At 39.9% G+C, this 144,179-nt stretch overlaps 2 protein-coding genes across 2 annotated transcripts in view; both read right to left on the reverse strand.

Moving 5' to 3' along the window:
• Window positions 1–39,189: 39,189 nt before the first annotated feature.
• On the reverse strand, window positions 39,190–82,228 carry LOC113989513 (mucin-5B). Its single transcript, XM_027724178.2, has 47 exons — window positions 82,144–82,228; window positions 80,314–80,569; window positions 79,358–79,472; window positions 77,950–78,037; window positions 76,134–76,267; window positions 75,523–75,748; window positions 74,601–74,726; window positions 73,773–73,890; window positions 72,415–72,553; window positions 71,733–71,834; window positions 70,626–70,695; window positions 70,250–70,387; window positions 69,383–69,547; window positions 68,458–68,552; window positions 67,556–67,682; window positions 64,254–64,506; window positions 63,224–63,276; window positions 62,740–62,840; window positions 62,282–62,433; window positions 60,355–60,493; window positions 59,504–59,614; window positions 58,566–58,745; window positions 57,969–58,205; window positions 56,492–56,648; window positions 56,150–56,278; window positions 55,642–55,726; window positions 55,398–55,435; window positions 54,207–54,362; window positions 52,886–52,978; window positions 51,962–52,203; window positions 51,276–51,453; window positions 50,735–50,985; window positions 50,135–50,318; window positions 49,386–49,578; window positions 48,576–48,754; window positions 47,991–48,060; window positions 47,718–47,839; window positions 47,292–47,323; window positions 46,699–46,876; window positions 45,605–45,709; window positions 44,927–44,967; window positions 44,190–44,312; window positions 43,135–43,230; window positions 41,825–41,953; window positions 40,887–40,926; window positions 40,095–40,218; window positions 39,190–39,534 (listed from the first exon to the last, which is right to left on the reverse strand). The coding sequence occupies exons 1-47, from the start codon at window positions 82,223–82,225 to the stop codon at window positions 39,360–39,362; spliced, it is 6,327 nt and encodes a 2,108-aa protein (XP_027579979.2). The 5' UTR covers window positions 82,226–82,228; the 3' UTR covers window positions 39,190–39,359.
• Window positions 82,229–92,632: 10,404 nt separating this feature from the next.
• Window positions 92,633–144,179, reverse strand: part of MUC2 (mucin 2, oligomeric mucus/gel-forming) — a 55,943-nt gene continuing 4,396 nt past the window's right edge. The window contains exons 4-61 of the mRNA XM_039381202.1: window positions 144,104–144,179; window positions 143,609–143,718; window positions 143,172–143,388; window positions 142,587–142,712; window positions 141,785–141,902; window positions 141,323–141,461; window positions 140,574–140,684; window positions 139,519–139,588; window positions 138,799–138,936; window positions 138,059–138,223; window positions 137,436–137,530; window positions 136,422–136,552; window positions 135,514–135,765; window positions 134,567–134,619; window positions 134,185–134,294; window positions 133,604–133,755; window positions 133,035–133,173; window positions 132,374–132,484; window positions 131,887–132,066; window positions 130,653–130,892; window positions 129,375–129,531; window positions 128,280–128,408; window positions 126,368–126,515; window positions 125,565–125,608; window positions 124,801–124,998; window positions 124,387–124,416; window positions 123,528–124,022; window positions 122,561–122,869; window positions 121,287–121,478; window positions 119,551–120,105; window positions 117,933–118,172; window positions 116,552–116,791; window positions 115,420–115,611; window positions 114,106–114,345; window positions 112,924–113,163; window positions 111,735–111,974; window positions 110,603–110,794; window positions 109,289–109,528; window positions 108,107–108,346; window positions 106,930–107,166; window positions 105,136–105,845; window positions 103,884–104,058; window positions 103,086–103,333; window positions 101,768–101,951; window positions 101,440–101,644; window positions 100,635–100,819; window positions 99,936–100,002; window positions 99,529–99,629; window positions 99,340–99,371; window positions 98,991–99,165; window positions 98,327–98,431; window positions 97,682–97,722; window positions 96,948–97,070; window positions 96,394–96,489; window positions 95,634–95,762; window positions 94,916–94,955; window positions 94,495–94,624; window positions 92,633–93,087 (exon numbers count right to left, since the gene is read on the reverse strand). The exon at window positions 144,104–144,179 is cut by the window's right edge and continues 15 nt beyond it. Coding sequence (XP_039237136.1) covers window positions 92,892–93,087; window positions 94,495–94,624; window positions 94,916–94,955; window positions 95,634–95,762; window positions 96,394–96,489; window positions 96,948–97,070; window positions 97,682–97,722; window positions 98,327–98,431; window positions 98,991–99,165; window positions 99,340–99,371; window positions 99,529–99,629; window positions 99,936–100,002; window positions 100,635–100,819; window positions 101,440–101,644; window positions 101,768–101,951; window positions 103,086–103,333; window positions 103,884–104,058; window positions 105,136–105,845; window positions 106,930–107,166; window positions 108,107–108,346; window positions 109,289–109,528; window positions 110,603–110,794; window positions 111,735–111,974; window positions 112,924–113,163; window positions 114,106–114,345; window positions 115,420–115,611; window positions 116,552–116,791; window positions 117,933–118,172; window positions 119,551–120,105; window positions 121,287–121,478; window positions 122,561–122,869; window positions 123,528–124,022; window positions 124,387–124,416; window positions 124,801–124,998; window positions 125,565–125,608; window positions 126,368–126,515; window positions 128,280–128,408; window positions 129,375–129,531; window positions 130,653–130,892; window positions 131,887–132,066; window positions 132,374–132,484; window positions 133,035–133,173; window positions 133,604–133,755; window positions 134,185–134,294; window positions 134,567–134,619; window positions 135,514–135,765; window positions 136,422–136,552; window positions 137,436–137,530; window positions 138,059–138,223; window positions 138,799–138,936; window positions 139,519–139,588; window positions 140,574–140,684; window positions 141,323–141,461; window positions 141,785–141,902; window positions 142,587–142,712; window positions 143,172–143,388; window positions 143,609–143,718; window positions 144,104–144,179 — 10,233 coding nt within the window. The 3' untranslated portion in view covers window positions 92,633–92,891. The remainder of the gene's footprint in view (window positions 93,088–94,494; window positions 94,625–94,915; window positions 94,956–95,633; window positions 95,763–96,393; window positions 96,490–96,947; window positions 97,071–97,681; window positions 97,723–98,326; window positions 98,432–98,990; window positions 99,166–99,339; window positions 99,372–99,528; window positions 99,630–99,935; window positions 100,003–100,634; window positions 100,820–101,439; window positions 101,645–101,767; window positions 101,952–103,085; window positions 103,334–103,883; window positions 104,059–105,135; window positions 105,846–106,929; window positions 107,167–108,106; window positions 108,347–109,288; window positions 109,529–110,602; window positions 110,795–111,734; window positions 111,975–112,923; window positions 113,164–114,105; window positions 114,346–115,419; window positions 115,612–116,551; window positions 116,792–117,932; window positions 118,173–119,550; window positions 120,106–121,286; window positions 121,479–122,560; window positions 122,870–123,527; window positions 124,023–124,386; window positions 124,417–124,800; window positions 124,999–125,564; window positions 125,609–126,367; window positions 126,516–128,279; window positions 128,409–129,374; window positions 129,532–130,652; window positions 130,893–131,886; window positions 132,067–132,373; window positions 132,485–133,034; window positions 133,174–133,603; window positions 133,756–134,184; window positions 134,295–134,566; window positions 134,620–135,513; window positions 135,766–136,421; window positions 136,553–137,435; window positions 137,531–138,058; window positions 138,224–138,798; window positions 138,937–139,518; window positions 139,589–140,573; window positions 140,685–141,322; window positions 141,462–141,784; window positions 141,903–142,586; window positions 142,713–143,171; window positions 143,389–143,608; window positions 143,719–144,103) is intronic.

The following is a 144,179-nucleotide window of genomic DNA, read 5'->3' on the forward strand; positions in this document are numbered from 1 at the left end:
GGATTGTGTATTTCCCTTCCCTGAGCAACTTCAAAATTCTGAAGTTTACAGGTTCAAAGAATGAGTCACAGGTCTCTCTATACACTTGACATTAAAATCAATCATGTTTCTTTCCATTTTCCCTACTTTGGATTTTTTATGAGCTATGACCTTTGTGAGGAAGTTTTTTTTCCAAAAACAGGAATGAGAAAGGTAATTGAAAGACTTAATCTGGTTTTCCAAAAAAAGACCTTCTGCTTATCAAAAAATTAGGCAAGCTAATAGTGAAAAGAGTTTTACTTTGATATGAAATAACGTCTTTCTGTTTCTGGTAGGAGGGAGGTGACTAATGTTATTTTTCTTCTTAGTGTAGTGAAGCCCAAGAGAGTATTTGCCTTACTCACTTATACATAGCTGATGCCTCCCTGTTTCTATATTGCATATAACTGTGACTCACTTATTAAATAATAATAACCTTATTTGTATTATTCCTCTCAATCTTTTATTTATCTGAAAATTCAGCTAAGTGGGCAACTCATGCAAGTTACTAAGCAGAAAATGAAGATTGCAAAAATTACATGACAGAAGCAAACACAAAAACCAAAGATATATTAAACAGGGGTTAATCTCCAGCATGCCTACATGGATGGAATGCAACAACCTTTATCCAGGTATCCTCTGACTTTTTTTTTTTTTTTTTTTGCCACAGTGAAATAAAGTTATTTGGTACATGGGAATCCCTGAGGTCCTTCCTGGCTTACATGGCCTTCCTGCCTCATTTCTGTCCAGAAGGAAAATGAAAATGGGCATGCCTTGAAGGAGGCACCTGAACAGGATGTATCCGCAATTGTCAGCAACCTCTGCTCCTTCATTTTCACTAGGCCAACCTTGATATTGAACTAATGGAGGATATGGCCTATTAGCTCTCTAACTTTCAATGTTTCATGGAGATGTGCTCCATGTCAAAGTTTAACTCCCCACTTAGAGGTTTTGCCAGGGTTTGCTGATGATGGGGAAACTATGCAACAGAAAAGTACAACTTCTTTCCTGGTTCTAACTTTGCATTTGCCTGACTGTTAAGTTGTAACCATGGCTGTAGGAGGAAGATATGTACAGTGTCTAGTAAATATTATATGTGTCTTAGAAATTGTATTGAATAAAGAGGAAGTCTGTAACACCAAGACAAATAGGGGAGTAGTTCTGCCATCTACCTCTGTGGTCAAATTTCAGTGCTGATAAACTGAAAAGCATGTTAAAATACTACTACACTATGTCTAGATGGGCAGAAAAAGATCAATTATTTATATTTGAACTTGGGAATGTAAACATCCCTGAAAAAACATTAGAGAGGTGGGGTTTAAGGTAAATATAGGGGAAACCAGAGAAATCTAAACAAACTTTTCTAACAAAATTTTAAAAAATGTGAAAACTTCAATAGATTGGAATTTGTTAGTTAAATTAATTTTTCAGGCTGGATTTTCATTTTTTCTGGTTTTTTTCCTTTTTTTTTTTTAATTTCAGTGTCTTGATAGACTTGGATCTGTGTAATGTATGCTCAGTAAAAGTTTCTATGCGTCAGTTTGCATACTACATTAATTTCAGTCTATATGCCTTTTATCTGCATATTTTTAAACCAATATCTTATGAAAGGGAATATTTTTTATCCTTTAGCTCTCTAAATTAGACATTGTTCAGATTTAAAGAAAACTGTAAGTGTCTCAAGGAGAAAGGAACCCTAATTTGAATCCAAAGTCAACTTCAGAGCTCAAAGAGCAAGATGTTCTTCTTCAAAGGGATTCAGTCTTTCACAGACTGGAAGTATCTGTCTCTCCTACCAACACTCTCACCTCCCAGGACCTTCTGCCCTCTCAACACAGTTTGTGTCTCTGGCCTTTCTTTCTTGAAATGAGAGGAACTGGTGCTGGCAGACTCCACGTATAGTTTTCTCAAGTGCTGGCAATGCAGGAAGCCCTTCTGTGATTTTTTGGGAATCACTGTGAAGCAGTTACGGTAGGAAAACACTAAGAACATATTTACAAAAAGGTGCATCAATTCTGGCAGCCAAGCCTTTGGCAACAACTGGCCAAGTTTCCAAGGAAAATGCAAGAAACCTCACAACAGGCAGCAAAAGGAATATCTCACCATAATGTAAATGTAACTTGCACATAACTGACCTATGTAAAGGAGCCTCAGTGATTTTCCAAAGAGAGGAAAATACATGGATTTGAAGGAAATCCAAATGAGCAATAGAGACACAGGGGTGACAAGCTTGCAGCAGGGGTTGGTAATTCTGGTGAAGGTCAGGATGATGAGTAAGGAAGGATGAAGTTGCAGCATTCTCTGTGTAATTCTCTGTACCTCAGATGAACCAAGGGGATCCCTGGTATTTTACTCTGGGACTAGAATGAGCTAACTTTGTCAATCTCAGAAATAATTCTATACTGTAGTGAACAAAACCTCTAGACTGAGACTAATACTCCAACTGTGAGTGAACATGTTGGGTCAAAAGCATAGATGTGCTACTGTTCACGTAAATGATGTTTATCAGTTTACTTAAGTGCCGACTCTTAGCTTATAAAACACTTGAATTTACTGTATAATACGGTCAACTTCGAGAAACAGCTTGTAAATAAATGTTTCTGATGAAGACTGATAAGTCACAGAACCACAAAACCATTTTTGTTTGCCAATTAAGGTTCAGTGGTCTGAAGAAAAAGTAGATAAGGAAAGATATTTGTTCTCCACAAATAGCTTCTTTTTACTTTTGGTAGTTCACACATGTTTGAGATAAATGCCAGATAAACAGGGATAGCTTCTATTTCTCTCTACATAGTGCTCATGGAAGGGAAACAATGCCTTCAAGATTTTGTGCTGCCTTTTGAACTACGTTACTTATTTAAGAGAATATTAGTGATGTGCAAAAACCAGATTTTTTTTTTTTAATGCAAGATCGAGAATTTCAGACAGAACCTTGACCACGATGATTTTCACTATGTAGTATCTGATTTGTTCATGGCTTTATTTTCAGTTGCTCTTATTACTTTGAAAGAACATTATAAATGAGAAAACAAGTAGTACACTGAAGTAGTACTGAACAGTGTATACCCAGTAGCACCCAGCCTACAATCAGCACATTCATTGTCAAGGCTTCAGGGCTCTAAACGCCTTGCATGAATCACCGGATAAACTGGCATCCGGTTTCCTAAAGGCATGTCTACCCTGCCGTCACTCCAGCAGCAGCAAAGTGCAGACATACCACAAACCTACGTAAAATGAATCTAAAATGGCCCGTGATGCTGCGGCTGATTTATGAAAGTATCTGTATTATTTTTTACATAAGCTAAAATCTCTAAGGATACATGCTGTTGTGTTTAGGAAGACTCCTTTCACTTAAACTGAGCCATCTGAAGACAGCTCTCTGGTCTTATGGGTTCATATGGATCTTCATGAGAGAAGAGAGAGAGATGGCCACTTCTCGAAAATGATTCCTCTCTCTTGGGGTAAGACAGGGAAAGTGAGGTATTTATGTAACTTATGTGTCCGAACTTCAGATCCCCAAAGTTAGGTGAAAAGAGCCTTCTGCAATGTGGTTGCTCTGTGTTTCTATCCAGTTACTGCGCACTCACATATCCCTCCAAACCAGGACTCAATCAGTTTTCCATGTGACATGACCCCTTCAGTAAGGCCCCCTTTGGTGTCCCCACTGAAGGTGCTAACACAGTTCCGGGAACAATAAATTCTGATGCAATGCTGAAGACATGCACGTACAAAATGAGAGCTGTGTCAGGCTCTAATACATAAGTACATGAATGTAGAAGGTGGGCAGCTAGTCATGGAGAGGTATTTATTCACTATATTAAACTTCTATCTCTAATGACCATAGAGTTGTGCAAACAGAAACCAGTAAGTGTTTGAGAGGCCTTGCTAAAAGCAGCACAATTGCTCTAACAGACAAAAGAAGGTGCGAGCATTGAATGTGAGAATAAAAGAAGTATATTGTGGTTTACCTTAATATCAGAACAGTCACATGGCTGCCTTTCAAGGAATAATACAAGAAATTAATCTTGCAGTACATTCATGTTGTAAGATTGAAATCTTTATAAATTGCACAGGAAAGATATTTTAGGGTCAAATATCCTTTTAAGTCCAGCAGTATTTTTCAAGACATTCACCAAGTTAACATTTGACATTGTTTCCAGTTGTATTAGTAATATGAGTGATATAATTATAATGTTAACCAATAAAATTTGGGGTGTAAAATATAGAACCAATACAAACCCCTACAAAACAACTAATCAAATAACTCTTCCTCTCCAGTACCTGCTATTCTTGCTTCTCTTAAGCAGAAAACTTTGTGAGTATGAGAAGAAAAACAGTTGTGATATAAGCTTACTACTGAAAGCTTCGAGTATTAGAACTGCTTAAGATAGTTTCAATTACACTGTAATAAATATTGTGATTGTATTGAAACATGATACTGATTTTTAAATTGCTCTTTAACTAACCTGTCATTATTTAACATTTTATGCATGTATTTATAGATCATTGATTTTAAATACTTTGAATGGTTTGAAAGCCTTATTTAAATGTGTAGCTTTTACTCCACATTTTCCATGTTGATAATCTCTGATTTTTGTCAATCATTCCTGATATCCCTAATATTCAATATATATTGACACTGTGACCTTTAGTATTCACTTTAACGTATGCTTTTGTGGGCTTTCATGACTATTGTTATTGTACATCTGCAGGTAAAATGTTTAACTTGAAAAGTTTAACACGTACAACTTAAGTCTGTTTTTTTAAAAGCTCACGATCAAGAATTTCAACCTGGAAACATACTGTGAAGTATTTTAAAACAAACAGTGTTGTATGTTGTTTTCATGTAAATCTGAAACCCTTTGGAAAGATCCATCAGTGGTAGAGTAGTGGCTTGGGGAGTCCTGCTACAGGCTTATAAACCCAAAAGTTGCTAAGTGAAAATGGCACTCTTGGATGTCATTTTTAGTAACTGTGGCATCCCAGAAGCAGTCTAGTGTTTTTAAAACATCATGTGCTAGCTCATGAACTAAAGTTTTCTTTGCATTTCTTTTTTCTTTTGATCAATTTGGTCAAAAACTTTCCTTTTGTTCTTTATCAACATTAGCAGCTACGCTGCAGTCACTGAATTGATAATGAATTATATTTTTTCAGCATTTGGAGGTCTTAAATCTGTAACTAGGTATATACAGTATATACCAATTTGAAGTATTTGTGGTCTGGTGACAGCTGAAGGCAAATATTCCTAGTTTAGTTATATTTGCTGAAAAGCAGACAGCAAAGTAGTAAAACTGTGAACAATATTATTGTAAGTTATTACGTAGAGTATCTACTTGAAAGAAAATATAAAAATGGCACAGTCGTGTTCAATCAGTCTATACACTGATCCTTTCTCTGGAGTCCTCCTTTTTGATATAGTTTTTCACTTGATCATATGAGAAATAGACCCATGCTGCCCGTGTCATCATTTCCTTCCTTTTTATTTGTCACTGGATGGAAGTCCCAGCAAAATTTCTATTGCTGTTTCAGCAGTGATCCTCAGTTCCTAGTGAGATGCCTTCTTAAAGTCAGCAAAATGGCCACTTGAAACGTTCAAAATGTTTTCACAGCAATAGGGATTTTTTCATATCTTAGTAGAAAGGTTGCTTTGTATTGACCAGAAAAACTCATTCCTCCCTTTCTATTAGATGTAAACTAACACCCCAGCAATAAACATGGCCTTAGTCAATAGGTTCAGCACCTCTACAGCACTTCATCCTTGAGACCTGCTCCAATTCTTCTACATTAAAATCCCAAAACAAGGTAATGTTAACAGACTTTTAAAATAATATTTCCATCTCCACCCCTTCTGTGCTAAGCTGGTCACTGACAGTCCTCAAATCCAATTGTTGCAATTGCAGACCATTCCTCAGCAATGTGTAATATACTGAGGTAATCACTCAATGACAGTGTGTCGTAAGATGGTAAGACCTAGTCAAGATCTTATGGGTTTATATCCCTTTTGAATTTGAAAGGGCTCTTTCAGCAAGGCCAACTTCAGTAGCTTGTATTCTGTGTTCCTTCTTTAAGCATCTAGACAGCTACTGCAAGTTTTTGCTCTAAAATGGACATCAGATACATTGTGTTACTTGCTACTTCTGTACTCTACAAATATGAAGCCTTGGCAGGCTGAAGTTGTAATTTTCATATAAACAACCTAAATACTTCTAATTGATTTGCAATTGAAACAGTCCCAGATGGCTGAATCTCCAGAAAGGCCCTGTGGCTTTTCTGACAGATTCTGCAGTAGAAGCAAGGAAGGGGTGACCACTGCCCAGCAGTGAGGTGTGATGCTGATGAACAGCTTTCTCAGCGAGCCTAAGGCTGTCATGCAGAACAGCAGGGGCAAAGAGCCTAGAGTTATTTGAGAAGCAGCGAAGCAAGATAGCAATGAAAGGTTTGTTGCTTTTCCTGTGTAAGATAGGACTCCAAGCTTTCCTCCCACACCAGCTCTTTTACACTCCTGGGTAATGAATTTCACTGACCTATACAAAGAGTCCTTTTACTTGGAAAATCACTCAGCGAGCTTCCCTATCCCCTCAGGACCAACTGCCTTGTAGAACAAAGGAACAGTGCAAAAACCCTTCCCGGAGTTGTAATTTTCATATAAACAACCTAAATACTTCTAATTGATTTGCAATTGAAACAGTCCCAGATGGCAGAACATAAAGTGGCATCATCTTGCTCCCATATGGAAGGTGGTGTGCCTTCTACAGCTTGGAAACAAATGAGGAACTGAAGCTATTTGTTGAGAAAGGGCTGAAAAGAGAGGGTCTCATTGTTGGATAGCATTTGTTTCTGTGTCACATGAGGTTGAAGCAGATGCTGGGAGAGAACTGTCTTATCACCTTGTTGTGCAAAGCACATGTCACTAGAGCTGACCATGGTCATCCTTTGCTGAGGAGTCTATGAGATGAAGCCAGATGCAAATCACAGACTTTCAGATATTCATCAAAAATTCTTCCTAGTGGAGTGATTTAATATGGGGCTTTACAAATTACTCTGGGCTGTTGGAAACCAGATCAGCCATATTCCGACCTGGTGATCCATTGAGCTCACGGTGTAGATGGCAAATAGAGCTTCTCCCTTGCTTTTCTGGCTGTGCATGACATTTAATGATAGTCATGTAGAGTGACCATTTTCCCTCTGGCGTCGTGTTTACCCCATTGACTCACTAGTACCAAGAGGCACCGTTCCCATGCATGGAGGAACAACACCATGAGGCTAAAGGTGCCTTAAAAAGGCAGGGGGTGAATGTGTAGATCATTATCTCTAGTAACCATAACAAACATCACTACATTGTATTGCATATTTTTACGTTAACAATATTGAATGAAAGGGTATGACGTAAAGGAGAACCTCCCAAAAGATCTGTAACAACGATAACAATTTATGGATATGGCTACTATTTCTAGAATGTAATTAATGAAACAAAAGAAAAATGGTGGACTTCATCTTATGCCCTGTTGGATATCTGCAGTGTTTGTATCAGATGCCTATACCTCCGCTTGCAATGCCAGGCCAGAAACAGGCTCTTTTAGCATATTATTCACACAACAAGATTCATAACATAGGACTGAAAGTAAGTTGGATGAACTTTATCAAAGGCATTGTGTTCTCAGGGTTCATGGAAAAGGTTGTGTGAGGAGTGTAGTACTACTAGTCCCTCTCAAAGATTGTACAATCTCATTAGACTTTTTTCCTGTTTCCGTATAATCCAGGAAACTGGAATGAACTGAAAATACTGTTAAAGAAAAAAACTGAAATAATTTCTATGCAATTATCTAGTTTGTTCTGAGGATGACTTCTTTCTCTTTTTTGATGATTAACAATCTACAGGAAAAATATTTTTTTTTTGCAAGAGGTAGACTCAGCCTTCCTCAGTGTTTGTGGACATACTCATACCTACTTATATTTTTGACTAATTGCATAAAATGTTTATCATACTTTTGAGATTATCTGCAAAAGGGTTAAACTGCTACTTCCTCAAACAAAACTATCAGCAATTTCCTCAGGGCAGCAGCCTTCTCTGAACATGTTTCAGCCTCCTGGATTTCATTAGGTCTTGAGAAACATTGATTGAAAAAGAGAATCTCCTATAACACTGACGATACTGCAGCATTCATTAACTTCAACAAAAAATTGTCTGTTTGAACCCCTTTTCATCTTACTGATGTGCAGCTAGCAGGTCAATCTGTGTATGAATGTAGACAGAGCAACTGTTGGCTCCTTGTGCTTTGATAATGTATTAAAGGCATTGATCAATAAGTAGCTGTGTGGCCAATGAATGAGCCATGTTCAGTAAGTAAGTTCACTGAAGTCTTTGCACAGGTGCACAGTAACTGGTTTTGGAGAATATTCCAGATGAGGAACTAAAGCTCTGAGGAACTAAGATACATAAATATATCACCCTTGGAAATATATCACCCTTGAGCAGGCACCTGAAAATTCATTGTGAAAACAGATCAACATAGTTGCAAAGGAGGTTGCATCCAGTCAATTCACTGACAGGTTACTTTAATTTAAGAAATAAAAACAAACAAACAAACAAAAACCCCCAAACAATAAAGGATCAATAAAGGATCTTCCAAATTGTTCAAAATATTATGTACTGCACGTGATAGATAGATAGATAGATAGATAGATAGATAGATAAAATAATTATAGAAGCAATTTGATGAGGCAAAGCAGAAACTGATTGCTGTAAGAAGTTTCCAAACCAATAAAAGATTGCCTTCTGAATGTAAATCTGATGGGATGTCCCCATAAAGCACTTACAAGTGTACTAGGCACGTATCAAAACCTGTTGAGCCACTATGGTACAGTCACGTAAAGCTCGTTTACAGTATCTTTATCTTGTCTGTGATTATATTATGATACGTGAATGTTTCCATGAATCTTGTTGTCCAGGCAAGAACAGTGAACCAGTAGCAAGGCCTAAGTAAATATTCTTAGAGATTATATGGCAGTGTGTGCTGGTCAAAATGAATGCCAGTAGTAGAGATTAGGAAAAGGTCTTTAGAAGGAAGTTTTGACCACAATGCTCTTTCTTCTTCCGGGGTCTCTAAGGTTAATCACTTAATATAGTGGGGTACACCTGTTATCTTCAAGATTATCTTTACATTCCTAGGTATACCTTTGCTATGCCAGTTGTAGTTAAGAAACTTGAAACAATATTCCAAACTCTAGAGTAATTTTCCACATAGGTGGTTGTTTTTTTCTAGTAAAGCAGTAGGTAAAAATACCAGGAATTTTGGTATTTAAACAATCAAAAATTGGACAAGCAAGGCAGAAGTAGCCATTGGCTCATATCCATTGAAAATTCAGTAATGTACATACAAAATCACATACTTTCTCAATTGTTCTAATGGAAAACACAGCAAAATCTTAGTCATGCTGATCTTGATGAAAGTGTAAACAAAATCAGTGGAAATACTGCACTTCACTGAGTTTTAAACCAGAGCCACGATGCTAACTTTAAAACCACAAGGTTTTTCAAGGGACTCTACAAGAACAGAAACCTGAGAAATATGTTCAGATGCTGATTGTTAAGACCAGCCTGTAAGAGCTTTGTTTTGGATATATTTTTGTCCATGTTTGTGTTTATGAGTTTCTCAGTGTCATGAAGGACATGAAGTTTTAATAATCACATTACTAAAGGAGAAGTAATTAGGAAAGTAACTGCCAGAGAACATGTCTGAATTTAGCAAATATTTATGATATTTCCTTTATTTGGTTTTCAATGCCAGTAAGTGAGTATGATACGTGTGATTCCTGTAATTACTTTTGTTGAACACAGGCCGATAGCACAATCTCAGCCATTTTGCATTTGAATGGCACCTCTCAGAGACCCTTAATGTGTGGCATAAACAATTCAGTAGGTGACTCATTCACCTTTTATCCCAGCATTAGATCATTGTTTCCCTCCATCATCTATACAACTAAAGATGATATTTTTCTGAAAGAACAATTGTACAGGTTAAAAATTGATGATCAGAGGTAAATTCAGTAAAGGAGAAGATACTAGTCCCATAGCAGTCTGATTCCAGTTTGGAGGAATTTTCATGGTTAGAAATCTTGCCTTATATTTTCAACTAAGTATAATAAAATTACTATCCTTTGTTCTCCAGTGTTTCTCTGTGCTCTGCATAGCCTATGAATGGAAATCGCCTATCCACACTGTATTCTTGAAACAGCCTGTGAAGCCATAGCACATGAAAGGCCCTGAATTCATGTGAGATAGTGTTATTACTGGGGGTGTATCTGTGCTGGAAGTGCAGAGAATGATGCAGGTTAAATAGCAGATACTTTCATTTCAGTAGTTTTCATTCTCATTCTGGTTCATTTTTGTCCTAACTGCCTACCATTACAAAGTAGCAGGATTAAGGGAAGTGAAAAATCAGCATTTTTTTCTCCATCTATGTCAACAGTACAGGTTATTACCTACAAGAACTTTTCTGGAGGAAGTCAACACCTTGCTGCTTTGCCTAAAGCTTAACCACTGCAAATAATGGGGTGACCCAGTGAAAGCATTCAGTGAAGAATCTGTGTACGTGTGTTCTTACAGTTTGCATAATTCTGCTATGTCAGTAAAGTTGTAGCTGTAATCAAAATTACACAGTCCCTAATGTTGGCCTTGGGCCCCTATCTGCCTTCATCTCAACCCTAAGTTTTTTTACTCGGCCCCAAACAGCAGTGCAGCCTGACCATGATAGGAGGTCTGGTCACCTCTGGGCAGCAGACTGACCTGTCTGCTGCTGGCCTTCCAGCCAGTGTCTGTGTAGTTGGTATCAGCCCATGTGCATATCTGAACACAGAAAGTCGATGGACAGGAATTGCACAATTCCTTGTTTGTGGCTTCTGACCTGTCAGCATACTGTGCCTCACATTCGATATGGAGTAGAGAGATGTATGGAGAAGAAGCAAGAGTCTGCAGAGGTCTTCCTCACAGGAATGGACATGGCATTTCAATGTGATGCTCCTTTAGCATCACCTAGCCCTTGGCAGGAATCTTTAGTGCTGACTTAAGAAATGCACATAGTATGTGCACTGCAGTACAGGATACAGGATACAGAATACAGGATACAGGACCTTATGTAAATGTGGGAGGGTGGCTAGTAGAGGGCAAAACAAACCAACTCCAAACATCAACAGACAACTTCTAAGTGATCTTTATTCTTCTGCAATTGCAAAAAGTGTGGGCATTGAAGTCAAGTTCTAATTTACTTCCAAAATGAGACTGAACAGTTCAGGCATGCAGATTGTTTGGAGTCTCGAGTTTGTAAATCAATGTATGCATCCTTCAAAAGCATAGTAAAAACGATTCAACTCTTTGGGACTTTTTAAAACATGTAGCAGGTCTTTTTAAACATGTAGCAGATGCAGCAGCATACTATTCTCAGTGGTGCAAAATGAATGAATTTGGTGAGCAGCAGCTCCTAGGGAAAATGGGAACTGCTGGAAGGCATGTTACCGAGAAAGCTGTGGAGTATCCGGAAAATTTAAAACTGTAAACAAAACTGATAAAGGTAATGGGAAGGTTCCTTGGGAATATGATAGGCTTTAAATGAAGACAACAATCAGTTTCTTTCATGATACCTCTTTTTTTTTCCCCCAAAAAAGAAAAGGTAGCTGGTGGAGACATTTACAGACCTTGCCTGTGTTTTGCAGTATTCTTTGTTTTTAACTCCTGAGTTCCCTGAATTCCTATTGTTCCAGACTCAAACTAGGCAGGCGACAGCGCTAGCTTTTGCCCTCCTGAATTTCAAACATCTGTTCATATAATTCCTAGCCCAAAGTTAGAAGTGATATTGATAAAAGTTGAAATTTACATTTGGATAATACCTTTCATCCAAAGGGATTCCTAAGTGAATTCACCAGTAGATGTATGCCAGAAACATCATCATTCAAACAGCAACATGAAACCAGAGATGCACATCAGATAATTTCTCATTCATTGGGCAGAAATATGCAGAGATTTAAATTGCATGCCACAGACCTCCCAGGAATTCACATCTATCTAAAATTTCATAGCGGGGGAGATATCATAGCCAAAATTATATGTAGAGGGAAGTAAAAGCTTAAAGGACCTATTGACGGCTCATGTCTTCATCAAGATTAACCATCTGTACTAAGCCAGTGTTACTGCTGCAAATAAGTTTGTGCCTTATCAGCTTGACCGCAAAGGTTAATTAAACTTCTTTCTGGACTTGATATCTTTCCAAGAACATGTAGAAAATGATTTGTAGAGGCTAGCCAGTTTGCTACAGGTAATGCTAATATACATAAAAGAAAGAAAAATCAGTCAGAGCACAGTGAACCTATCAGAAATCTATGTAGAAAACAGGGAAGATGTTCCACTTGCATAAAATTTCCTCATGTCAAAGAGACTATATGCTTAAAGTCAGCCTTGACATCACTCACTACATCATGACAAGCCTCAGAATCCTCTGGTGCCTGTCATAAACATAGCTGATGATGAAAGATCACATGAAAATCCCAACTTTCCATTCAAGGCAGTGATAACAGAATAAAGCTCTAAAGTCAGCATGGAGCTGTCAATAAAATAAACAGTCCTATGTAGGCAGAAGACCTTGTGGAAATGTTGGAGCAGATGTCTGCTTGTCACTACTACTGCATAAATTTCAAATGTCACTGTGCCCTTCATTATTTTATTTCCTAAAAACATTTGCCTTGCCTCTTGAAGAAATATCACATTAAAGACACAAATTTGAAATACTGCTTTCCTGGAGGAAACTCACCTGCAGGTCATAAATCAGGAAAGCATAAACAAAACAGCCTAGACAAAACCTATCTCTTTAAAGACATCTTATAATGAGGAACAGAGCAAAGAATACAGAAAAGAATGGGGTTTAAGTTTTGCTATGTACATCGACTTTGCTGAATCACACCCATAGCTGAGAAAAGAGAAGTAACACCTCAAACCCAGCAATTCCTTCCAGTATACTTCAGAGGGAAGAAAAATTCTCTCTGATCAAGGTCTAGTTTGACTCTCTGTGTGCAAACAGATTACAGCAGTTGGGTACCTTGGGAGGGGAATGCTGCACAAGCTTTGCTGCACCCTCTTACTTCTGTCCAATTTCCAAGACTTTGGAGGCTGAGAATCACATCTGAAAGCCAAATCATGCATCAATAGACATGGGGGAAATGATTATTTCCAACCCTGTCCTTCAACACTCTCCCAGTTCCTGGAGCTGCTGAGAGGTTAAGGAAATGGCAAGGTACCACAACTCTAAAGTCTATTTCTAGGATTTCTCTTCCAAACTTACCTCAATCCTTCCATAGGGGTTGAGCTCCATCTTCAAGTTATTTTATTTTCTAATAGCCTTTTGGAAGACCAATGCCAAATCTGATGCTTTAAAGGTCATGACCAGTTTATCATTGTTTGATATTTTGCCTATTTCAGTTTCCAGTTTGCATCAGTCTCTTTTGATCATTCTTCTCTCCACTTCAGATTCAAACCTTTTCTGCGTATACAAAGAAATGTTATAATTCCCTCCAAATCTTTGGTTATATAGGTTATCCTCTTTTAACTTTAATAAACTACTTCATAGCTCTTACTCCTTTTAGCAACAGAGACTCAAGAAAAAAGAGATCATGTGCTAAAATACAGGTATTTTATAGAAAAAGAGAAAGATTGAGTAGATCAGACAAATCAAAGACCAGGGAAAAGACATGAAGCCATCTGTATTTATATTCATGTATGTATATGTACAAGTGCATTTATGTACAAATTTGTTTTTCTCTTCATATAAACAGATATTTTACATGATTAACTGTCTCAATCTCTTATTATACAGAAAAGCTATCGACATGATGTTTTAGTACACGAAGGAGTTATGTGCATTTAAAATGTTAGAAGATACTCAAAATCACTGCCTAATTCTTCATTACCCTTCAGTAATTTTTGTCCAGACAGGAGCAGCAAGACAAGAAATTTCTGATTTCATGTGCAGTGAGAAAACATCTACATTGAGGTAAACCAATTTTTTTTTGTTTCCGGACAATGAAAATCAGAAATTTTGCTGGGCGTCTTCACAGGAATGGCATTAGTTGAGAGCAGTTGAGAGTACTTGGGAATTTATTTTGGGTGGGTTTGTATTGTTTATTTGTTTGTTTCTGTCTTAACCTACCTCACAACCAGAAGTGTTTAAATCTGGCTTTTGGCTTCGGATAGTTTTTGTGTGTTTATTTGTTTTGTTCATGGACCCTGTCAGTGCAATAAGCCAAATGAAACGAAACACTTCCCCTTCCAAAGTGATTGAAATCCAGATCTGATTTATTTTATGACTTAAGTTCTTTCTTATCCTCTTGCAGCCAGTAGCTGGAGAGTTAGTTCTCTGATGAGACACTGCAGCGAACATTCAGTGTTTGATTTGGATCCTCTGACTTATCCTCTGATTTCCATGGAAATCTATATAGTCTCTATAGTGACTGCTCAGTGCTTATACAGTGATCTGTATAAGCTACCAAGTCATCATTTTCTGTAGAATAAAGCTACAAGTTAACACACACAAGTTTTATCTATTCAATTGCGTACATATTAGGGAGAATTAAACAAATCAAGACACAATGCCAATATTAACTTAAAAGATTTGTACTTTTTGGATGATATGTTCAAAGATGATGTCCATACATCGGGTGGCTTCCTCTTAACAAAGGGACAGCTACAGAATACCGTAAAGCTTTATTGCTCACTCTGATGTGCCTGCACTACCAGACCAAGAGTTACCCGTTTATCCAACATGAAAAATTAATATGTTCTCTTGTTAAGTTAAAAGAATGCATTTTTAAGATATAAGCCATCTATTTTTCACATTAAGAATCTTAATCTATTCTGTTTTTTACCGGTTCCTCTTTCAGAAGATCTAGTAAAAATTCAGAGCAAATGCAGTATTTAGTAGTAGGATGCAATAATTTTAACCCAAGCTGAGGAAATAAAGAATACTAAAGGCAAAGTCACTCAAAGATAATAAACTGAGCTAATCTGAAAAACATTAGTGAAAATACCAGTGAACCACTTTCTTCTTGAAACAAAAGAAAAAGGGAAATACATTGCAAGACCACATTAAAGAAAACGACATTTTGAATCAAGAAAAAGATGTCTCAGCAAGGTAAAAAACCTTGCCAAAATATTCTTAAATATTATATTTATAATATATTTTAATTATTATAATTAATGCAAGTATTATAATAGCACTCTTTGTGGCTCTAACGTATTAATTTTTGGTTATGTTTTATGTTATGGGAAAATATTTATACAAAATACATGGACTGTATTTAATACTAAGAGAACTGTATATATAGCTTTGTACGCTTGCATCTGAGGGCATTTAAATAAATTGAGACTATAATATTGTAACACATAAACTGAAAACTGAGCAAAAAAAAATACTTTTTGCCTTTTTACCACATCAAAGATCTTACTTTAAACCAACCTGAATGTTGAGTATCTTATCCACTGTTTTAGTTTTTTTTATTGAAGTCCCAGCAGCTACACTTTTCAGCTGTGTTGCTTATAAATTTTCATTGTTCAGAAGCTGTTGACAGAAGACAAATTGCTAAAGCATGGCTCTGTCCATATGTCAAGAAAAACTGAGGGATAAAGATACAAGTCTTCTTTACCTGAAACCATATGGATAATAGTCTGCACAGACAGCTGTGTTAGTGATTTGATTTCAAGGCAAGCAAACAGTGCTTACTTAAACGGGATTTGTTAGACTATATAAGACAGCCTACTTTCTACTTCTCTGGAAGTGTCAATATTGCTAAAGACTAATATTCTGTAGACTTTATTACACTCTTAACTCGCAATTTTCTGATCTTTGGTATTCACATAACCTGATAAGGCACCACTGAGGCATGTAACTTGCTATAAATGCTTTATGTTTTTTCTCTTGTAATCTGGTTATGCTTGAGATAGATTTTTTTGCTAGCTCTTTAACATCAATTTATTGCTTAGGTTTTGTCTGTCCCATTCTCCCCCACTGCAAAGCACACACACACACACACACACACACACACACACACACACACACACACGTGCACACACATAGACTGGCCTAACCACTTGGGGAAACTACACTGCCCTTCAGCCAAATTAACATCCCCTTCATGTTTCTGAATTAAATCTGCAAAATACAATATCACACTGAAATTTAACATTTTAAGATTTTGTGCAATTCTATGCACTCCTTAGCATCTGCAGGAGTTGAACTTTTAACCCATTCATTTAAAATCATTCATTAACCCATTCACACATTAATTTCACCCATTCATTTCAACCCATTCATTAACCCTTTCACTTCTCATAGCCTTAGGGCAAAGTTGTTCCAACAGTTCTTAGGCTGCTTTTTCTTTTGGACTGCTACCTTCTCTTAATACAAAAGAGGATCGTGCCTCTCAGATAAAGGAATGAGAGATACTTTGGGTAAAATTTTCAGCTACTCTGTTATCAGGGTTTTACTGTTTTGCCTTCCCCATCTTGGTGGACTTGCTAGTCCTGCTCTGTAGTGGTGCTATGACAGCTCCAGCACAAATTGGGACTGGTTTGAGGTAAGAGGCAATTTAGCCTTTAGGTTAATGGTTTCATACAAATATTTCGAAAAATAATTTGGAATGAGATGAGTATTATTATCATGAGGAATTAGCACTTCAATTCTCTTTAGCTAGCTCATCTGTCCCTGTTAAGCCACTGAACTGGCTTTCAACGTTTAAAATTGCTCCCATGACAACTCATATTTAGCTGTAAATTGCATTGCTTTGATTCTGAGGAAGAGAAGCTGTAAACATACAAAATCAATAACTCCTGGCCATTCCAGTGGTGTAACATTTTTGTCAGGAGCCTGTTTATATCAGATTTTTAAGCATCCTGACAAAAAAAAAGTATGATTTATGGTACTTTAACCCTGAGAGCTGTCACGTAAGTAGCCACTATGAAGCAAACAATATGTTTTGCATTTTAACTGCTTGGGCTTTGGGGAATGGTTTCCTCAGGCAAAAAGCAGCCTCCTCAACCTACAATAGATCACGTTTCCTTCACTCCTGTTTTTCTTGAACACATCTGATGGATTTTGGTATAACAGCTGACCATTGTCCCTATTCTTATTTATCTCCAGCCCTTCCTACTCTGAAGTCATTCCTGCAGTAGAAGCCGAGGATTTCTTCCTGGTAGAACTGTTCCATAGTGAGCTCCATGTTCCTCTTTGCTGATACTACTAAAGCCTTTGCAATCTGTTCTGTATCAGGAGACCCATTGCTGCAAGGGTCCTGGTATTAAACATCCGTCCAGTGAATGTTGCTGTGCTCCTCACTGGCAGCACAAATGTGATCTTAAAAATTAAGGAGATATTTGCTAGGAAAATAATGCTGAATAGAGACATTCACTGCTAAGAGAAACCTGGTGCTTACAACTCAGCAACTTCTCTCTTTCATTCCTCATCATTCCTTATGCAAAAGCAGCATGGGGAATAGGAGGGGTGTATCTTCATGATGATTAGGGAAGGTAGTATAGGGAAGAGACTCAAAGCGGTAGAATAGACCTTATTGAACATTTACCTCCCTGGCCAGTTATAAGACCTGATGAGGTCTAAACTGAGCAACCCAGATTATCTCTTTAGGGTTACCTCTGGATTTGCTTCATCCAGTTATTCAGAGCAAACTGTTTAGCCTAGACTTGAAAAGTTTATCTTTAAATAGGTAGCAATGTCTCAATGAAGGAAATCTTCTTGTCTGAGTGCAGCTAGGTAAACATACAACCATTGTTCATTATTGTGGAAATGCTATCTAACTACTCCCTTTTATTTAGCTATTACTTCATCCCCCCCCCCCCAAAGAAATTGATTTTTATTCACCAATGCACATTTAATTTTGTATAACAGTTTGGTGATCATATAAAGCTATGGTAGCATTTTCCTAAGTTCTATTTAATCAGGTTGTTTTTGATCTAAAAATAAACAAAGTCAAGGAAAGAAGTGTTCTTCTGAAATGGTGGCTGAAAAAAACCCAGCAAAATCCTAACATGTAAAGATTGTGGGTTATAATACTGTTTTAGAAGTCAACAATTAAACAGTACACTATACTAGTATTTCCCAGAGTTGATAAAAACCCCAATCCATAAAGAATGGTTTCATTTTCCTGGGTCTTGAAATACTTGAAGGCTTTGTGAAAGGGTGGTAAACAGGTAGAGGATAAAAAAAGTAGGATAAAAGTCCAGCAGCTGAATTTAGTGAGTGGGTCATATATTTTAGAAAAGGATTAGCCTTCATTAAGTGACACTTCATAGAGCAGCATGAAATACAGTGTGAAAATACTCAGTGTCCTGGTAACACCAATAAAGTAACCTAAGAAGTGTAAGCTTTCAGCAATGGATGGGATGAAGAAAAAGAGCTGGGAGAGAAATTCACCGTGCGAAGTTCTTCATGGGATACAAGGAGACTGGATGAACTGATGATAATAGAGATGAAGACCCCTGACATTTTGCAAAAAATCAATATTCTTTATCATTAATATTTAGTCATATTATGGGAAGTTCCTACTTGTTTACAATCACTTCCACTGTTCACCAGTTATGGACATTAAGTGCAGATACGGAGGCATTTGGCCTTTATCATATTGACTAATGGGTGACTCTCTGTTGCTCAGTTATTCCTGCAGTTCTGCTGAAGAAGGTCCTTTGATTTCCTATTGCCCCTGAACAGGGCTTCCCTCCTGGCACCCTGTATTACATGTAGCTACGACACTATTTTGGAGTCACCTGATACACAAAACCATCAAAGGCAGTGAAATGAAGATGACAGATGGCATCCAAAGCCAGCTGTAAGCAGTAAGGATCTTCCCCTTGACTTCTCTGCCCTTGAAATCTGATGCTTTGCATTAAATGGACTGTTTCACTCGGGATGCTGAAACCATCCCCAGATAGTGAAATATGGTTCTTCCTGGAAGCTCACATGTCTGCTGGTTTGAACTGTCTTCCATGAAATGCCACTGATCCCAAGAGCACACATGACAAGGGTGATGTTAACACTGGGAAGCTTTGAAGGCCTAACAGATGGAAATCTGCCTTCAGAAATCCAAGTAATATTTAGCCTGACATTTGATGACAGCACAACTGGACTCTGCTTCCCCAAGGCTATGGAAAGTTTTCTTGGGCATGAAGTGACTACCATTTCTATGCTGTCATTCCAGTCATCACTGAGAGTCCGTAATCTCCAAGCAGACCAATTGCAGGATTTGTTGTGTATGATTGATTGTAATTTCAGGTTAGACTGTGAGCTTTGTGGACAAGAGGGTTTACAAAGCATTTAGATTCTCCAAGGAGCACACAGAAGGACTTGCAAAATATCTGGATAATAAATTGCAGGATAAAGACTGTTCAAATCTGAACCATATTCCTGATGCAATCTCTCTTCATATCAGACCATATGTATTCGATGAATTACTGATAGGGAGGCTGAGAAACACTTTGTGCTCAATAAGTCAAGGAGCCTTGATAGGTTTCTTTAAATTAGTATTCACAGCAGATTCTGGTGTTAATGGATGTCAAAAGATTACTTCCCTATAAAATATGAGGGCCCACTCAATCTGATGTGGCCACCCAAGTGAGATATTTAAGTTAGGATAGAGTCAGTGGAGAATAACACAAGGAGATTTGTGTTTCTAATTGGCTGAACTGCCTTGGTGGGGTATTGACTTGGTGGGTAACTAAGGACCTTAGCTCACTAATGCACTTAAATGGATGAAATCAGATAGTATAAACTCAAGGTGACATTTGGGGTATTCAGGGTCTGACCTCATCTATACAGATTAAAACTTTAAGAGGATCTTAGGAACCAAAATCTAATTTGATGACCCCCTGACACTCCATCATACTACAATACATTATACTGCTTCACCAAGCAAGCTGGTACCCCAGCTCTTCCTCTTAGGCACCTGTAAACATAGGAACAAATGGAACAAGGATCTACATGTTACTGTACACCTGGCTCCACTAAATTTATTATCAATGTTGGTATTATGTCAACCTACGATATGCAAGGTAGATCAAGTAGCAGGTTTTATTTTCTTATTAAATGAACTTAAAATAGTGTTCCTATGGAACTGAACTGCCAAGTACCTTCATGAAGAATGCAAGTACTTAGAAATCATCTCAGTTACCTTCGGGAAGAAGCAGTCATCTAGGAAAAGACAAGGCATGATGTGGGAAAGAAAAGAGACTGAAAATGAGATCAACTAGTCCACAAGTAAGTAAGACACTATCATGTATTGTTCTATATTGGGAATCTGTGTAACACTTCCACTAGTGATATTTCTTCTTTAGCACTCATTTCTTCTTCTAGAGATTAAGTTCTTTTTACAGATAATTCTGCATAGCAGCTAACATTATATTGACCAACTGAAAAATATCTTTGTTAGAAGAGGGATTTAAGAGAATAATACAGTGAATAGCCATTTTTAGTGATTCACTCTTAAGATTGGGTTTTCTATGTGTTACTCAAGGTGCTTTGTTACCTCTCCTAACACTCACCTCCTCCAGCTTTGATCAGTAACTGCCTACTGTTCTCCACAGTTAGCCAAGCAGGAAGACTCAGGCTTACATATATCCATCCAGCACACTTCTCCCTTCCCATTGCTACAACTCCAATCTCAGGTGCTAAACACTACAACTCTGATCGCAAGTGTGAAGTCTTCACTGAATGATACGTCAGGAGGAAGACTAAGTAACCTGGAAAGTTTCAGTTTACTTGGAATTGTTTGGACTAAATTGCTAAGATTCTTTTTTTCTAAAGGTGTGACCAGATTCTACCAATCCCAACTGCCTATAACAGGAAAAGTTTTGACTTTCCCTTCTGTGTACGAACCATTAATCCAGAAAACAATACCTCAATTCTTAACATCTCTCCCTCCTCTCAAGTTGCCTGTTGCCGTTTACTCTTCATTAACTCTTCCAGCTCTACAAATGCCATAATCTTGGGGCTATAACATTTCTGCTGTAAGTGTGGGCTGTGAGGCCACGTGCTGTTCCTGCAATTGCATCACAAGCACATGATATAGGAAAGAATGAGTAGAGGAATGAAGATAAGCAATGGGAGAGGCAATTCAAAAGGAGTTTAGCTTCTGCAATGCAAATGTATCACATCCTTCTATTTTCTCTTTTGGAGTTGTGAAATAGGGAAAGGTCCCATACAGAAAATCAAAATGCAGAATTCGAACACCTTAAAGTTTGGTTGGTTTTGGTTCCAACATCTAGTTTGAAAAACACCTGAAGTCTTTCAGGTTTGCTTGGGAGAAAAAGCTCTGGCCTTAGGCATAAAAGTACAGTGTGTGTACACATAGGGCCTCTGTTTATTCAGTAACTGAAGATGGTGTGTAGTGAAAGCTATGCTAATTACTCTCACTTTGAACTTCATGAGTTTTAAATCTTCTCCTTCACTTCCCTAGAGGTAAATCCCAGATGACACAAAGGAACAATATCTATCTCATTCCAGCCTCCTTATTCTTCTGCAAAGGTGGAAGTGACCAAAACAACAACAGGAGCAGCCATTGGAGAACAGTAATCTGGGGGGTGTGGGTGTGTCTTACATCATATAAGGGTAACAACCATGCCTGAAGTTAGTTGGGAAGGGCACTGGACTCTGATGAGCCTTCACAAGCATAGTTCTGAACAGGCCTAATTACACCAAAGGCAGCAGGTCCCAACCAGGGCAGAGTCTTTATTCGAGAAGCAAATTTTAGCATCTGTTTCAACTTAGGCCTAAATTTCACTAACATCGCATAAAGTCTCATTCAACTGAGGACCACAAAATGGTGTTTAAAACTTCTTGTTTTCTCCATTTATATTATATTTCAGTGGCTCTATTCTTTTTGCTCTGGTTTTCCTTTTAAAAGAATGTTACAGACCAATGGCAACTGATTATCAACTGTGCTGATGCTGTTCTTGGCAATGAACACAGGGAGACTGGAAAATGATTTTGTTGGTGGAATTTCCTCAATACCTTTGGCATTAGACACAATGGAGTGAACATGACTTTGACGTAATAAATTCATTGGAATATTTGTTTAAGACCAACCCTCTGACTCTTGAAAACCCTCAATCAAGAGGGGATGGGCTAGAAGCTCAGTAATTAGTTTTTAAAGGAAAAATATTTTTTTTTTCTGAAATTTACTTGGCTTTAAGATCTATAAAGGCAACAGGTTGACAAATTAGGGATTTTTCATTATTAGGGTAGACATGGTCTATCCAACACTCAATACTTCTGATACAGTAACAGCAAAAATTTAATCAATTTCCTGGTACTGTGTATGTTTTGAAGTCACAGAACTGCACACTGTGACCCTTTAAGAAAGAGAGAAATTCCTCTGTAAACACAACATGACGGTTTGGGGTTTTTTGCTTAAAACTGTCTCTACCTCCTCCTCTTACCTCCTGCTCCTTGCACTAAGCAGCAAAGGAGTGTCAGCTACAACTCTGGTTTCAAAAGAGACCAGCATAAAGAACTATCAATTAGTAATTGGTCCAAGATCAGAACAAACAATTACTAAAATTTAACAATAATTAGTTTTCACTTATTTGCCTTTTCCTGAAAATGGCTAGAGTTTGGAGCAGTGGAATTTTCTGAAAGCAGAACAAAAAATTCCAGATGTGTGTGAGAGGTCTTACGATAGTGAATGTCTAAGAACAGCAAGAGGAGAAAGAGCAAGTAAATTTTGGTCATGCAGAAGCCTGTTTCTGACTACAAACTCAATTAAGGTAAAATAAAATTTATTTGGGGGGCAGTGCGTCAATGAGTAAAAGATCAGCTGCAGGTAAAGATATGCTACAGTGAAGAGGCACAACCTTAAGTTCTACATGAAGCTGGACTTTGATGACACCCCAGAAGGACTGGCCAGACCTGTCCAGGGTCACACAAAGCCCACAGCGTCCCACCACACATGTGCCTTCCCAAACTGGAGTACTGTCTCCCTGCATCTCCATTCTTCCTACTCCTGCCTCTTCATGTTGTCTGACCCACACCTCTCTAGGGAAGAAGACACCAGTTTAGAAAGGAGCAATTTCCCCAGTTTCCCAGTGGACACAAGTCCCACAACATGTGAGTCAGTGTACAGGCAGAAGGTCCATATCTGTAGCTTCAGCTGTTCCACAGCAATTTCTATCTGCAGGCACCTAGGATGGGGTCCATACAAAGTATCAAAAAAAAGACGGGGGGGGGGGGGGGGGGGGGGGAGAGGAGTCTCTATGCATGTGGTGAAGTTGGTAGCCAGATGCAATTTGGAGAGGGACAGAGATACTCTATAGGACTTCCAGAAGGTCAGCACTCCAGGTAGTGTTGTATTGCTTATACCTGGAGCTGCTTATACAGAAATTAATCCACAATCTGGAAGAAGGTCCTTGGAAAATATTTAACAGTTTGCAGCTGCCACTTCCTTCCCTCCCTCTCTCACCCCACTAAGCACTCTTACCACGTGCAAACAAGGCAGCTGGGATGCAGGAATCATTCTCAGAGTGCTCCCAACTGGTGAGGGGAAGGAGAATAGGCAATTCATGCAGGCTTTTGCAAAATCAGCCAAGATGAACTCCCCTCCCCTTCCCCCCACTATGTAGATTTTTGTGCTATTTAAAGAGGAAATGTGTTGACAAGTCTTAGCAAAATCTAACTGGGATTGCTGTAAATCCAGAGCACCCATTGGGCTGGAGACTGTGCAGAGCAGATGGTGATGCTGGGGGTGGTGATGAAAAAGCAGTGGTGGAGTTCTTTCATTCCTTCTGGGAGAGAAGCCATGCCAAGAATATGTAATTGAGGGACAAATGGTAAAGCTATCACTAATATCCCCATCTACCTGGGAAGTTTAAAGGTAAATGGGCTCAGTGTGGGGCCCAAATGCATCAGACCGGTCACCACCTGCTTCTGTGATAGGTGCACTCACTGAAAACACTGGGCTGCTTTTTTTTTTTTTTTTCACTTGCAGTGAGTTAAAAAATTAACCACATGCAGTAGAATAGAAAAAATGCTTTAAAAGGCTGTACAACATGGAATAAAGAGGGTTTCCCCTTGGCTTACATGTGTTAGGAACATTAAGTAAACTTGTTTTGTAAGAAGAACACTGACCTGGTACTGAAAAAAAACCAACATATGTTGACTGCAAAAATGGGAGAGCCAGGAATGTATTATACAGGAATGGGTCTTGCCAAGGTAAGCAAAGTGCAAACATCCCACACTTTCCAAATTATCTTTCTTTCCTGCTTAATGCACAGTAAATGAAATTCAGTTGGACTTTGACATTATTGTGGACTGGATTCAATCCCATTCCTCTTGTACATAGATAGGAACTGATGATAAAATAATATTGTTTGAACAAATAGCTCACTTCCTTTGCAATAATTCTTACAATTGTTAACATATTAATAATTATAATAATGTGTTGCATTTATAATAGAGCCTTTCTTCACCAAGAATCCTGATGTTCTTATGAAATAAAGTGATTGTTCTGTGTGTATGATATCTTACCTGAAAACATACCCGACATCACAGTTCTGGTGTAAATCAGGCTTTAAAACATTAGGAGATTAACTTTCCTACTAGTCAATTGCATTTTCAGTGCCTTTTTTTTGTTAAATATGGCTCTGCTCATTCCTCCACAGACCTTATAAAATGCTTTCCACCAAAATGAATGTGTGATAAATCTGCAGCATTAGGCAACCATCCTAGGGGAACACTGTTTGTTTTCCATGTTGCAGGCATTCTGGTTAAGTTTGATTTCCCTTGATTCTCAAAATTACAAGTAAAAAATCAGTGGCGGAAGAGAGACTACTTAATGAACAAAATTGGTATTTCAATGGTTCCATTCAGCCATTACTGTTGACACTCTGGGTGTGAAGAAAATATGAGGTAAGGCCTCATTGCCCAGTCTTGAGTGAAGCAGGAAAGTGCATGCTGGTTTTAGTCAAGAAAGGTGTGTGAGGTCAACCTTGGGAAAAACACTCTTAAAAGTAGCTCTTGCTGCTTAATATCATTAGACTATACATCCTAGAAATTTAGGCCACCTATCTCAATTAAAAATAAACATAAGTCATTTTATATTCATGTAGATGGACTGTTAATTCTCAGACAGGCTTGCAAGGCTCATGACATTCACATCAGAAACTGACATATGGAGAAGTATTTAAGGGAGCCGGGCATTTCTTTAAACTCAAAAATAAAAGCCTTCCAATACAAACTTAATATGAATGATTCCTCTTTCTCTTACTGCTGAATTGTCAAACACAGGTGCTTTGGAGGAATTTGGAGGAATTGGGGTACTGGACAGTGAAATGCTTTCCACCATGTGTGGTATATAGCCACTGTAAATAGAGCGTGTCCCTTTGCTGCCTACGTTATTTCAGCATTTCTGAGCAATGGGGATAAGAACATAAAATCTGTACTACCCTGAGAATGTTGAGAAATCATTAATTTTTTTCCCTCTTAGAAGCTGTGAGTCTATTATTATTATGTTTAGCCAATAGAGATAGTAAAAGTAGTCAATATTGGCACTGCTCACAAGCCCAGTGTCAAGATTAAATCAATTTTCTATTCTTATTAGTATAGATTTTTATTTCTGATCTAAGAGTTAGTATGCTAGTTGTACTTATTGGCCCTTTTAATCATATGTAAAAATCAGAAAATGGGAAAAAGAATGTCAATCACTCATAAAAGAAAAGAAGTCAGATGAAGTAGTCAAAGTACATTTCTAAAAAAACCAAAGTCTGGAAGCTGTTTTTCCAGTAAAAATAAAACAAACAAAACCAATCCCAAATCTCTTGTTGGCCAAGAATGGAAAATGACCATTCCTTAGGTAAATGTTTAAATAGTTTAAAGAATGAGGGAAAGATGGTGACAGCTAAAATGTTTTGTGCATGTGTGATATAACAAGCTTTCTTTACAAGACAGGTGTAATAACAGTGCAAGCCATAGGAATGCCCTGCCCTGTGAGTCAACAGACTGACAACATGGCAATTATTTGCCTGTTTAGAACAAGAAGCAGCAAATGGTTTGGCTACAGGAGATGGAACTACAGGACTAACATGGGTAAATAAACTGGAAGTATGCATTCTGGAATATATCCAGGATACCAGGCTGTTAGCACTTCTAGCTCTATGAAAAATACTATAAATACCGTATTGGCCACAAATGAGGCAGAATTTTAAATATTGTCCAAGATTCCAAATTAATCACAGAAGGCATTATAGAGACCTAACAGCAGTAAATACTGTTTCACCCGTCATCAGCTCTTGTGGGTTATGGGAAAGGTCATGGGTTTGTGATTGATGCTCTACAGAGCCAATAGCACAGCTCTAGTCTTGCAACCCTTTCTGCCTCTTTTGAACATCTCATTCTAGGACTTACTCCCTGGCTGACCCTGTTATCCCAGTACTTTGTAGATGAAGGCAATTGAGAAAAAAAAATGTTTCTGAAGCTGGAAAGAGTGTTTTACTCTAAACTGGCTTTGTGCACAGACCACTCTTACTTCCCAGACAAGAGCAATTACCCAGAAAGCCAATCAATGACAAGCAGCACAGTTTAAATTCATACACACACCCTTAATCCAAATTCACTTCCATAAGGAGATAAGCTTTCAGTAAGTTCACTAATCAACCAGTATAAATGGAGAAAGCAGAATGAGAGGTGTGGTTTCACTACTAAGTTTATTTTCCAGGATTAACATTTAATTTAAATCAAAGGTAAAACAAAAGAAGTCCTCCCATGCTAGTTTACATCAGAAACATTTCTTTTTTAACAGACCAGCATTTGCTGGTAAGCTCAGTCAAAAAGAAAAAATAAACTAAGGACCAAGACATAAAATGGTTGCAAAATTATCATATGCTTGAACCACACAGAACATTGGGTGATTTGCAATACATTTGATATGCTTCAACCAAAACCCTACAGCAACTATGCTAACATTTGTCTCTGCAGAGACTCACACTTGGAGAGTTTTCCTACTGATGTTACTAAAGGTCCCTTATTTTTTCAGGAGAAAACCTGAATGATGCTAGTTTTCAACTATTTCTTAGGAAGTTTGTTGCACAGGAGCATTTCTGGTTTGTGAACCTGAGTTACACAGTTTAAGAGGGAGGAGATGGGTCCATTGTCTCTGCAACAAACTTGCTTCTTTAAGTCTGGGTCATTTTTACAGGAAAACAGTCCTTGTATAGTAGATCTGGATTTGTATCTTTATTGTTTTATTATCACCTCCAGTGAACATATTGAAAGCCTTTTGCGTCAATACCTTTTTGCAGTGTTGGCCCTTATGATCTTCCCCTGTAAGTGTTTTGATCAACAGGCTGCAGGACTTCTCCAGACCCCATGTAGATCATCTGCTTCTCCCTAGGTCGCTCCTGTCACTTACACTGACACAGCAAATTTACCAAACTCATAAATTTTTCACATTTGCCATGAAGCTCACTGGTATGTGATGAAAAAGACTCAGGGCTGGACATGTATAGAAAGAATGAAGACTTTAGTGCCTTAAAAGCTGTTCAAAAGCTCTTGATCAGTTACAGAACATATAAGTTTTGTCTGGTAGTGCTTTGTCCTGTTTTCAGAAATGCAGTGACTTAAATTTGTAGCTGCTTCCTTGTCATTAACTAAGGACAAAAGCTGAACCCATGGAAATTGTACAGTAAACACTGCTGCTTACTGGTATATGGGAAAGAACAATGAGAGCACAGACTCCCATGCTAAAACCTAAGAGCAGCACCATATATTGTATTTTGGGGTGATTCCATTGTGCTGGCATTTGATTTAGAGAGAAATAGTTGCTTTTGCCAACACAGAAACAAATTTTCTCCTGCCATTATGTTTGGGCCCCTTTTCACCTCTCCTGTGTAGAGTGTTTGCTGAAGTCTGTCTGGCAAGTTAAGCAGGAGGTTAGCTGTGCTGCAGCAGACATGTAGAAAGCAATTCAATGATTTATTACCTCTATTGAACATAGGTTTTGAAAAGCAAACATTGTCCAGTGCAATATCACCACTAGTGACACACAGCAGTTTACTTCTCTCATGTTTTCTTTTAGGACCTCACGAAACATGGCAGAATACCACTGGAGTAACACTTTGTCCCACAGGACATGTAATCCTGAAAACAAAATACGGCTAAGCTAGGATGAAGAAGATAGGGTCAAGTATTCTGCAGTATAAGCACCAAAGAGATTCTGAATTTCTGACAGTGAATTTCAAACAACATGTGATTAATGAAACAGAGAGAGTCTTACAAGCCTCCACAGCTCCCTGCCAGGCACAGCAAAAAAAGCCAGATTACTTGATTTAATTTCAGGCTTTGAGATCGGCACATTCATGGTAAAGAAAGAGTCACAGATAAGTTAAGGGAGCACTCAGTGACATTACTGTAATTATAATAGAAATTATAAAGCTGGTGCTAAAAATCCAGTGTGGGAGCTGGGTAAGGAACACTAGTTCAGGATAAAAGCTACATTAAACGCTCAGTCTGGCAAAGGTCCTGGACATGCCATTGTAGTCATGACTTATGTCAAATCATGTACTGAAAGCAAGAGGCTGAAGTTTAATTTGGGTCTCTGGACAGAAATACGCCAACAGTCCAGAACATGTTGTTCAAATAGGCAACATGGACTTTAATGTGCACTGAAAGTATCAACATAGCTTTTTTGACTTATGCCACTAAAACTCATACACCTGGTCTACCCAAGAAATTTACTATGAACCTCAAACTGGAAGAGAGTTCTGAGGTCAGCAGATTCCCTTCTTGTATCCAGAAAGAATTATTTCAGGTAATCTCTCATAAGTGTATCTCTACCTTAAACCAAATAGGTTTTTGGGTGTTCCTTAAGAAAAATTATTACAGGGCCTTACATGTTCGAGGGCTTACAAAATATATCTTATTTCAGATTAAGGAAATAAAAACAAATACCTCTGTAAAACACGTTGATTGTTCCACCCTTCTTGTATTGACTTTCTGGATACAGATGGTGTGTTCATCAAGATATGCAAATGGACTCTATCTTTTATGTGAGAAAGCTGTCAGCATCAGATCTATTTGGTTCTCTACAAACATTCATATTTACAGACATTTTACAGAAGGACTATCTATGGTTGTAATTTCTAATTAGGAGAAATATAATGCAGAACACATAAAATAACAGGATTGTTATACAATCAAATGGATGTAGAACTAATAAATCTAATGTTTCACTCTAAACAAAAGAATAACTCTCCCCACCATTTCTTTATTGTCTGAGTTCTGTTGACTTCAGTGAATTTTGTTGTGGCTTATATTGGCCTAAGTAAAAGCATCAACACCCACAATAACAACACAAGATGGTTTCAAATAGACTTAAAGGGTAACATAATCAGCAGTACTTAATATTTTATCAGTATACGCATATGTTATGCTAAAATTGATGCAAAGTTATCCACATTAAGATGTTCAATAACTGATGACGTAAATGTATTGAGAGAATACCATTAGTAATACGAGGGTACTAGACTCTGATGCAAGCAAAAGGAAAAAAATGTTATCAAAACACATTTAGGAAGTCATAAATTATATCTACAAAAATAATAGGCCATTTAAGAATAGTTAAGCCTATCCATAAGAATTATAAATAAAACTCTCATCATGCTAAATATTCTGATATTTTATGAAATGGAAGACCATCAACTGGTTTTGTCTTCAAAACTGGCTTAAAAAATATTTTTTCTCTATGCTTATCTTAAATCCAAAATAATTTCCATGATATCAAGAAAATGTTAACCTAGGTTTGAGATACGGTCAAACTGTGGTGCTTTTTTTCTTAAAATGTCACCTTTGTGGATGCAGTTTAGTCAAATACTCTATCAAAATATGAGAAAGCATCTCAGTACCTTTAGGTGTAACATAGACTTCTGACTTATAATCTGTTAATAGCTTCATTGTATTAATTCTGCTCTCTAGATATTGTAAAGGAAAGATCAAGACTTACCAGAATGAATGAACTGGCACTTTATAAAGTTTCATTTCTGGAATGCCTACAATGCTCCTGGCTATTCTTCAAAAGCCAGAGCACAAATAATATTTTTAATATACCAGTATAGTAATCTAAGTCAAAGAGTTTTAAAAAAAATCACTTTGAGAGGTTTTTATCTTGACAGTTTGTCACATTTAAAAATACTGCAAAAGTTTCAGACCAAGGTTATTTTCTGACACAATGCTTCAAATCTCATGCTCAAAGAAAAGCAGGATTTGTGTAAACAAATAGGATGACCTTCTGAGCATTTGTAGTGAGCCCAGGAGTAATAATGTCACTGAAGTAGAAAGACAGATTTGCAAGAGTTTTCTGTTCCAGTGATGTAATTATGCACAAAAATTCAGCAGAAATTACTGTAATTTGCAGACACTTGCCTAATATTTCATGGCACAAAAGCCTGGGGTATGGCTCTGCAAAATGGTAGAGACCAGCTGAAAGTTAAACAACTAGAAAGCCAACCAATATGCCTTGGCAGGTTAGAGACACAGGCCGAGAAAACAAGCAAGGAGGGATTTTTGGTAATGGTACTGGAGGCACTAGAGTAGCTTTCTCTTCCTAAAAGGGATGCAGAACACTGCCATGTTTTTCACTTTTATTAAAAATAAAAGCCCCCAAAGTAACTATTACTGATTTTCAGTTTGGTGAAAGTAATTGCTGTTTGTTGCATGTTCTGACAAAGAGTGACAAAGTCCAATCCCCCTGCAGGGGCATCTTTTGCTACACCGAGTTGCTGAAAGTGCCATCTAACCTGACTTTGAACACTGCCAATGATGGGGCATTCACAACTTCCCTGGGCAAACCGTTCCAGTGTCTCACCACGCTATTATAAGAAACATTCTTCCTTATCTCCAGTTTAAGCCTAACCTAACCTCTTTCAGTTTAAAACTGTTGTTCCTTGTCATGTCACTACAGGTCCTGGTAAAGAGTCTTTCTATATATTTCTTATCAGTCCCTTTAATATATTGAAATGTTGCCTTCTCTTCTCTAGGCTGAACAAACCCAACTGTCAGCCTCTCTTCATAGGAGAGGTGCTCCAGAACTCTGGCCATCTTCATGGCCCTCTGGAACTAACACGTCCATGTCTTTCTTGTACTCAGGACTCCTTTGTTAGATGTAGCACTCCAGGTGGAGTCTCACAAGAGCAGAGTAGAGGGGGAGAATCACCTCCCTAAACATGCTGGTCACACCTCTTTGGAGGCAGCCTGGGATGCTGTTGGCTTTCTGGGCTGCAAGTGCACATTGCTGACTCACTTCCACTTTTACATCCTTCAGTAGCCTTAAGTCCTTCTCTGCAGGGCTACTCACCATTAATTAATCACCCAGTCTGCACTGATACCAGGAATTACCCAATACTTCTTGCAGCCTGGAGTACAACTCTCAAGGAAGCAGGAATGGCTCCTTTCCTGAGAGTAACTGCACAGGTTTAGCTTGGAGAAGATCTGGGAGGGCAAATGGATCCAGAGAGGGTGTGAAAGATACGGGTTGAGCCTGCAACACGAATGCAGGCAGGGAGAGAAGGAGTAAGGGCTTCCTGCAGCCAAGAGCAGACCCAAAGCCAAATTTGAGAGGTGAGGGAGAGAAGGAGGCTTGCCAGAGACCTTACCAGGGACCCTGAAGAGACCTGGCAACTCAGAGGTGCTGGCAGGGGCTGGACTGGGGGGAAGCACATACTCTTCATGAACACAACTGAAAGGGGACCTATGTAATAGAACCTTTTAAAATCAGATTCACCCAACAGCTCTGCAGTCCCTCTCAGGGTCATCCTATTGCAGATGATTATTTTGTACTCTAGTAAAATCCAGTTGTAAGTATCTGGTGGGTTTTGTTGTTTTTGGTTTTTTGGTTTTTTTGTGGTTTGGTGTGTTTGTTGTTTTTGAAGGGAGGACCCTTTTTACTTTAAAAACATTTCACTTCAGTGAACTGGCTGCCTAGAGATCCTGTCACACCACGTTTCGGTCACATCATAACACCATTTTCAATGTCAGTTTGTATCAAATGACAGGTTGGCGTTTTCAGAGAAAGCAAAGGCTTTTCTCACTTTCAGATTCTGCTGGTGTAAGCATGTATTTCACTCTAAAGGACAGTACTGACCCATCTCATGTCTCCAGCTGTAGTGCGGACTGAATACATAATTAATTTGGTTTCCCTTCAAAGAAAACTGTGGAGAGAAAGCAGGACCTGCCAGTCCAGTCAGAATCCATTAGCAACAAAGATTACATATTTCAATGTTTGCTCTGTTGTTTTGACTGCAGGAACAAGGAGAAACAGTTCTTAATTACTAATAATCCCTTGCATGCATTATTAACAGACTATTTTGTTCAAATAGTTGGAGCCTGCAGTGTTTTACAAGTTCCACGTACAAAGTAATTCATCTTTGCTGATGATAATGAAAAATTTTGCTGTTTGTTAGAAGAATCTTTCTCAGGCAAGGCAGTCCACCTTATGAAGGAAATAAAAACTAAAAGTATAGTTCAGTTTTAAAGCTGCAATCAAAAGGTTGATTTAAAAAACCAAAAAGATTCCTGAATTATCACAGAATATGCTGAGTTGGAAGGTACCCACAAGGATCATCAAGTCCAACTCTTAGCCCTGCACAGGACTGTCTCCAAGAGTCATATATTTATAAAATAGAAAGTAGAAGAGAATCAGGCCCAAAGCTATTAGAAACCAGGGAATTCAAAGTGATACAGCACCCTTGAAATGGAACTATATTATGGAACCGCCCAGTATCTACGAGCAAGGGTGATACTACACAGTGAAGCAGAACTGTTCATCAAATAAAATAACAACTCATTTTTATAGAACAGACAATTTTGTTACCAGAAGTGCCATGCCATCCCAGGACAAATGTCAGTCAGGTAGCCCCAAGACAGAGTGGTAACCCTTGTGTCCAGGATGAAAAGAAACTCCTTTCACCAAGTCATATTCTGAAGTGAAAAATCAACATCAAAAGCAAGCAGCTTAATTCATTAGTTATTAATAAAAACACATCAGGGAAGTTGAGCACACTCATAAGCATTGTTGTGAAAACAAAATATGAGACTGCTGGGAAACCTTTGGGGTTTTTTAACTTGACTGTTGTTTGGGGTTTTTTCTGATGTTTTTCAAGTCACTGAGCTTGAGGGAAAGGTGAATTAATAGGAATAGCTTCTGTTTCTGCCAGAAATCTTTGCATGACTAGTAATTGCATACCTAATTGAATACCCGTTATGAAAGTATGGTTGTAGGATGAGAATGTGCTTGAAACTGCTTTTCCTTTCACAAAGGCTCTAAGGGTCATTATTATCATCCAGTATGAACAGCACAACGTAGGATACAAAAATGTCACCCAATCAACTACTTGCTCCTGGAAAGGCACAGGTGTCTCTAGGAAGATGTCCAGTCCAATTGATTTGGTGATGGACAAGAACAAACTTTCACACTGGTGCTACAAGGGCTGTTCTGGTACTCAGTAAACAGACTCCAGACATTTCCCCATACAGAGCAGCACTGCAGGCTATAAAAATTCTTTGAAGGATTTTCTAAAGTAGTTATTTAAGAAGAGTGTGATGAATTGTAACACTTCCTGAAAATTTTCCTGGGGTAACAGTGAAGAAAGATGGATTTATAGCATACATTACATACCCAGGAAATCTTTTCCATGCCTCACCTGAAATCTGAAAACAACAGAGAACATCATCAAAAGCAAGCAGAAAGTTTAAGTGACAAGCTAGAACTAAGTCAGGGTGCTTGGGGATGTTAAGGTGTGTGCACTGGTCCTTGAGAGAAATAGCTCTTGGGGAAAAGCTAATTCCAGGCCATAAAGTAGCAGCTGGTATGGCTACATTGCACTTTAGTAGCCTTTTGTTTATAGAACAATGCTCACTGCAGGTCAGATTAAACTCTGGGTTTAAGCCAAGATTTTATGGCATTACGGGAAATAGAGCAGTCAATATAGAGTAATGTCTGGATATGTAAAGAAGTGAAGTCAAGATGCTGTAAAGGAGTGGTAATGGACTTGCCTCATGATTCTCTTTGAACAGCAGTGTAGGGAGAGATTGTAACATAAACCATTTCAGAGCTGGAACATGAAAGCGTTTATGCAGTTCTTCAGTGGCCTTCAGAAATCGAAGTTGAATATAACTTACTTACACAACACATGGGAATGGCACCAAACTCACTCCTAGTTTATCCCAGTTTTAAGCTCCCTTTGATTTGCTGGTGTCATGCTAAGAGACATTGATGTAGGTCAAAATATGACTCATTCTGTGTAGGGTTTAGAATGAGATCAGTTACTAAGGACTACATTTAAAACACCAAGAAAAGAGTAAAGGGAAAATTCAGAAGACAACTACAAATGCTAAAAACAAGATGAAGCCCTCTACAAAGAACCTATCAAAAATAATAAAACTGTTCTTAGCATTACTCTTACTAAAAATCAGGGTGAAAGAGTCTTTCACTGAAAGTGAAAGCACTGATAGTTGAGATGTTCAAGGTAAGATACAGGGTTGACAGAATTTGCAGTAAATATCTGGTGCTTCCTATTACAAATATATAACATTGGCATTTGGGATCAACTTCTTACATTGCTTTAAAGGATTTAGATGAAGTAGGGCTGTACTCAGACTGCCTAGGAAGTCAAAAGGAGGAGAGACGGAGGCATTTCCAGATGATAGTTGAGCTGAGGTGAGGTGCATAGCAATTTTCAGTAACTACACAGAAAGATTACAGTGCCTCAAGTCCTGATTTATACATACTTTTTTTTTTTTTAGGTAAATGGGATGAACCAGAGCCTTCCTACTCAGTCTTCTGTGATTTCTTCACTCATATCAATGGGAGACCCCACTAGACCAGATCCTCTGGAGAATCAGTAGTTAAATAATTTTTTTTTTTATGGAACAAGAAGGGTGGTTTAAAAACAGGCCTTTGCAAAAGTCAAGCTCAAATGAAACAGGGATATCTATGACCAGAAGTGTCAACTCACAGTTACATAAATCCACTGTGCAGATTCCCTTTGGTTTTATATATATATATATATACACACACATATATGTATATATTAGAGCCAATGAGTATCAATTAAACTGCCTTACAGACTACTGATGAAACCCGGACACACGTTTTAGAGAAAAGTTAAGTGTATAAGAAATGACAACCTTTCTGTAGTTCCATGATGAAACTCTGGCCTACTCCTGACAAAAAGCCAATTACCTGGGCACACCTCTGATGGGGTTGCTTTCCTAAGAGAGGGATTTCAATTGTCAAAGGTTTAAATGGATGTGAGAATGGCCTTGTACAAGGCAAACTGAGACTATTGTTGCCCTAAAGATACTGAATAATCAGATCCTTTGAAGTGGAAAAACAAGAAAGATTTTCACAACTGATACCTTTGTCCTAGTATCTTTGGAAAATTGTCACAGTTCTTTCTCCTGAAGGATGTTTGGGATACCAGACAAAAGAGTGTAGCCTTGGGATTGCAAATACCGTGTTGTATATCCCTGCAAAAAGGCTTTATGAATTTAAATGTTACAATCACATATAAGAAACAAAGGCCTACCTTTATCTTTATATTAGATCAGGAAGGAAATATAAACAAGGCCAAGAACATGTCTCTGAACACACAAATCTGTAGAAGCATCAGGCAGGACTCTCAGACCACTCAATCCTTAGTCTCCCCCTTACCTGAAACAGGACCCATCGCATTTGCTAGATTACTTTCTTTTCTGGTTCATTACTAATCAGATAACTTTCCTGAGTGATATTTAGACAAATTTTTTCATGTTTACCTTGCAACTTTCTAATTGTTAAGCTGGTACGCTGAAACAAAATAGGTGCAGCATTCTTTTAAACAATCCCTTCTGTATTAGAGGGCATTTACAGTTTACAGTCTTTGTTTTCAGCTTGAGATTCTAGATATCAGAATAGATTGTTATCGATAAGGCACGCTGTAGATAACACCAAAGGTCTGATTCCACAACCAGGGGATCTGCTCAGTGGAAAACTAGGTCAAAGAAAAGTGCCTCTCTCCAAATAAAAATCCGGAGCACACCCTGAATTTTCTTTTTCTCCTTGCAAACATTAATAATTGGTAACAAAAGCCAATCCAAAATTTAGCTAAACTGCATTAAAGTGGTGTTGTGAACTGACCTTTCCAAACCTCAAACCAATAGGTAAGTCAGAGTTCATGTCATAATGGCAACCCAGACTCAGAGTACACCAGCAAAATGGTAGTGCCTTAGGACTTTTCACCTGACATGAGGCAGTATCTCCAACAAATATTTATTTTAGCAATATGGGACAGTACTTCCTGGTGTGTTGGTTCAGAACTGCTCAGTGACTTGGAAGTACCATCCTTGCATGATAGGAAAAGAACGGCTACAGGCTGAAACCAGCTGAGCCCTGGCCCAACTGGCTCAGCTGAGCACTGGTTCTCCTGGGGTTACCCTATTGAAGTTTACGCTGCTGTAAAGAATTCACGCAAAAGGAAGAAACAGTACTTGGAGCAATGCCACTGATTTTTCTTGAGTTATGCCAGGGAAATATTTGACTTGCAGAGACCAGTCAGTAACAGGAAGAGATGGCTTTGGGCTACAGATGAAGGCTTGACCGTGCACACGTGAGAAGCAGCCACACAGCAACGGCAGCCGGATCATGGTCAGATGAAGCTCTTACAGGCAAATTCTCCTGGAAGAGACACCTGCGTTTAACTTTGCCCATTCTGGTGGGGAGCTTGTGGCAACAACCTAAAGGACACAAAGAATTTAGTTACAGTCCAGCTGGCTCTGTGCAAACAGCAGTGATGCTGCTGCATGCAGAGGCAGTCACTGAGCAAGAAGGGCCAGCTTGCCAGTGGGGTCAATCAAGCAGCCTTCAGGCTGATTTGTTTCTCTGCATTTTGGGCATGGCAGGTGGGAAGCGGGGGGTGGGGAAATGTTTGACCCATTGACTGTCTCTCAGGTGAAGAAGCTGAAAGTTCTCATTAAATAGACTTTACCTTGCTGGTAGCTAAGTAGGACTCTGCACCTGCAAACAGAGGACCAATGAGTTTTCTCTAACACCCACCATCAGAGCTCTAGATAGTATTGCATAGGCCAGTTAGATGCTGGACTGAGTAGGTAAATGAAGTGCCAGGTGTAACTGGGAATGAAGAAGTAGCATGTGAAATTTCACATAATCAAAAGCATGCTGGAGATGGAAATACATCTTTGCTTCTAGCATTTCACTTGCCTGAAAAGCAAAATACCTGCCGAAAATGAACAGGAAAGTATGCCTCTAAATCAGTGCCATCCTCAGCTTCTGTATAAAATCTCATCATCACTTAGACAGGAGAATAGAAATCTAGACACCTGGTTAGATTAAGTTGTGGTTTATTCCCTTCTCCCAGCTGAAAATAAGGCAGGGATGCAAAAGGTTCCTGATCATGTTCTTGCTAAGTCATGTTGCTGAGAATGATTGATTCATGGGGTTGGTTTGCAAGTTGATTTGCATGAGTGTGTATATGACTTACAGAGTCTGTTTCCTATTCTGATGACAAAAGGACTCAAGAATGACCTCTTCCCCCTCAGGGAAAGGCAAAGAGGAAAGAAAGGAATACCCTTTTTTTGTTTTGCTGCTATTCTTTGCATTGTAATAGCATGCACACACTTGATTTGTATCAATAAAAACAGTTTTCTGGACTAAGGTGAAATTTATACATGAGTCTCAGAGTCAAGCAATTGTAACATGTGCCTTCCAAGGGAGTTGCATTGCACTGACAGTTAACCAAATTATTTGGAGATTCCTGTAATTTATAATCAAGCAAACTGGTTCACTGACCAGTGCAAGGGCTGGGAATGGGAGAATTAGGTTCAAGTCGGTGATCCATATGGGTCCCTTACTACTTCAGATATTTTATGATTCCATGATTCTATAATTTGAGCTTCATCACAAACACCTGTTTGTCAGATTTTGTTGTTCATCCCTCCCAGAGATACCTCTGGTGCATCTATTTCCACTGTGATTGTTAGATACACGCAGCCTTTCTTTTATTGTTTATAAGGAAACAGAATAAAAGCAAAGGGTGAAATTCACCTCCTCTGAATTCAGCTGTCTGACCCAGCTACCCTGGCTCTCAGAACCTCTAGTGCTGAGAAACTGGTAACTTCCCAAGGGCTCTTACACCAGCGTTAGGCTGAGATAAATCATTCCAGAAAGGGGCTGGACTCCCATGCCTGTTCAAAGTTAAGGATTCCTACAATTTTAAGATCAGTAACACCATAATGAAACAGTACACATCAAAGTAACCTGACATCAGCTGAAATAATTTATTATGTAAAAGAAGCAAATTAAATATTTATTGGAGCTCAAGAGCTGCAACATTTTAAAATAGAAAGCTAAAGTTTAATGCATTTCATATCTGCTTGGTCAGTTCAAATGCATTCACTTCAAAACAATTCTGAAGACCCCTGCACAGCAGGCTGCAGGACACTACCTACGAAACTCACAGTCTTCAAGTCTCTTTCAGGTCACAGAAGACCAAATTACTCAAGTAACAGAAGCATCTGCCTTTCTTGAGTACTCCGAAGGTATTGTTGGAACATTTTGGTCACTGTCCACATAAGATACTGTCATCAGTGGCACTGGACATGCCAGCTGGGAGTCAATTATTTATAACACAAATCACAGTCATGTAACCAGTACTGAGACTGAGAGTTTGATGCAGGCAAATAATAAAAAAAACCAGTGAGATAAGGACTCCCAATAAGAGTGCAAATATATTCATTTTGTAGTGGGTACGTAAAAAACACGTTTTTACACTTCTGATAATAGTGCTCACTGTGCTGAAGGAAAACAAAAAGCACCTTGATTTCCTCCAGTGAGCCAGTCACAGCCGAAGTAGGTTCAGGACCACCAGGGAGAACACAAATGTGGCCCTGAGCCAAGTCCTGCCTCTGTCTGAACCGCAGCTGTGGAAGTGGTTATGGCTTTACGACATGCACTTTCTTCAGGTAGGACTTTTGAAAGGCATCACTGTCTTGAGAGTGTCTTGCAATAACCTTGGTTTATAAACCAGTGTGGGATTAAAGACATTAGCCACCTTGCCCCATTAGCAGCATCACTGAAACAGGAGAACAAGTCCTCTTTGAAATGCAGTTTATTCTACAAACATTTAGAGTAAATTTCCATAACTGCATATAATACCAGAAAGAAAAAGCACTAGTATGGTCATTTGAAGGTTACTCACTACAGTTTTCTAAACTACTCACTAAACTAGTAAATGGGAGAGGAAATGTTTCCTTTAGTTATGCTCATGTTATCCTCTTTGGGCATTTTGTTTCCACACATCCACATTCATCTACATACACATATGTGAACTGGACTGTCTTATGTTTAGAGCAAATCAGTTCCACCTTCACTTTGTGACTTCTTTTTTCATGGCAGCAAGTGCATTTGTGTTCCATTTCATTGGTCTCCAAGGAATACCTACAGAAATGAGGTTTTTCACATCAGTATGCTGCCTGTTATGTTCCCAAACTGATCCATATTTGCTGCTCCGAACAGAAGCACTTCTAAGGAGCAGAGGAGCAAACTTTCCCATCTATTTTTCTGCTTATTCATTACAGCCTTTCCTCAGGATGCTATTGGCCATGCAGGGCCAGATCCTTTGACACCAATGGGGAAAACCCCAGTAACTTCAGTGGATTTGGGAGTAGGCCCATTTTGGCAAGACAGAAAAGAACAACTCATGCACAGAACACAGGGCAGGAAAAAACTTCAGTAAACACCACAGCTGTTCAAAAGCCACACAATGACATATTTAAGAGCATGTTTAATAAATTTAGCTGATGTCTTTCCAGAGGGACCTGTTTTCCTAGCTAAGATAAGGCCCTCCTATCACATTGAAGACATTGCTAATGGCTGCTGTTCTGCACTCCCAGTTTCCCAACCAGGTCCTTTTAAAAAGCAGGAAGCTGCAGCCCACTGGTAACAAGAACACAGAAAGACCAGCCATGGGGGACGATAGAGAAAGGTTTCCTACTTACACAGAATAGGTACTGCACATCCCTTCACAAAAGGGCATTGGGACTGGAGCAGCTGATCTACAGTTGTCATGCACGATATACTGCTCTTTCACGTTGCGTTTGCATTTGTGCGGCAGGTCGATACCTGAGTAGAAGAACACTTCTGTTAGACCTTTTCAGACTGAGGAATAAATGTTTTGAAAGGTATCTGCTAGTAAACCAAGGGTAGATCATCCTAGTAAAACTTTTTACGGTTCAAATGCATAACTGAAACCACAACTGAGAGTGCAAAGAGGCAGTAATTGAGCAAAACAATTTCCCGCTGGTCGAGGTACTTTTCCACTTGTGGACTAGCTTTAATCATGCAAAGATACTGTTGAACCAAGACCTAAAGGAGACATGAAGGGTTCAGGTTTTACTAAAATTGCTATAAATTACACTCGTGACTCTATTGCAACCTAAGATTTCTGAGTGGATGCTACAGAAAAAAAGACCTTCCTTTCTATGCAATTTTCCAATGGAATAACACAAAGAACATTTTCTACAAATTTTTGTATCAAGAGTATTTTTCAAGCTAACAGTATTTCAGTTATTTAAAAACACAGAAAAGATGATAAAAAAAATTTAATGTCCCCATTGAAAGAATGTGGCAGATTTTTAGTCTTAGCTGAGAAGTAAAAAACAGTTCTGTTGCTGTAAAACCGTCTTGCAGTCTGTGGAAACTTCGGACTCTCAGTGCATGCAGAAACAGGACTACAAGCAGGAAGAACCAAACAGTATTGGAATAGAGAATCAGTGATTTAATGCACTCACATGTCTTACAACAGCCATCTGAAGTCACATCAACTGTCCCCTGTATTGAAAGTAACCAGAACAGTTAGTTCAGATGCAGGTATTGCTAAGGAGATAGTAGCAATTATGAGAGTTCCATTATACTCCCTTATCTCTAATCAATGCAGATTCCTCATCAGACCTATTTGTGTACCAATTATATATAAAACTGCTTAAAAAAACTAAACCAAACCAAAACAAACCATCCAGTAAGGAAGGGAATTAACTTTCTTAAAACTATATATCCTCCTACAAGCCAGGTTAGATGTCCTGGCCTGACCTTATGCAGGTCTTATTGAAGCCAGCTTAAGAACCCCAGTCGCAGAGAATGACAGCTGCTCCTGGAGTTGAACAGCCTGGCCTACGCAGAGCTTATGCCAAAGCTAACTCAAGTACATGGCTGTTCTTGTCCCTGCTTTGATTTTCAGATCTGCTGTGAAGTCCCAAAATGCTTCTGAAAGTTACTGGAAACCATTAATAGATGAAAACCAGGGTGTGAATGATATGACCTTGCTCATTCATGTTCCACTTCTTTGCTTAATGATACACCACATATCAGAAGGCACTGTGTTCATCAGACCCCCAAGGATCTATGGTGAGTTACCATTTGTTCAATTGCATTTTGTAACACTGATGTTTCTCAAGTGATGAAAAATCCCACTTTGCTATTGTCCCAATACCCTTCTCTTTCAAGTTCCAGTTCTTATCCCACAGCAATGTGAACTGTGCGGGTTTGTTTGCTTTACTGCCACGGCACACTTCATTTAGGCTGAAAAAGCACATTTCCTTCAAACAAGGATGACCAGCTCAGAAAGACCAAGAAATACTGAAGTGACTCATTCAAAACAGTAAAGATAACTCCCAGGCCAGCAGCATTATGGCTCACTCCTGAAGTCTTTGTCTGGCTGTAAGATACTTACTGGCACACAGTTTGCTTCTTCAAATGGTAGGCAGACTTTTATCATACTAGTCAAGGAAAACTGGCCCGATGATTCAGTGCATGTGTACTGAGTACAGTTATCATATGGATCTTTATAACTTTTTCCAACCTGATAAAAACAGGAAAAAAAACCCCAAGTCAATATAGTATAGCAACAAAAATAGAATACTGCAACAGTAATACAGTCAACGAACTGGCAGAGGTACTGGGTTGTTCATATTACTCTGAAAGAGCTGAGATGTCTGCAACTCACATCTTCAAAGCTCACCCACCACTAGCCTATGCAAAATCCCTTCTGAGGCCAGCCAGCAGGAAAGAATGAGAAGTTGGTAGCAGAATGAGCATAGAGGTATGAGCAGAAATGCCAGAAGATAGGTGTGTTAATGTCTGTGGGCTAAAATATACACAAAAAGAAAAATAACTCTTTTAAAAGGTTTGAACAGTTTTCATTTTTAGTAGATGGAAGAATACAAAAAAGTGTGAAAAAGGACAAAAGTCTTTGCAATAGAGGTTAATGGGTAACAGGAGAATCTAGCTTGCAAGATTAAAAGGATGAAATAGAAAATATGCAGGAGAGCTACCAGAGAAGCAATAGCATACAAGACAATAGTCACTGGTTGAAACAACATCATTAACCATTCACAGGAGTAGCAGACTGTAATAAAACCAAAGAGCTAGAATCATGGAATCATAGAATCATTAAGGGTGGAAAAGACCTCCAGGATCATCAAGTCCATCCTTTAAAGGCTTGGTTCATTGACTACACAACTCCACACTCACAAGACATGGTGTATTACCTCAGGGTGTTACCAAGTCACTACACTGCAGTAGCTATTAATTTCTGCCTCAGCAAATTCAGAACTAGTGGTAGTACAGCCATGTGAGCTTGCTCACACTATTTACCCCTGTATGTTCAGGGAAAGAAAATGAAACTGTTTCCAGATTGGAGCAGTATCATGTGAAGCCTGCTCATGTATCTCTGCAAGAGCACTATTACACAATGTCATCATTCCTTCCAAATTCTTTCTTGCTATTCCATGTCAGGATAAAGGGGGGGGGGGGGGAGACATGATTTCCATTCCTACCCAAGATACATAATTTTCACACACTAGTGCCTGTGAGATGCACACAGCAGAGACGCACACAGCTGTATAAACATCTACCTTTACTTTGGAAACACAGATATTTTTACATCTCCTAGAGATCCTCTCAGCCTTAAAATGCTGGGAAAAAAAATGCTGAGGTCTTTTTGGTAATTCAATCTTGTGTGCAAAGCAAGGGAGTGCTTACCTCAATGGTCACATTGCCAAACGGAAAATTTGCCACACATGCCACCTGCTGGCACTGGCTGCAGCACTGACCCTGCTCTTCCACATAGCGAAAGCCCTGTGGAAATAAAGTTGCCATTTATCCATGGTAACTAATGTCATATTCATGAAGCATCTTTGGATCAAAACTACACTGAAGACGGCAGAGGAAGTGAGCCAATCTCCTGGTTTCATCTTTGTTGTCTTTAGAAAACTGTTGGAACCACTTTAAGCCTGACAAGCAAAGCCGGTAATTTTTCTCCCTTATTGAACAGTGACTACTGGACACTTCAGTTGCCATGAAGACTCTGTCATTGGCTATTCTTCTTCAGGTTAACACACAAGACAGGCCAGATATATTAATTCAGCATATAATTACTTAAATATTAATTCAGCACATGATTACTCTGCCACCAGTGCTTGGTCTGATATCATTATCCACAAGAACTATTGCTGTCAGACATGTTAAGACTCCCTCCCCTGTGTTTTAGGTATCCATTGGTCTCTCAGTGGGTGTGGGTGTGGCTGGCTTCAGGGTAAAAGACAATGAAAGGTTTTGTCCATTTTTAATGCTGGTGGGTCTGGCCTTATCTGGGCGTGAATGGAAAAGCAACCACTCTGTTTATATTCAGTAATAGACTGAACTGGTTTTGTGCTGATTCTCACAAATACTGAGAAGTAGCAGAGTACTCTCAGCTCACAAGTACTGAGAACTGTCTGGAAAAATACAGACCACTGCAGCTTCTTCACAACCTTAATTTTTGATCTGACAATGGTCAATGTCAACAGAATGGCACAAACATCTTTCAGCACTCAAATTTTAATAGGTTTGAAATCATTTTCCCTTAGAGCATCTTTCCAAGGGTGACCTCTTAAATTTGCTAAAGCAAAAATAGTTTGGCACCCTAAAAAGGACTTTACAAAAAAAATAACAGAAGAGTCTATCCTGCTATCTTGCAGTGAGAAAGCAGTTACACTATCCCGGTTTCAGAGTATATCCCTTCTACAGCCATTGTTCCTGGTCAAGGAGGTGCTGACCTGCTGGCAGGTGGTTTGGCATTTCACTGGAAGACACCGGATGAGGTTGGTCTGTGTCACGAGATCCTGCTCATCTGTGCACACACAGTTCTCACAAGAGCTTTTAGGCACCATTGCTCCTGGCTGGAAATACAGGGGGAGAGAGAAGGCAGGCCATGACAAGAATTCAGAGGGTTCTAAAATAAACATCCCCCTTGACTATCAAAAAATTAATGCTTGTGAGGTTTACTTTTGGAAGAACTTCCTGAAATGAATACTTCCAGATCTCTAAAACCTCACAATCGGTATCACAAAACAAACACAAGGCTGACACTCCCAAGTGCATCAATGATGTCAAAGGAGTTATTTCATAAATTCCATGCATCTACTTTTGCTCAGTTTGACATAGAAATTTATCTTGCAACATTCAGTGAAGTTTAAAATTTGTATTCAAGCATAATTCTGACCTACTGACTCTAAAACATAGGTAGGATCTCATCTAGTAAGCAGTTACTGGTCTTTAGCATTACCCATTCAGTAACCTATCACAGAATCACAGATTGCTTGAGGTTGGAAGGGACCTCTGCAGGTTATCTAGTCCAATGCCCATTTCCAGTAGTACATAAGACTACTAGCAGAGAAAAATTACCAGCCATTCTAATCTTGTTTTTTGTATAATTATTGGCAATAGCAACTTCAGAAAATTCTGACTCAGGCAGCATTAACTTGTGGAAAGAAGTGTCTGGAAGAAGACCTACCTTAAATTCAACTCCTTCAGAAACACATACACCTTTTGGTACTGTAAAAAAAAAAACAAAATGAAAAGGCTGTGCTAGGAATGATGCAAATAGTTAATGTAGTCATCTCTGAATTGTGAGTGATCCAGAGAAGTCAAAGAGTAGAACTGAACTTAATAGCCCACACAAACAGGGGAAAAAAGTAACTAGTACATGGTGCTTATTGTTATTCAGAAGCCCATATATTATTCAGAAGTTCACATCTGCTTAGATGTTATGCAGGAAGTGGGAGGTAATTCTATATCCTGGAATTTTCCATAAGGTAAAATCTATTTACCTCGTGTTTTTTTTACCCACACTTGAAATTACTTGACCTTTTCTTCATTGCTAACAAAGCCAGAGGGAAGCTGGCTCATGTATGTGCATCTAGAAATGTAACTTGGCATCAGAGCTTCTGGATGGGTTCAATTTAACCATCATTCATAATCTGATCAATAGCTTACACTCACTGAATACTGGCTACAGAGAACCTACACCAGTTACTTCAACTCCAAAAGAAAAAGGCAAAAAAAAAAAAAGCACTACTTGTAAAGGCTGATAAAGAAGGGAAGAGGCTATCACTTATGATTTTAACTCATTCAGCAAAAAATTACATAATTCAAGGAATAAAAAAACACCTTCAAGAAACAAGGTACTTACTACAGGAGAAGACAGGACAACAACCATCCTCAGATATAGCAACCACTGGTTGGAAACCTAAGTCACATCCTGTTTTGTTGATAATGCAGGTTTTTATATCACATTCTGCAATAGATAACAGAGATAAACTAAGCCAAAGCATCCCATCCAGCAGCGTTACTTGCAGACAAAGCTTGAACGTCCAAGAAATTGTGTAGAAATAGATGATTCTTGCATCACACATTTTCGGAGTTTGGGACATGTTCAGGTGAAGTATCTCTAAGTTTGCTCCATTGTAAAGCTCTTCCTTGGACATATATTTATGGTCCTTGTTCCTGCTTCTCTTCCACCACTGAATGTCATCTCTAAAAAACTGAACACTCTTAGACAAGTGACAGGGAAACAAGTTGCAGTAAAGATAAATGAGGCAGAGAGTGAAAAAATGAAGAGGCAGTGGATGAGAGCCAGAAATGCAAAGGTTGGGAGGGATATGCAAGGCAAAGGACCTCGACGATGTCCACTGCTCCCTTAAGGCATCCAAGGAGCCTAATGGATCTCTTCCTGGTAGATTGAAGGGATGAGGAACAGAAAAAACATCCCACCACCATTGTCAGGATCCCCTGTCCTACGTCTTGCTATAGGTGCTGGGAATGGCCAGCGTTAGGAGCAGGCTAGTCTTGTGCTGTGGTGGCATTTGAGACTGGGAGGATGCAAATGCAAAGGTGAGGGTAAACATATATCAGGAACATCCACAGGAAGCCCTAGGGGAGCCTGGAAGATAAACCTATCTTCCCTTACTGGAGGGGTCTCTGTGAAAGGATTACCCTCTCATCTCAGAAGGACAAGAGCCAGAGGATCCTGTGAAGCACCTGGTAGTCCAAATGATCTATGGGGAATATTCCACTGTAAGCATCTGTCAGGTCATGGCACTAATTTAGAATACAAGTTGGACCAGAGGAGTTCTGTTCTGATAGCAAGAGCTCCTGGCATGTAGATAGAAGAAATGACGACTTCACTGTTTATTTGAATCTGGTATCCTTGGGATACCAGATCTCACTGGAGGATTACTGCTGAAAGCATGATGCCACATTATGACATGTGAACTATCTACTCACCACAGACAGTCTCTGTGCAGCATGGGTCATCCAGACGTGGTTTTGTTTTGCGTACAAAGCCCTCTTTTGTGCAGTTGATGGGTGGAGATTTAGCACAAGGGCGGGGGAAGCAAGAGATATTCAAGGTTGCTTCATCACAAGTACAGTATTGACAGTCATGCTCCCAAGCCTCTCTAGGCTATGAAAACAATAAGGATAGCAGTTCAGAGAGCAAAAACTGGAAATATTATATCAATGAATGCCTGCTGCAAGACAGTGCAGGGCTGAGTTCAAATCCTGGAGGGATGCGAAGGGAACAGTAAGAAAAAATCTTACTATTTGCCACCTTCCTCTGCTGGTTTATGTGTTTGCAGAAGGCAAGCCTGGTAGTTCTACCAAGAAACCAATTCCCACAAACTACTATTTCTGCTTCTATGCCTCAAATGATTAACTGCACTTCTGCAGTTAATAAAATCTGCTGTTTTCCTTCCCAGTGTCTTTGCAGTTCACTGGTTTTTAAGCTTAGAATTAGAAGAAACAACTCATGCAGCCATTTTTACAGGAGGTCACAGAACCCAGATATAGTATAAAGACAGTATTTTCCTTTCTCTTACCTGTTTCACTGACCCATCTTGTGCAGCGCAGCCTGTAAAATGAATTACATGTTACTTTAATGACAACTGAATCAGGGAAAACGAGAGAAGCAGGAAGACAAGAATAGAAGGAAAGTCTTCAAATCTGAGAAACAACCACAAAGAGAAAGAGGAATCCAGAGTTCAAAGTCACAGGTTGTATACCCAAAAAAATCTTCCCCAAAAAAACATTCTTCCCTTTGTTCTTTCGAAAGTTGCACCTTCTGCATAAGAACAGGCAGAAACTGTCAATCTGAAATGCTCCCAGCCTAACTAGAAAGAGTCAGTATCAAGGTCTCCCCCCGTTTCCTCTGTGCCCAAAATATCCCCCTTAATGTGCACTTCTAGTGAGGATCTTACCCACCCCCCTTTCCCCCTTCCCATCACACCATTTAAATTATTTCTTACCACAAACAGAAGTGCAAATGCCATCATGATCATTCAGCAGAGTTTTCCCATCAGGACAGTAGCATCCCTCAATAAACACTGATGTGTTATTTTGGGAGGGGAGGGTGTCCATAACGACTTCTCTGCACAATTAGAATATAAACAGGAATGAATGAGAGGCAGAAATGTAGCCCAGGGCAATCAGACACCTAAATCCCATGGGAATGTGAACTTCAAATTTCCCTGTCAATTTTCACATAATGGACTTGAAAAATGCCTTAGGAAATGACCCACCTGCTGAAGCAAGTTTTTCTTCTTGCTTCACCACATGGCTTGTACACCTGATCCCGAGGACAGATGGCCTCTGTGGAGCATTGCAACACACAAGTTAAGCAGTCCAGACCCACGTGTACCCTTCAATGCACAGCGGGCAAAGCACCCACGCTATCACAGCCCACCTCGTGGGTCCGCACAGCCCAGGCTCCTGCCCAGAGAGGGGGTCCCTGCAGCTTCACCAAGACGGGCCGAAGGATTCAGCAAGGTCTAGCGACAGTACTAGCAGAGCTCACCCCGGAATCGCGGGGTCCCCCTGAGCAGGGCGGAGCACGCAGAGAGAAGCGGCGTGTTGCCATCTAGTGCCGAAGCTTTAGGAAGCGCATCGGAGTCAGCTGAGCTACTCGGGAGACGACACGGGCCTGTTTCCCCCTTGTTTTGCATCAGTTCTGGGCTGGAACAACCTTTTTATTTGTTCCTGCTTTTTCCCAGGTCCAGAGCAGCTCAGAAAAGATTGAAGCCTGATGACGTGGAGGACCATAAGCAAGCACGTAGGTGAGAGCAGACCAGACCTGCATCACCACTAGCAGTGTTTCCCAGACTTACCACACTGGCCATTCGCCTGCCTCCTCCAGTCCACGCAGACCCCGTGGAGCCCGCACAAGGCTGCGTACGTCTGCATGCTCTGGCACTCGGTGCTGGGGTGCTCTTCTGAGCACCCACTGGCCACACACGCCTCATAGTAGGGCTGTGGGGGGACCACGCCGTGGCACTCAGTCAGGGTCCTTCACAAAGGAGACAGACCTTGGGTGACTTTCACAGAAGAATTCAAGAAGCAAACCATCCACACCCAGGCAAAGCCTCAAGGTAAAGATACAACTACAAATTGCTCTTGTAGGCAATGTACCCACACAGCTTAAATAAGAATGAGCTTTACTTCCCATTCTTTATAATGCTTTGAAAGGAAGCAATTTTATGTTAGGCTGAGACCTGCAAAGGCTCCTGCACAGCTCATAGCTATAAATCTATATGCTGACATTTTTATATTATCATGTTTATAAATTCTGTTTTAAAGCACAAAATTATTTTAAAAACAGACACACACGCTTACTATATTTTGATTCTGTATCTTTCAGAGCTTTCAGATACTGAATCATAGCTAGCTCTCCAGAACTGATAGGCAGAGGGAGTGCCAAGTGGAAGACACTATTAAGGCAGGACTGATTTTGATGATGCAGCTGAAAAATATCTGCCAAACTCAGTAACACTCACACATCAGTTCACTGCTCAGTTTCACAAGGTATGCGAGACTTCATATTTTCATCATATCCTGTAATCAGTTCACCCAAGCCATGTAGTAAACCACTAAATTATCTTGTGGACTTATTCTTCTGATACTTTTGGGAGTTGTCTTACCAGATGATTTTACACAGATTAGAAGGCTCACAGTGCTGTTGATATTCAGTCTTAGCTGGTTCTGAGACACCTGGATTGCAGTATCTGTTGGTAGGATATGGTACTTTCCAATCTAATGCCATGTCTTTGAAGGACTCAATAACCTCACCATTCCTCTTCAGAGCATCATCAGGCTTCTGGTTGGTGCAAGTACCTGGTAGCAATATAAAAGCAAAGTGACAATTCAAGCTCAGTTGATGCCGATGAAGCTGTTTTTAGAGAACATTTTGAAGGAAGTTCATGTCTTTGTGGGAAGGTAACAACATGTGGGGTCCTGGATAAGTTCACAAAAACTTTTTGTAGGAAGAGAAGGCTAGAAGAAATAGTTTGACAGTTACTCATGAAAAACCAGAATTGACATGTTGGTTGATACATTTCTCTGGGTGGCCAGATCAACTGAGATGGCTCTGTCTAGGATAGGACTGTCCAGACTTTTTTACATTCCCATATAGAGTATATATGTTCAAGAGGAAGGGCTTAGAAAAAGTCTGCCTCCATCCACCAACAGACTGCAAACAGAATGAAACGATGTGACTTAAAACTCTATCTCCTGACAGTGTCTTTCCACTAAATAGTGATAAATGTATTACAATTTGTGAAAAATAGAAATCAATGGAGTTGCAAGCATTTAGAGATGTTTACAAGGGGATGAGTGAAAGAAGGAGGAAAATTTATTGCATTCATTATTATCAGCTGATGAGGACACTCACCACATAGTCCCATGGTATTATTATAAAACTTTCCAAAAGGGAGTTTTATGTAAAATGCAAGTTGACTGTAGGACACATAAACCTCTAATTCAGGTATTTCAATTATGGCATAAAGTCCAGAACTGGTTATCCTGATACCATTCTTGGAAATGTCTGGAACAACTTTTTTGTTGTTAAACAAAATCTAAAAAGAAGAGAAACAAAAGGTCTCCATGAACACTCTTCTGTTAAGTAAGTTAAATGATCTGTGCAACTTGAAAGCTGAGCAGTACAAATTCGGACGTTAGGTGCACCAAATTAAGTCTTTCAAAGACAGTTATCTAAGCAGTTTCTAAGATTATTTTTAACATGTCATAATTTATATTTGAGTGCTCATATCAGGATAAAACCCACAATTTTCAATTATGTGATCTTTTCCTGGATTTTTAGAATATAAAAGTTTTTGTTGATACAAAGGAAAAAAGAGAGAAATTACATTTCCTACCCATTCCATATTTTACAAGCTTCATCCTTTGTTGTGGCAGGATGTTTGGCAGTACAGTAAACTACAGTAACTATGGCAAAATAATATTAAAAATTCATTTTGATACAATACTTTACCAAATTTGTTTTTTCTCCATGTTCCATTGCTTGTGTCAGAATAACAGTAGAGTTGGAGTAAAAAATGATAAGGGACATTGAACAAATTGCTCCATCAATGGCACCACAGTAGTAGTTGTCTATGTGAATCCAGAAATTGTGAGAGTCAGGATGAATTGACTTCACAAGGACATAGGTGCAGTTTTCTTTAAAATGATAATATGTCCCATCAAAAGTCACATAATGTTCATTTCCCCATCCACTGCAAATACCTGGAAGACAGAGTGACAGTCTTGAAGTTTGGCTTATAAGCTTCCTGCAAGTACAAGCTGGTTTTAACTCTTTTACTTGCATCCAGTGAGAGCCTAAATAACCAGTTTCATAAAGAAAAACTAGCCTAACAGGGACACTCCTATCCGCTTGTAATGGCCAATGTTTTAGATGGCATTTCTGTTCCATTTTATCCTACTGAAATAATATGAATGTAATATAGATGTTGACCACATAGACTTATCCTTCTTGGATACATAACATAAATTTCAGGCGTTTTTCTGCCACTTACACTGACACTCAAAGACTTCACAGCAACCAGTTTCATCATAGTGTTTTGTGAACGGGAAACCATTGACACAGAGTTTCAGTTGTTGAGGAGGGCAAGTCATGCTGGACAATTTGATATTGTTTCCTTCTCCCAGGCAAGTGGCAGTCTGGCAGCGTCCAAAATTCCATGTTTCATTAAACTATTGATGGATTGAAAAAAAAAAAAGAGGAGAGGCATATAAAAACATAATGTAATACAATCTTTAAAATCATGCACGGCGACTGTGTTCTATTCAGTTAATTGTCTAGCACGGCAAGAGTTGGTGTCTACTCTGTGTCTGGAAACCAGGCAATACGAAACATATAGCAATCAACAGAGCCTTAATATCTACTTTTTGTATAGGACTAAATATTAAGGTCCTGACCACTTTTGATCATGGGATATGGCCAGATGTGATTTCCTAGTCTTTGTTCAATTTGGGAAGCTCTGCCCACATAAAATCATTTAGATGTTTCAGGTGAACAGAAAAATCTTCAACTTATTCTCTCAGTGGAGGTTTCTGGTATAAGTCTAAATCATCTAATTCAGCCACACCTATAGTACAGCTGTAGTGGTGGATATCAGCATCAGAGAACACCAGATCTTGGCTGCAGACAATGCATGAATGATGAATGATGAAACACCTGGGCTTCTTCCAAGTCTCTCACCTTTCTGGGAGGAATGAGTGCGAGACAATCGCTCACAGGAGCCCTTGTGGAAGCAGGAACTTGGTTTGTTGCACTGGGAGTAGATATTGGTGGACAGGTTTCAGAATCTGGATCACAGCTCTTGATGGTCTCAGTATGACCAGTTTTACACTCTGCCCAAATTAATTCAATCTGACACAATTTATTGCAGACAGAATAAGCACAACGATCCGATATATTCACTGGCAGAGAAACATTTTCTCCTGCAACGCCAAAACCCAACTGTTAGCACCAGACTGTACATGAGATTTCTAACTCCCAAGGCCTATGCATCACAGATCAGCTACGTACTCAACCCTGGATTTAACTATCTGGGTCTGCCTATATCCAGCAGCCACATTTAGGTGTGACTCTGTCTGCAGCACCTTGAAATTAATGACTAAACAAGAGCTCAATTCATCCAAATGGCAAAGGCTGAGGGAGTGGCTTATCTGAAATTCTGCTCTTAAGTATATTAGCAGGAGTTGAAAATGAGTACAAGAGGAGAGAATACTCAATACATCACTGAGTGCATCTGGGGTCTTCACAAACAAAACAGGAGGTAAGTGGATCAGGAGCTACTAATAGAAGAAGAACAGTCTTTCCTCCCCTGTTTTTGGAATATTACTGTGAGTTACAAGCTTGTGTTCAGCAGTTTGGGATTCAGGTCTCTGCTGACATTAGCATCTGCTATAAGTTTCCTTACACCAGAGATATTCAAACCAGAACAAAGTTGCTGAATGTGAGAGAGTTGTACTTCTGAAGCTGTTAGTTACAGTTTAAAGACACAACAGCTTCTTGTGTCTGACTGCAACAGGCAGAATGAGCCCTTGCTGAAGCATCTTTATGTAATAGTACATTTTTCCACATCAGTGGTGCAGAACAAAAATTTGCATAGTTTCTCACCCATTTGTATCAATTGCCCATTGTCATTGCAGAAGCAGGGAGTGGCTACCATTGTCAATGGAGGTGCAGATGTTACAGTCTGCGTATGTAGTTCTGCAGGAAATGAAATAAATTAATATTCAAATGCTCTGCTACTCTACTTTCAAGCTCTAAGACATCTATTACATTCTTTACAACCACAAAAAAAAAAAAAAAAGGAAAACATAATCTTTTTTTTTACCCCCACTGCATTCTATACATGTACACACTAAAACCATCCTCTCTGTATTTATATACATTCTCTCTATTACACAGTATGGTGCTAAAATACAAACACACTTCCACTTGTAGGGAGTTTTATATATACATACATAAAATACAATAAATCCCCCTTCTCCTCTCACTTAATCATTCCAGTTTTCTAATCCTGCAGTACTTCACCTGACTTTGGAGAGGTGATTTCCAGTGGCACTCCATTTGGCTTTTCTAAGCCTTGTGGCAAAGAAACTGTTGGTTTAAATACAGACAGATCATATAGACATTTTACTATGCCACCTACACCTACACTCTGCTTTCAGTAATTCTTTCCTACCTACTACTTCATTATACTTCTTATTTCACTTGTTATCACTTAGCAAATACCAAACACACGGGGTCACTATCAAGTCTTTAGTTCTTCGACTCATGTGAGTACAGATGCTGACTTTTAATATTCCTTGTAGTCTTTGTATAACTTGCTACCAGGATAAAACACATTTTTTTGGCCACTTATTTTATTTGCCATAATCATGTGACAAAATTCCCACTTTTCTTTCTCTCTTTTTACTTCCTACTTTCTGCTCTTTCACATTCTCTTCACTCTGCAACTTATTTTTTGGAAAGGGAGATAACTGCCAGGCAGCTTTATTTTCATGTTCCAGTTACCCATTTGAGACTCACTTATTTCAATGCAGAAAACAGTACAATAAGAACCATATTGTGATATAGGTGATAAGAAAGAGAAAAACAAGGTTTGGAAGTATGAAATATTGAGACTAACACCACCAGTGTCAACTATGATATGCCCAAAATTATTGTAAAATCTGTACTGAAAAATGGCCAAATCTCTCTATTCTCTCTTTACCTCACTAACAGTAAGGTCAGTAAGAATCTATAAAAATTACACTTTTGGTCCTCAGTACAAGAGCCACAAGCTCTGATCCCTCATTTTTGAAACTTCAATAGTCTTAAATTCTTTGCTTGTCCTAGACACCCAGTAGAAGTCTTTTTCCAAGATTAATAGATCTTACTACCATTACAGATTTCCACAGAATCAGCACCAAACCTCTTACAGATCTAGTACCTTGTGCTGGTGTAGATGGTGTTCTGCATGTGGTAAGTGTTTTAATGATCTCTCCATTAGGGCCACAGACAGCTTCACCACACTCAGTCCCATACACATGGCTGTACACAGTTTCATTTAAGGTGTAGGTCTTTCCATTGTAACAGCAAAGGCAAACTGAGGCACCAAAAGAGCAAATACCACAGTAACAGAGGACACTTGCAATATAAATACAAATGAAAAGAAAACCAAATTCTGCATTCATAGTTTTGAAATTCACGACATCAAACATGAATTATCTGGCTGAAAAATTTTTTCAGTTTCTACTTAAGAAGCTGCACTGGTAATCTGTCTCATTTATTTTAAAGTGGATTGCATTTTTCTGATTGCTGGTGTTTCTTGGAGTCAGCTTGCATAGAGTGATAACTGATTGGTAAAAGCATCAGAACTGGTATTGCCCTAACCCCACAGGGAACACAGGTGAATTCCCTCTTGGCAGGGAACGTGAGTAGGATTACTGCCTTGCTGAGTGATAAAACACTGGCTCAGAAGGTGTTGCACAGCTATTTCCACCCACTAATGAGAAGCATGCAGTGATAAACAATTTCATTTAAATATATGAGAAGCTATCCAGATTTTGGAGAATGTACATTCAGGAACCAAAGGAAATATATCTATTACTGCAAAACTGAAAATGTGTTGTTTGCTGGATCACCTTGCATTTTGGGGTGTGGTTTCTCCATGATATGGGAATGAACTGATACCATACTTAAAGTGTGTCCTTTTGGCACACAAATATATCTGTCATAAGCTAGCTGTCTCATCTTATTTTATGAAATTAATGGACAGGACTTTACAAGATTTGCCCTGTTCTAAAAGTACTCATTAAAACAGGTACCATGAATGGCCTGCTACAGACTAGTGTCTGTTTTCACTGACTACCAAGGAGGTGTAAAAGTGGAAAAAGTGGTATTTACCTGGATAGAATGAATCCCACATGTCATACTCCTTCCTCTCTATGACTATCTTTTAGACAGTACTTGAGGTCAAAGGCTGGATTTTCCTTATCAAAGTATATCTGTATTGCTGTGCATCTACCTATTAAACTACCTATCTGGATTCCTTTTACCAGTATGTTTGAAGTAATATATGATATTGGGTTGTTTCAGTCCTATCATCACTCAGTGCATGGTGAAGGTGGTGAAAAGTTACCTTTGGAGTCTTCAGTACATAGTTTCTCTACAGGATCACTGAAGATAAAGAGAAAAGAAGACTTGTTTTATTGACTTGAATTCAGTATATGGTATAGCAATGTCTGCAACAGTATCTACTTTTACATAAAATCTGCTCCTGGAGGATTTAATAATTATTGCCACCACCTATGATCAGTAACAAAACATTGCCTAGCTTGTCCTTTCCAGTCCTATTCCACCTTTCTCTCCATCAACTGACCTACCATGAAGTGCAGCTGGGGAGGGAGACACACTCCCTGCTCTCCTCATCAAAATATGGCTTGTCAGGACTACATTCTGGGTAACAGCCTGGAAAGTTAAAGTAAGCAAACCATTTTTAGTCTTCATTACATAAATACAGGAAAAAACATAAATACCTCTATCAGATGGAGGTTTTATTCCAAAATGAACGTGATTCCAGTATGAATGTTCTTTTTACTATTAGTTATCTTTCCATTCCTCTTTTTTCCTCTCTCCCAAAAGTTTTAATTAACTCTGTCAACAGATAATTATTCTTTGCAAATTTATATTGAATGGCTTTTTATTTCTCCCCATATTTAAAGGCAACAGGGAAATTATGCTACGAATGGTACCATCACATAGAGAATTAGCCTAGATAAGGCATGGTCAATGAGCTTCTGGGGCAAATGGCATAACCTTTCAGTCACCCAATGCTTAAGACATTAAAAGCAGACTAGTAGCTCTTAAAAACTGCATTAAAGGAAGAATTACCTTCTAGACTATACAGCAAGTTCCCACATTTCCCTTGTGGGTTCCTGCAGGTCCTTAGACAAGGGGCTCCACAGGGTTTATAGAACCATTCATGTTTGTCAGGTGGATTGTAATAATCACAGAATACAGCTGGAACAGAAGAATAAAACACCTGTAGGTCTCAGACACTGGGCAGGGATTATTTTTAAATCTTGTTTAAAAGATTTAAATAAGATAAACAAGATTAAAAAAGTTTGTTAATCACACATGCATTGCAATGTCAATGTTCTGTCTCTTTATCTCCCGTGTACCTGAGCACATGGAGCACTGCTTTTCTATGTGCATTTTCAGGGCAATACTTACGGCAAATGGCAGGTGTTCTCCAGTTGATACAGATGCCAGCTCTGCTACAGCTTCTTGAATAAGCAGCAACTGAGGTACAGAAGCACTCACAGTCTCCCACACTGTCACAGCCACAGAAGTCAGAAACACAAGATTCATAATACGGTATTGGGTTCACCTATCAAAATAGCAACAGATCTGTCACCACAGGTGTATTGGGTGCACTCTGTTTTAATGAGGGAAAAGGTTCTGAATTTCTGTCATGCACTGGAAGTTTGTGACAGGCTGGGATTGTCATGAAGGAGCTATGATATTTTACAACAGGTAGTTTTCTATTTTCACCTGCCTAGTAGAATTGGACTCTAATTCTTCTCATTCTCGTGTGTGTAATACTGTCACTTATCCTCAAAATGTCTTTCCAGTGTGATTTCTCCAAGACTGAACTATCTTGCTTCAGCTTAACACAACCATATAGTGTGCATTCTCTAACTGAGAGACAGTGATTGAGTATAAAAAGAAATTCTGTTTCCACTGAACTTCATGTCTCTTGTGTTTTAACCTGTGTTAACATGAACTAACCAAGGAAATTAAATGAAGTTTGCTTTTAAAATGGCTTATTAAAGTGCATTGAAGCTTTGTATACACATTTTAATTAATAATTAGTACCCTTGTTTCTGTTTAAATTAATTCAATTTGTCTGAAATAAATCAAATAATGAATCTCTTTAGATAATTTGAATGAACTTCCTCAAGTACAGTATGCAGTTTTGGGCACCACAATGTAAAAAAGACATTAAACTATTAGAGAGCATTAAAAGGAGGGCCACGAGGATGGTAAAAGGTCTGGAGGGAAAGCCTTATGAGGAGCTCCTGAGGTCCCTTGGTTTGTTCAGACTGAAGAGGAGACTGAGGGGAGACCTCACTGCACTTTTCAACTTCCTTGTGAGGGGAAGTGGAGGGGCAGGTACGGATCTCTTCACTCCCGTGTCAGTGACAGGACCTGAAGAAGCAGCATGAAGCACTGGAAAAGGCTCCTCAGAAGGGTGGTCACAGCACTAAGCACCAAGTTCAAGAAGCATTTGAACCACGCACTCAGGCACATGGTGTGCTTCTTGGGGTGTTGTGGGCAGGGCCAGAAGTTGGACTTGATGATCCTGAGGGGTCCCTTCCAACTCAGCATATTTTATGGTTCTGTAAGGATCACCACACAAACAGACTTACACTGACTTATCTCTGGCTTTTACGAACAGCTACCTAACTTTTTAATTCTGCTGGCCAAGTATTATCCTCTTTATCTTCAGTTACTCAAAACAGGTACTCAATACTGTGCTACAGGATTTAACGGGCATAGCTGTAAAGTGAGGTTCTGAGTGAGGTAGCCCTTGCACTCGAGGATTCTGTGTAGTAGCCCATTATAGTAAAAATATTCATGCAAATGTACTGCCAAATAGCAACAAATACCTAGTGGGAAACTAATGAGGATGACAGAACAGGATTACCTTACTGTGACAGGCTTCAAAGATGTTACTCTTAATGATGCTGCAGTGCTTCTGTCCCAAGGCAGACTTGAAAGGTTGATCAGCACACAGGTCCGTCATGTTTATATTTGAGCAGGTGCTTGTTATTTTCCAGCTGTTTCCAAATTCCTGGATGCTCATCTCCATGGACTGCCCTCTGGTTGTGAAATCATTCCTTGAGCGGCCATCAAAGTTCCCACAAAGACCACAGACTTTTCCCTGGGAAGTTTGTGTAGGCACAGTAAATGGCTTGGTTATTTTGAGTGCAGCCCACTCTTTGACAGAAATAAACTATAGAACAGGTCAAGGCAAAATAGCTGCAAGTTGCTAAACAGACATCAAAAACAGCTTAGAAAAAGCTGGACTTAAGTGACAAGAACACTCTGTTAGTGTGTTGCCAATACTGCAAAGTGTCTGGCTTTACTTTTACCTCCAAATATTTTTGAGTGTTTCATACTGACTGAACAATGAAATAAAACATAAATTATGACCTGCTTGCTGCTTCTTCTTGAACACTAAACCAAATTCTTTTCTGAACACTGCTTTTCAAACATAACTCTCAGTCCATCCCATACCTACCTGGAAAGATGGTGCCACATGAACAACAACAGTAGTCTTTTGGTCCCACATGAAGTTCATTCCTTGATTTGTTTCAATCACAATATAACCTCCTCTGAGGTCCACTTTGTAATTTTTCTCAGCTCCTGGATCAGTAGCTATCTCCTGAATTCTTCCTTCCAAGAGCCTTATTTCACTGCTCTACAAATGAACAGATACATTGCATGGAAGGAAATCAAGTAGAAAACTTAGTGTAACAGCGCTGGTATTCTGCCTCTTGTTCTTTGCTTTATTTTTCTGTAGTCTTTGCACCATGTTGTGGTTTGCTGCCAGATATGAGCCACAGACAAGACCCACTGAGTTTGAAGGGAAACGCCTGCCCTTCCATGACAACTCTTAACCTCATGGGCACATAAACTGTCCTCATTCTAGAGGAAGTCTATTCTGCTGGCACAGCAGCTCCTCAGCACAGGGGCAACTGGGCATGCCAGAACACCCCTTGCCACACTGCTTTGTTTCACTGCTTTGTTTCACCATCCCCTTACTCCCCACTATGGGAGAAATCTCTTTGGTGTACACTTTGGAGAAATGCTAAGCCTGAGCTGGAGGGAAGAAACTCTGTCCTGTGCTCAAACCATGGTACAGAAACATGCTTCTCTAAAAGCTTCACCATCACTCCTATACCACTAATGGTACAGATACAAATACACACACACAAATGCACGTACATAGAGTGCTGTTGACTCCTTGCATCTATCTCCTCACCTGCAGAAGTGTTCAGTGTCCCTGTTAACACCAAACATCTAAACCTTTCCCAGCTTGCCTGCCTCTGCTTTCTGGCTGTTTGACTTCCATAGGTGCTCTCTAGCAGCAACTAAGTAGGAATATAAGGGGATGATATACTAATTGCTACAAAATCAAGACTACAACTCCTTGGTTATAACCCATTCTAGACAAACCTCAAAAATCAGTGTGATCTTTAGGGAGCAGATGGAGCGTGACTTTCCACAGGCGTTGTTCTGAATTACAATCCGGAAGGTGCCAGCATCCATGTTATTAGGGCAAAAATCCTTAGAAAAATAGATAACATTCTATTAGATCCTTTGAGGCAACTACTCCAGTCATAAACACTTTCAGGAGCCCTAAGTGAATGACACTCTGTTTCAACTTCTATTATTTTGTCACTTCTTTATTCATCAAAACTCTAGGAATTTTAGAAGAATGCAGTGGAAGCTGACCTAGTGGCAGCTTCACACTTGACCAGGATTTTCAAAAAGAAAAACTAAGGGGAAAAAATGAGCTTTTCATAGCAGCAGTCCTACCCAACAAAAAAGGAAATTTTTTTTTTTTTAATTAGCAAAACCAACTGTAATTTCAGGATGACAAAATGTCTCACTGAGTACTGTCTCATTACATGCAGTTATTATACATGAGGCTCACACCTTAACCTCTGCATGCTTCTGTCACAACGAAAATAATGTCAGTCTTGGATGGCTAAAAGAAAGACTTTTCAACACCATGCCAACCTTTCCCTTGCAGGTGCTGGAATAATGTCCAGAAAGGGCTGTCCAACCCAGGAGTTAATCGTTTGGGATCACACAGTGCCCTCTTGTGTCTCTTCTGAAGGTCAATTTGCTTTGTTTTATCTGGAAAATAGCACTGTGTCTGCTCTAGGTACAAGAGGAGGGGACTAAGCCCTGCTCATGAGTGTTGATTGTTTTACATGGGAATGCCTTTTAATTACTCAGAGTGAAGCCTACAGTGTAAGCTGTGAAAAGCATAAGGATGGAAAAATGAAAAAAATTGATACCTGAGCTAGGATATAGTCACAGTCTCCCAGGAAATCAAACTTCTCCCCATCAAAGCTCATGTAATGCCCGTTTCCATACACAGTGCAGGTTCCCTTGCAAGGCTTGTCTGTGCAATTCCACTGCCTTTTGTTACAGGTGCTAGGAGGCAAAATGCAAAGAATCACAATGTTTGTATGAAACATGGGTTTTCCTTAACCCCCAAAAGGGGCAGAATAATGAAAATGTTTGGGTTTTTCAGTGCTTCAAAGAAAACAGTCATCTCACACTCTTCAAGCAATTCCCTCTCAACTGTTCTGAGATCATGCCATGAGATGGCATATTAATCAGAAAGTTCATGTTTACTACCCAGACACATTTGATCTTTGTCTATTTTTATTCTATTTTTTCTTTCAAATACAGTTTAAATCACATAGTCCTGGCAGGAGACAGTGGGGATTTAAGAGACAGATTCAAGATGAAGAACTGAATATTTCAACCATTTCTGAATATTAATTCTTGAGAGACCATGTGGTCAGTTCTGTTCCTGACTACAGAGCTGTAAACAAAATATTATCTCTGTCTTCCCTTGGATATTGGGTCTGGCTGAGATGGAGATAATTTTTTCCCACAGCAGCTTTGCATTGGCATCTAGAAATGCATTAGTAACACCCCAGTGTTTTGGCTGTTGCTGAACAGCATTAAGGCTGTCTCTTCAAGCATTCCTCCCTTACCAGCTGGCTAGGGGGTAGGCAAGGTCGTGGCAGGGGACAGAGACAGGACAGCTGTCCCAAACTGGCCAAAGGGATATTCCAAACCATGTGATGTCTGCTCAGCAATAAAAGCATGGGGTGGTGTGGGAGGGTGAGGGGCCATTTGTTTTATGATTTTTTTTCTGGAGCAACTGCTATACATACTGAAGCCCTACTTCCTGAAGTGGCTGGACATCACCTGCTGATGGGAAATAGGGAATAAATATTTTATCTTCCTTTGCTTCTGCACACAGCCTTTGCTTTTGCTTTATTAAACTCTTTTTATCTTGACCCATGAGATTTTCCATCTTATTTTCTCCCCAGTGCTGTCCTGCTGAGGAGGGTAGTGATTGAGCAGCTAGGTGGGCACCTGATGTCCAGCCAAGGTCAACCCACCAAACCTTGACAAACCTTACCTCTAGTTCAGGAGGACTGCAGACAGAAAATTTTTGTTATACCCTTGACACAGAGAATGCATGTTTTTTCCCATGTGTGTACTGTACTCATAAGAAAACAAAGCTGTTGCTGCAATAAAACTTCTTAATGACTCTGCAATAGCAACAACTGCTTACCAGGCTTTGACTTTACACGTTAAACTTGATTGCCTGTACCAATGGTGGTTAGACCAAAGTGTTTCCTCTTGGCAGAATTATACAGTCTCATCCTCACTAAATAATGAATAAGGATTCAAAGCATTTTACCCACCATGATTAGTAACAACAGTGAAATCTATGGCAGCATTATACCAGAAATTGGAGCAATTAGAGAATTAATTTATCTTGAGAACCATGCAACTGGAAGCACTGCAAGCCATGAGGATGGAGCATTGCAATTGCTCACGTATCTAAATTGAATCCTTTTCTAGAGTTCAGCTGTGCCCCGTAGACACAGACTCAATTCCCCCTTATTGAATGAGCAAGCACAGACCAACTAGGGTAAGGTTGTTATTTCTGAAGCTAGTGTGAAAGTAGAAAAGGATGGAAATGGTTTGACAGAAGATCTTGGTACATGCTCTCCCAAGGTGCAGGCTCCTGCAGGGGGTTGCAGAGAAATATTTTCCCTGTTATTTTTACAAGAAGCCTGATGGCTCTAATGATGAAGAATATGGCTCCAAAGTGCATCCTGCCCCCTGGGTGCACTATGCAAGGACAATTTTAACATATTTTCTTATAAAACAAAACTCCCTGGAATAACATACCATGTGTTGCAGTCCACTTTGATGGTTTCCCCAGGTTTATAAAAGTGTCCTCCATGGACACATGGACATTGATCTTTGGGAATACATCCTCCACTGCCATCCAATACCAGCCCATCAGGACACATGCAGCCAGAAACACATTCTGTGACATACTGCATGTTTAAAGATGAAACAGAAGTCAATTCCTTAATGCACAGAAAGAACAGGGAACCAGCAGAGGTGCTAGTTCTGGATGCCAAACTTCTGGATTTTTTAAAAAATTCCTCAACTGTAAGCTAATGACAATCAAGCTACAAGTATCACAGCTACATTTTTAGCTGTTAGCTATAGCTGCTATGTGATCAGTAAAGCAGCCAGTTTGTGAACAGCATAACATATTACCATCAGTGTTTGTTAAGGACAATCACACATGCACAGTCATGTTGCCCCATGTTCCTGCTAGGAGGTGAAGTCCTTACACAGTGCATGTCCTGCGTCTTACAGCTTTTCTGACACTCCGATCCGATCGCCCCGGGACCTGCGGAGCTGCAGTTGAAGTAATACATAGGAGCTGGGCAATCTATAGGAGGAAGAAAACACTTTAGGAAGGTAATTTAGTGAAAGCAATAAGGATGCCACCAGCAATTGTAAAACTAGCCAGAGCATTTCAGAGGGCAGTAAGTGGCTCTCACTTAAAGTTTCTAATAGCTTTTGCTTCTGCTCAATAACAGTGCAGGGAGAAGACAGATAACTTCAAAGCTTTGGGAAGTATCCTCATCTTTTAAAGCATCCAGTAAGGATGGTGACATTTTACAAAGACAAATATTATCAATAACCAGCACATTTCAAGGAGAATGAAAGAAATGTGCAGAATACCAAATGTTACAGAAAGTGAGAGATAACACAGAAAAACCTTATAAATACTAGCTGACATCATAATGCCATTATTTTAAAGAATCTCACCTTTTACCAGGATGGTTTCTCCAATGCAGTCTAATCTTCCTTGAATGCATTTGCTAAAGAGATTCCATAAAATGAAACACATCAGCTCTTTGCCCATTTCTCCCTCACGAGAGAAAAAGGCACTGTAAAGCTTCACTAGTCACATTCAAATTCCTATCAAAATGAATATTTGGTACAGCTATCAGTTTCACAGACATGAATTACCATTCCCTGAAGGAAGATTAAGAGACCCTGCTCTTAAATATTTTTCCTTTATCTGTCACTGATTTACTATACATTTTCCCTAAATCAAGCTTTTCCTAAGCATTTATTTTCCACTCCATGAGATTAGAATAATACTTTATTAAATAAGAGACCTCTTAAATTACTAAATGAATATGTGTTTATAAAATAGTCGAGTCCTCAGTTGGAAGACAGAGAGAGAGAGAGAATATATAAACATCTGAAGATAATAAAACAGCCTTCTCCTGGTATTTGTTTACATTGCTGCCCTAAAGTGATTGAAAATGAGAAAATGACAATTGTTTTTCGCTGCAGATGCAAATTAATTGTGCTATTTTTAGTATTTTCACTTTAAAAACTGAGATTTGGGGTTGGGTTTTTTTCCCGGACCATTTTTGGTTTTGAAATAGCCTGCAGTATGGTGTATTGGAGGGTGGTTTTCACTTTGCTTTTCCATTTCAAAGCCTGAAACTCTCCTGAGCCCTCTGTCTTCTAGGAAATTTGCTCTCATTGTGTATGAATACTTTGACACAACAAAGTACTTTGCATAGAGAGAGGTTACAAATATTGCTCTACTCAACACATTTTCAGGTTCTTGCTTGCTAGAAGGAATATAAGATCTTAACATTTGCTGTGGCTGCATTTCCTGCCTTGGTATTGGAATATTTGCTTTGGTACAGTCTAGGAGAAATTAATCATTATTCCTTACTGTAAAATGATACCATTTATGGATTGGAGCAGAGACTTTCCCAGTGAGCCCTGATATTCCCAGGCATGCAGCAGCCTTTGCATCACCACAGAAGCTTACCACATCAGTTTGTCCTCTTGGAAGGAGTTGCCAGGTTGAACAATCTTGCCTTTGTAGTAGCAGGGACAGTCATCTGGAGTTACACATTGCTCTTCATCGTTTAGGTAGGTCCCTTCAGGGCAACCACAGCCCTCCATAGGAGGGATCTGAACTTTGCACAGCGGATCAGGTTCATCCAGTGAGCGGCAAGACTGGTTACAGTACTTCACACTATAGTTATAAACCATAGTCTCAGGACACTCCTCAGAGGGATCTTTGTAAAAGAAATAAAAGGAATGTATGGCCTTCTTTGTGCAATCATCTCTCATGCTGTTAATGTGGCTTTCTGCACATTGGTAACCATAAATGTGCTGCTACCAAACTAGAAGGCCTTGTCTTCCAGTGTTCTGGGGGAGGTCTGCTTACATAGGCTGAACTGCATAACACTGAATACTGAGATAATCAGCAGGGTATGTATTTTGTAATTTGAAGAATTTACATTTCTATCTTCTGCCAAGAACTAAAACCAGTAATTTCTGACTTGTCCCTGTAGTTAAAAATTAGTTTCCTGACCTTTACCGAAGATTTCTTTTGCTGGGAATAGCTGGGAAATGAGCATATTTTGTAAGAGGCAAATTTTGATGTTAAATGGGTGGCAACAAGGAACTTGTTAATCATTTGATGCTGCCAATGAAAGTGTGTTTCAATTTTCGTGGATGTCTTGAGGAAAACTTTTGTTGTCCTCCTCTGGGCAAATGAGAAACAATAGTTTCTAAGACCTCTGGATGGACCAAACAGTTAAATACCAAAATCTGAAGAGCTCAGCTAACCCTGTAAGACAGTGAAAAGCTGTTTAATTTTCATAGGCTGCCAACATGCAACACCTTCAAAACTCTGTCATAAAATCTGCAGTAGTGATCCACAGGGATGACACCAAATTCTGTCAGAAAACACCGTCCACATTAAGGTTGTGGTTTTCAAGAAAGTCTAGCATCCAAATTCCTCTGAAATGCAATGAAAAATGGAGATCTAGTCATGTTGGGCCTCTTTCTAACTCACATCTGCAGATTTAATCCCACAGCTCTTTTTCAGATGTATTAGAAAGTACAGAAGAGTTGTTCATGAGAAATTGTGCTAATCAACTTTCCTGCAATACTAACAACATATTGGCAATATGTTCCATGCCTAAACAAAGCTTTGTATGGTTTTCCAGTCCATAACCATAGTACACTTTCTTAGGTTACTTAGCATCCTAGGCTTGTGTACACATGCGAAAACAGCACCTCTACCAACAAAACCCATTTGATTTTCTGGTCCTAGCTGGAGCAAACACAATATCCTGTGTATAAATCAGGCAAGCCATATTCTCCTACTTTATAGGCATCCTTTGAAGATGCAGCAACTGGTATTTGTAAAACAAAATAGGCCAAATAAGAAAGATATTAATAAGGATGCTGAACATGAATTTATATCTGTCTCAATTGGTAGCTATTATTGCAATAAAATAATGTGTTTACTTTCTCCCTTTAATTTTTTGTGGAGGAAAAAGATCTCTTTTGGTAAAGCAAGATCTTGTAGGAGGAAGGTTATTTGATTACAGTACTCATGGTCAGAGATTTGCCATCTTAGATTACATATAACTGGAGGCAAGAGTGCAGAGAACATGAGCATACCAAAGATATCTTCACGCTAGCTTGCACGAGGAGCGCTAAAAAAGCAGTTCTATGATTTAGCAAAGACTACAAACCCCAGCGGTCTGCTGGGTAACCAGTAACTCAAGTAATGGTTCATCCCTCTGCTAAAGATTGTGTAAGGCACAGGCACAGCCAACAATTACCTAGCAGGCTTTACTTATTTCATACACTCTACTTACTGCAATGCAGGCATCCACCTGGGATATAACCTGCCTTGGATGCTGCCTGCAGCCTAGCAGAGTGGACACAGCTGCAGGGGTTGGAACAGCCTTTCCATCCCCTACACTGGGATAGAACACTGAGAGTGACTGTTGTTTCCCGTTTGTTCTTTCACTCATGAGTAGTGCAACCTTCACTCTTATCACAGGCATGTTCCCGAAAGATTATTTCTTCTTAAATAAGGCCTAAAATGATTGTGCTGATTAAGCCATTGGCATTTTTTCCCAAGATTACTACACTGAGTCAATATTACCTACTGTGACTTAAGTCCACAGATTTCAGTCAAACCCATGCTGCAAGCCAGTCTTGATTTGCCATGAAAAATGTCAGTAATTCCATGTTGGGAACAGAGCTTTCAATAAACAGTGGCCGTGTCTAGTACATAAATCTTCATGCTTCTAGGACAATTTACTGTGCACCATACTGTGTTCCTTTGAATATTTCAGCACAGGTTTGTGAAATGGTTCGTAGCATAGTCTTAAATGCCTTTGACAACACACCATACAAGTTAAATTGTTAGTCTTTATTAAGTATCCCAGCTAGCCTCTAAGTCAGGCAATTAAATAGATCATAGCTGCATCAAAGTTGCATAAACATAACTGTTGCTATGTTTCCTATTCAGATGTGCTATTAGTCAGGAAACCAATATATCTATTTTCTTGTTGATAGAAGCAAATCTCTCTTGAACTATCTGACCGTCAATGAAAAACTGGAAATGTTGAAGTAAAATTCAGAATATGGGACTTTCAAGTTATATTCTCAGCCCTGATATTATCTTATAATAAATTCTGACAGTGCCAAAGGGAGATATATACATATGTGGACTCTAGACTCAGGATTTAGTGACAATGTGTATGTCCAAGAAACTTTTGTTCATTTGTTAGATAGTCCTGAGCTGAAAATGCCTTCAAACACTTTCACCTTCTCATATATCACCAATACATATTTATTTTAAAAACTACTATTTTACTGTAACATGGAAAAATGCAGTTAATGAGAGTGATATCATTTGTATGGGGAATGTCTGAGACAAGAGGGTTGAAAGAGGGCTGTAAAAAAGGTATCAGAATTAAAATACATGGGGAAGGCCACGTGTTCAAAAGTAACCTAATTGCTAGCTAAATCTAAAGTGAAATTAACCCTAACTCCTGTTTTGATGTGATTAATACGCCTTATACTATTTTACTTCTCTGAGTACTGAATTCAGCTTATGTTTTACACAAGGAATATGCATCATAAGAGTATGAAGCAGCCGTGAACTGGCTTTGGCAGGAAGAAGAACTTTATAGATTATATGCTTATTCTGTTTTTCAAAGACTTTCTAACTCGATGACTAAACACAAAAGACACTAGCTGACACAAACTGGGCTCTCCTGAAGCTGTTCCCCCAAGGTATTCTAGGACACATACCACAGATGCCCTGCCTCCAGCCCTTCAGGGACACGCCTGCTGAAGCACAGTCTCTGGAGTAAGTAGAGAGCACACTACACAGTGCAACTTCACTCTTCTCAGCATTACAGGTGTCATACATGCATTTCTAAATGGAAAGGACAGGAAAGGACAGGCATTATTATGTCCAGCTCATAGAAGAAGCAGGGAAAGATATAGCAATTCACAAGATAGTCAACAAATATATTTTTTAAAAGCATTATGACCAATGAAACTTAATATCTCCAAGAGAAAATGTATGCAGATGAAATACTATGCAAACCTGAGAACTAGCAAATCCATGACAGAAACTGTAGTGACATTATGTCTAACACTCATGAAGAAATGAAAAATGAGAAAGATAAGGGCACCTATAGTTCATTAAAACACTAAGAAATGTCTATACCAGTCTCCCATGAGGATGTACAATCTAGGACATGTCAAAATATGTCATCTTAAAATATACATAACTGAAAATGTTGCACAGTGATGATGGCACTTGTGTACGTATCTAGTGTGTAGATAAGATACATCCAATTACACGACAATTGCAACAGAAACACAGAGCGCTGACTTTGCTTTTCAAAGAGTGAACAATTCTCACTCTTTGAAACTTTGAAGTCTTGAACTCATGTTTTGTATTTGCTTCTAGGTTGTGCAACAGATGTCAGTGGTGACAGTCACAATTATTTCCAGGGCTGCAGCCAAAAAGATCCATCTTACCTTGCATAAACTCTGATTTTGTTATTTTTCTAATCAGCATCAGTGAACTTCTTTGGGAACAGACACTATTATAACCTCTTTCACTCCCCTAGGCCAGGCGACCTTCATGGCAGATCAGTCTCTGGACTAGATTAAACAACCCGTTTAGACCAGTGCCTTACCTTGATGTACGCAGAGGGGTCTACAACAGAATGGCAGGCAGCAAACACACTGCTTGTATTAGACAGAAGAGCACACCAGTGCTGGGCAAATTTTTCTGAAGTGAGCAAAAATATTGTCCATAGTCACTTAAACCACATTACTATCTGAATCAATAGTCTTATCTGGTACCACATAGAAGTAGAATGACCTGAATCATTTAGATAGTGCTGGATGGAAATACAAGTCATTAACACATCAAAGTGATAAGCATAGTTTGATGGGTGAGCAGCCATCTTCCTAAAAGGAAGGTTTCACTTTCCAACTGCTAACATTACTACTGCAGCTGGATTTGCAGAACATCTACAATACCTTCCCATTTGCATTGGTTTTTATCAAACTTTCCTAATTCTTTACAGTCAGATAATTTTTTTATAGTCAAGCAATAACATCAAGCATCTAATAATCAGGGAGCTGCAGCTTTAATAGCATGTGACAATACCTAGGAGAGCACAGTCTGAACCCTATATATATCCAAATCCAGTCAGAGTGATAAATCGGACAGGGCACCTATTACAGTACAATGCTTGCCTAAGTCAGTATTGTTGATAACTTCTTCCTTTTGACTTCAGCTGTAGCAACCAGATTGAATGCAGAACTTGCCCAAATGTTGACAACCAAGTATACTCTACCTTAAACCTAAATCACTCTCATTGATACTGTGTGTGCTTTTCAAGTCATCAGTGAATAAGGTGTTGGCTCTCTTTCTCCAGCAGTGCTGTTTCTTGTTTTAAAAGTTGTAATCTTAAAGACCCGCAAAACCCAATATGTCCTCACTAGTAATAGCCTCAAAGGCAGTGGGTTTTGATGTTTATGAGATTTCTAAAGCTTTTTTGATCATGTGAAAATTATTTAGCACTGATAAACTAGAGATGAAAAGCGTGGTACCTTTATCCATGCTGTTCGAACAAGGATCTTCAAAGCTGTCCTCAACATCAAAACAGCTGGCTCTAGTTTTCCATGAGTTACCAAAAGCAGAAGCTGAATCTTCCACAGCTCCAGTGGCTGTTCTGAAGTCATCAGTCTGGATGTTATTGAAATTGCCACAAAGACCTTGTGTCGGGGGGTAGTGGGGAAAGAAAAGAAAAGAAGAAATCACTACATGCATGGAAAAAGAAATGGCTTCTAGATGAACACTCAGCTCTATAATGGACCTTGCCTAAGAGAAACCCATTTTCCTTCAGAGACTTCCTGATGTCCCCACAAATCAGATAAGACACTGTCTTTAGAGTGTAATTATTATTTTTCTGCATTACAGTAGCACTTAGTGATAGCACAGAGATTGGAAGCTGCTTGAATGTGCTTCAGTAAACACTAGCAGACAGAGAAGTATCTTCCCCAAAGGCTTATAAGCAAAGGAAATAACAAAAGAAAAACAAAATGGGTCAGAAAGACAGAACGTAATCCCATTTCACAGATAGGAAACAGAAGCACAAAAAGCTTAAATGATGTAAACAGGAGATTGGTGGCAAACCCCAGTTCACTGTCTGTATTTCACAAGTCTCTAATGAAGGCCTACTTAAACAGATAGAGTCTAAAAGACCCGTACACACAAAACATCACAGGGATGATCTAATTTTCTTCAGCAAATTGAAGGATTTAGCCAATGCTTTGTTTCAGGACAGCTACAGATCTAACCAGCAGCTGTAACATACCAAAGTGAATATAAAATCAAATATTTTGTTCACTTAAAGAGATAGACAAGCAGCTATAATTCAGTTTAAGAGAAAACTGAAAGAGGATGGTGTGTCCTACCAGATGTACGATTCTGAAAAGAATGATCCACTGTTATGGAGAGCTGCATTACAGGTTTCATTTGCACTCGAATCTGTACTCCAGCTGAGCTCAAGATTTTGATGAAAAATGTAGATTGTCTGAAGATGGTGATGCCACCTAAAGAAGAAAGAAAAAAAGGAATGTATGCACTTGCAAATTTTTATGAAACTGAGTAAACAGGAATATCCATTTACCAATGCATCCAGTGTAACACAGGAATTCCCAGGGAGTCCCAGACCTAGCCTAGTCTCCACCTAACAATGAGCAGAATCAGTTCTTTTCAGAGAAAGGAGCAGGAATCCCTCTGCAAACACATGTAGGCTACTGTGGGGAAGCTGTGAAGAAGGGCATTTACCTTTCCTTACTGGCAGCTTCACAATGAAATTGTTCATGTAGATATTTCCACAGGAACATATTTTTATAGTCTGCAGGGAAAAGAAAAAAGCCCGCAGTAGTGAATGCATATGACATGACAGACAGCAGCAACCTGACAAACTTCATTAAGCATCAAGGAATAGTGTCTTCAGAACTTGATCACCTCTGTGGTCAATGTAACTCAGTGTCCAGACACAATAAAATAATGCAAGGAATATCTCTAGGCCTTAACAAAAAATGAAAACCCCTCTCTATAATCAACAGCTTTGATTGAATGTTCTCATACACCTAAAAGGTGAGCCATCTTTTTGAGAACTGCATGTGAGATGTTCTGTGTAGGTTCGGATCCATCTCACTGGAAATGTAACATATGCAAAATGAGAGCTATCTGACTCAAACTCCCTCAGTAATCAATGGAGGGAGATAGGCCCCTCCAAAAGAACACCTCATACCTTAGGTGGGTTGACTTAACTTGTCCTTTGGAGATCCCCATCTTCCTTCATTGACTATAGAAGTAGGTTAGGATGTCAAACCTCCTAACAAGGTTAGGACTGCAACAGCTAAATTCCAGGTGTGCCAAATAGATCTGTATAATTTTAGGAGTGTATAAATACCAATCCTAACTCAGCTTCCTCTGAATTTAGTGTGAATCACACCATAATTTTCAGTAGAAGCCTTTGGCCTTCATTTGGAGAATTCTGCTACTTCAGTCACTGCATTAGGAAAAACCTGAGGACTCAGAACTGTTGTAAAATGAAGGGGATCTTTTCTTTTAAAAGACTCAATCTTTCAAAAAGAAACAAATGAAAAAGTTTGAAGTCATGAAAAAGAGAAGGAAACTTGACTAGGATAATTTTTAGACATCTACCTCTAAAGAAAATGGAAAAGAATCCAAAAGAACTGGAAAGGAAATAACTCTTACAGGACAAGCCTAACAAACACATGCACTGCATCATCTGCTGGTATTAATCTTCCCATCTCAGGACAGCAACAGACCAAAATGTGTCCACTGTGTTAGAGAAATCACATATTTGAACCCGAATAAAAGTGATCTATTATGTGTCACTAATTAAAGCCAATTACTCACAGTTTTTCCTAGTGTAACTAATACATTCTTTAAGCAAGTCATTGTCTTTGATGTCCCACACTGAATGATCTCTCCAATCACCACAATTGTGTCATCCCTGTTCTGAAAAGACATGAAAAAAGGAATGTGCAGACATTGTTACAGGATGGGAGCTAGAAGGGGAAAAAGTATCTCTGAAAGGCTAAGATGGAATAAGGAAAGAATAGGAGTATTTGATCTCTAACTGCAAACTGTATTTCATTGCCAAAATCAATAATGTTCATTAACTTTCCTGTGCACTCTGTTTCCTTGCTATCAACCTGTGTGGATCTCATATTTGCAGACAGTCATATTCAACCTTTTTGTGGAAATTTTTGCTCATCCACTTCCTTTTGACAATCACACATAAAGAAAACTTCAGAAGAAATGCTTAAATCTACACTAATACATCAATTAAGAAAATAATTTCAATTAAAAAAAATACAACTGCGTTGAAGCTGCAAAACTTTGAAGCTAAGCTTCAGCAATTGACATGCCATTCATTGCAAATTCAAAAATTTATGGGGTTTAAGACTGAGTATGTGTTGAAGTGCTTCGCTGAATTGGTGTCATTTAATTAAATTAAGTCATATAAAGCTCCAGCACAGTTTAATGCCTTATGCTACTCAAGAGATTTAGGAGTGAAATGGGAGATTGCTCATACCTTAGCTAGGACATAATGACAGTTGCCATGAAAATTGAATCTCTTGTTATCAAATGTTGTTATATGGAATCCTCCATCTATGTGGCAATTTCCTGAACAGGGCAGAGAGATACAGCTCCAGTGGCCTCCTTTGCAAGTACTGTGCAAAACCCAAAAAACAACAGTTAGAATAAACACAGCTTCAAGGGAGAAAAGGTGATATGCCATTTGAATCTGCACAGGTGCACTCTCTTTGTCTTTTTACCTTGTCTTCTCATTAAAACCAGGTGGGAAGAAGACTTAAGGCCCTTAAAGTGTGAAGTTTGAATGACTCTCTATGAGAGAGTGAAATGCCCTGGGCTTTGAACTAACTCCCTCACAGAGACACTGAGATGGTCAAGCAAGAAATGTTTTTCAGGGCCTAAATTGTTTACTTGACCTTTTAAGGAAAGAAAGAAAGAACTTCCAACAGGATCTTGCAACATTTTGTGCTATTGATGCAACTATTCAGCAAGTTGCTGATGCAACATTTTGGCAGCTAATTGTGGAGGACCTGAGATAACGAGCAGTTATAATTCTTACACCTGTGCACACAAGAGGAAAAGAGTCCTGCCACATAGGCTCAGGCTTTGAGAGGAGTAAGTGAGGACGTGGCTAGATGGGAACCACCCAAAGCCCATTAATTTCAGTTACTCAAAATTGCAGGAAATATTAATCCGAAAGAATTTTCAGAACACCTACCCCATCATGCATCACAGCACATTTCATTCCTTCCTAACATAAAGGTCAGGCCTATGGTCAAGAAATGATACTGTGTCACAGGAGCTCAAATAACATATACAACTGTTCATTCACCAGATGGGTATCAGAGCAAGAAATAAAACTGTTTTGAGAATAATATACCTAAAGTTGTATCAACTTTCTCTAGTGCAGAGTGGAGATGGGTTCAAGCCACCAGATTTTTTCTAAATCAAATCATTTTCAAGGATCATGATTTTTGAGATCCAGGCCTTTATACAGCCTTTGTAAACAAGAGATTGTTGGAAATGTCACTTATTAACATGGTCTGACTTCTCGCCTTGCTCCAGTGGCCAATGTCTCTGAATTAACCAGCAAAGAGTCTCATTTTTCTGCATTCTGAAATCTCAAGCTCAGTTTTCACAACCATTTTCAAGTGAGAGTGGTAATAACTGTGTGAGGTTGAGGACTACCTCTAAATTTTCCAGTACTGTTGAAATTCAGACCCAAGCTTTGCATTGTTATTTAAGATAAATATCGGGAAAAGGAAAAAAGAAATGAGAAAAGTACAAAATGGAACTCATCAATGCTCAGAAATAAATACTTCTGCCTTGTTAGTGCAATCAGGATCACATCAGTACCAGTTTTGGCAGGGAGTGGAGTAAGTTCCTCCAGATGAGTAGACTTTGCCTTGAAACATACAGGGGCAGCTGTCTCTGGGGATGCATTTCTTGCCACCGAGGTCATCAAGGATCGTTCCTGTTCAGACACATTGGCTAGTTAATATTGCTTTGGTGAGTCTGGGAAACACCATCAAGGAAGATTAGAGTATGGAAAAAAACTCAGGAGTATTCAGCACTTCTTTGAAAGAATGGGATACGTTTTAAGGAAAACATCCCAGATGTTAATGGATGGAAATATTTCTTACTAGAGCTCAAATGAAAGCAATGAAGAACTCAAAGAATGTTTACTGTTATGAAATTTTTCCTCTGTCACAGGATTATCTAGTGTCAGATTGCAAGGATGTAAGCCAGTTTCCATTCTTTTCTAATAGTGAATCTAACAGAAACCAGAACCTCATCTTAGACTCTATTTCATGTACAAATTTACACACGCACATACCTGGAAATGCATTTATATTATGTGTCACTTAACCTACATCAAGATCTAGTCTCACAACAGGGAAGCACCTCACCAGACGTCTTCATCTGCATTCTTACTTCTAGAGTAAGAATTCTTACTTTCTACATCTCCACAATTTTTTTTCTGCCTTGTAGTTAGAAATCTTTCCCTTTCCTCCTCCAGTGTCAGGATCTTGAATCTTTAGAGATCTGGTTCTTCCAAGAAGAAAGTTTTTAAATTATGCTAGAAGAAACAGTTTATTTGTTGCTTAAAATGCTAAAGAAAGGGAACAACCTCCCCTTTGTCCCCCGATGTGTGTGATCACTGGGAGAAGTGAACTGCCTTACCAGGAGGACAGAAACAGCCATCTGTACATGGGGCTTTACAAATCTTGCTCCTTTCTGGATCTGCACATGTGTCAGCACAGGAGTTTCCACATTCCATGTACTCCATGTTGTTTGGGCATTCCTGATCTGCAGGATCAAATGAAAATGGAGTCTGTTAACGATGTACTTATAAGATCTCTCAAATCATTGTACCTGACTCCTTCTTCCTCCTTTCCTGCTTATCTCATTTGCAAGACCTTCTGTCCAGATATGTTATGTTTGTTCAACCTCTAAAGGAACTTTTTATGGCCGCTTTTACTTTACCTGCGGACAAAACAGTACTGCTGGGAAATATGAGCTATTTTACATTATCTTACTAGCTCAAGGTTGGCTGATGTCGTGATAGAAGCAATGAACACCAGATTCATTTATGGAGTCATAATAGTATATTTTTGCCTGAAGCATTAGTCATTCTGGCATGAATTTTCTATCCCAATCCACACCAGCAGTTTGGGTGAACTACCTGTAGCTTTCCCCCTGGATTTACAGTGATTTCCTGCTTGGTAACTGGACCACTGAGTAAGAAAGCACAGGATAAGCTAAGTACAAACATATTATACTTTTCAGTAACTACTTCTATCTAGTTGTCAGCATTTGAAACAAGGTTATTTATGACTTAACTGTGCATGGTAAAATTCAAAAAAAGAACTGGAGAAAACTTACTTGCAAGAAGGAGGGGGGCTACATCAAGGTATAGTTCTAATTCAAGAGGCAAAATCAAATTAAATTTGTAGAAGCTTTTCCACTAACAATGTTTCTGCCTAAGTACTTCTACAGATTGATTCACAGTAGTTAACAGAGCCCCTAGCTTTGCTCCACTGGAATCAGAATACTTGCATAAATGTCTAACCTGAGAGAAATCTCCAGAACAGTAGTTACTTACAGCAGAGTTCTTTGGTTCTCCATTCTCCAGGGTCTCCCTTCCTCAGGACACAGTCTCGAGAGTACTGATTTAAAGTGCTGCATATGCAGCTGGAAACCAGATCAGAGTGAGAAGAATTAGCTGCACAGTGACACATATCTTCAGCACAGGTCTCTATGTAGTCATCAAATGCAACCACTTTGGGGCAGTTTCCAAAACGGGACATAAGTTTCTTGCATCTTTTTTTCTGTTTAAAAAAAAAAAAAAAAAAAAAGCTATACTTGACATTTGACCACCTCTCGGGTTTATGGATATACAAGATTTCATTGATGACAAAATTCCAGGGCCACAGGATAATTCAAGTTGGAAGGGACCTCAGGAGATTATCCAGTTTAACCTTCTGTCATGACGTTTTTTCTTGGACTGAAAGCTGTCATTCAATTGTGCATTCTCCCGCTATCTATTTCTCTAACACTATGATAGGATATTCTTTCAGCATTTTGCTCAAATCCATGTGTAAAGTCCTGAAAAAATCAGTTTAGTGCTTGCTCTGTAATTAGCACTTGTTTCAACACAGTTTCTCCAGCTCTGTAGTTCAGGAGGGGTTGTACTTCTTGGTCACACATACTTACGTATATACTGCATCTATCATCTTTCCTCCTAGGATGTCTTCCAGTATGGTCATCTGGACTCACATCAGCACACTTTTGTGATGGATCCTCTACTTTGTGGAAGTTCCCAAACTGTCTTGGATGCATTTTATATCCTGCAAAATCCCCAGATGCATGTCAGTAACTGCCTGCAATTCTTTAGATCAGTTAATGGGCTATAAAGATGCACTTAATTTTTGGTCTCTAAGGCAGTATGCACCTCACCAAATGCCCAAATTTAACCAGCATCCATATTATAAAGGCTGAAAGCCTGATATAACTTCTGTTGAGCTAGAGCCAGGAATACGGCACACTTGTATCAAGGCCTGCTGTCAGCTTGGTAATTTAAAATCACATGAAACTCTTGACCTTTCTATTGCATCTCATCATTTCCGAAAACTTTGGTTTGTTTAGGGTGTATTTGATCTTACAGGGTTTTGTATTTGCTTGTATAACAGTCATACATTTTAACTTGCCTTCTACTATCAGAACCTAATGTAAAGCCGTAGGCTTGTATGTTCTATAACATTCTCTACCTTTTTTTCCCCCCCAATGTTTAATAGACAGATTCCTGACCAGATCTATTCTCCTATACTAACTCAGTCCCCTAAATATTAATTATTTCCACTAAAGCATTGTTTTCAGATGCTTTACCACTAGTGTTTTTGGAAACAGGTGATCTTTTAAAGCTCTGAGCTCTTGGAGCCACATGATTTTCCAAGGATCTCAACTGACATTAAAGAACATAAAGAACAAAGTTTCAAGATGAGCTACTTCATGTAGATATGGGATTTTTCTTCCCGATAAGAGGAAAGAGTCTGTAGGTAATGAGAAATTTTGAACCCTTACATGCAGTGGATTTTAGCCTGGACAAGTATACTGAATTCTGCCTGCTCATCCCAGAGAGAAAGATGTATTCAGGAAAGATGTGGTAGGCCATGTGGTCCCCAGGCATGGGAACCTGTTTGGTGTGGAACAAGATGCATATGAGAAGAGTTTGGTTTTCTTAGAGCAATGGTTCTCAGTAGAAAACTGTTTCTTCATAAAAAATTGAGCCACCTTTAGTTTTCACATATTGCACTTGTGAAGTATAGGGCACAAACATGATTAAAATGTGTCCAATACCTAATACAAAATATGAAAATGACCCCCCAAATATATTACTACAAATGGTATTTTTAATCAAATCTCAGGATTCTTTCTGAATGGGTGAGGTAGGTGACCATATTCTTCTGGTGACTTAAGAAGCCCAGGTATTATATTAAGGGATATTGTTATTACCTTGGCTTCAGTCCTTCAGTTAATATCTCAAGGTTTCTCTTCACTTATACAACCTTCTGCAGGACTTAGCCTCAGCTATTTGTAATATCTGAAGGTGTCAGTGGATGGCACCACAGTTTCTTCCAAGATGCTCAATGAAATCTCTGTGATTTCTCTGATGCTTTCATTTCATTATAGAGACAAAAATAATCACATGTAGAATGATTAAAATGGAAGAAGAGAAAATACAATCGTGCATTTCCTTTAAGTATGTTATTATCAATGGGAAACCTGGCAATGTTGCTGCATGATAGCCAAGCAATTAATTTGGGTCAAAGAGGTTTGAGACTCTTGCAAGTTTGAAGAGAGCAGAGAAGCCCAAATCATCCCAAAAGCTCTTAAAATACATCTCCTGTATATGAAAATGTTCATGTGCCTGTCAGGAAATCCAAAACTCTGCTAAATATACAGATATCAAGTTTTATGTCATGTATTAAGAGGTCTGTTCTGTGTGGAATATGCTGTATTTATGACCTACCATCCAAAATCAAATCATTCTTCTCACTGCCATCATAGTTCCCACATAGACCACATATTTTCTCTTTGTATGTTTCTTCCAGGTCCAGCTACAAAAGAGGAAACACAGAGTTTAAAGGCTTTTCTCCACATCAGCAGCACGTTACAAAGTCATTCATGCAGAAATGCTCATTCCCAATTTGTAGCAGTCTCCTTTTCTTTTACAATGCTGTCATAAAACTTACCTGTAGACAGATTGAATTCAAATGTGAAGATAATCCTCTAGCAACTGTCATTCCTACCTACTAAAGAGCTAAGTGAAGCATGCTGAACACTGGACTAATCCTTGAACCAGTGTCTCCTAGTATAGAGACACCGGTATATAGACATTTTGTACCTCTTGCATGGCACCACAGCTCCTCTGCAGGCAGGTCAGATAACTGTGCTCTAATGCTGGATGCTGCAAAGAAGCACCCTCTAGTTAGCTTTTAGCCATATCTAAGAGTTTTTCCAGTCCATAGGGTAAATGGAAACCTTTATAGCACCTCTAGGGATGAGTCTGCCCAGCATTACTTGTTTTGCCCATAGTTAGGGGAAATAAAGATCCAGGTTAGCACACTATTGCCTTGCTAGATAAAACTACAGCACCTAATCACTCTTACATACTCGGAGGATAGTACTGGCATCACTCACATCCACAAAAAAAAAAAGGCGATGCTTTTCCTACAAGTGTGTCACCCTAAAATTGTGTCCACTCTGCAATCATGTACTGATACTGCAAATACTTCAGTAAATCAGAATTTCAGTATCACTTGATTGTTTCCTGATTTTTTTCTGTCTATTCACCTTTTACCCTCTCTCTGTCTCTGAACTGTAAAACATGACACGCAAGTTCCACTTAGTTAATCTCAGTCCTGATTGTGAAGGATAAGTGTTCACACACGGAAGTGTAAATACACTGTTGAAGAAGAGGATATTACAGGGTAGATCTTTAGAGGGGAATTCTCTCATAGCACGGCTTTGGAATGACAGAGGCCAATGTCTGAACATGGTCACACAGATTAGTTTCCCATGTAAGATGTGCATGAAACAGAAGGTAATTACCAAGTCAGAGCTGGAGGGACTAGCTGTGTTGTTGTCAGTGCCCCAAGGAGCAAGGAAGTAACTACAGATGTGTTACATCCAGGGTTAACAGTGGCAACTTTTGTCACATAAAATCAGCTGGAAATGCCTAGAGGTTGTGACTCCATGAACTCCATGACCCTGCCCCACAAAACTATTACCTACTTTGGTACTTCCCTATCAGCTTATGGATGCAGTGACACCTCTCTCCCACAATTTTTTTCATTAACACAGTGCCTGCATCCAGCTCTGCTTTTCATCATTGATGAGTTTCACCAGGAGAAAAACAACTAACTGGTTGTTCATACTAGGAGAGTGTCAGCCCAGTTCCACTTGAGTGTCAGGCCCAGCTTGGAAGTGACTTGGAAGTAAGTACAGGTGTCCTCAATCAGGATGCTCTTCAAGCTGAAGGGCATGGGGATCCTGGAAATTGGAGAGAACAAAAGAGATTGCATTAAAAAAAAAAAAAAGACTGATGTAATGCTCACAGAGATATAGGAAGAAAACCTAGAGTCAAAACGAACTAAATAAGATGTGGGAACACTCTTTTCAAAATCAGCCTCCATCCATCCAATGCACTGAATTTAGGTGTGATCACATTGTCCACTGTGACCTTTGATCCACCTTAATCCACAACACAATGTATTTTGGTCATTTGTTGATACTACACTACCCACTCAACAGATACCAAAGGAGCTCTGCTTGTTTACATATCCTAGGACCTAACCCAAAAGTTTATAATGAACAAGAAGACAATATTGGGAAAATGCCATCCACATGAGGACACTGCAGATTATCATCATCCCTCCAGGATTTCCTTGACATTTGGGATTTGCAGAGATGTGAAAAGAGCTCTGTTCTGTTACTCACCTACTGATGCGACTCAGACCTACATTAGTTTTCCTTCTTATCAAGACAATTACCGTTCATTTTCCCACAGCCTAAAAAACTTAGAAATTCAGAAAATGGCTAAAATTTTGGAGATTTCTTCTCCCTTCGATTTAGAAGACACATATGGGCTTTGGTACTATAATTACAACTAGTGACGAATGCTGTTCTATATTTGGTTGTTTCTAGAAGGCTGTCAAGAGAAGACAGCCCATATGCTTGCAATTTTCTCTCCAACAAGATTGTGAGGGGTTTCCCCAGAGTCAAAGATTGCCTTGGCCCTTCATAATTAAATGCTAGGAGAAGAACTCTGTGCTTCTCATGAGGACTGCCCTTAAAATTGTGCCCAATTTACAACAGTACAGTCTTTACTCACTTGTTCCCGTTCACAGTGATGCCTGTCTCCTTCACCTCCAAGATCACTCCATCAATGGTGACAGTGAAGTAGATCAGGAAGTTATTCTTGTCACTGCGTCTGATCTGAATGTTAAAGTCCTGGTAGCTGTCATTGCAGTGTGAAGCGAAGACATATGTGCAGGTTCCAGGAAAAGTAAACTTAACATGGTCGAATGTATGAAAGTGGAAATTGCCCCAGGTGGCACATTCACTCCTACCGACAGTAGAGACCTGGACTAAAGAAAAAGTCATAGGAAGAGAGCTTAGAAATTCACCCCATCTGAGGTCCTTTGCCTTTTTTTTGTTGAAAAATATTAAAGGAGAGATTTTTCAAAGGGAAAAAATAATAACTCCTGGAAGATACTAGCTTGTGGGAAGGAGTTTCATCTCCCTGATCTTTTGAAGTCAATGACAGAGATACCTCCAATGTAAGCAGATTAGCCCTGGCTCCTTTAGGCTAACAGTGAAGCAGAACGGGTTCAGCTTCCCTACCTTACATATCTGCCTAACAAGATTCTCAAAACTGCATGCATCTCTCCATTGTCTATAAAGATTGTGTCTGTATTTACACAGTAGACCCATCCAAAGTCTTGTATTGAGTCCCTTCCAGGAGATATCATAGGTGTCATGACTACAGCAAAACAGCAGCCACTGGTCTCATGGTTGAGGCTGCTACCACCTTCAGCAGTCAGCTAAGAGCTACTTGTTCTTTCTTCTCAACCAAAACTCATGTTTTGGACCTCTAAGTTGTACCTCTGTCAAATGCATAGATACATACCCTAAGTGCATATAAGATATCACTTCAGAAAGTCATTTTCATGCCACTGAGCTTCACAAAGACAACATGAATTACCCTGAATTAAATCATATATGTTTGCTACAAAATGCGTTTAGCATTTCTTCTAGGCTCATCTGAAAGAATGATGAATGAAAATGGGCAAATTTCTTTGTGTTGTTTAGGTAGCTTGTTTAGGAATATCAACATAGCATCATCCATCACAGATCAAATAAAAAACCAATGTAATAAAAAATTAATGCACTCAGTGAATTCTAAAATATTATTGAATATTCCTGCCTAAGAACCACCAGGGGAAAACTGAGAAATTCAGATCTTAATGCTAGAAATGTGCAACACAAACTCAAGTGCCATGAAGTCCTTACAGAAACACTCCCTTTTTAAAGGGACTGTTATTTACCATAGGTTGTTGCAGCACTAAAGTGGAGTAGGGCAATTTAGCACTTTTCTACACAATAATGAGGGCAAATGAGAAAGTTTGGCTATTCTTGGAAGTAGAATTGCTAGGATTACTAAGACAGCAATAACTGTTACATCAATTGGTTATGCATTAAGCAGTTGGGAAAAGTGTAAGACATTCAAAATCAAACCAGGAGATAAGAGTGCAGTAGACCACAAAAAATGTGATTATTCCTAATGCAACATTTCTTGCTGGTCAATCAAGCCTAGCTGCATTATGATACATACTCCTTCTATAAAAAATATAAGTGAAATGTGTTGAAAAGGATATCACCTTTTTTTTTTTGTGATGCAACCTGCATCCAGAGGGTCTCCTCTTAAAGATTAGTCACTTAGGACATAAAATAGTTGATACACTACCTACTAATGGAAGTAAAAAAGTAAAATACTTAAATGGTTGACAATAAGGATGAAAATGTACAATGTTAAACAGTGTCTGGCATGTCTACAGCTCTTACATGAATATGTTACACATTTTAACTTGTCAACTCTATTTTTCACCTATGGAGAGCAAAATGAGAGTAAGTAATGTGAGAATTAGATTTTTTTTCTTACCTATCTGAACAGGTTCTTTGCCCTTGCAACAACTCCAAATTAGGCAGAAGATCCAAAATGATCCCCCCTTTTTTATTCCCATCTTGCCATGGAGCAGTAACTTGAAAATCCTTTCAGGGAAGTGTTTTTTCTTGGCTTATAGGCAGATTTTTATAGTCCAGGAGTTTGGCATGAGAACAAAACATTGATGGCAGGGTCCCTGAAAGGTGGAGCTTCATTAAATTTTCTTTCAGTTGTTCATATTAGCACCCAGCAACATTCTGTCTTTCAGAAAAGACAGGTATCCAGTTCTCTCTTGCTTTATGGGAAAAGAGAGTTGTCCTTGTCTAATTTCCATTTTTTAATATAGTCCCCCCACCTTCCTCCTACATTGTTGTTATTTCTTTGGTAACAATAGTTTTTCTTTTTCAGAACATCTGATTAGTTAAAAGCAATCACTGGCCTCTTTCAGAGCTTTGCTCTGGCTTGCACATCAGCACAGTCCTCCAGTTCAAGAAAACTTTTTTGTTACCTCTGCTAACTTTGAATCACTAATGGTGACCTCTAAATGTTAGAGCAAAAAGTATTGTAAGGTCAAGCATAACGTATGGTTTATTTAGAGTAAAATCTTATGGCAGGAGGGCATTGTCCTTTAAGAAGTGTATCCAAAAGATCTTACAAAAAAGACCAAAGACTGACTGCTTCAACAGATCAGGAACAACATTAGGTCACAAAGTGCAAAATTCTCACATGTACTGCACAAATGGGATATAATCATACCAGTCAGTCATAGGAAGGTAATTTATTCTTTATGCACACAGAGGCAGTGGTTTCTCCAAACATCATAAAGAAGCAGTGCCCAAGTCCCATCAAAACGTAGACCACAATTCAGTCCTTCACCTCTTAAATTATGTTGCTGCAAAAGCATCCCTTGGTTCTTTCAAAGTACTTTAATACCCTATCACAGACCCATAAAAAATCCAGCAGATTCAGTCACGAGCTCTACGGTCTGTAGGATATCCTGTTACAGATGTTCGATATCAGTAATTTTAGAGTCTCTTCTAGGGATTTACTTGCTTGGTTGACACTAGCATTTCTTCACATCATCCATGTCATGGGGGGACTGCTTCTGACATAGAGGAAGCCTCTTACCTAGACCCAGCAAATCAAACACAGATGACACACTTCCAGCTGCTCCATGCCCCTTTGGGAATATACTAATGCCAGAGTGATTGCCAGTGGTAAGTGGGCATGAATATAATTGAAGGTGGACATAGGTCTCACTCTGGTTGCAAGGCTTCAGGTCGAGCTTGTGCAGGCACCCACTGGGAAATATGCATGCCCTTTTATCTGGTTGGCAGACAGTAAGCTGGTCCTTGAGAACAGTGTCTTGCTCACTGCTCTACCGAGCTTTCTGGTATTGACACAGTTGAGTGAGCCAAAGATGGCCTACTGCTTCTTTCAGCTGCTGCCCCTGCACAGTTGTGAAGTGGCTTAAAGAACTGCAGGTGCAAATGTCTGCCAGAGGAAGATTTGCTGCTGCTGTTGCTCTAAAGAAAATTCAGCAGTAGCGGGCAAGAGCATTGTGCAGTACATGAAACATGAGTTCATGTTACCCCTTTGCCACTGTCCGTGTCCCATTAATTCCATTGTCAGTTGCATTTGAGGCAGGGCGCTACTGGAAGGCAAAGTCTGTTCTTGAAGCCCTGCCATTTTGGCTGGAATACAGAACCAACAGACTTTACGGCACTGGTGATGGAAATAATGGACTCCTGCTGCTTTTCCTTTTAATCACAACACATCTTCCCTGCTGATCTCCATCCAAATAGGTACAAAGTAAACCACGATAATATCTAGTAGATAAAATTAACCACGAGAATATGACATTGCAGATATGAGGATGGTCTGAAATAAATACAGTGCAACAGTAACACTCAAATTCAGCATATTCTCATGGTAACTTTCAAATTGAGTTCTTGTTCATGCCACAAAACAGGGCTAATGGCAGGTGTGGGGAAGGGCAGTGAAGCCCAGGAGGAAAAGCGCATAGGTCAGTAAATCACAGACACAGACGAAGAGAGTTTAACTGAGGATAAAGATGGAAAGCTGAAAGGTAATAATTTTCCAAAATCAAAGCTAGTGTCAAAATGCAAATGTAGAACTCTGCTGAGATAAAGTCCATAATTTTTTAATCATGGTACTCTTCTTTCCCCAATCCCGCCCAGGCAATCAAGGCATTTTGGTATGAGAGCAGAAAGAAGAATAAGATTCTAGGAATATGATTCCTGACTCTAGAAAAAAATCCCTTTATTCCCACTGAGCAGTACAAAAGCAGCAGGAACCACATATTAACTCCTTGCCAAAGATACTCTTCAGGTGGAAGTAGTCCTTTGATGAAAAATACATAGTGAGGTTGACCAGTGCAACTCTCAGAAGACATGATTTCCCCCATAAGCCCCACTGAGCACTTAGGGTCATGGGAAGGCATGAAAAGCACATGTTAAAACTGTGTTCAAGGAACAGAGAATAAAACAAATAACCACTGAACCGACATCCACTTATGCTCTACTCAGCAGAGAAAGTAATATCAGTCATCTGGGATCCTCCTCTAAGAAAAGCAAGAGCACAACTCCTGCTACTCAAAGAAACAGGACACTCAGTCCTCTTCCTTTGCATCTAGACATTTTCTTACCTCTGTTTGTCTGCTCTGTCATTTTTGCCATTCCTTTGCCATTTCTTGGGAACAGAGTTCCTGTCAGTGACTAACCAGAGCTGCTGCTTCTGGCTTCTCCACCGATACTGCAGGTTACACTCCTTAGAAATCACTGGATGCTTCACTCCCCCGAAATTATTTCAGGGCTACTGACAGGGGAAGGATATTTGCATTCAAATGAAGTTTTTATATTCAAACGTGACAACACGGAGGTTTTCAGAAAAAACACATGGAAGCTTTCAGAAGGAAATTCAGACTGACAGGGAGCTTATAGACTGTGTTGATCACTTACCACTGAATCATTGCTATTGCTGGCATGCAAGATATAACTATTCCCCCTGCAGTGACATACTGGGATTAATAACTCTTCCCTTTATTGGATTCTGAGGCATAAGAGGCCTTCCCTCTTCTGCAGTTGTATTACCAAAAAGAACAATTCTTCTTGGCCCCTTTACCACCCATTTCATGGATCATTTGCCACTAAAGGGTATGTGATTTTAGTAAATACAATAGGTAAATATTAACTTAGCTTCTTTATCACCACTGACTCACTGAAGATAAACCGTCATGAAGCTAATGTAATACAGCAGTGACTCACATCTCATATTTTTTGCTACACACCTGGTAAAGAGGCACTCAAATAGGGGGCATCTGGTGAATTAATATCCAGCCACTGTACTGAAGTCTGGCAGTTGAATTCATATCATATCCTTCTGTCAAAAGGTGATTCAATACATACTGTAAAGCATTAAGGCCATCTTGGATCAGTCCAAACACTTGTGGGGTTCAGCTTGGAAATCCTCTAATATTCCACTTCATTCAGGCAAAGTTGGTACTGCTTCTTAAAATGAGTATCCACTATAAAATGGTGTTTTACAAGCACTGCCCAAATAATAACTCTAAAGAAATGATGCATGCTTCATTAACAAGGTAATGTTAGCCAGGAAAACAATTCATTTGGATTTAGTGTCAAGCCTTCTTGTGCCAATAATCCATGTGACAAAAAAAGTCTGAAGTGAATTTGGCAAAATATTTTATATAACTGATAGTTATAACAATCATTTGTGCATTCTAAATTGCCAGGAGAATTCAGGAAGAACATGGATTACATTTTTTTATTTTTTATGATATCATAGAATTTAGGAAATTTACAATAAAGATTTATTTGATCCATCAGATTTGCATCTACCACTCAGTTTGAAACAGCTGTCAGTATGTATAAGGTGATCTGCAGCAGGCAGTGGAAAAGGAGGGAATGGATCTCTGTCATTAATTATCCATTAAAATATATGAAGAATGCCTTCAGTATTTTAATTTTGATAGGAGATGGTTGAATGTTTTCTTACATTTTGCCTTAAAATGAACATAAAGCTCCTTAACCTCTCATCTTGCCATGGGGCTCCTTGACTTTTCATGAAAAATCAGGGACATTAGTTATTCCTGTTTGCAAGGAAAGAGTTCAGCTGCTCTTTGCTGGGTTTTTTTAAGAAGATGTAGATCTGTCAAAATCCACGTACAAGGAGTAATGACACGGCTGATTGGTGTTCATGCACACAGGTCTCTTTGACCTATTGGCACTTCCTCACGTAAGAAAGACTCCCTGCATAGAAAGCCATCTCATCAGGAGGTTGGGCCCTTGAGATTTTCTACTTGAGAGATTTTTCTTTAAGCAACCTTCCTGGTGAAAAGCATGGAGTACACGCTTTTCACCTTCCTGGTGAAAAGCAGAACAAAGGGAACCCAGGGCCCCTTGTGGGGAAGGATGCAAATTTTCTGCTATAATAATTAGAGCTTTATGGGGTTTAGGCTAGAGCAGATCCCACCTCTTTTTAAAAAAGCAATTTCTTATTTCATGAGTGCCAAGATAATTCAGAAGAGGCCACTGCATATTTAATACAGAGGTCTCTATAACCCTGAAATTACATGAAATTACACAGCAAGTAACCATGTTCACTGTGACTGAAAGTTACTGCAAGCCAAAAGAAAGGCTGAGAGATGGGGCAGAGAACAAGTTGACGTGGGAAGCTAAGCAACCTTGGCCTGTTTTTTTCCTAAACTGGACTTACACTATGCCCCTCTTAAGGACCTGATCTAAAACTCTGTCAGAGCATTCCTACTGGACTCACAAGATTGTGATCCTTCCAGCATAACCTGTAATATTTCGCAGTAGGCAGTTAACTTTTCTATGTCATCCAAGTTTCAGAGCTGGTCCTGCCTTGAATGCCATAGCCACCAAAACTGAAGCGGTTTTGTAGGTGGCTGAATACCAGTTTTAATTTAAATCCAAACACCTACCCAGAAAGAGGAAAACCAAGGGAAATGGGGACACAGTCTTTCCTTAGGCCTCTGCTTAGCATGTTAGGAAGGCAGAAATAGGCCACCCAGGGACTAGCTGCCCTTAGTGTGCTATGTTTTGCTCAGACTCCCTTAAGGAGAAGAATGACCATACATCTCCCATAGATCCTGCAAACAAAGGGCAAGAAGTGCTCAGCTACACTAGTCCAAAGGGACAGGCTATTGAAATTTAACTGCTGTGTCAGGTCACAGGCACTGTGTAAAGCCACATTCCTTGATCACCGTTCCTACTGCCTTTTGTTACTGCTTAAAAGAAAGCTGCATGAACCACAGGTGCTCCCTCTCAACCGCAACTCTGCCATACTATAACTCTACTTGATTTTTGTCAAATAGGGTAGTTGTACGTATGTTGTTTCACTCAGTATCTGAGGTTTCTTCTCCAACTTGCTCCCCACATACATGATAATCTTTAGTGATTTGAAAACCTGTTATGCTTCTGTTATCATTATGCTAGACTTATGCCTTGGTATAGTCAGGAAGAAGCTGCTTCTGGGTGTGGAGATTAGCATTTGTGTGACCAACTGAATTAGGCTCTCATGACTAGTTTTTCTGTTTAACCTTCAAGGCAAATGACAAGGGTTTCACCGTTCAAATATTTCATATAATGTGACCAGGAACAAACTTCCAGAATGATCTTTTCAAGCTACTCTTTGTAAGAGTACTTGTGTATCATTGGAAGATCCATGATTTCCTGGAACTGGGGAAGGTCAGTGGCATTAGAAGAAACCACTTCTCTGTCAAATGTGGAGAGGAGGCTAGCCAAAAGAGTAGCAAAAGGCAACATGTCTTTAAACCACTCTGCAGCAGAAAGATATTCTGATATGGAAGTTGCTGCACTGAATATCAAAAATATATTGTGAGTTCTGAGTTCTACTCTTTGGTAGTTTTCTCAAAATCTTGGGATAACATTACGGAGGTGTTTTTCACTATTCTAGAGACAAGTTTGTGAAAGCAATTCAAGCATTTCACATATGAATTCTGAAAAACTGGAACACTTAAGGAAATTCATTTTGAACATAACAGATTTTAAATGGGTGATGCTGAAAAAGAATTTACAGGATTAGTGATGGGAATATGGCTTATGTAGCCTGGTTGGACCTGATTGGACTAGGAGGTTGCCAGTTAAGAACACAGTTTGTGGTATCCTGAAAAGATTGAATTAATTTAGGAAATTTGGCCCTGGAAGAGGGCTGCTTTACTTGAAGAACTTGTTCTGCCTTAAAATATCCCCTGCTCCTCAAAGCTTATGCTGGGAGATGAAATTTCAGAAATTGTGTACCAATGTTACAGTTATTTAAATGTATTTCTGTTTTTGTTAGACCTAAAACTCATAAGAATTTTCTTTCCTATGATCTCATAGTTTGTAAGTCTATTTCTGTCTTTTTTTCCCAGTATCTGAGTTTGCTTTTCTAGACAAATGCAAACATTGTACAACAAGAACAGTAACTGCATGATTATTTACTTAGGGCTTTGCCTTTGCTGAAGTCCTTTCATTGGGGCTTATGTGTGGAGTTGTATGTGCTTAGTTCAGTGAAGTGTGGTTTAGCAAAGTACAGTCAAACAGCAAACATATCGAAAATTTTATCTTACCTTTCCTCTCCTGCAGCACAATATAATAAGATTATATTATATAGTTATATCAGTAAGCAATGTAGTTCTTAGATCAGAAACCTCTACCTTGTATTATTTTGGGGAGAGTTCTTTTTGGTTTGCATGTGGCTTTTTCCCCTGCTTCTGAATTCCATCTGCCTTACCTCAGATAACAGCAGTGATTTTCCATATTGCTAACAAGAACTTTCCTTTCTGTCCCTGGTGTTCTCAAAACACTTGTCCAGTAATGGTTCATAAAACAACCGTGCTCACTTTATCAGGAAATCTTCTGAGAACTCCTTTTTAACTCCAGATGAAAATTCTCACTGTATCACTGTAGATTCATGTGAAAAACATCTAGTTTCTGGTGTATCTCCAGGTGACTACAAAGAAATTGTCTGAGATTCAAACTATCCTGCAGAAGAAGACTAAAACCCATGTGTTTCACAGATAAGGTGCATTCCACAATTGCCTTGCTTCCAGGGAAGCATGCAACCTACTGTGAGGCTCAGGGTGTGTCTAAGGGAATACTTGTGTGTATTTCCCACCCCCACCTCCTGGTGGCCCACAATGCAATAGGACAAGGATCTCTTTTGTCAGAGTGGGCAAGTGTGTTGTGAGCTGCACTGGAGGCCCTCAGCTGCAGTGCTCTTTACTCACGTGGCAACAGCACCCTCCCTGAGCTGCAGCCAACCCACTCGGGTTTGCTCCAGCATTTGGTGGTCATCTCCCACAACTAACTCTGTGCTGTGGGGAGCTCCCTGCAAGACTGCAGCTGCCTGGAAAAGATCTTGAGCTTCCAGCTGCCTTGGTGAAGCCTGCCACTGAGGCAAGAACTCAAAGTCACAACCAGGACAACCATGGCAATAAGCATGCTACATGTAAATTCCAACTCCAGCCTGTAATGGGGAATTTCAGCTCACCCATATCTGCCCTTCCTTCCCCTCAGGAAAGCAATAATAAGGCCATGATTTGTCTTGTTTTGTTTTCCAGAATGTCAAAGCAATTTCAAGTACTTCTTTGAGGGCCTCGAAGACATGTTCGAACCTCATATTTAGAGGAACTCTGCTTATCTCGTGCTTAGGGACAACAAGACAAAGTGAGGCCAAACCAAGCAGCTTTTGGAGAGTAACAGCTGGGACCTTGTTTTTTGTGCCTTTAAAGGCTATGTGGGTGGAAGTCTTGCTTGCATCCCAAGAAGTCTTCTTCATTTTTCAAGGCAAGACTAAAACTGCTAAGTAGCAGGAGATGAAAAAAAAAAAAAACATACGAAAAAGAAACCCTTTGCCAGCAATGAAAGTGGGAGGCTAGACAGAAAGTCTAAGAGGATACAAACACAGGACTCAGGCACAGAGACATGACATGGAGCTCTTGCTACTTCTCCCTTTTAGCTATACTCCAGAATAGAAGGAAATTCTTGGAGAATGGAGTCATTTTTTGAGGACAGAGAGAGTCGAGCCCATTCCCTTCCAGCACTAATGCTTTTTATGATGCTGCCAGGGTCCCTTGCCTGGAAGACAATGAGATCAGAAGGTCCCATGATCTCCTCTGAGTCCCTAAAGGGGCAGAGGGCAATGAGAGAGATTTCTTCAGTTTGTCCCCTGGGTTTTTCAGAAGAATCTCTGTTTGTGACCTGCAGACCAAACAGCTCTTGTTTAAGAAACAAAATGCTTCATGGGATCAAATAGTACAGGTCTCCATTTACTTCCAAGAGGGTCATGGAGGGGAGCAAAAGTGCTGCTCACTGTTACTCTTTGTAGGAATACACAGTAAATGCTTCTTTCCTTCCATTCTCTCCCAAAGACTCTTTGTGGATTTCTCCACTGGAAAAGGTTTCATCTGTTCAATTTTGTCATCCAGTTCCACTGGAAATGCAGGCACAAACTGAACCTTAGAACACAGTTCTAAGGTGACTAAGAGTGCAGAAAGGGGTGGAGGTTTGACATGTACAGTTTGACCCAGAACTGCCAAGCGCTTGTAAGAATTTTCTGACAGCATCCGCTTGGAAACCTGATTATGGGCAGCACAGACCCAGCACCAAAACTGGAAGAACTGCAATATAGAGCACTGTAACACCACCCGGTGCATGCATGTAAATGCCTTTCAGAATAATTTTTTTCAGTGCCTACTAAGAGCATACAAGTGTCTGTGGGGAAACAGGAGCATTCCTTCTTCTCAGAGATAAAACCCTCTACTTCAGGAAATAGAAACTTCCTTTCCAGGCAGCTTGCTTTTTTGGTCCGAAGTAATTTTACATTCTTAGCCATAGACTGCCCTGCAGTGGTGAAGTCAAAATCTGCAGCCCTACTGACTTACATAGAATCTTTAAACTTCCTTATTAAGAAGTAGTTCACCCATCACTAGAAGGGCCAGAAAGAGCCCATGCAAACAGAGCAAACAAAAAATTAATGCAGCAAGGAAGATTTTAGATTTCAGTGTAAATATAGTGTGCAGTAAAATGCCACTACTGGCTAGGAATAGTTTATCTTTTTTTCATAGGAAACAAGGCAGATTTGATCACACCTTGTATCTATCTGTGTCTGGAAGTTATTTTTTGACTTCAGCCAAATTTAACTGCAAAAATGAAAAACTCAAAGACAGCTAAATCTCAACAGATTTTGAGAAAAGCAGTTTTTGCAAAAGACTAGATGAAAAGTATGGCTGTTGTATCAGCAAAGAAATTGTTAGACAACAAAGAATCCACAGAGGAGAGTGACTTTGTAGGTGTCCCAGGAGGTAAATATCAGTCACATCTCACAATGAACATAGAGATAAAAATCCTTAGAAACCCATAGTGAAGCAGAAACTAGGTTTCATTAGCTGCTTTGTAAACTGACGAAACTTCCTTAGATCAGCTACCTCTCCAACTCCACATAAATTAGCTCTCCAGTCATAGTATCGGAAAGCTTAAAAACCTCTAGAGTTTCATTTTCTGCGTGTTCCTACCAGTGTCTGCATCCTAAGCTGCAGCACATTTGATAGGCTAGTAGCAGCACAAAATAGTGCCACCGATCCTTTAGGTAGCAAAGATGCTACTATTGAGGTTGGCTGTTGCTCAGACTCTCAGAAGGGTAAAACACAATTACGTGTTCATTAACAGAGACAAAATAATACCAAAAGCCTTTTTTTTTCACATACAACAGGGGTTGTTTACCCTCATTGTACTTCAGATGATTCAAGAGATGAACAACTTCCGGCTAATCTGCTTCAGCTCCACTTACTGCAAGATCAGATAAACAGGCACTTTTGAATGCAATTCAGCTAACCTGGTTTGGATGTGTTCTTTGTTGTGAAACAAACGAATGTCAAAAATGGCTATTGCTCTCCATTTGCTGTAGAGGAAGCCTAAGATTACAAGCTTAGAGATGGGCATCTGTTTTGCAAAGGTTGGAATTTGGAGAGCTCTTACTATAGTAGTAACTGTACATCTTGAAAGCACTGTGAATGAACATATGTGAACATAGCTGAGGGACTATCTTTTTAGTGAAAATATATAACTGTGATGACCTGAGACAGTTCCAACATACACAGCCCTCCTAAAATAAGATCTGGTGCTAAACTAGAAGTTTCTCCAAGTAATCTGAATCACTTAATGACAATTATTCATCTTTGGCTTTGTTCTGGCAGACAGAATCAACTTCTCTCCCACCTTAAACATTGAAATTTCAATTTTTAGGGAGCCAGAAATAGACCCCCCCAAAATTTAGGATATATATCACTCAACCTCCATTAACTTGAAAAAGAACTTTTCTTCTCTTTTAAAACTCAGACTAATGAAAACAGTACGTAAATAACTACAGAAGCCATGTGTTTTTGAAGTGTGCTTTTAATCATTCAGAGAAAATAAGCAGATTATAAAAGGATCCAAAAGGCTGTGCACTTGGAAGAATACAAATTTGTGTTCTTATTTTGTCACAAATAAATAGAGCACTGTTCAAAGTAATCAGAGAACAAATAGGATGCATTTACTGGGAAAAGCAATGTTCAAAAGTAGTCAAGAAAGTTAAGAATGGTGCACAGGCCTTTCAGTCAAATGCTGCTAGTTTTTTTCTGTCTTCATTTTGATGTTAAGCTGATGGCCGTCTTGGTACGGTTCAGAGATCTTGCCTTGTTATTTTCTTCTCTGCGACTCACTGGATTGTGGGATCTGGCATTCAGTGTCTTGACAGCTGCAGCTTTCCACATAGATGTACTTATGTGACAGTGACTGCCCACCAGGACACTTCAGTACCACGTACTTCTCAGTAGTCTTTGATTCTCTGCAGCAGGAACAGCTGTGATCCATAGAATTGGCCTCAGCAGAGTATCTAGTAAAATAGAAAATGGCAACGTTACTCAGTGCCAGAAGCCAACATACAGAAGAAAAGGGTGAAACCACATACAGAACTCCTGTGAGAAGCTGCAGTTGTGGCTAATGGAAGCGCTAAGCTCATCTAACGGAACAGTGATTCAAATAATATGCTTTTAAAATTCATTGCACTTGATGAGATTTCTTTTTTTTGGTAAAACCATTCATATCAAAGTCCTATAAAAAACCCTCAGTGAGTACAAGATCATCAGCTTCCTTAGATCCCTCTCATAATCCTAGCACTGATGGATGTTAAATACACCAGATCAACAGTTTAGGGGGAGACAAAGCCTTGACCTGAATATGAAAACTGCATAGATAAAGGGCTACAAGGCCATATAGAATGGCATCACATCAATCGTCTACAAAAGCTACAATTGCATCATGGGAATAAAATGCATATCCCAGTCAGGGCGGTGTTAACAGGAAAGGGAAGCAGCAGCTCTTTCTGTTTCTATCTCAAAGTATTTTTTGCAGTCTTGTGTTCATCAGCTTCCCAAGCACCATTCCTAACCTGCAGAATATGTCTATATCAGGCTATGAACTGCATCAAGATCCACCTTTTTTTTTGTATTTGTGTGCAGAAGCAACCACAGAAAGACCCTAGGATGATAAGGTATTTCAAAATACTAATAAACTCCCCAGCCAATCATAGTTTCATGTGATACTAAAAATCAGTTTTCTCCCATGTAATGGGAGTATCCCTTTGGCATACTCAGTGATAGGCAGCAAGTGACAGTTTCTTTGGGGAGTTAGAATTGTGTTTTTGCAGTGCTCACTACCAGGTGTCCTACTAGCCACTCCCTTATAGCCACTTTTTTGTATATTCTCTCATTTCAGAGAAAAATGTACAGTCAAAATACTCTACTAATACCATCCCTAAAGCATTAGTTTTCTAATTTATATACTGTATAAAAATTGTAGGTTTGAATCTTCCTTTAAAAGATGTATGTGTTTCATTTTAGATGTTAACTATTGAGAAGCAGCTTTTGAGCTTAAGAGTATCAAGTCTGGCTGCTCCCCGGGCTCATTCCTATTACAGGAAATTATCCACAGGAAATTATCTTTCGTGATGATTTCTAGCAAAGGTGGTCTGACACAAATGACAGACAAGACAGCTGTTACTGGGTGAATAGACCTTATCATATCTGTCTGAATCCCAAGGAAATTTAATACATTCTTCTGCTTTGCATTAAGACAAATCAACTGTTCAGTCACAGATTTCATGATTTTGTGTCTATGATTTGGGGAGCAGATAGTCCCAAGTCTTCTACCATTCTGTAGTCTGCCTATTTATTGTTCCTTTTATATAAACAAGCTCAGTGCCAGCAGAATTTAAATCTCATTGTCTGATAAGTTTACTTACAGCGAGACGGTTCCACATGTTCCTTCACACTCAGTCATGACAACTCTGTCCACGGAACGGCAGCCATTATAGACAATAAAGTCTTCTCTTTCACGGACAGAGCATGGTGTACTGCTATCCAGAGGTGCACCTATAGGGAAAGATCAGAAAATACGCACAGTGAAATACCTCCAGAAATTCCTTGCAGTTCAGCATTCCCTCGGCTTCACTAGTGCACTCAAAGAACTGTCTTAAGTGGTTTTTCTGCTTCAGCTTAAACTTTTCCAGAGAGATTGGACAGTGAATGCTTGGAATAACAAACATAAATATAAAAATATCTATTTAAATAGAAATATATCAGCCTCTATTGCTGGAAAATGGTTTGATTAAAGAAGACAATTCATTCTCTGTACTGTTGATTCAGATACACTGGGATACTTACAGGTTTTGCAACAACCATTAGGTAAGAATGAAATAGTTCCCTAAAAGAACAAAGAAACAGAAAAAAATTATATTGTTTTATTTCTCAGTATTGAAAGAGGCTTTTAGGTCAATAACTAAAGAGAGCGATTTGTCAATCAATGGCTGGAAACGACCAGTGAACACTGCAGCATCGATCTGAATAAGTAAAGATAATGGTCTCTTCCAGACTTGAAATCTATCAATTTAAAAAGGATTGTGAAAATAAAAATAACTCTTTGAAGGAAGTCTACAGTTAACATAATATCATTTTTCCTCAGAAACTATTCCAATAAATGCTTTCTTTAAGTTTTCTGTATTTGAATGAGGAGTATGCACAGTGTTACTGGCAGCCTATTGACTGAACAACTTCTGTTTCTGTAACATTCAAGAAAAGGTGGTTCCTGTTGAGACAGGACCCCAAACAAAGCAATCAGCAAAGACTTAGTATCTCAGTGCTGACCAATATTTTGGCTACTGAGAGACAGTTACCAGTTATAAGCCTCAAATTCTCACCCAGATATTTTATACACTGTATAGGGCTGTGCATGGATGCATTAGAAACTTTTGCCCTTGTGACTGAGAAACTATGGTGAAGGGTCATCAGAGCTTAATTTTACTTTTGTTCTTAGTTAGATGGCTGAACTAAACTGAAGTAATCTATATATGGAGTAGAGGGTAAATTTTCCATTTTTACTTACAGGTTTGCAGCTGTCCTCATTAAATGCTGGACAGGTAATCTCAGATGTGGAAGAGATAAGCTGGTTGTGGATTTCTACACAGCTATAAATGGTGCAGTTGTTGTTAGGATCATTTTTAAAATCTCCAGGCTGCAAGCAAAATGCAAAATGTAATAAGAAAAGCTGAAGGGAGTTCAGACAGAAATTTTCTTATCCTCTGACAATGACTTTCCTCTTGTTTCCCAGTAAATTATTTTTAACAGCCATTTCAGATACAGATTGTTACATGTACTGCAATGTACCATATATGGAAAGAATCTTCAGTTTTACATGGGATTTTCCTTGAGAAAGAAAAATGCCTCTAAACTATGTAGAGTACCTTAACAAAATCACCCACACACAGCTAGACTGTTATATGCTAATTAAGAACAATCCTAAACTTCCACCCTACAGGGGCAATACAATTGTTCCATATGCAGGCTTTACTAGTGTTCATACAGAAATCAAACAACATAGATAAGCCCAAGCTTCCAGACAACTGAAAGAAAATCCCTTCCAATGGTATTGGATTTGTCATTCCAAGAAGAGCCTTCCAGAAAATTTGATTTCATGAGACCTACCTTCAGGTCAAAATATTGTAGATAGGTTTTGCTTTAGATGAGTCTTTGATCTTTCAGGTGCAAACTTACACTAAGCCTTGTCTCTGGCAAGGAGATGTTCCCCTTCTGAAACAGGGAACTTTACATATTTGGTAGAGACACAGAATGTAGAGCATACTTACACTCAAGATGAGTTCATCATTGTTTGCATGTATAATACACTTGGTCTGCACACATTTTCCACAACATTCACCTTTCACTGGTTGAAGTTCATATCCCTAGATATTAAAATTAATTAAAAACAATAGCACTATAATAGATGAATTTTTGAGAAATAAATGAAAACATACCAATCCATTGATTGATTATACTTTGAAGTGCACTCTAGATTTGTGACTTTCTGTGTTCCAACCCAATAGAAGACAAATAATAAAAGCAGATTATAGATGGAATAAATTAAAGCACTGCAATGCAATAAATATGCCTAATAATTGAATATCCCTCCATTAAGTGCTCTACAGAAATTTCCCAGCTAATCTGGCCAATATGAACTGAATCCTGCCAGTTATGGAGTCAAGCTGCATGCAGCAGATTGCTCGAAGGACAGTTGGCATCCACACTGGAGTTGGTCTCTGAATTTCAACTCCCTGTTCTTTGCTTAATACCACTCATTGATCAAAGTGATTTTCACATAAATGGGTATTTTTGGGGTTTTTTGTTTAAGTTTGTCACTTACCGGTGCACAGTTCGTATTGCATGGAAGAGGTTCACATGAGATGATATTCAGTTGAGTGCTGACGTTAACTTCATTTGTGCAGAAACAATTCTGACACTTATCAACAAAGACTGAGGAGTTAGGCTAAAATTTTAAGAAAAAAAAAGCATATGTTAATGGTATATGACATGTTTGACAGACATTTATTGATTTCAAAAAATCTGTAAATCAAGCAATGGAAAAGGAAAAAATCTTAAAGACAATTGGATAGCTATCTGGCTAGCCATTTATAAAGACAACATTTTAAACACTGAATATAATTTAATGTGTGTCTTTATTGAAGTCCTACATAGCAATGATAAACTCTGATATTAAAAGGACAGGCACAATTACTAGGCCCAAGAGAATTTATTAGAAATCTAGGTTTGTTTAGAATAGCACTTATTCACATATCTTTTAATTTTTGAAAGCAGAGTCTTAAAACTGCAACAATGTACTGACAATAAATGGGGACTGACTTTTTAAAATGCAAGCACATTTAACCCAAATCTCTCTCCTGATACTGACATACAAGCAACTCTTCCATTTCTTTCATACACAACAACCTTTTCAGGAGAGATTTAGGCTTTGTGAAATTGATGACCTCCTGACAGAAACTGGAAAATTTCTAAAATATTGATTGTACTGGATAAACCTCTTCACAGTATCTGCGATCAAGTTTACTAACTGGTCTTTTAGGCATTTTTAGAACTTACCAAGAACTCAGCACTCCCGTGAACACAGACCCCCTTGGGAACTGTTAATAAGCAAGAAGTTAGATGTTAACGTAGGAAAAAAGAATAAAAAATGTCTTCGCACCACTCTAGTCAAACTCATTTCTTCCACAGTGAGTTCAAATTCATTGGTTATTCCTCCATTCTGGTAGCAGACATGACATGTATAAAGTATAAGAACTAATACTGCGTGTGCAAAAAGGGAAGATTTGTCCTAATATATGCAGTCCAGTTCATAGCCAAGAATGTCCAGTTAATAGGTACCAAGTACTTCCTTCTTTCAATTACCAAGAACAAAGTAGTCTTTGTAAAGCTGTCTTCTACTGGGGATGCTTATAGGGACTTTTTGCTAGATTAAGCTGAGACCACAGTCACAGTTAATTCTGTAGCTGATCTTACATGTATTTACAATCAGGAGAATTGAACTTGAGTCACCTGAGGTGTTTCTGATTTCCTAGTTGTCATAACTATAGCAGTAGTAACCAATGTTAATAGTAACTAATTTCTAGAATCTGACTGTGTTGAATATCTCCTTCAATAGGCTATTGCATACAGTCTTACTAAGTGTAATGATCAATTCTGTAATATATAATGCTAATCATTGTAATATATTTCCAAGGAACTTACCACATTGGTACACAGGACAGCACTGACCACTGGGAATATAAGAATGAAGTTCAAATCCCAGTGTGCACTTGGGAGCTTTAGCTGTGCAGAGGCTTGTATTGCATTCTGAGGAAAAAAAAAAAAAGAATAAGCCAAAAAGTACACTAAATCACAGCTACTAGAAATAAGCATCTATCAAAGCATTTAGGATGAACTTTCCATAGGAAACAGACCAGATTCTCTTCAGATAAACAAATTGCAGAAAGGGAACATATTTTTCCTACTAAATCTAGGCACTGGTATGGGGGTACTGCATTGGTTTATGAAACTTTTTCTACTAGGTAATTATTCTGTATTAATAAAGTATCCCAATTCTATGCAGAGAAGTAATGAACAACTGTTACTCTCTCCAGTATTATAGGCAACTGCTGCAAAATGAAAATCCACAGAGAATTCTTGCTTGAATAAAACTCAAGAACTAGAAATTGAGTTGAGTCCCATAACTGTAGATTCAGTTATCCTGAATCATTTCAATATTAAAATGCATTTTAATTGCTGATTTTAAAAGGCATGAGGAAAAATACTGTTTTGGGACTAACTGCTGCAGGTCTCTGGTGCTAAAGTAGTTCAGTCTCTTTCTGTTTCTAAGCAGTATAGAAAAACTAGAAACATAGTATAAACTCACTGCAGGTGACAAGAGGGCAGCAGGAGTCTTCGGGATTGACTTCAGTGACCTGATAGAAGCCTTCTCCATTACAAGTGACATGTTGTTCAGCACATTCATGAGGCTGGCATACAATGCCATATTCCCCTTCCAGGCAAGTACAGTCCTGACAGTCTACTATAAACTTTTCCCCAAACTGTCATTAAAGAAAATAAAATTAGTGATTGCACAGTTACCAATTAAAAAGAACAGAAGTAAAATCAGGAATAAAAAGTTGGGAAACCACAAAACAAGCCTGCACCAGTGGAGACCGCTCTCTTCTCCCAACCCCCAACTTCTACTTTTAATCCGAAAGCATATGGCATCGTACCTCTCTTGGGATCATATCCACTCCAACACAGCCTGTGAAAATATCAAAATAAATCTCCATTACCAGTTACATACCAGTAGGTATCTCTACTATATGTTGACTGCATACAGTCAGACCTGTGTTGCATACATAAGAAGGAAACAACAAAGAGGAAGCGAATATGCATCCAAGTGAAGTGGTAAAACTCACCACAGGTTTTCACGCAGACATCCACGCCAGAGTCATACAGCATTGTTCCATTGGGACAGAAACAGCCTTCCACTTGTTTAGTTGAAGTTTCATTTTGGTGACTATGAAACAAAATGTTCAGAGGAACACCATTATTGTCATAGGCACATAGAGGAGGATTATGCCAAATAACCTTTCACTAAAGATACAGTGGCAAATAATCTGCAGATTTGTGACTAGAGATTGTCAGTGTTTGTGTTTGGTCTAGCTGAACAACATAAACAGTAGAGGCACCAGACATAGGATCAACAGAACAGTGGTAACAAATTTGTCAGTTTAAGATATGAAAGGAGGTTGATTTTCCTCATTCACCTTTGCATTAGATATGAGTGAACAGTTGTAGAAGGTATAACTAACTAATTATTTACCTTGATTTGCAGGTTGGCTCTTTAATAGGACCACATGCTCTGAACTCTTTTCCTGAGGGGCATTCATGAGCTGGAATGGAAGAATAAAAAGGAGGAATAGCTCAGTAACTGTCATATAAAAGCCTCATGACCTTATGCCAAGAACTTAAACAGTGTTTACTCATTCTCCTATGTATCTGTGACAACCCTGAGAAGCAAGGAGAAAAAATCTCAGATATCAGACTCATGTCTCTGAATTAAATTATTTTATGCAATTTAGCCAGAGATAGGGAACCATTTTTACATTAATGTGATAAAGCCAAGAGTCTACATCTCGATTACAATTCTTTTGCATCATTTCAGTCTCTTTTGCACAAGTTCTCAGGAGGGAGTGTATTCCTACTCTTTGTCGCCCTCTTACTACAGCTGAAAAGTAATGCATATATCACTAAATAGAGTGATCTGCTGATGCCTGCAAAACACAAAACTGTCTGTGTACATAAGAGGTGTGTACTGATACAGATGTTTCTGGCACAGTCAACAGATGTTTATTTTTGCAGGCTCATTTATATTTCCATTGTTAAAAATGTTAACTGCAAAATTACTTAAGGAAAGCAACTGGTGTGATTTATTGTTGTCTTCATTGCTCGGAAAGCAGTACAACATTACTATTGAAATGTTTCCATACAAGCTTCCTTAATTCAAGATAAATGGCCAAATACTTACAGCATACACCATTGGTGTGACTTCTCCAGTCAATGCATGCACCTTGATCAGCACAGGTGGCAGCATAGATCTGCAGACTTGAGCATTCCAGGTCTAGGTTGGGAAGTACACAACTATCAAAAACGCAGGCTGCATAGTACTTTTCAGGTCGCACAAACTCATGGCATGGCTTGAACACACTAGAAACAGAAATATTTATCATTATTAGTTATTGAATGATCCATAAATTTTTCAATGTGCTTAACCTGGTATGATGTGGCAACAGAAGATGTGGACATGGACTATGGATGAGAGATTTTTACTGAGAGCACTTATCCAGATTGTAACCTTTCAACATATCTTAAAGTATTCTCCACTCACCTACAAAGCACTCAGACACAAGTATTTTCATGCCAGGAGCTACATGAATATTACTGAGTGCAACCATGTGCTCCCTCTTTAAAGACATTTTGTTTGGGTTTGGGGGTTTTTTTAATTCTGACACGGTGTTTTAAAAATTAAGATCTTTGTTTTCAGTTGGACTCTGTTTTCTGCTAAGTGAATGTGGGAAAAGGCATAGGACAGAGGAGGGCAAAGACTGTAGAAGCACATGAGAACATCAATGAAGGTTAACATAGCAGTCAGCGGGTTGAAAGAAACTGTCAGCAAAGAATAACAACCAGAAAAAGTAAAAGGAGTGGAAGCAACCCACAAAGCTACAAGAAATAAAAGGTAGAAACACTTTTCATTGAAAAATTAATCCTAAAATTGCCAATTCAATTGAAGATACCAGGCTTGTAAACCCAAGAGGAATGTCTACCTTCCCAAAAGAAGCTCGCAGATGGAAGATTCTTTGCAAGGCTCTGCTGGGGTTGTGCTAGGTGAACTTGTAGGATTTAGGCCTGGAGAGCACTGTGGTTTGGAAGGATCAACAACCTGCCAGTGATCTGCCATGGTTTCACAGTTTTCTGCAATGTTTCCATTCGGCAACATGCAGTCATCTGCGGTGTTGTTATTGCAAGTACCTAAGATTGGTAAGGGGAGAAAGAATTCACTCACAGATTTGTTATCAAATTCTATTCATCTTTGTAAGCAGGGCTGTCATTGTGGTTCTCTGAGAGTACAATTATTGCAAGAGCAAGCCTTACCGCACTGTCCCTGAGTGTTGTTGCCAAACAGGCTGTAGGGCATTCTGATAGAAAAGGACAAGCCATTGTAGGTCACATTCATTTTTAGCTCAGGAATTTCCACAACACGATTTATTCCTGACTCATAGATGCTCACGCCAAACTTTTTATAAGGCAAAGCCACTAACTGATTGTTTACTGTCACCTAATAAACAAAGGAAAACAGAAAAGAGGCATATATTTAGTTTGACTTTAGAAAACAATTGACTGTTCATTTGCATTGCAGAGAGAATGTAAAGGTAAATAATATCCTTTTCATTTGTATCAAGTGTCCCTGTGTTTCCTTTTATGTTACTGGAAAGCCAAACTTTTCTTCTCTGAGTCAAAAAAAGCCTATCAACCTCTGTTAAATTAAGATAAAATTCAGGGTTTAAATAGCTAAATCCTAACACTTAACAGAATCATTAGAGAGACTATGGCATTGAGGTCACCTCATGAATGTGGAACATAAAATTCTCCTAAATTTATACTGTATAAAGTTTTAACTTTCTTGGAATAAAGGGAATATGCTTGTTGGAAAACTGAATGAAAGAAATAAGACTAAATCTGTATTATTTATTTAAATACTGTAGCCAGGATATGATTCTGTGATTCTATGAACTAACACTACTACTTTTACTCAGCAATGGCAGATTTCTTTGCTTCAGAGAAAAAAAGAAGGTCTAAATGTTGCGAATTTTCAACAATATGCTGCAATCTGACATAATATTCTCACACAGTAATGTACAAAAATAAAGGTACAAAAATAAACCGAACAAAGAGCATAAAGCTACAAACACTTCTCATCCAATTTTGAAGGCCCAAAGCCAGGACATCATATTTATCAATGAAATAAACATGTAAGTGCTCTTATTCCAAAAGTTAAAAAGGTGAAACAAATCAGAGCTAGTAATGTAACTTTTTAAAAAGGTTTAAGGCTAGTACTTTATTGTTATGTCTACTTTACATTACCTCCTCCCATTCAACATTTATTGTTTCCTTTGTTACATTAACATTAATTATAAATCAACTTATTTTATATCCTTAACTCTTAGTAATTTGTCCACACTTGCGCATTTAGGAGAGATAGGGCACTGAAAATATTTGAGATTAAAAAGAGAAGAAGAATTTTTTCTCTCATGTTTAGAGTCAAAAAAGCAGTCCTTCAAATCAGTCCCATTTTATAATCTAAACTCTTATGGAATCTAAAACACAGATTACTTTTGATTTTTTCCAAACATTGTGAATATACTTATCATTTTGATGTGATATCAAAATCAATGGTAACATTCTCTCATACCTCTACTTCTACAGTATTTGGTTTCACCGTTGCTATCCTCACTTCCTGAGTTTCATGTCTCACAATGAGCGTTCGAGGACAGGAGACCACATCCCGTGAATCACAATGGTAGTTATCAATGTAGACACCAAAGTTGTCAACTTTCTTATTAATCTCTTCCACAAGGACATATGTACAATTCCCTTGGTAGCTGTAGTACAGTCCATCAAAAGTCATGTAATGTGGGTCTCCCCAGCCAGTGCAGTAGCCTAAAAAAGCATAGAGCTAAGTCAGACTCTTATGGCAACATACAGAATCAGATCAGACTACAAACAAAATCTATAGATGTGGGAATCATCTCATTGAACTTTAAGCATTTAAATTTTTTAAGTGTGTTTGTCAATGCAGGAGCTTGTTATGTAGAAGTCATCAATAAAAAACCAGGCTCTTTCAAGGCACAGTTCATCTGACATTACTGAGACAACTGAGAATAGGATTAACTGTACCACAGATATATCTTTACCAATAGTCTGAACGAGCAACATATAGGCTTCTACCCTATGGTCTGCATCTGAAAATTTAAAACCTGCTTTGGGAGACCGTTTTATTCTACTAATCCAACAGTTATGTAGAAATTATGGCAACTTAAGCAAACACTTCAGTTAGCAAAAAAGAATCAATGAAGCACTCCAAACAGACCCACATTAGAAGATGGAGGGTCACAGTCTTGTGCAATCTTGTCCCCTAATAAATATTGTTAGTCATGACAGTAGTATTGTTCCCACAGGAGATTAAATACTCAACAAAATATATACTTACAATCACACTCCCAATGCCAACAGCATCCATCCTCATCAATGACTGGCACAGGAGAAAGCCCATTGGCACAGGTAGGTTTAGGAGGTGGATTACAGATTATGGGAATCACCTGGACGATATTGTCTTCTATACATATTGCCTTAGTGCAGTTACAGAGCCACCATGACTCACCTTGCTGTGTTTGAAAAGAGGGGAAGGGGGAAGACAGAGAGAAACCTTATGAAGCAGTCTGATTATCTTCTGCAGATTTTTAAAACACCATATGTTTAATGACAATTTTTCCCCAGTAGAAATCTGAAAAGCTGCTAAGTTAAAAGCGTTACTTACAAAAGTCAAGTCACTAAACTGAAATGGGAATCACCTTTTCTAGTCTCAGCTATCTAAAAGTTACGTTTGATCTAATCTCATCACCTAGACAGCTTCTCTAAGCAACAGTGAAAGACACTGACCAATATCAATGTTCAATATATGATCAATTCCCTTCCATGAATGTTTAGAACAGATTAACAGCTAAAGCTACAGTGAAAGCCAGCTGTTCAGGAAGAAACATCCAAGGTGATTATGTGCATGCATTGTGACTGTATGCATTTTTTCTATCTTCCACTGTTTTTTCAAACCATGTATAATTTTCATTCCTGCATATCTACTGAGCAAGTTGATAGGCATCTAAGCTGTGAGGAGGCTTTAGAATTGTACAAGACATTAATTTGTCTGTCAGAGGTGGAGGGTTAAAAAAAAAATCAGAACTCTCAGTCAAATTTGACGAGCATTTGAATCTGCTTATCTGTTTAATAGTCCTCTCCTGAAACCAGAATATGAACAAGTATGACTCTTTCAAAACTCAGACAAATTCAATGCTCTGGTTTCTTATTGGGCTGCACTGTAAACACACAATATTTTCCCACTTTGGACCTAGTCAAAAGCACAAACAGAAAAGATAGTTTAGCACCACTTAGCTCTTGGTTACCTCTTCATCAAAGTTATCCTGCAATAAAGAGAAACACTGAACAGGGATCTAGCTCCTTGAAGAAAACTTTTTAAAAACGATCCTTGAAGAATTAATAGCAGTATATATCAATCTGAATATCATTAGATGTCTCGCTGATACCCAAGAAAACAGAAAGAAATAGAACAGACTGAATCTTCCTTTTCTATCCAGTTCAATGCCTACTCTGTATGTTACTAACATTGAAGTTATGTGTCTAGTCTCCATCCAAATCAGAATGCTAAAAAAACCATGAGATCTACTCACCTCATAAGATTCATTAGGTAAAATAGAACATATTTTTTTAGGCGTAGTTGGTGTTAGACCTGTAGTTGAACTTGAGCCACTAACTGGAGTAACGGTACTGTATGTAGAACTTCCTGTAGTGGTGACTGCAGTTGATGTTGCAGTTGGCCCAGATGTACTAGTTGAGCCAGGTGAAAGAGTTTCTAAGGTGGTGGAGGTGGTGGTTGCAGTGCTTATGGTAAAACTGCTAGAGGTGGTTCCTGAAGTGGTGGTAAAGGTTTTGGTTGGAGTAGTACCAGAGGTGGTGACTGGCACAGAGCTGGTTGATGCTGAAGACAGAGATGCAGTACTGCTAGGAGTAGACCCCAGAGAGGATGGTCCTGAAGTTGTGGTGCTGACAGGGGCGGTATGTGATCCTGTTGGGGGGCTTGCGGTCCTGGTGGTAGTGGTCTCATGGCTAGGTGTTTCTGTTACTGGTGTGGTGCTGGTGGATCTTGAGGGTGTGGGGCCTGAAGGGGTAGTTTTGGGGGTCGATCCTGTTTCAGTGACTTCAGAGATGGTGACAGTCACTGGGCTTGTTGACACCGAGGATGTTGACTGCTGAATAGTGGTGCTTCTGGTAAACACTGTACTTCCTCTTTCTGTTGTTCTAGTTGTTGGCAGTGGAGTAGCTGAAGGAGTAACTGGAGTACTTGTCTTTGTCGGTGTCTCTGATCGAGGTGTTGTACCCTCTTTATGACAGGGAGAAAACACAGTATTTTAGGTAGGGAAATTGCATTTTCTTCATAATTTCATCTCATTTTCTAATGAGCAAATGTAATTCAACAAATATAAGCATAGGGTCTTTAGATAAAAATAAAACAGAAACTGTTTTATTAATGGGTTTTGCATCACAGAGGGATTATTAATAAAATCTCCTACATCTTCTATAGGAGACTGATATAAAAGCTTGATCAACAATCAATCTCAGGTGGAAGAGCTTCCGTAATGTTAAAACTTGATACTGCAGAGAAGAGTTCAGCTGTCCTAAATCCAGGGGAATCCATTGAGTGATCAATGCTCAGTGAACTCTGATTAATTCTGTATTGCCATCTTACTATATTCTATGGACAGACCATTATTCCCTGTGCTACTTCATGTGGCACATTCATACCACCATTGATTATGCTCAGTCATCTGATTCTAACGAAACTAACTAACTCCAGCAGTTGCTGGAGACAGTACACGTTCTATATCTAACTCCCAGATCCTTAAGATGACTCACTCATAAGATATTTTGGGATGTTAGGAACCCCAATTCACTATTCTGGTTTTTCATTTTCACATGGCCAGTTTTCATTATGGGCAATGCAGATTCCTTTAAAATAGTATTTAATCAGCATTTTAGAAAGTGTCCAGGGAACTCAGAGGCCAGCCTCAGAGCCATCTGTTTGTGCTTTTATAGCATAATGTGACACACGGTAGATAGAGTAGTACTGTGTACATAATAAGAGTGCAGTAATGATGCTGGAGGAAGTAAGATACACTGTTTCTGCCCACACAGTCCACAGAGAGAGTCCTTCAACAAAATATTAATTTGCATCTGGGTGAGAACAGGCAAACCCCTTCATGTACTTCATTGTATTCTTACAGAGGAAGATTCCCTGGGATGGCAGAGGATACTGACATTGCTGCCAAAATGTTAGCTTTGTATGATTTTTTGGAAATACACATCAACCACACTCCTGAAGACTATAAAAACTAAAGAAACATGGTAAGCTGCCAATAAATCCAAATTTCTCAAACCCACAAAGGAAAAGAAAGCCACAGAATTACCTAATGGTAATGTAGTTGGAGGTTGAGGGGTCCTGGTGACAATACTTATAGGAGGAGAGGTGGTTGTTGATGATCCAGGAACAGTTGAGAATGTCCCCGGGGTGCTGCTGCTGGTGGTGCTGATGGGGGGCACCGTGGTGCTGGCAGTGCTGATTGAAGTCTCCCCTGGTCTTGCAGTGGGAGTGGTTGTTGATTTTGTTGAAGGGGATGCCGTGCTCGGTGTCGATGAACCTGGGCCTGTTCGAAACAGCAGGCACAGAGAAAACAGACAAAGGCACAAGATGCATGAGTGGGACTCCATATGCTCTGAACAGAAATTGCATGTTAGGCAGCTGCCACACATGGAAAGAGGTCACCCCACTCTTGGCACATGAAAGGTCTCTATCAGTAGCCCTTCCTTTCTGGCCCCAGAAAGAAGACTCCTTGAAAATCTGTGCACAGACAGGGTCATGGCCCTCCTCTCCTAGCAAAGAGACTAGGGACGGTGCTGGAAGGTGCTTCTCACAAAATCAGAAAGACCAGCCAATATTCAAGAGCAGTACTTTGGATCTTGATGGGGCTTTCTGTGTCTGCCTCATTGCATAAACATCTCGCTAAGTCATGGAGTAAGCACTGAGGAGAAGGTGTGGTCAGCAAAGGAAGTATGCACAGGGATATGTTCCTGTCTGATTTTCATGGGATTTCCCTGTAGTCTGATGTCAGCCTGATGAAGGGCTTCCCAGAGCACTGCTGGATGTCGGCAGCAAAAGACCACAGTTCATGTCAAGCAGCAGTCTGCAGGGTGAAACTGTTCCTAAACGCCTGCCAGGAGAATCCTTCCTTTCTACATCTACAACCACTGCCAACCATTACTAGGGACAGGGAATGCATGAAGAGAAATGGAGGAAAATCTGCACAACTCTGTAAAAACAATGAAAATGCCGGTGCCAAAAAATGAAGCCCCGCTCCAATTGCACACCATGAGTCCACTGGCTTAATTTTCTCCCCAGAAGCCCTGAATCCATGTTCCAAATGAAATAGCCAGCTGAAAGGCCAGCTTAAGGCACCAGTTATTTCACCAGATGCCCAACAGTTACACCCATCCCTGATCCCACGGAGACGCACAAATGGACATGCATACACACCTCCATTTCTCTCACAACAAGGAAACACACAGGAGCCCCGATCAGAGAAGTACCTGGAGGTGGTACGGTGGTGGTGTATGTTGGTGTGGGCACAGATGTGCTTGAAGTAGTTGAGATGGGTGTTGGTGATCCAGTAACAGTTGAGAATGTCCCCGGGGTGCTGCTGCTGGTGGTGCTGATGGGGGGCACCGTGGTGCTGGCAGTGCTGGTGGAGGTCTCCCCTGGTCCTGCAGTGGGACTGGTTGTTGATTTTGTTGAAGGGGATGCCGTGCTCGGTGTCGATGAACCTGGGCCTGTTCGAAACAGCAGGCACAGAGAAAACAGACAAAGGCACAAGATGCATGAGTGGGACTCCACACGCACTGAACAGAAATAGCATATGAGGCAGCTGCCACAGATGGAAAGAGGTCAGCCCACTCTTGGCACGTGAAAGGCCTCTATCAGTAGCCCTTCCTTTCTGCCCCAGGAAGCAGATTCCTTGCAAATCCATACACAGAAAGGGTCATGGCCCTCCTCTCCTAGCAAAGAGACTACAGATGATGCTGGAAGGCGCTTCTCACAAAATCAGAAAGACCTCTTGCCAATAGGCAAGAGATGAGGAGGAGTAATTCTTTTGATCTGGCTTGATCATTCTCTCTCTGCCACATTACCTACAACATCTCACTAACTCTAGGAGTAAGAGCAGAGAGGGGAAGGTGTGGCCAGGGAACGAAACACGCACAGGAATATGTTCCTGCCTAATTATCATGTGATATTCTTCTGGCTCATTGACCCCCGGATGTAAGGCCTCCGAGAATTCTAATGGATCTCATCAGCCAAAGACTGCAGTTCACATCAAGTGGCAGTGTGCAGTGAAATTGTTCCCAAAAGTCTGCCAGGAGAATCCTTCCTTCCTACATCTAGAACCACTGCCAACCATTAGCAGTGACAGGACAAAGAGGAGGTAGGGAAGAAGGTCTGCAGAGTTGTTCCCCAAAAGCACCTGAAATGACAGTGCCACAAGAAAAAGTCCCACTCCAATTGCACACCACAGCTCCAGTGACTACATTCTCACCACTGAGGGATGACGTCTAACAACAGGAAAAGCAAGATTTCCTTTGGACATAGGCTGTTTCAGTGCATGCCCAGCATCCATACCTATCCACAATCCCATACAGCGGCAAAATGGAGGTGATTATGGACTTCCATTTTTCCAAAATCAATGGAATATTCAAGAGCACAGAATGCAGAAGTACCTGGAGTTGGTAGGGTGGTGGTGTATGGTGGTGTTGGCACAGATGTGCTTGAAGTAGTTGAGATGGGTGTTGTTGATGAGCCAGGAACAGTTGTTGTCCGTGGGGTGCTGCTGCTGGTGGTGCTGATGGGGGGCACCGTGGTGCTGGCAGTGCTGATGGAAGTCTCCCCTGGTCTTGCAGTGGGAGTGGTTGTTGATTTTGTTGAAGGGAATGCTGTGCTTGGTGTCGATGAACCTGGGCCTGTTCGAAACAGCAGGCACAGAGAAAACAAAGGCACAAAATGCATGAGTGGGACTCCACACGCACTGAACAGAAATAGCATATGAGGCAGCTGCCACAGATGGAAAGAAATCAGCCCACTCTTGGCACATGAAAGGCCTCTATCAGTAGCCCTTCCTTTCTGGCCCCAGAAAGAAGACTCCTTGAAAATCTGCACACAGACAAGGTCATGACCCTCCTTTCCTGGCAAAGAGGCTAGGAATGGTGCTGGAAGGTGCTTCTCACAAAATCAGAAAGATCTACCAATCTGTAGGAGATGGAGTGGAGTAATGCTTTTGATCTGGCTGGGGTTTTCTATCTCTTCATCATTACCTAAACACCTCATTAAATCCTGGAGTAAGAGCTGAGAGTGGAAGCTGTGGCCAGGGAAGGAAATATGCATGGTGATATGTTCATGCCTGATTGTCATGGGATTTCCCTGTAGAGTGATGTCACTCTGATGAAGGACCAGAGTACTAGTGGATCATATCAGCTAAAGACCACAGTTCACATCAAGTGGCAGTCTGCAGAGTGAAACTATTCCCAGGGCAAAGAATGAGGAGAAAGGAAGAAAATCTACACAGCAGTGCCCAAACAGTGTTGAAATTAGACTGCCACAAAACCAAGCTCTGCTCCAATTGCACACCACGGGTACAATGACTATATTCTTGACAGAGGAAGGACAGGGTCCAACAGCAGCAAAAGCAAGACTTCCCACCACTTCAGCATCTGTCTAAACTGGGCACCAGGATGAAATATCTCCTTGGAGCCCTGTACAATCAGGGAAGCCAAGATCTTCCATCCAGGACCCCTGAATCTTTGTACCTTCTGAAGCAGCCAGCCCAAGAGCCAACTTTGGGCACAGGCTGTTTCAGCAGATGCCCAGTAATTACTTCCATCCCTGATCCCATACAGATGCACAAATGCAGGTGCTCTTAGGCCTTCATTACTCCCATAGCAATACAAAAAATGACAGCAGAGCCACAGAATCATTTGTTGCTTCTGCAGTTGGAGGCGGAGGGGTTTTGGTGGGAATTATTGGTATTCCGAACATACCTTCAGGAGTTGGGGTGGGTGTTGGTGATCCAGGAAGAGCTGAGAATGTCCCCGGGGTGCTGCTGCTGGTGGTACTGATGGGGGGCACCGTGGTGCTGGCAGTGCTGATTGAAGTCTCCCCTGGTCCTGCAGTGGGACTGGTTGTTGATTTTGTTGAAGGAGATGCCGTGCTCGGTGTCGATGAACCTGGGCCTGTTCGAAACAGCAGGCACAGAGAAAACAGACAAAGACACAAGATGCATGAGTGGGACTCCATATACTCTGAACAGAAATTGCATGTTAGGCAGCTGCCACACATGGAAAGAGGTCAGCCCACTCTTGGCACATGAAAGGCCTCTATCAGTAGCCCTTCCTTTCTGGCCCCAGAAAGAAGACTCCTTGAAAATCTGTGCACAGACAGGGTCATGGCCCTCCTCTCCTAGCAAAGAGACTAGGGACGGTGCTGGAAGGTGCTTCTCACAAAATCAGAAAGACCAGCCAATATTCAAGAGCAGTACTTTGGATCTTGATGGGGCTTTCTGTGTCTGCCTCATTGCATAAACATCTCGCTAAGTCATGGAGTAAGCACTGAGGAGAAGGTGTGGTCAGCAAAGGAAGTATGCACAGGGATATGTTCCTGTCTGATTTTCATGGGATTTCCCTGTAGTCTGATGTCAGCCTGATGAAGGGCTTCCCAGAGCACTGCTGGATGTCGGCAGCAAAAGACCACAGTTCATGTCAAGTGGCAGTCTGCAGGGTGAAACTGTTCCTAAACGCCTGCCAGGAGAATCCTTCCTTTCTACGTCTACAACCACTGTCAACCATTACTAGGGACAGGGAATGCATGAAGAGAAAGGAAAGAAATTCTGCACAGCTCTGGGAAAACACCAAAAATACCGGTGCCAAAAAATGAAGCACCACTCCTATTGCACACCATGGGTCCACTGACTTAATTTTCTCCCCAGAAGTCCTGAATTCATGTTCCAAATGAAATAGCCAGCTGAAAGGCCAGCTTAAGGCACCAGTTATTTCACCAGATGCCCAACAGTTACACCCATCCCTGATCCCACGGAGATGCACAAATGGACATGCATACACACCTCCATTTCTCTCACAACAAGGAAACACACAGGAGCCCCGATCAGAGAAGTACCTGGAGGTGGTACGGTGGTGGTGTATGTTGGTGTTGGCACAGATGTCCTTGAAGTAGTTGAGATGGGTGTTGTTGATGAGCCAGGAACAGTTGTTGTCCGTGGGGTGCTGCTGCTGGTGGTGCTGATGGGGGGCACCGTGGTGCTGGCAGTGCTGGTGGAGGTCTCTCCTGGTCTTGCAGTGGGAGTGGTTGTTGATTTTGTTGAAGGGGATGCCGTGCTCGGTGTCGATGAACCTGGGCCTGTTCGAAACAGCAGGCACAGAGAAAACAGACAAAGGCACAAGATGCATGAGTGGGACTCCACACGCACTGATAAGAAATAGCATATGAGGCAGCTGCCACAGATGAAATAGCATATGAGGCAGCAGCCCACTCTTGGCACATGAAAGGCCTCTATCAGTAGCCCTTCCTTTCTGGCCCCAGAAAGAAGACTCCTTGAAAATCGGTGCACAGACAGGGTCATGGCCCTCCTCTCCTAGCAAAGAGACTAGGGACGGTGCTGGAAGGTGCTTCTCACAAAATCAGAAAGACCAGCCAATATTCAAGAGCAGTACTTTGGATCTTGATGGGGCTTTCTGTGTCTGCCTCATTGCATAAACATCTCGCTAAGACATGGAGTAAGCACTGAGGAGAAGGTGTGGTCAGCAAAGGAAGTATGCACAGGGATATGTTCCTGTCTGATTTTCATGGGATTTCCCTGTAGTCTGATGTCAGCCTGATGAAGGGCTTCCCAGAGCACTGCTGGATGTCGGCAGCGAAAGACCACAGTTCATGTCAAGTGGCAGTCTGCAGGGTGAAACTGTTCCTAAACGCCTGCCAGGAGAATCCTTCCTTTCTACATCTACAAGCACTGCCAACCATTACTAGGGACAGGGAATGCATGAAGAGAAAGGAAAGAAATTCTGCACAGCTCTGGGAAAACACCAAAAATGCCGGTGCCAAAAAATGAAGCCCCGCTCCTATTGCACACCATGGGTCCACTGACTTAGTTTTCTCCCCAGAAGCCCTGAATCCATGTTCCAAATGAAATAGCCAGCTGAAAGGCCAGCTTAAGGCACCAGTTATTTCACCAGATGCCCAACAGTTACACCCATCCCTGATCCCACGGAGACGCACAAATGGACATGCATACACACCTCCATTTCTCTCACAACAAGGAAACACACAAGAGCCCCGATCAGAGAAGTACCTGGAGGTGGTACGGTGGTGGTGTATGTTGGTGTGGGCACAGATGTGCTTGAAGTAGTTGAGATGGGTGTTGGTGATCCAGTAACAGTTGAGAATGTCCCCGGGGTGCTGCTGCTGGTGGTGCTGATGGGGGGCACCGTGGTGCTGGCAGTGCTGGTGGAGGTCTCCCCTGGTCCTGCAGTGGGACTGGTTGTTGATTTTGTTGAAGGGGATGCCGTGCTCGGTGTCGATGAACCTGGGCCTGTTCGAAACAGCAGGCACAGAGAAAACAGACAAAGGCACAAGATGCATGAGTGGGACTCCACACGCACTGAACAGAAATAGCATATGAGGCAGCTGCCACAGATGGAAAGAGGTCAGCCCACTCTTGGCACGTGAAAGGCCTCTATCAGTAGCCCTTCCTTTCTGCCCCAGGAAGCAGATTCCTTGCAAATCCATACACAGAAAGGGTCATGGCCCTCCTCTCCTAGCAAAGAGACTACAGATGATGCTGGAAGGCGCTTCTCACAAAATCAGAAAGACCTCTTGCCAATAGGCAAGAGATGAGGAGGAGTAATTCTTTTGATCTGGCTTGATCATTCTCTCTCTGCCACATTACCTACAACATCTCACTAACTCTAGGAGTAAGAGCAGAGAGGGGAAGGTGTGGCCAGGGAACGAAACACGCACAGGAATATGTTCCTGCCTAATTATCATGTGATATTCTTCTGGCTCATTGACCCCCGGATGTAAGGCCTCCGAGAATTCTAATGGATCTCATCAGCCAAAGACTGCAGTTCACATCAAGTGGCAGTTTGCAGTGAAATTGTTCCCAAAAGCTTGCCAGGAGAATCCTTCCTTCCTACATCTAGAACCACTGCCAACCATTAGCAGTGACAGGACAAAGAGGAGGTAGGGAAGAAGGTCTGCAGAGTTGTTCCCCAAAAGCACCTGAAATGACAGTGCCACAAGAAAAAGTCCCACTCCAATTGCACACCACAGCTCCAGTGACTACATTCTCACCACTGAGGGATGACGTCTAACAACAGGAAAAGCAAGATTTCCTTTGGACATAGGCTGTTTCAGTGCATGCCCAGCATCCATACCTATCCACAATCCCATACAGCGGCAAAATGGAGGTGATTATGGACTTCCATTTTTCCAAAATCAATGGAATATTCAAGAGCACAGAATGCAGAAGTACCTGGAGTTGGTAGGGTGGTGGTGTATGGTGGTGTTGGCACAGATGTGCTTGAAGTAGTTGAGATGGGTGTTGTTGATGAGCCAGGAACAGTTGTTGTCCGTGGGGTGCTGCTGCTGGTGGTGCTGATGGGGGGCACCGTGGTGCTGGCAGTGCTGATGGAAGTCTCCCCTGGTCTTGCAGTGGGAGTGGTTGTTGATTTTGTTGAAGGGAATGCTGTGCTTGGTGTCGATGAACCTGGGCCTGTTCGAAACAGCAGGCACAGAGAAAACAAAGGCACAAGAAGCATGAGTGGGACTCCACACGCACTGAACAGAAATAGCATATGAGGCAGCTGCCACAGATGGAAAGAAATCAGCCCACTCTTGGCACATGAAAGGCCTCTATCAGTAGCCCTTCCTTTCTGGCCCCAGAAAGAAGACTCCTTGAAAATCTGCACACAGACAAGGTCATGACCCTCCTTTCCTGGCAAAGAGGCTAGGAATGGTGCTGGAAGGTGCTTCTCACAAAATCAGAAAGATCTACCAATCTGTAGGAGATGGAGTGGAGTAATGCTTTTGATCTGGCTGGGGTTTTCTATCTCTTCATCATTACCTAAACACCTCATTAAATCCTGGAGTAAGAGCTGAGAGTGGAAGCTGTGGCCAGGGAAGGAAATATGCATGGTGATATGTTCATGCCTGATTGTCATGGGATTTCCCTGTAGAGTGATGTCACTCTGATGAAGGACCAGAGTACTAGTGGATCATATCAGCTAAAGACCACAGTTCACATCAAGTGGCAGTCTGCAGAGTGAAACTATTCCCAGGGCAAAGAATGAGGAGAAAGGAAGAAAATCTACACAGCAGTGCCCAAACAGTGTTGAAATTAGACTGCCACAAAACCAAGCTCTGCTCCAATTGCACACCACGGGTACAATGACTATATTCTTGACAGAGGAAGGACAGGGTCCAACAGCAGCAAAAGCAAGACTTCCCACCACTTCAGCATCTGTCTAAACTGGGCACCAGGATGAAATATCTCCTTGGAGCCCTGTACAATCAGGGAAGCCAAGATCTTCCATCCAGGACCCCTGAATCTTTGTACCTTCTGAAGCAGCCAGCCCAAGAGCCAACTTTGGGCACAGGCTGTTTCAGCAGATGCCCAGTAATTACTTCCATCCCTGATCCCATACAGATGCACAAATGCAGGTGCTCTTAGGCCTTCATTACTCCCATAGCAATACAAAAAATGACAGCAGAGCCACAGAATCATTTGTTGCTTCTGCAGTTGGAGGCGGAGGGGTTTTGGTGGGAATTATTGGTATTCCGAACATACCTTCAGGAGTTGGGGTGGGTGTTGGTGATCCAGGAAGAGCTGAGAATGTCCCCGGGGTGCTGCTGCTGGTGGTACTGATGGGGGGCACCGTGGTGCTGGCAGTGCTGATTGAAGTCTCCCCTGGTCCTGCAGTGGGACTGGTTGTTGATTTTGTTGAAGGAGATGCCGTGCTCGGTGTCGATGAACCTGGGCCTGTTCGAAACAGCAGGCACAGAGAAAACAGACAAAGACACAAGATGCATGAGTGGGACTCCATATACTCTGAACAGAAATTGCATGTTAGGCAGCTGCCACACATGGAAAGAGTTCAGCCCACTCTTGGCACATGAAAGGCCTCTATCAGTAGCCCTTCCTTTCTGGCCCCAGAAAGAAGACTCCTTGAAAATCTGTGCACAGACAGGGTCATGGCCCTCCTCTCCTAGCAAAGAGACTAGGGACGGCGCTGGAAGGTGCTTCTCACAAAATCAGAAAGACCAGCCAATATTCAAGAGCAGTACTTTGGATCTTGATGGGGCTTTCTGTGTCTGCCTCATTGCATAAACATCTCGCTAAGTCATGGAGTAAGCACTGAGGAGAAGGTGTGGTCAGCAAAGGAAGTATGCACAGGGATATGTTCCTGTCTGATTTTCATGGGATTTCCCTGTAGTCTGATGTCAGCCTGATGAAGGGCTTCCCAGAGCACTGCTGGATGTCGGCAGCAAAAGACCACAGTTCATGTCAAGTGGCAGTCTGCAGGGTGAAACTGTTCCTAAACGCCTGCCAGGAGAATCCTTCCTTTCTACGTCTACAACCACTGTCAACCATTACTAGGGACAGGGAATGCATGAAGAGAAAGGAAAGAAATTCTGCACAGCTCTGGGAAAACACCAAAAATACCGGTGCCAAAAAATGAAGCACCACTCCTATTGCACACCATGGGTCCACTGACTTAATTTTCTCCCCAGAAGTCCTGAATTCATGTTCCAAATGAAATAGCCAGCTGAAAGGCCAGCTTAAGGCACCAGTTATTTCACCAGATGCCCAACAGTTACACCCATCCCTGATCCCACGGAGATGCACAAATGGACATGCATACACACCTCCATTTCTCTCACAACAAGGAAACACACAGGAGCCCCGATCAGAGAAGTACCTGGAGGTGGTACGGTGGTGGTGTATGTTGGTGTGGGCACAGATGTGCTTGAAGTAGTTGAGATGGGTGTTGGTGATCCAGTAACAGTTGAGAATGTCCCCGGGGTGCTGCTGCTGGTGGTGCTGATGGGGGGCACCGTGGTGCTGGCAGTGCTGGTGGAAGTCTCCCCTGGTCCTGCAGTGGGACTGGTTGTTGATTTTGTTGAAGGGGATGCCGTGCTCGGTGTCGATGAACCTGGGCCTGTTCGAAACAGCAGGCACAGAGAAAACAGACAAAGGCACAAGATGCATGAGTGGGACTCCACATGCACTGAACAGAAAGTGCATATGAGGCAGCTGCCACAGATGGAAAGAGGTCAGCCCACTCTTGGCACGTGAAAGGCCTCTATCAGTAGCCCTTCCTTTCTGGGACCAGTTAGCCGACTCCTTGAAATCATAGAATCATAGAATCATAGAATCGATTGGGTTGGAAAAGACCTCCGAGATCATCGAGTCCAACCCTTGGTCCAAATCCAGTCCATTTACTAGATCATGGCACTCAGTGCCTCGTCCAATCTGCGTTTAAAAATCTCCAGGGATGGTGAATCCACCACCTCTTTGGGCAGCCCATTCCAATGCCTGAAATCTGTTGACAGACAGGGTCATGGCCCTCCTCTCCTAGCAAAGAGACTAGGGATGGTCCTGGAAGGTGATTCTCACAAAATCAGAAAAACCATCTGATTTTCAAGAGATTGGGTAGAGCAGTGCTTTTGATCTGGATGGGGTTTTCTGTATCTGCCTCATTGCATAAACATCTCGCTAAGACATGGAGTAAGCACTGAGGAGAAGGTGTGGTCAGCAAAGGAAGTATGCACAGGGATATGTTCCTGTCTGATTTTCATGGGATTTCCCTGTAGTCTGATGTCAGCCTGATGAAGGGTTTCCCAGAGCTCTGCTGGATGTCGGCAGCCAAAGACCACAGTTCATGTCAAGCAGCAGTCTGCAGGGTGAAACTGTTCCTAAACGCCTGCCAGGAGAATCCTTCCTTTCTACATCGACAACCACTGCCAACCATTACTAGGGACAGGGAATGCATGAAGAGAAATGGAGGAAAATCTGCACAACTCTGTAAAAACAATGAAAATGCCGGTGCCAAAAAATGAAGCCCTGCTCCAATTGCACACCATGAGTCCACTGGCTTAATTTTCTCCCCAGAAGTCCTGAATTCATGTTCCAAATGAAATAGCCAGCTGAAAGGCCAGCTTAAGGCACCAGTTATTTCACCAGATGCCCAACAGTTACACCCATCCCTGATCCCACGGAGACGCACAAATGGACATGCATACACACCTCCATTTCTCTCACAACAAGGAAACACACAGGAGCCCCGATCAGAGAAGTACCTGGAGGTGGTACGGTGGTGGTGAATGTTGGTGTGGGCGTGGATGTGCTTGAAGTAGTTGGGGTGGGTGTTGGTGATCCAGGAAGAGCTGAGAATGTCCCCGGGGTGCTGCTGCTGGTGGTGCTGATGGGGGGCACCGTGGTGCTGGCAGTGCTGGTGGAAGTCTCCCCTGGTCCTGCAGTGGGACTGGTTGTTGATTTTGTTGAAGGGGATGCCGTGCTCGGTGTCGATGAACCTGGGCCTGTTCGAAACAGCAGGCACAGAGAAAACAGACAAAGGCACAAGATGCATGAGTGGGACTCCACACGGACTGAACAGAAATTGCATGTTAGGCAGCTGCCACACATGGAAAGAGGTCAGCCCACTCTTGGCACATGAAAGGTCTCTATCAGTAGCCCTTCCTTTCTGGCCCCAGAAAGAAGACTCCTTGAAAATCTGTGCACTGACAGGGTCATGGCCCTCCCCTCCTAGCAGAGAGACCAGGGACGGTGCTGGAAGGCGCTTCTCACAAAATCAGAAAGACCTCTTGCCAATACGCAAGAGATAAGGAGGAGTAATGCTTTCAGTCTGGCTTGGGCATTCTACGTCTGCCTCATTACCTGCAACATCTCACTAACTCATGAATTGAGAGCTAAGAGGGGAAGCTGTGAGCAGGGAAGGAACTGTGCACAGGAACAAAATGACGAATGTTTTGACGGGATAAGAGGACATAGTCTCACGCTGAGCCAGGGAACGCTTAGGTTGAACATTAGTAGGTATTACTTCACAGAATGGGTGATTAGACATTGCAAGGGTGTCCCTGGGGAGGTGGTGGAGTCACCGTCCCTGGAAGCATAATGGAAAGACTGGATGTGGCACTTAGTGCCATGGTCAAATTGACACAGTGGTGTTGGGTCATAGGTTGGACTCAGTGATTTCAGAGATCTTTTCCAACCTAGCTGATTCTGTGAATATGTCCCTGCCTGATTGCCATGGGATTTCCCTGTTGCTTAATGTCAGCCTGATGAAGGGCTTCCCAGAATTCTAGTGGATCTCTTCAGCCAAAGCATCAACCAAAAACCACAGTTCACAGCAAGTGGCAGTTTGCAGAGTGAAACAGTTCCTAAAAGCCTGCCAGGGGAATCCTTCCTTCCTATATCTATAACCACGGCCAGTCACTAGCACTGACACTGCAGAGCAGGAGGAGAAAGGGAAGAAAGTCTGCGCAGCTCTGCACAAACAGCACGTGAAATGCCAGTGCCACAAAACGCAGCCATGCTCCAGTTGCACACCGTGGGTCCACTGATGTGTTCTCGCCAGCTGAACAATGATGTCCAACAGCAGCAACAGCAAGATTTCCCATCAGCTCAGCATTTCTCTAAGCTGAGCATCAGGATGAAACCCCTCCTCAGAGCCCTGTACAATCAGGGAAGCCAAGACCTTCTCCCCAGGACCCCTGAGTCCTCAACACTTCTGAAGCAGCCAACCCAAGGGCCAGCTTTGGGCACAGGTTACTTCAAGGGGATGCACAGCAATTAATCCCATCTCCAATCCCACCCAGAGGCAAAAGTGGAGGTGCCCAGGGACCTTCATTTCTCCCATAGCATGGAAACACATGAGAGCCCCGATCAGAGAAGTACCTGGAGGTGGTACGGTGGTGGTGTATGTTGGTGTGGGTGTGGATGTGCTTGAAGTAGTAGAGATGGGTGGTGTCCCCGGGGTGCTGCTGCTGGTGGTGCTGCTGGGGGGCACTGTGGTGCTGCTGATCGTGCTGGGAGTCTCTGTTGGCACTGATGTTGAAGCAGTTGTTGATATTGTTGAAGAGATTACACTGCTCGTTGTGGATGTTGTCGTGCTTGGGGTATGAGGTGGAAGACACTCTGGTTTGTCGGGGGTGCAGCACACACTAATCTCGTAATTCAGGCAGACTGGCTGAGGTATTATACCTCCTATGTGCTGATCTCTATTGTTACAGATGAGCCCTGTGTTAACACTGCATTCCACGATCTGCCCTAAATCTGCAATGGGAACGTTAGGGAATTTCTCTGCTCTGCATGAAATATTCTCAACTTTTGCACAGACCCAGGAGGGGTTGACCTTGTGAATATTCTCCAGCGTTTCGTAGTCACCACCGTTTCTGTCAGAGCTATCCGGGTAACTCACATCAATCCAGTCCGTCCAGATGCACTCACAGCCTGGGAGGTGACAACAAGATGAACAATTAGAAACAGACAGAACAGAGACAACAAGCTGGGAGCACCTGCTCACCCATGGGTGGGGCTCTGGGCACCCACTGCACACAGCAGCACCCCTCAGACACTGCCACAGTAGTCAGCCAGTCCTGACCACAACAAAGCTCACTTGTGTGGGGAGGCCTACCCTTATGTGCCCTACAAACCACTCTGGGCCCAAATCAGGACACAGGCACTGCCGAGCTATGGGTCTGCCCCTCGCAGCTCGGTCAACATTGCTTCGTTTGGCCTCTCATGTGCAGGAACCACTCACGTAAGAGCCACTCATGAGGCAGAGCAGGACTAAGCAGGGACTAACACCACTCTCTCAGCTTCTTGTACCACGTGCACCACCTCCCTGTCTCAGGGAGAAAACAGCCACTGCAATGGGTGCGAGCACAGGGAAAGGAGACGCAGGACAGATGCTGCTGCTAAAACATCAGCTGCTTCCCAGCAGTGCACAGACAGCCAGAGACAAGCACTAATGGCACCACTGGGAGAACCCAGCGGCACAGAGCTTGTGTACATAGAAAGGAGCTACCTCCATACTGATATCGTTTCCCCCGACCCTGAAGGAGAAAACCTTCAAAGCTTCCTAAACCCAGAAATGCAGGTAAGTGGGACCAACGGCCACAGACAACACGGGCCAAAAACTGGAAGAAAGTCTGCACGGCCTGTGCCCAAAGAGAGCCGGAATGACAGGGCCACACAGCCAAGTCCTGTTCCAATTACACACCATGGGTACAATGACTGTATTCTTGGCAGCAGAAGGACAGGGTCCAAAAGCAGCAAAAGCAAGACTTCCCACCACTTCAGCATCTGTCTAAGCTGGGCACCAGGATGAAATACATCCGTGGAGCCCTTAAAATCAGGGAAGCTAAGACCTTCTATCCAGGACCCCTGAATTCTTGTGCCTTCTGAAGCAGTCAGCCTAAGAGCCAATTTTGGGCACAGGTTGTTTCAGCAGATGCCCAGCAGTTACAACCATCCCTGATCCCATAGACATGCACTAATGCAGGTGCTCTTAGGTCTTCATTGCTCCCATAGCAATACAAAAAATGACAACAGAGCCACAGAATCATTTGTTGCTTCTGCAGTTGGAGGCGGAGGGGTTTTGGTGGGAATTATTGGTATTGGGAACATACCTTCAGGAGTTGGAGAGGATGTTGGTAATCCAGGAACAGTTGTGGTTGTCCCTGGAGTGCTGCTGCTGGTGGTGCTGATGGGGGGCACCGTGGTGCTGGCAGTGCTGGTGGAAGTCTCTCCTGGTCTTGCAGTGGGAGTGGTTGTTGATTTTGTTGAAGGGGATGCCGTGCTCGGTGTCGATGAACCTGGGCCTGTTCGAAACAGCAGGCACAGAGAAAACAGACAAAGGCACAAGATGCATGAGTGGGACTCCATATGCTCTGAACAGAAATTGCATGTTAGGCAGCTGCCAGAGACCTACAGCAGTCAGCCTACACTTGGCACATGAAAGGCCTCTATCACTAGCCCTTCCTTTCTGCCCTAGGAAGTAGATTCCTTGCAAATCCATTCATGGATAGGGTCATGGTTGTCCTTTATTAGCAAAGAGATTAGAATGGTGCTGGAAGGTGTTTCTCAGAAAATCAGAAAGACCAGTCAATAAGTGACAAGGATGTATAATGATTTCAGTCTGCCTTGGGAATTCTATCTCTGCCTCATTACCTAGAACACCTTCCCATCACATGGAGTTAGAGCTGAGAGTGGAAGCTGTGGTCAAGGAAGGAAATATGCACAGGAATATCTTCGTGCCTGATTGTCATGTGATTTTCCTGTGGTGTGATGTCAAACTGATGAAGGACTTCCCAACCAATAGTGGATCTCATCAACCAAAGACTGCAGTTCACATCAAGTGGCAGTATGCAGAGTGAAACTTTCCCAAAAGCCTGCCAGGAGAATCCTTCCTTCCTACCTCTATAACTACTTTCAAGCCTTAGCACTGACAGGGAAAAGGAGTAGGAGAATGAGTAGAAAGTCTGCACAGTTGTTGCCAAAACAATGCCTGAATTTACATTGCCACAAAACGTATCCCCATCCACTTGCACAACACAAGTATAAGGACTAAATTCTTAGTAGCCTCCGAAATGAAGTCTAACAGCAGTAAAAGCAAGATTTCCCACCACTTCAGCATTTGTCTAAGCCAGGCACCAGGATGAAATACCTCCTCGAAACCCTGTACAATCAGGGAAGCCAAGACCTTCTATCCCAAGGACCCCTGAATCCTCAATGCTTCTGAAGCAGCCAGTCCAAGGGCCAGCTCTGGGCACAGGATGTTTCAGGAGACACCCAGCAGTTATACCCATCCCTGATCCCATATGGATGCACAAATGCAGGTGTTCAAGGATCTCCATTACTCCCAAGCTAAAGGAACATACAAGAGCCCCGATCAGAGAAGTACCTGGAGGTGGTACGGTGGTGGTGAATGTTGGTGTGGGCGTGGAGGTGCTTGAAGTAGTTGGGGTGGGTGTTGGTGATCCAGTAACAGTTGAGAATGTCCCCAGGGTGCTGCTGCTGGTGGTGCTGATGGGGGGCACCGTGGTGCTGGCAGTGCTGGTGGAAGTCTCTCCTGGTCCTGCAGTGGGAGTGGTTGTTGATTTTGTTGAAGGGGATGCCGTGCTCGGTGTCGATGAACCTGGGCCTGTTCGAAACAGCAGGCACAGAGAAAACAGACAAAGGCACAAGATGCATGAGTGGGACTTGATACACACTGAACAGAAATTACACATTAGAGAGCTGCTATAGCAATCAGCCCACTCTTGGCACATGAAAGGCCTCTATCAGTAGCCCTTCCTTTCTGGCCCCAGTTAGCAGACTCCTTGAAATCTATGCACAGACAAGGTCATGGCCCTCCTCCTCCTAGCGAAGAGACTAGGGATGGTCCTGGAAGATAATTCTCACAAAATCAGAAAGACCAGCCAATATTCAAGAGATTGGGCAGAGCAGTGCTTTGGATCTTGATGGGGCTTTCTGTATCTGCCTCATTACATAAAGACCTTACTAACTCATGGAGTAAGAGCTGAGAAGGGAAGCTGTGGTTAGGGAAGGAAGTATACCCAGGAATATGTTCCTGCCTGGTTATCATGGCATTTCCCTGTGCTGCAATGTCAGCCTGATGAAGCAATTCTACACAGCCCCACACAGATAATGCCTCTAGTGATGGCAGCCTGAAGCATGGCCTCCTCTTATCTCACACAACCGGTCATTCCAGGAATGTTGTCTCTAGCAGAAATATAGAACCCCCAAACCTGCATAAGACTTCCTTGCAGCACAGCATGTGCTATAAAGGTTACATGCCTTTAGTAGTCAACAGGCCTTTATTTCTCCAATGGCAAGGTAGAATCAGAGAGTATTTTTCTGTTAAATACCTGGAGATGTTGAAATTACTGGAGTGGAGACTGATGGTACTAGTTCACTTGTGGTTGAAGCGATGTGTGTGGGCGAGGTGGTAATTTCTGTGGGAATCCTGGATGTAGTGGTGAGAGGTACTGTTGTCTTGGTGGTGGTTGAAGTTGCAGTTTGTGGTGTACTAGGTGTAGGTGTAATCTCACAGGGAATTTCTTGCCACTCACAACAGTTTACCCTGATTTCATAATTGTAGCAAAGTTGCCACATAGTTACATCTTGCTCCTCATTTTTACATATTAGTCCATACGAAACATCACACTGCACTTTCTGACCAAGTTCCTCTAAGCTCACATCAGGTTTATCCTCTGCCCTGCATTCAATTTTTTCAGGAGCTTCACATATTTTGTATCCATGTTTTCTTATTTCATCGTATGTTTCATAGTCACCACCATCTTCTTCAGGATTACTAACATCAAACCACTCAGTCCAATCACAGATTAATCCAAAGCATGGAGCTGCAAGAGAAGACAGAGATTTCACATCTGAGTTTACAGAGACTATTCTGAGAAGATCAATTTTTTATTTTTTTCCATTAAGGACTAGAGGAATGCATTGCAATTTGTCATCTTTCCAAAGAAAAGAGTTTTAAAATTGGTTCTATATTACCAGGGTTTTAAACTGGAAGTTTTGCATCAAAATAAAATCACCAAACTGACACATTTAAAGGTTCTTCTTCTGTCTATACCAATAACACTTTTGGAATTATAAAAAATTATTTATTTTTGTTTTAAATATATTTTTCTGTAGTGATTGTCTTTATTGTACTCTTCCTTTAAATATTTCTTTGACATTTTTTAACTCTGATATTTTAAAACTTACTTGTAGTCACTGGATGGCTTGTAGTGGTAACTGAAACAGAACAAAAAGAGATCACTCCATCAGTTTCAAGCTTTCAAAAAATATAATAGTATGTTTAAATATCCTAATTATAATTCTTTGCTGACACTACTGAGAAAATTTCTACTACCCCATTAGGATATTGAGATGCTAACATTTTTGTCAGAATTAGGAAGGCACCCTGTACATTTATAGTTACAATTTCTTCTATAAGAAATAAATAAACTCAAAATGTTAAAATCTTTCTTACCGTAGTGTGATAAAATTGTGTTGCTCTATCTGTGTCATAAGCATTGCTCTGTGTCATCTATAATCCCATATACTTATACATTCAATATTTAAAATACTTTTCTTTAAGAAAACAATTTTTAAATCACATCTCTGTTGAAGATTTACCTGTGGTGGTAAGAGTACTGGTAGGAAATGAGGTTGAAAGGACTGTAGGTGAAGAAGATGTTGGACAAGGGTAGATTTTATCTGGAACCACAGAACCATTTTCTGCACAAATGTATGTTATACATATGTCACCATCCTGTACTTGTGCCACAGTCTGACCCACTTGATAACTCGTTCCATTGATGACACAAGGACACCCTGCAAGAAAGAGCTTTACTGTGCAATTTTTCTACTACCGGGTAAGAGGCAAAGGCAAAATACTTATGGAAAAGAGACCATTTACATGAGTTATGCATGCTTTTTCAGAGCTGCACCTGGAGCTTAGATCTAATATATTGTGCTAATTTATCTTTACATTTAAAGTAACACGAGAACATATTTAATCAAGTCCTGCATAAAACATTTGGAGAAACCAACTTAGAAACTAAGTTTTAAGGTTCTGAGAGAACTAATAATTGTAATTTACTATCTGACAGTTTTCCATAATAACTACATATTCAGGAAGTGCAAACTCTTGTAGTGAAATCCATTAGTTTAAATACAGGACATGGGGAGAAAAAATGAAGGAACATGAGATAAAGGTTGAACAAGAAGTACTAACAGTAAGATTCAACCAAAGCGCTGCCCGATTTTCTTTGTTCAGAACTTTCACTGGCACTGGAGAGAATTATTCTAAATCAATACTAACTCTTTTGCAGAGTTAGACCTAGCAATTCTATGCATTTTTAAACTATTGTTTGTAGAAAACCCCAAACATTATTTACCTGGAACTGGTTTACATTGTATGGATCCTGAGGGGCCACAGACACTAAAAGAAAAATTTTAAAAAATTAAAATGTTGCTGATGTTTTATGACAGCTGTTAGCAGAGCCAAGAGCACAGAAACACAGAAATTTCTTGCTTGATCTTCATTCACACTACTGTGTATTTTTCTGGATACAATATTCTCTAGTATTGTCTATCATTGTTTCATTCAAACTATGTCATCACTTTCATTCTTTAAGTACAACATTTTAAAACTATCATGAAACACATTGTGTTGCAAGTTGCAACAGTACAATAACAACTGTTTTTCAGAGCAGTGAACTTACAGCTAGATAAGGGTCACCATGTGGAGCCAGCAGTATAAGTGCTATCATTAGCAAGGCTCTATGACTGAGCTGTTAGGACTCAAGTATCTCTTTCAGGGCTAGAATAGAGTATTTCAGATTATAGTGATTTCAGAAGTCCAGTTTTAAGTGAGAATGCAAAGCAGAGTAGTCCCTCTCTTCCCAGAGCCATGAAGAATCAAAAGGTTGTTCTAGAGACTCAGCCAGGTTTCATGCCATTATGACATTTATATCACGTCAAAGAGTATAAATAATGAATTTGGTAACACACTTATTATAACAAGGCTACCAACCAGAAATCTGGATGGTTATGGAAAATTATGAAATGCGAGAATATACTAGCTCTTCAGCTGAAGTTTCACCTCTATTTGCTTGAAGCCCAGTAAAGTAAATGAGGGACTTAGCATATATAAATTATTTCCTGAATTACTGCAAGAGTTTTTGTAATTTTTAAATACCATATTGTACAGTTTTCTTCTGTGGGTATTTCATGCCCAGGGGGAACTTGAATTCCATCGATGTAACACCAGCATTGATCTTCAGGCACACATTCTTTTGTCTCTTCATTATAAATAGGCTTGTCCTTAGGACATCTGGGGTAGCAACCTGTTGATGACAAGTAAACCAGTATACAAGAAGAAGAAAAAGTATAAGAAGCTAACTCAGTGATAGGCTACCTTCTGAAGGTAAATGATTCTCACTGAATCAAGCATAGTGAAAGAAATCAAAAACTATTCAAATCAATACTTGAACAATTAGTCTTTCCAAAAGACTTAAACAGTTTTCATTGAAAATACTGGGGTGAGGAGGATTGAGTCAGGGTTTTGTAATGAAAACTAGGGAAGCTATTTTTTCCTACCTATTTCAACATCTTGGAGAAACCCCTAATTTATATTCATTTCTATGGGCAGCTAGTAAGTTTAAGACAAAGAAACATCCTAGTTTTTCTATAGATCACTACATCAACAATACTTTTGTGAGGAATATGGAAGCAAATTCACTAACAAACAAGTTTTTTAATACATTTATTGGAACATAGCACTTGTTTACGTGCCTGTAACAGACCAGGTATCTCCACCTCAAACTGATAATTTATCTGCACTTTTCCATACCCTTGGTCAGTAATCCAAACTCCACTGCAAGGGATTAATTGACTGTCAATTCTCATTGCATTTTTCATATAAATACACTTTAAAAAATATTTAATGTGTCCTGCCTCCAAATAAACTCTTATGAAATCCTCTTCATACTACACTGGAGTTCTACATAGCCTTTAAACTGAAGTACTGTGTAATTAACTGATACTTAAAGTCACATTACACTGCCAGACTGTAATAAAGATGTTCTAACAAAAGTAGGACATGCTCTACATTTCTATTGAAGATAAACAACAAAAATAATTTAGAAAGATAATTGGTTATATAATAATCTGCCTTCTGACACTTTCCAAATCTTTCTAATAATGTAAGACAATCTATTTTAAAACACAGAGGTTTGCTGATTTTTAAAAAATATTTTGGTTAGGAATTTTGGGGGGGGTTTGTTTTGGTTTGGTTTTTTCCCTTGGGTTTTGTTTTGTGGCTTTTTTTTTTTTTTTCATTTTTTCACTAGCAGTTCAAAGCAATGTCAAGCTTGAGGCATTTCTTTTCAATCCCTAAACCGGAGATAAGCGCTTCCAGTCCAGACCAAAAGACTGTGTAGCCAAAAATGTGACTGTTTTGTCCAGCTTTACCATGTGGTAAAACAGAAGACATTTGTAAAGTCATTCACATTCTTGGATCATTGCAGTCACTATAAAATGAAATTCCTTTTCAGTTGTCAAGCACAAGGACTTTCACCTACTAATATGGCATCTACAAATGAAATAGAATCTCTGATAAGAATCCAATATACAGCAGCATCTGTGTGTCTGATATCAAAGATATTTTCCAGGGTAAAGGTAGGAGAATGCTGCACATTAATCCAGTAAAATCAGTATGATCTGATGCATAAATAAGGCTATAAGTTGATGCATATATAAGGTTAAAAAAACCCAATTATCAGTAACTTGCTTCTTTGCCATATAAAAGATTTTTCCTTCCCTGAAATACCTTAAGAAGGGAAAAAATAACCATGGTGTAATAATCTTGCATGTATGAGGATATTACCAAAGCAGAGACCCAGTTTTATGGCTGACAGCATTTTGACTACCGCCCACTGATGTTAATAAATAATAAATTCCATGATAGAAAACATTTATGTAAGACTGGAGACAAATTCAACATAGCAGATTTAGGAACATCTCATCAAGCTGACTGATTATTCCATACTCATTAAAAGGTACACAAAGTTATACAAAACAGAATACAAAAATGGCAAGGAATTTATTACCTTCCAGGTATGGTACTGTAAAGTTGGTGCTGACATTATTAATCATCCTGCAGGTTGTGATGTTACTGCCACAAGGCTCATAGTGCCACTCACACTCATCGCGAGGGTTGTAGTAGTCACAAAATATTGCTGATGGGAAAAAAGAGAAGCTGCTTAAAAACAGGGTTGTCCAAATGCAGTTCTGATCAGGTCTTTAAAGGCACAAGATAAATAAATTTACATGTTAAGCCAGCAAAATTTCTCTTGAGGTATAGGACCTGGACTTTCTGCTACTATGCTTAAACTTAGGGTACAGCAAAACTCTGGTGCCCAAGATTTCTACTAGCAAACTCCTAAAAATTTTTGCAGTATATACAAAATAGTTCCATCTTGCTGTATCACATAGGTTGTGAGTCACCTGCAGCAGGTCAAGAGCAAGCATATGAGTCATTATGGATACAGCTTAAATTCAGCTTAGATGACTATGGACAAAGGAGCTTTTACTAACTTATATATCAGAGTTGACTGAAACTTATAATTTTTTTTTTCACTGACTTCTTACACTGAAAAACAACAATTAGCCCTAATTCTGAAACAGAATGAATTTTTAAAATTAAAGAATTTTATATTTCTGCCATTCTCAAAATTTTTATTTGAGTACTTTTTGGGTAATAAAATTAATTTAAGTACTATCTTACATTGTTCACAACATTAATTAGGTTCATCTACACAGGAGTGCTACATGCTTTTTGCTAAAATCAGATTCCGAATAATTTGAAGAAATGAGAAAGGAAAAAGATAATGGGAGTTGCAGTTCACCAAATATCAACTGGAAGGATTACTTTAAACAGAAAGAGAAAAGTGGAAAAGAGAGAAAGGGGAAAGGGGAAAAGAGGGAAAAGTGAAAATGGGAAAAGGGGAAAAAGAAAGAAGCCCGGCTGAATAAAAGACAACTGAAATATACAAATTTACTAGTCCTGTTTGTTCCCTGATACGCTGTGAAAATAAATTTCATTGTGTAGGCAGCATGACCTTGCAGCAATAGTATTAATGATTTATTTGACTGACTTTCTGACAGCAGCTAGAAAGATACATTTGTGTTTAACTGTTACTCACGGCATATATCAGGAGTTCTCCAGAAAACACAGGCCTCAACCTTGGTACATTCTTGGGCGTAAGCAGCAACTGCAGAACAGAAGCACTCACAATCTCCACCGCTGTCACAAGAGCAGGCATCATGAACACAAGCATCATAGAAAGGAACTGGGTCCACCTGTTGGGGAAAGAAATTATGCCCCAGTTCATCTCCAAATTAGTTTTCAAATAAGTTTAAGAGCTCTTGAGACATGGGAATTCAGCTCAGTAGAAATGAGACCGTTTCTAAGAATTACCAAATCACAAATAAACATTTACAGGCGTGAAGCTGCTCAATATATTTTGGGTAATAATAGACTTAAAAAATACAGCACCTTCATAATTTGCTATGACTGAAAAAAATAAGAGTCCTTGGCAGTGCCCACATTTTCTAACAGAGTTCCATTTTAGCGCTCTCAAATCCAAGTTGAATTGATGCCAGTGAATTCTTATCTTCCAGCAATCTTTGCCAACCAAGTGGTGAGCAACGTCAGAAAGGCTGCTCTACATAGCAAATATGAATATTGTGCTTGTCAGTATTTAGAGTTTATCTAATGACAAATTAGCAAGGCATTTTTTTGCTTGGGACTGCAAGAGGAGAAATTTAGACTGGATTTTAGCTGCTGAAGTAGAAACATATAATAAATTAAATAAATTGACAATTATTTGTGACTTCTCTACTGTGAGTTAAGAACAAACTGTGTATGCTATGGCCATTTGGAGGCACAGTACCGGCACCTGCCTGTCTAAACTGCATGATGTCAGTGATCTCCAAGGAGATCCTTTCTGTGGATTGAACACTACAAGAAGAAGTAGACTCTTCACCAGCACCCTTTCAAGTATAGTATGCATTTCTGTCAGGAGATGGGTCTGATGATTGTAAGGTCTTTCAGAACTTATAATACTGACTGTCTCTCAACAAGAGGTGGTGCAACTGCAGCAAACATGACGTAGACAGGGTAGATTTATGAAGCTGACTTGCAAAGCAGTAGCAGTGAAACTGTGGTGACGAATATGGGTTTGTACAGCTGGGGCTGCCACCACTGCTGACACAGTCCCACTGCCACAGAGGCCCAGTCTACTTCAACTAAGGCTAGGTGAAATGTGCTAACACCTGTAGCTGTACTGAAGACTTAATTAAAGATCCCTCTACTCATTAATTCATAATAACCATCTCTTCATTAATTTCTCATGGTCTCTCTGCTGCTGCAGTAACAGAAATGCACTGTGCTGTCCCATCATCTACTTCCTTCTACAAACCTTGGAGTGACAAATTTTGAAGACTTCGCTCAGGATGATGCTGCATTCTTTCTCTGCCCAGGACTTCCGATGTGGTTTCAAATCACAAGGCTTTATCTCTTCTGTGACATCTGGGCACAAGGGAGACTGTTTCCAGGAATTCCCGAACTTCAGAGCATTGGTCTCCTGCAGTCCGCTCCTTGTTATAAAGTCATTGTTCGACTTGTCATCAAAGTTGCCACACAGACCACACACTTTGCCCTTGAAAAGAAAATTGACATATCCACAGTTTTTAAATATACCATGGAAGTGAGAAACAGGCTCTGGTAAAGTAAGAGCAAAACATTGACATTAAAGATGACGGCTGACTGTCTGTGTAAATGATGACTTTCATCTTTACTCCCAAATCATTTGTACAGAAAATAAATTTTTATTTGTCTGTGTACTCAGCAAACTATTCAGCTGCCATGTCTTCCCTCCTTGAAACCAATTATATCTAGCATATACATTCCATATCTCTGTCTCCATATCCACTTAAAATGCTAAAGAGTGGCCAAGCCTTTTTCAGCTGAGAAGAATTAATTTATTTTCCATTCTTCTCAATTTATCATAGCTCAGCTATTAATATAAGTCTGAGGTAATTCAATTCAGCTCAAAACTGTTTTTTTAAAAAGCTTCTAACATAACGAGCACTATTGCCTCATCCATGGAAAAGAAATTACAGGGACCCCTTTTACTTCAAAGAAAGTACTTCACAATCTACCCTCAGTAGCGAATTTTTGGTAGTGCTATTTAAGGTCCATCAGCCTCTCAAGATATAGTACATCCCTGTTTATACAATGCCTCAATACTCTCCAATTCAGCATGCTGATTTTCAGAAACCAGAACCATCCCCATACAATGCAGAGGGAGTTTGGTTTTAATACAGGGTTGAGATTGCACATAGGTTTCCAAGTGCTTGTCCTGTCAGTTTGCATCCCTAAATTACTTTAGATGGTTGGCTATCAACGTTCACAAACTCAGAGTGTGTTAGATGTTTAGCTCTACTGCAATTATATCCTATGCATTCTCTGCAATGCATTGTGATAGACTGTAAGAAACCCCAGTAGCACCTCTGCAAGCTGTGGTAGTAATAATGCAAGCTAATCAATGTGAAGAGGATATAGAAACTGAACAGGGAGTCAGAATAAAAGAATATTACTGTTTCCTTATCTATTCGTAATACTACTTCAGAAAAAGACAGACAGGTCCTAACTTTGTAATCGGGGCTCAGCTTGACGAAAACAGTAGTCTTCTTATCCCAGATAAGCATCACACCATTGCTAGCCTCAATAACGAGGTAGAGGCCTACTGTCCTGTTCCAATAAAGCACATCATCACCAACATCTCGCTGAATTTCTTTGTACTCTTTGTTCTCCAATTTCAGTTCAGTTTTCTGAAAGATAAAAGGAGAAATATTGTAACAGTAACTTTTATGATGAGAGAAAATATTAGACACTCATAACAATACAATTCATTCTGACACTAATAGCTCAAAGTCTGGGATGACTTTGCAAGATGACGAGTGGTGTAGCACTTGTGTTTGTGAGAGGTTTAATCACCTGAGAATCTACACCTTTACAGACTAATTTGATATGGCCTCTAACACTGGTTACAGCTGCTTTTAGGGATGTGGCTTTGGAGCATTATTTTTTTGGTAATACTTGAATACTGAAATATACTCATTGAGTATCATTACTCACCCCTAGAAACATTTTGATAGCTTTTGAGCAGGTGACTCCTGTAGTTCCACAAGGGACATTCTCTGTGATGATGCTGAATGAGCCGCTGGAATTTTTGTCACCACAAAAATCCTATTGAAAAAGAAAAAAATAAGCATGAGAAAATTAGGTAAAATATTTCATTTTAGTTCAATGTCATAATAATTACAATCATTTAAGTCTTCACAATGTACAAATCATTACTGCTGCTTCAAATGTGAGATCCTATATACATATATTTTTACAGACTCACAATCACATACACAGATTTCTCTGCATACATATAAACAGTGTCTTGGCCTGGGAAAGCAAGTAGGACAATAAAACAAACTGACAAATATATTTTTAAATATAAGTATCTTTGGTTTCTAAACTTAGAATTTGGATTTATTTTGCAACTGATAATGAGTTGTTAGCTATCACTATAAAACAGTTCTGTTACATATAGTTTATGACCACTATATGAGAAGAAAAAGTGACATTCACACAGCCTGCCTGTACTGGAAATATACAATTTCTCCCAGCAGAATGTGTGAAGACCTCAGGAAAAGTGATGGCAGACAATAAAGAATGACAAAACCAAAGAGGAAAGCAGATCTTCAAGGCAATCAAATGCCATTTCAGCCCTCCTGATGAGCATTACCTGAATAGCCACATATTCACAATTCCCATCAAAGTCATAGAATTTTCCATCAAAAGTGATATAATGGCCACTTCCATATATCATACAAGTCCCATAGCACGCATTGGCAGTGCAGCTCCAAACCCCTTTTTGGCAGGTACTAGAAAAGAGTAGAGAAGTTGAATTTTTAGGTATCACCAAGAGTGGACCGTTTAGAAAACTGCAAAACAAACCAAGCAGCTGCCTAATACAATATGATAATGTGCAAAATATCCAAGTCTCAATTTCAACAGTTTTGCCTGGTTTTAAGCTTATAATGTGATTTTTAACTCTGGTCAGCTAAAGATCTTTAGATAACATTTATATTTAAAAAATGAGTGCATTTTCCTAACACCTGATGCCTACTGAAAACAGAGGTAGCTACTGCCTCAAGTATTTTCAGCAGAATCTGTGTTTCCTCAGATAGCAATAAATATTCCTGAAAATAGAAGATGATAGTTGCAGTTTTCGCAGTCCACATAAGCCTAGACATGAGTATTAATACATGGCATAGAATATATTCTAGAAGAGAGTTCAAAATTATAATTTACCAGGTGTTGCAGTCCACTGTTATCTTCTGCCCAGAAGAATACCACTCGTTGTTATGAATGCATGGGCAGTCCTCCTCCTCAACACAGCCTCCTCTGCCATCATCATATAGACCTTCAGGACACACACAGCCTGAGACACACTCTGTCTGGAACTAAAGAATATAAGGAGAAACGGTTACCTTATGATAATGTACTGCATTTTAATTCCACTTCTTCACAAGCACACTTTAAAAACTGCATTTATAACCAAACAGCCTAATATTTATTAGTTTTATAAGGTTCTTCTTTCTAGGTTGGTAATGTTTTTCTTTTCTATTTTGGTTGTCTAAGAACCCAAATCCTATTTCCCTTGGGAGTTACAACTCTACTGAAGACACAGTAAAAAGAAAGAGGAGAGGGAAACTATAAGGGGATTCATCATGAAAATGGCAACAGATTAACATCATTGGGGAGAAAAAACGGAAGATTTAAACCAAAGAGAAATAAACTGTTAGTTACAGCTGTATTTTCTATGTAGCACTCTGTCATTTAGAGAATACAGAATAAAGAAAACATGACCTGAAGAAAACTTGAATACATACATGATTTGTTTGAGGGGTATGACAGCTAAGTTGTACAGGTGTTTGTGAAGTCCATTTTGAGGATGCATCGCAGTCAAAGAAAGTCTTGTTAGAAGAACATTCTTCTACACCTGAAAGGTATTTTGTTGGCTTAGATCAGTCAAGAAAAGGCAAAAGAAATGTGTGTGAAATATGGTAGTTACTGAGACAGAAATCTCAGCAGATGCTCTATCCTTTTGAAAAAAAGAGGCTCAGTGAAGAGAGAACAAAATGAAAATGTGTAACGTTTTACATAGAAAAAAACATATAAAACAAGTAAGTGGAGAATTCAAAAGGAAAGTAGTTTGGTTTTGAAGGTTGGTTACGGTTTTTATTTTATTTTACTTTATAGAATGTCACTTACTTTTCATTCTAGCTCTCACTGAGGTACACTGGACCTTTGCATTTCGGCAAACACTAAAAAAGTGAAGTAAGTAGAAATTAAAAAAAAAACAAACAAGCTCAGTGTCTTCAACTTAAGTCTAAGGATTGGTTTATATAAATTTGAGAGTATTTATCAAAGATGTTCTGCATAATTTCTACTGATATTTCAAGTCAATTGTATTGAAACACAGTCACGAATTTTCACTTGGAGAAAAAGTGTAGCAAGATTTTAGGTCTAATGCACAGAAAAGTTGTGTTTTAAGGAGTAACAGCCTCTTTATTAATCCTTAATATTGCAGTTTTTGATGGCTCAGGAAATAGATAATAATGAAACAGATAAGAATGAGAATTTAAATCAAAGACTTCATTTGGATACACAGTGTATTTTCATGCCTATTCAAGTCACATGCTGCAAATTTGTTGGCCTGTATGCTTCTTCTCCTGGGTGAAGGAAGGTAATAATAGTTTGCACCAATGACTCAGGCAGCAAACAATTGCCAAGGTTCGTGGCAAAATACAACAGAATCGTGAAAAGTTGCTTTCAAAAGCCTATGCTATACTAAATACATATCAAGGGGACCTTCCTCCCACAGAAAACACAAGTGATCTGTCTCTGCCAGAAAAGGAAACAGTAACATAACATATAGTTGGTCTTTTTTCTTCTTTTCACACCTCTGCTTAACAAAGCCCTATTAACAGTGCAGCTTCAAAGTAATGTTTATCTGTGAAGGCCTCCAAAGCAAGTTGCACTTCTCAATTATTGATAAATTAAATTGCAAAAGCATAATACTTTGCTCGGCATGAAGATATTGTGAAATGTATTAAAAATGTTCATTAAGTACCAAAAAAGCTAAGCGCCTTACACCTAACAAACAATTTTTTTAAAGCCTTTTATCCCAACAAACAAGAAGCCACAATAAAACATACCAGCGGTCTCCATCTTTTGTAAAATATTCCCCAGGTTCCAGGTATGATCCCTTGTAATAACATGGGCACTCAGAGACGGGCACACAGTTATCCTGTTTATCCAGGTATGTATCAGATGGGCAGCCACAGCCATCCACAGGAGCAAAGTCTTGCAAGCAATACTTTTCACCATCAGCAAGGGAACGACAGGTTTGCTGGCACCTTGTAATGTTGTAAAGGAAGACTTGATTTCCTTGACAGGCAGACACTTCACTGCCTGGAGGGAAAATAAATAAAATGATAAATAAGAGATGCAGGATGGACAATTTAGCCTTGACATTTCTATTTTGGTTTCCTTGGCTGTGCAGTATGTAATGATAAAAACATTCCCTTAGATTTTATTAAAGTACAAAAATATAAGAAGTGACAAGTAACACTAACCTAACTTTACCAGTCGAAGACTTATTTTTAACTGTTACTAATAGTTCCTTTCATACCTCTATTTATTTCACATACTGATAATCAGAGAGAGAGAGTACAATATAATAAGCTCCTAGTCTCAACAATACCACACTGTTGATGAAAAGCTAGCATGATGATAAACAAAGACACTGATAAACAAAGGCAACATAAAAGCCCTGATGGCTGGGATTCCATTAATCAAATAAATGAGATTATTACTTAAACTAGGGAAAGAAGGTGAAAGTGAAAAATAATGCTCTCTACTTTTAAATATATCATGAACAAATTACAGCTAAAGAATATAACATGAATTAGTAAACATTATAAACATTGCCTCTTTTAGGTCCATTAGACCTTTCTAAGATACTCCAAATCCCTTACCATTGAGATCACTAACAACCAAATTCAGAGAGCGCCTGCTTGTTTCTCGTGGCTAATTAATTCCACAGGGATTACAGTTCCACTACTTACTGCAGACACTGTCTCTCCAGCCTTCCAGTATGATTCCTTTGAAAGCACAGGCTCTCGAATAAGAGGACAGGGCAGCACACAAGCATTCTTCATTATCTTCACAGAGGCATGTGTCATATTTACATTTCTGAAAAAAAGAATGAAAGGGTCAGTAAGCTCACAGGAAACTAATGGGCAATTGCAACTGGGTTGCTACAAAATATCTTGTGTACTTTTCCTGATGTTTATTAATTCCCATGACCAGAGAACAATGGAAGGAATGGACAAAGACCAAAGACTGAAAGTGCTGCTTCATTTCATACACAATGAAAATGTTTGCATGCTTACTTCTAACCTAAGCCAAGCCTCCTGAACTTTTAAAAAATATCCAGCCTCCTGACAACACCTTTTTCAAAGGATATTGATACTGTTCTTTCTCAGTTACAAATTAGAAATGCAGAGATCCACAAAAATTAGAAATCATAATGGCAAAATATTAACCAGATCTTTGAAGATCTTCACAACATTTGAGCTCAGACTGAGTTCCAAGTATAAGAAATAACTTAGGTATTTCTTCTTTTTCCTTAGGTAAGCCTCACTTATGTTCAACACTGACGAGCAGAGGGGAAAAAAAATCATGGAGATTCTGGCATGAAAATGATTTGGTGTTACATTCCAACCAATATATAGGAAACTTTTTTTTCATGACTTTATAGCAGCTAATGTTTAAGGGTAGTCAGTGCACATTTGCATCTCTTGAATCTTCTTTTCAGTTCAAATATCCAATCCAATAAAAGTGTTCATTAAATACAAAATACAAGAAAGCAAACTTCAGCAGCACCCTGTAAGAATCTCATCAGAGGAGATACTTTATATGCATGCTACGCTGCTTGAGTCAATCAATGCAAAGAGTTCACCACCACTTATGGGCAAGCTACTGGGTAATGTCTCAAACATTTGAACAATGTTAAATGTCTATAGTTAACCATCTGAAATAATGCAGTACTAAAAAGTGTGCAAGATTACAATACCTTATAGTATTCTGAAGGATCAATGACTAAGTGACATGTTGCAAAAGGACCTTCTGAGTTTTTCAGCAAAGAACACCAATGCTCAGCATAATTTGCTGAAAAAAAAAGAGAAATTCATCACATTTCCTTATCTCGCTTGTGCCACATCTAGTTACACTGACAGATAAATGCAGTGCAACAATACAAATTAGAAAACTGTGCATTTGGGGAGTGAAGAAACTACATGCAGTCATTGCACGTATATTTCTGTTCTTTGATTCAGAAACATGTAATAATAAAATCAAAACCTGTATCCCACTGCTGTAACTGGTTTACATAGAATTGTGACAGCCCTTTCCATTTGAGTACCCTGAAGCTAAGTTAAACATAAGGATAAACAATACTAGGAAATACAAGCACCTTTACAAATAATATAAATTAATGATCTTGCTTCCCAATCTTCCGGCTCAGGACTCTTCTACAATCACCCCTTAAACTTTCACTCCAGTTTGATGGGAAATGAGTGCTTGTATGTGAACATACGTGCAGATATTAATCTAAAAATTACTGCCTGTTGCAGTAATATCCAGCAAACACTGCTCATTCTGGCAAAAGCCAACCATCTGACTTATTCATCTACTTACCACTTTCAATGCTGAGACTGCAGGGGTCTTCCAGCTTTTCTGCCTGGTCTGTACAGATGGACTGAGCTTTCCATGTGTTCGCAAAGGCAGATCCTGTAGCTTCTACCAGCCCACTGGTTGATTTAAAATCATCACCTTCCATTCCATTAAAGTTTCCACAAAGACCTATTGGAAAAGAAGGTAAAAATTTTACATAATCATTACTCATTCTCATAATAAAAGGTCAAAGAAAAGGGACAACTGGTCACAAACACTAGAAAGAGAAGTTCATACAGCTGATTATTCCACCTCAATATTGATGCAAATGACAAATACTGAAGTTTTAGGAGGCCTATTTTAAATCTTCAACATCTTGAGAAGAATAATCTTCATGAAGATATCTCTGCCTCAGGAGATTACCACCTCAACCTGTAATTTTACGCTTCTGATGATACTGAAAATACAAAAGGCACCAAAAACCTGTTTTTGTGTATAGTTAAAATTAAACTGAATATAGAAGTAAGGAATATTCTAAGAAATATCTGTGTACTGGCACTAGAGTGATAGATCATTTCAATGTGAAAAACTAAAAACACATTTCTAGTTTGCTTGAGTCCATTTGCTTTCAATGATTTGGTTTCTGCTTTCAGCTTCCTCTTCTTGAATCAACAAGTAGCATGAGTTATCTCTCATGTAAAAAGTACATGAATCCTCAGCTGTGGAACAGCATGACTTTGCTTCCTCTTTGAATAGACACTTGCCTTGAATTTTTCCTTCAGCTGATTGATCCACAGTCACAAACAGTTGCATGACTGGAAGCAGCTGGATCTGCACCTGAAGCTCGAAAGGTGTTTGTACAATAAGGTAGTTGGAAGATGGTTGGAATATTGTGAAGCTGGCTGAAAAACAAAACATGAACCGTGCAGTAAATACACACACAAGCTGCCAGAAGAAATACTTTTTATTAGATTCTAAGGTATCACCTGTCATGAAAACTCTGAGACCAGGATCAAATTAATAATATTTTTTTCCTTTAAAAATCACTGGTCTACTAGATATGATGATGGTCCTCACTAATTTAAAAAGCTGATTACCTGTAGTGACTCTTCTCTGGCATCAGAACCAAATGGCATACCCACACCATGTAGCCAAATTTGGAAAGTGCTAAATACCTCTCTTCACAGGCAAGGTAAATTATCTGCTTTAACTTTCCGTCATGGCAATTTCTCTTTCCCAAGCTACGTGCCAAAGTATGTTCAAGAGGTACGAAAAAAGTGAAAGGACTTTTTTTCAGTCATCCACTCTATACAGAGTCAGTGATCCCATTAAATCCTCAGATGTCTATTAAATCATATTCATCCCCAACTTGTTACCAAATCTGAATAAATTTCCTATGCCACTCTTCCACTTTTGCCTAGGAAAAAAAACATTCCTATATGAGAAGTCAGGTGTGACTGGAGATACAAGGCTGTGTCACTTACCTGACACATGAGGCACATTCACTGTCATCTCATTCAGTAGCACACTGCCATCGGATCTGAAAACCACCACCTGTACAATGGCAAATAGAATCAATGAGGTTCCAAGTACTGAGAGCAAAAGGAACTAATAAAAGGGAAATCAACAAGAAAGGCCTTTTGCACATTTAGGCTGTGACTAGAACTTTAAATTTTTGAAAAGAAGAAACCATCTGAAAATTTAAATGGCAGCAGACCTGTAGGATACAAGTACAGTTTTGTCTTGCTATTCAGTGTTTCGCTCACATCTGCCTACAACAGTAATGAAATATAAAACTCATTTATATTGGGCACTTTGGTTTCAGCAAGTAAAAGAAAATATTAGGTCTTCAGGATCTGTAGCAAGTTCCTATTCCTTATAAAAGCATGTGCCACAGCTTCAGTGAAATGGTTTAGTATGATTCCGGCATGGTCAGAAAGCAGTTTATTAAACTTCCTCATAAAATGCTAGTCTGTACACACAGAAACATAAAATTATTGGTTTCTGATTCAGTTTTCTTTTGTTCTAGTTATGCTGGCAAAGACATGGAAGTCCAGAAATACATGAGGAAAATTATGTGTACATGTGTGTAAAATTATGTATAAATATAATCTATATATTACCACAACCAAACAGAATACTAAATTGAATATTTGAGAAGGTTGCATTGTATCAACATTCAAAGATAGGATTTCTTCTGAAAAATATCTATAAAACTATATCTGAATAAAGTAAAATACTGTGAGGGGAAGAAGAATGGGATTCTTGCTTCCAGATATCTGGAATACTGTGAGAATAATCATATAGCACAGAGCAGAGGAGTGAAGAGGGGAAAATGTCAGCTGTTTTGAATTTCACCTTTTGTTAAGTTTAGGTCTATTTTGGATTCTCGAGGCAGAAACCTGAGTTGTTCTTTAGCCTGTCTGAGGTGCCTTATCTATCCACAATAACAACTCCAGAAGAATTAACTGTTCCTCCACAATAAGGGAAATATGCTGATTTTCAACATATCTAGCAGAACCCATAGAACAAAACTTACATTTTTTTTGTTATCCACTAACAACACAACAGTCTTCAAGCAGGTCTGCCTGTCTGTGGAGCCACAGGGAGTCAGCTCTGCCAGGAGAGCATAACTGTCATTTGCAGTATCCTACAATCACAGGGAAATAAATGTCCATTAGTCCAATCAAAAAATCTCACGAGATTACTTCCAAACAAAAACTAAATTTATCTGTCACAATAACTTTGCTACAGACCTTAGCTATTAAGACCACCATATCAGCACTAGTTCTTACAGCTGAACATTCTTTCAAACAAATTCAGAGGCATGGTTTCTAGTTCAACAAGATTTTTGCCATTCTCTAGAAGAATAGGCACTAGATATTTTGGGGACAGATGAATGAAAGAGCTGCCTACCTCATTTCCCTAGCTGACTTCAATACTCAGACAGAGAAACAGCTATTACAGAACTGACTGAGAATTTCTGATCCTGAAATCTGCCAATTTTTGCAGTTTACCTGTCCATGTAGCCAGAGTGACTTTTTGATACACAAAGGACTCCACTGGATAATGACAGCATAGCTATCAGACTGAGTTAATCACCATTGCAATAAGTCCCCAGCGTCCCCCTAGGGCTATTACAGCCAGCCCTGAACTCTATAGCACAACTTAGAGCATTTCTGCTTCCCTTACCCCCGTGAAACAAAACAATAACTCACAGCTGTTACATATCAGCCCACAGACACTTGTATATACTCTACAAGAGAACAGCCCTACAGTACACAGTACCTTGGCCAATACATAGTAACAGTCTCCATGGAAGGTGTATTTCTTCCCATCAAAGGTCCTAATATGGGAACCTCCTTCCACTGAACATGTGCCTGGACAAGGTAAATCTTTGCACGTCCATCTGCCTGAATTACAGGTGCTATAAACAGACAAATAATAAAAAAAAAATGCTCGTAGGTATTACAGGAGCTGAGAGCACTGAAAGCATCAGTATACCTAGTAAACAGCAAGATATCCCCAGGTTGTTTAAAACTGTATCTTTGACCATTTCCTTAAGATTTGCCCTGGCATATTCCATAGATTCAAGAAAACTTTTCAGAAATTTGATTCTACAGACGTGCAACATAAACATCAGGTTCAGAATGTTTTCAGGACGTCTCTTATGATCAAGTGGAAATTTGAAGAACACCGACCCACTTACAATCATTCAAAGAAAAGCGTATTAACAACCAGGATCCTTACCATTCTTCACATTCATTGGAAATGTTTTCTCCAGGTGCATACTGCTTTCCAAGGAGTTTGCAGTAGCATTGGCTAACAGGTACACAGCCTTTTCCAGTAATATCATCATACACAGTTCCTGTAAAGCACAACATTAACTATTCCAGCTCTTTTTGAAACAAGCAATTTCCACAGAGGAGAAACTCTCAACTTGCCACACGCTGAGTTTATCAAAATTGTGAAGAATAGTGTTTCTACTTTTTGTAATGTAAGACACATGAAAAACACTTTTATCCACCTTTGAAAATCCAAATCTATTCATTTATAGAACTATACACAGATAAAAAAGCTTACTGTAAGTATACAGGAATGATCTCAGAATGTTATATGTTTAGATTTTCAGTCCTTCTGGCATATTCTGAAGACTATCATTGTAATCTTTCCCAAGGTTGACAGTAAATCTGAGAATTTCAATCTCAGTCCCTAATTGACACTCTGGTAAATTATGTCCTTTGTCTCAGAATTATTCAACCTAAAAAGGCTGATTTTCTACATATTATCAGAAGTTCACTTATTGAGAATTAAAAAGCAGATTTCCTACATGTCATTGTGTTAATATGTTTGAACTATAAAATAATTGATTAATTAATCAATTATGACTGCCTCAAAAAAACCTTATGGTTATGTTCCCCTAGAGGGGAAAATAAGGAGAGCAGTACTCATTTTTGAGATATAATTTGACTATATTTAATATTTTAGCTATGATCTTCTTTGCCAGAGCTCTTGGTTTTGTTCCACACACAACAGGTAGAATAACACTTGCCTTCAGGGCAGAAACAACCATCCATGTAGTGTTCCTCACAAAGGCTGCTGATGTCCAAGTGTGAGCAAGTATCTGTGCAGGGTGAGCTGCTTTCTCTATAGACCATGGTATCAGGACAGGTCTTGGCTGAAAGAATAAGAAAGACACCAGGAATTATTTGAGTGGAATATCCATAATCCCTCAGAAACCACAGATCATATACCCTATTCCTCTCAAGCCAGTGATGTCTCAAGCCAGACTCCACCTGGCAAAGCATGTTCATCTATTTCTGAAGTGCTTTCCCTGTTTCATACATCTATTTCTTTTGGTTTCAAATAGATCAAATTATCTCGGTCATCAGCAGTATCAGCCCTCTCGGTCTTACAATGGGAACTGAATTTCTGCTTGCTGAAAAGGATTTCTTAATAACAAGGGTAATAGAAGAAAAAAAAAAGAGGGAGAACAGATTATGTAACTTATTGTACTCCTGGAATAAAATTTATAATATACGCCAATGGTTTTGTAAAGAAGCAATGAATTTAAATGTTTCGTGGTTCTACATCAACGAAATATTTGGGTCTTTGTAAAATTTGTATCGTTGCTTACGGCAAAAGCTCTGCGTCCTCCATTCACCCGGCCGGCCACCGGCGTGCGAACACTGGCGAGAATACTCAGAGATGGTGCTGCAGATGCAGAAGGAGTCCTCAGCGCCATTACAGGCACACTTGTCCTGCATGCAGGCTTGGATGTACGTTTCCAAATTAAGACGGAACCGACAATCAGCAAATGCAGAGGAAGTCAGCAGCCTCTCACACTCGTCACGCTAAGGAGAAAGAGTAATAATGTTTGAGAGATTTGTAAACATCTGAGCTTCTGGTCACCTCCTATCTTGTATAAAAACTGTTGTCTTCTGAACAGTTATTCAAGAAAGGAAAAGTAATCATTTGCCCTGGAATGGACAGTCTTCCAAGCTCCTTGCAACTAACTCCCCGTAGCACGAGGATGTGTCCATGCAAGTGAAGTTCACCAGTAGGAATACTCACATGCTCGTTACAGCTTGGAAGAGCCTGAGTTTCATCTGGATCTTCACATTTGGCATTGGGTTTGCTGATCTTCTGCAAATTCCCATATGTAATTGAATTGTAGCTTGTATCTATGAAAAAAAAATTTGGAGAACTTGCTGAGCCCCAAAAATTGACCACAAGTTGCATCTGATTCATGGGATTCTCCTGATCAAGGAAAACAATTACTATGGTGTCAAACACACGTCAGACACAAGTATCTGCTCTGAATTGTGTTTAACCATGCTTGAAAATGTAAAGGGGAAGAAAGAAAAGAAGGCTAGTCGAGAAAAGAACAATAAGATTCACCTGGAATAAAATAACCTTAGACCAGGAATGCAGCACTGGAACATGATGCTTAGTCTGGAGCAATCACAGAAATCTCTCAAGTGAAATTTGCTCTCCTGTGATGCTTCTATGTACAATGCTTGTCACCCTATGTTCTGTGACAACTGTCAGTATGGTAGAATGACTCACCTCCCTTGATAAACTCATTGTAGATTGGAATTCCATTGTAATCCCCACAGAGGCCACAGGTTAGGTTATTAAATTT

Source organism: Pipra filicauda, unplaced genomic scaffold (genome assembly GCF_003945595.2).
Source record: "Pipra filicauda isolate LSUMZ 115617 unplaced genomic scaffold, ASM394559v2 scaffold217_size2002032_pilon, whole genome shotgun sequence".
NCBI lineage: Eukaryota > Metazoa > Chordata > Aves > Passeriformes > Pipridae > Pipra > Pipra filicauda.

Excerpts from the sequence above, each read along its gene's own strand:
- LOC113989513 (XM_027724178.2), bottom strand. The coding sequence starts at position 82,225 with ATGGGAATAAAAAAGGGGGGATCATTTTGGATCTTCTGCCTAATTTGG. Across the intron at positions 73,891-74,600 it reads TGGCTGTTTCTGTCCTCCTG|GAACGATCCTTGATGACCTC; the intron begins GTAAGGCAGTTC and ends GTGTCTGAACAG. Across the intron at positions 59,615-60,354 it reads GTGACTATATCCTAGCTCAG|GATTTTTGCCCTAATAACAT; the intron begins GTATCAATTTTT and ends TATTTTTCTAAG.